Genomic DNA, 115,855 nt, shown 5'->3' on the forward strand with positions numbered 1-115,855 from the left:
AGTCAGTAAGAAAGAATTGAAATTAAGGCTTTAGTTCTGACCAATTCTACTTTGAGGAAACACTCTGACACATTAATGAGTATGTCAGGTGGTCTAAACACGCAGAACAATGTTGTACTGTTGCAGCCAATCTGCAGCAGGCAATAGCTTCAGGAGTTTCAGGGCTGTACGACTGAGGTCCTCATTGGAGTTTCTGTCTCTTCTGTGAATGCTCAGATTGCAGCCAGATTGTATCCAGAGTGATCATGATTGCTTCATCTCAGCTGCATTGTGAATGGAATGGAACATCTTGCTGGATCCACTGATATCGGTAAGTTAACCACACACAACATTACAGCACAGGAAAAGGCCCTTCATCCTTTCTAGTCTGCGCCGAACTACCTCATTCCACTGAGCTGCACCGAGTCCATAGCCCTCCATGTACCTGTCCAAATCTTTTTCTTAAATGTTAAAATTGAGCCCAAATTCACCACTTCAGCTCGTTCCACACCCCCACCACTCTCTGGGTGAAGAAGTTCCCCCAAAAACATTTCCCTTTTCTCCCTTAACCCATGTCCTCCCGTTTGTAGCTCACCTACCCTCAGTGGGAAAAAAAACCTTCCTACTCTCTCTACACCCCTCATAAGAGATCTGTGGGGTTGGGTAGATCTGGAGACATCAGGGAATGTTAACAGCAGGACAGCAACATGATGTAGACTGGAAGCAGAATCAGGGCCATGACACTGGAGCCACCTCATTCCTTCATATCTTCAGTCAGGGAGCAGTCTTAGCTCTCAAAGACTGAGGAGGCACCTAAAAGGTTTGGCATCCTTAGATCTATCCTACTTCTGAATACGTTGGCACCAAGAATCACACACGCTTTTTCTCAGCATTTACCTTACAGTTATGATTACATTGAAGTTGTGAGCACAGGCATTATCCTTAGCAAGATTTGGAAATCACCCTCACTCTTTGCCAAATACCACCTGTTTGACGATGAGGGGCACAGACTCCATGGGCTGAATCGCCTATTTCTGCTCCTTTGTCCCATGGACTTATGGAAACCTCACCTTCAGCAAAGGGATTGCCTCATTTGATTCAGAGTTGCCCTCTAAACTTGCTGAGCAACTAAGGGATGCAGTGCATGGAGATAGTTCTTGCCTGTGGTGAAGTGAGACGCGGGATCGCCACGTTGACGACCTTTTGGTTGAGTGAATGACTGTGAAGTTGAAACCCTTGGCGTCTAATTTGCCTGCTGGACAGGTAGAATCGCCCGCCTCTTTCTCTCAATGCTGTCCCCCACCACCCAGCCCACTCGCCCCAACCCTACCTCAAAAGCAATGCGTTTGAAAGCCCAGAAAGGACTTGGGCGCCCGGGACCCTGATTGACCCGGCGGGCAAGTGCACGCCTTGGTGATGAATGATTAACCCGGAGCGCTGGAAGTTTGGGCAAAAGTGCACAATGCTGCTGCCTCTCCAGTGACGGCAACTTCTTAGGAAACCTGGTGGGCTTTCAGGACAAAGGGGTCGGCGGGGAGTGAGCGAGCCGGTTGGATGTGATCACCTGGCGCAGCGGACCAGCCCGGGGGAGGGGTGTCAGTCCACCGGCGGCGAAGTTCGGAGAGGGCTGCTCTTCCACAACACGAACAGAGGAACGCGCCATGGAAGCCCAGACCCAGAGGAAGAGTCTGGTGGACAGATGCAAGCTGCAGAACACCTGGATTAAGGAAGGGCTCGCTGAATTTCTGGGATCTTTTATCCTGATTGTGAGTACCTCCCTCTAACTTCATCCTCATCTCTCACCCTGGGACCCTAGACCCCAGGTCGCCTCCAAATAGTCGCAAAGATCCTCTTGGTCAAATTCCAGGGAAGTTTGAACTGAAGTGTCAAATTAGACCTCCAATTTTTAATTTCAGCAAGGATTTTTTTTTAAAAAGAGGGAGTTAAGGAACAAACTTTTTTTTTGGCAGATCCCACAGTCTGTGCCCGGTGCTGTAGAGCGGATAACTGCTCCCGTGTTATTCCCGGGTACGTTCACTCTTTGAATTATCCGAGACATCAGGTCTTACGGACTGGCACCCAGAGCTGAAAACGGCTGCAAAGTCTCTAGGGCGAAACTAGAACTTGGGGCAAGACAGGAGATTTAGGATTGAGATGAGGAGGAACTGCTTTTCTCCAGAGGGGTGGGGGGTGAATCTGTGCAATTCATTCACTGTCCATCGACCTCAGTAAATGCATTTAAGATATTTTTTTACAGCGGAGGGGAATGAAGGGATATGGGGAAAAGGCAGGTCGGGTGGAGCTGAGCCCATCATCAGATCATTGAATGGGAGAGCAGGCTCGAAGGGCCGAATGGCCAATTCCTGCTCCCTATTTCTTAAGCCCTCTGGGTCTTTGTGGGTCTCTGCGCCATCGGAAATATTGCAATAGCCGACTAGGCAGATGTGCCATCGGTCAGCAGGGAGAGAACAGGAACAGAACGCAGCATCAATCGGTTGGGGAGGGGACTCATTCGCTTTCGCTGATGTCACCGGGATGACTCTTTAGCTCCAGAGCCTCAGAAGCAGTCAGTATTCTTTTCAGAGAGGAAAAGGTTAGTTAGAGGCCATTCACCCCATGGTTCCTATGCTCAACCTATGAAAGAGTCAAAATCCCTCCTCTCCCCCCTACCCCCCCCCCCCCAACATGCATAGGTTGTCTTTTTAAATATTGGTCTACCTTTTAGAAAGTGCCCACCTTTGCACTAGAGCAACTTAGCAAGGCTCCTCAGACAGCATCTTGCAAACCCACCAATTAGGCAGTCAAGAGAAACAAAAACAGCAAAAAAAGCAAAACACAAAAGTCTGGTTGAAGTAAAAACACGACGCTGGAGAAACTCAGCAGGTCTAACAGTGTCCTTTATATAGCAAAGATATATAATCAATGTATCGGGCTTGACCCCTTCATCAAGGTATGAGCAAAATGTAGGCAGGTGCCTGAACAAAATGGTGGGGGATGGGACTGAGGGGGAGAAGGTCTAACGCCCAATTGTTCGTCTGAACGAGGCTGTATGGATCAGTATAGAAACCAGAATCGGATCCATTTTATCTCATGGCATATAAAGAAGTTAAGGAAGGATGGACTCTCACCTCCCCAGGAGGAAGCAGATCACTGGTAATTGGACGGGGAAACTAGCAGGTTGTTGTGGGGAGCTGTCTGTTCTACACAGGACCATCTCAGCACACACACCAACTAGTCTATGTACAAATGTGCTGGAGAAATGTGGCAGGTCTGGTTTCTCTCATCAATATAGCTCCGTTCAGATGAACATTTGGGTGTTAGACCTCCATCACCTCCAGATTTTGTTCGGGGAACTGTCTACATTTCGCTCATACCCTGATGAAGAGCTCAAGCCCGAAGGTTGGTTATGTATTTTTATGTCTGCTATATAAAGTAAACTGTTTGACCTGCTGAGTTTCTCCAGCATTGTGTTTTAACAAAAGCATGGAAACACGACCTTTGAAATTGCCCTCCAAGCCACACACCATTACTGGGTCAAAATCATGGAAATCTCTACCTATCAACATTATGGGCACATTGACACCTCAAAGACTGCAGCAGTTCAAGAAGGCAGCTCCCCACAACCTTTGTCTGGGTTATAATGAATAGTAATTCATGGCTGGCTCAGCCTGTGAAGCCCACCTCCTTAAATGCTGGAATCCAAAGCTGGAATCTTGCACAAACCATGAGCTGTGGTAGCAGCCAGTCAGGCAGCATCCGTGGGTAGGAGTGGGCAGGCAATTTTTCAGCTTGGGTTCTCCTGCAGAACAATGTTCCATTTTTGTTGCACATATTAAAATCCAGGGATGATTATTATTAATGTTTTACGTTGAAGGGTAATTAGGATATTAAAAGGATATTATCTTTTGACCCAACTAAATATTGTTCAAAATTCTGTGTCTTGCAGCTGTTTGGTTGTGGTTCCATTGCCCAGTCAGTGCTGAGCAGAGGAGCAAGTGGAAATATTTTGACTTCTTCCATTTGTTTTCCGTTCGGAATTACCATTGCTGTTTATGCCTCGATGGGAGTTTCAGGTACGTGAGGACATTGTTCTCAGAGTGAAATATGTAAATGGTGAAACAGAAAGTGAAGGATCATCATTAACCAACCCAAGTTTTGGTTTAGGTCTGGCTCTAATATTTCTTGGACTATTAATATTAATAAAGGTAACATGGCTATTTCTTGAGTGTTTGGCTGCAGCCTTGAGCGTATAATCCTTAAACTGTTGGTAAATCCAGGAAAAATATTACTTGCTGGCCATCAAGCTCTTCATAAGGTTTTCAGTCTATAAACAATGAAGCTCAAAGAATATTTTAATCATAAAGCAAACTATAAATTTGATTAACACTTTGAAAACTCCATAATGCTGCAAATTAAATCTGCATTTGAATTATCAAGTTCAAAATTTTGAAGCAATTTGAGTGAAAATGATAAAAACAACTATAGATGTTCATGATCAAAATTATAACTGAGATGGGTGGAAATAATTCAGCAGATCAGGCTGTACATCTGAAGGACTGAAATCTTTAATATATTGTATGTTTTTATGTCGTCAGGTAGGCAGAGGCAGATTTATTACCACCCAGGCCCCTAGGCTGGGCTTGAATAAGGACCCCCACCCCAGGTCCCTCTGACCCTGTCCCCCTGCCCCACAGTCCCCATCCTTTATTGAGTCAAATTAAGTGAAATTGTTCAATGCCCTCACATATTCTAAATTTATTTGCCGGGTATGTGCTGGGAATACACCAGTTGGTGTTTGGTTGTGGAATTGGACATTTTAGAGCCTGCAGTTTTGCACCGGCTCTCACATTTGGGAACGGATGTGGCATGTAATTTATTATAATTTTCATTAAATAAATATTCCTGGATTAAGATTGTTTCTTAATGCTAACTGTCAGGCTACATCACTTTATTCACTTATTATTTTGGACTGGCTTATGAAACCTGCACTCGGGACCCGGCTGTCGCTCTATCACATCAAGCTACCAACAAGGCACTATGGGCACTGGAGGCTGACTGGTGATGGTTGAGTCAATGAGCGATGAGTCAAAGGGACCAGGGGACAGAGGTGAACTGGGTGGAGGGGAGTGGGGTGGGTGGAGGGGACGAGGAATAGAGGGTGATCAGGGATCATGAGAGGTTCGGGGTCCGGTCCCCAAACCCGGGACAACCTGCCTCCGCTACCCTCGGAAGGGTTCAGCAACAGGTTCCCTCCCACTGTCTGCCGCTGCTGCTTACTCACTGCCAAGTGCTGGTAAGCCTCTAGCGCCCGCAGTGCCACGTCGGTCAGGCTGACGTGATAGAGCAACAGCCACTGTCCTGAGTGCATGGACCCGCATGACAGCTTGAAGCACCACCCCTCGCTTCATAATAAGTATAATAAGTGAATAAATTGTTGTAGCCAACTGTTAGCACCAAAACGTCCCAGTGCCAAACTTCATTAAAATCAAACAAAACTTTATTTTATAGAAGCCAACTGCTAACCCCAAATAATTTGAAAAGTCTGTCAGTTCTAAAAAAACTTGATACAAAATAACACAGGAGAGGGAGAGTCTTTTTTTTAAAAGTGAATCTCAGCTCCACAGAAATATACTGATAGTTAAGAGTCTTTACCTCCTGTGGACGCTGCAAGACCTGCTGAGTTCCTCCAGCATTCCCGTATTTTTACTTTGTAAAAGAAGTGCGCCCCCCCCCCCCCACCTCAGGGTGCCCAGCACCCAGGTGTGAGAAAGCACAACTGACCGTTTTCATTGCCGAATCCAACAGGGAACGGGGAGAATAGGACACGTAGTGGTGAGTGACCTGGAGGTGGGTCCGAGATAGTGACAGGTTTCCGAAATGGAGCGTAAGAGGAAGATGTGGCGCGGGGATGAGTGGATGGGCGCTGTGCGGGATAATGTCATTACGGGAGATCACGTGGTTTCGTTGCAGTTTATGTATTCTTTTTAAGGCAGGCAAGATGGGACCGTTTCTGCACCACTCTGCATTGTGGGTACAAACGCTGACATCTCTCTTGCTCTACCCCTGCTCCGGCAGCATTGCACCCCCGTGACGGTTCTAATGGGCCCCCTTACCTTCGAGCTCGAGGCTTCAGCCTAATGGTTAATCCACCACTGTCGGTCAGAGAGCTGCACAGGAGAAACGCAGTAAACTTGACTTCTTCACAGGGTAGGGGGCCCATAAACTTTGAGCAGAGTCCTAAGGCAAATAAAATGTTGAGAATGACTGGAATAAGATGCTGATTGAACTTTACATAAAGAGCAATATGTATAATCAGCCTTCATGTTACTTTCAAAGCAAAATGAAGCTCAACAGTTTAAGAATTCTTCCATTCTGAACCAAGCCAGCAACCTTTTTGGAAGAGCCACCCGATGTATCATCCAACATGTATCTGGTTCCAGGGTAGAGGATCAATTGTCAAAAAATGATCCATCAAGATGTAATGACTTTCAGATGGATGAAACAGCATCAGTTGCGAATATTTTACAGGAGAAGTTAAAAATTATTATTTTGTTTAAAGTGCTAATTGCTGAAATAAATCAGGAACATGGGGTTGGATTCTCATTTGTACCTTCAGCCATGTTTTGAAATGTTTAGAAATCTTGGATTGTTTTTGCAGAAGTTCACTGACAATAAAAATAAATTGATCAGGCTGCACTTGGCATTCTGGTCACCCAATTACAGGAAAGGTGTGAAGGCTTTGGAGAGTATACAGGTTTATCAGGGTGTTGCCTGGATCAGAGTCTGGACAAACTTGGGGTGTTTACTCGAGAGCAGTGGTTTTCAAACTTTTTCTTTCCACTCACATCCCACTTTAAGTAATCCCTAAGCCGTCGGTGCTCTGTGATTAGTAAGGGATTGCTTGAGGGGGTATGTGAGTAAAAAGGGAAGGTTGAGAATCACTGGTCTAGACCCAATTGTTACTGAAGTATTTTGCTTGAGAAAAATTGTCCTTGGTCCATACCCTTTGGAGTTATGAAATGGTGCAAATAACGATTTGGTGCAAAGGTACAATTAAAACCAAATTTTTTTCTTCCCAGTCACACACCACCTTAAGGAATCCTTTACTAATCACAGAGCACCTCTAGCATAGGGATTACTTAAAGTAGTATGTGAGTGGAAAGAAAAAAGTTTGAAAACCACTGCTCTAGAGTGTTGGAGGTGGAGGGGAGACCATGTAGAAGTGTGTACAATCGTGAGAGACATGGATAAGGTGGTCAGTCAGAATCAGTCAGATTTACCCAGGGCAAAAGCATCACTCACTGAAGGAAATGTGTGTAACGTGAGGGGGTAGAAATTTAAGGGAGAAGTGCAGGCCAAATATTTTACACAACTGCTGGGTGCCCGGAAAGACCCTGAGTGGAATAGTAACATTTAGAAGGGTTCTAGTTTTTTTAAAAAAAATTTATTTTTCACACTATGAACCATACTGACCAAAATACACACAAACATTTCCCTCTTGAATATACACAGTGTCATTTTCTCCCCTTTTCCCCCCTCCCTTCCCTTCCTCCTTTACCCCCCTCCCCACCCACTCAATGTTCAACATATATAATACATTAAACCCATTAAACAATGTCATCACACAATGTTTTCGCTGTAAGAAGGAAACGGGAACAACAGTACATGCAATTTGGGCATGTGAGAAAGTGGAAACGTTTTGGGAAGATCTAAACCAGGTATTAAATAAAATCACAAAAGCAACATACCAAAAAAGGAGGGTTCTAGTTTGACACATGAATGTGAAGGCGATGGAGGGATATCTACCAGGTGCAAGCAGCAGAATTTTAGTTTGATTTGGATATCATGTACCACACAGACATGTGGGTTGAATGGCCTGATCTGTGCTGCACTGCTCTGAATTCTCTGTTCTGTTGTATTGATTCAACGGAGTTTCATTTCATTGCCATGACTGCACCATAATTTAGTTAAGTTAAATAAAAAACAGTGAGCAATAATTATTCATGTAGCAAGCATTGATCCAAAGGTAAAGCAGATTTTAAAAATGAACTGTAGATACACTGCACGGTAACAGGCGCCACTCAATTACACCCAAATGATCTCCACGCCCAGTACGTTTTGAAGGATGGGAGGAAACTGGAGCCCCCGGGAAAAACCCACGCAGACACAGGGAGAAAGTGCACAGAGAGCGCTGGATTCGAATCCTGGTCTCGATTGCTGGCGCTGTAACAGCGTTGCACTAACCACTACCCAATACATAAAAACTCCTTTCAGACAGCATGGACTCGAACTTGGGTCAGTGGCACTGGAACAGCTTTGCACTAAACACTCCGTTAACCATGCCATTCTTTTATAGAGATTAACAATGGGGATATATCCAGATTTCCCAATATATCAAATGCAAGTATTTCCACTATCATTGGGTTAAAAGGAATAATCAGCTCTCCCCAGCGGGGGGGGGGGGGTAAGTTGTGTTATGGTTGCATCAATACCATTACAATGTGGTATCAGGATGAACTCCAAATAGCCTCCAAATAGTACACAAATGTGGAAGAGAACCAGTGACATCAATGCTCATATCAGCTGCTTCTCCTGACCGGGACATCAGCCATCAGTGCCAGTGGGTGTGAATTGGGGCAGGAAGGTGCAGGTGAGGCTCTGGAGCAACCACTGAGCTGGGAGGCAGGGGGTTGGGGCTGGTCAGGCAGTGATTGGCAGGTCGTATGAATGTGGCTGTAGGAGTACCCAAGGATGGAGGTGAATAAACTGAATCCCATTGCAGGACTCCACATCAGAGCTCTGGAATCAGATCATAGTGCTCTGGTGGGGTAGGGGCGGTGGTGGGGGGGGGGGAGATGGCCATCAACAGGTGCCCCTGGACAACATAATCCACATTCCCTGTAACGGTCCAATGGAGAATGATCCTGCAATGGTATCAGTAAACACACCATGCTAGAGAAACTCAGCATAGCAAAGATAAAGGTACATAACCAACCTTCATCAGAGTAAAGGACACTGTTTGACCTGCTGAGTTTCTCCAGTATTGTGTTTTTACTTCAACCACAGTGTCTGCAGACTTTTATATTTTACTTCTGTGTGGTATCAGGATTGTTGTGTTCACTCATGATAAAAAAGGTTACTTGGATAAATTGTCAGAATGACACAAAACAACACAGAAAATTTTGCTTTTATATTTCACTCGTGAGAAAGAAAATGGATTTTCAATTGTAAAAGAGAATAACAATGGAATCAAATCTCCAGACAGATAGTTATGAATTATGATACATACACACCCATTAGATAAGTCTCACAGAGTAAGATTCCCTGAAATTATCATTAATGTATATGAACTTGAGGCTGGGAGCTAAACTTTATATTCTACTGAATATAAATGCTCTTAAATGTTCACTGAACTTCATATATGCAAGTTTACACAAGCAACAAGTACCATCAGGAGTCACTTAGGTCTAAACGTTCATTTTATTGCCAAATAATTTTAAAATGTGGAGCGGTGCTATGGCGGCACTACAACTCCCAGAAGGCATCCAAACAGCTATGTGATCTCAGTGCATGATGACATCAGTGCGCCAGGCACATGATTCGGGCTTTAAAAAGTTTGTGTGTTTTGAAGAGTAAATCCGTTTGCTTCGCTCTAAAAACACCTCGTGTGGTTATTTCATCGTGTCCACTGTGATTCCAGTGGCCACAAAAGCAATATGTTGCTGCACTTCACTTGGTGCCTTTTCCATGCAAAATAATTTTATTCTCCCCTCCTGTCTCCATTCTTCTTCGCTTTGTTTTTTTTTACTTACCTTCGCCAGAGGAAGTTTGGGATTGTTTTTCAACTACACGTGAATTAACCAGTCAAAGCAGCTCCTCCTCTCTCCCAGCCTCTCGCCTTTCAGAAATGCCTCCATCCATTCCTCTTTCAGGGATCTTCAGCCTTCACAATGGGAGGGTGTTTATTGGGAGCTCCAATCCGCTGCTACAATCCTGCACAACAGTGTCGAATTAATATCCCTGCTACGAGGCCAGAGGACTCCAAAGACCAGCAGCAACAGAAATTCACCAAGACAATGGCTATTTAACAAAATTGGTTTTATTTTCCAACTACAGAATAAGATAAATGTTTAACTTATCACCTATTAAATTACTGAACTTAACCCTCTCTTAATTCTAAGCGCATGTGTGTGGGTGTGTTTGTGTGTGAAGATGGTTCTTTTTCACTGTCCAATCATTTACTGTTCATGTCTCCAAGTTCACTTGATCAGGCAGTTTTCAGTACTGTGCAGAGGACCAAACAGTCACTACATTCAATAGGCTCTGGCGCCGTAACTTAAGTTGTTTCCAGACAGGAAGGTTTTTGGTAGGTGCAGAGAGGTTTGTTGTTCTTGGGCACCCAAACTGATTTCCTTCAAGCAGCAACAAAGTGTCTTACTGAAGAAAAATGCCTTCTTCTTCCAGGTTACCGCAAAGAGTTCTTCTCTTCCCCTATTTCAGGTTAAACATGACAACCAGCTGTGACGGAGATTTTGAATAGGCTGAACTCAGAACTCAAAACCCTTCTTGAAATGGGGTCTTTAGCAGGCTTTTCACTCTTCAGCCTTGCACTGACTGCTGGAGCTTTTATCTTCCTCTGTCTCTCTTTTTGTTTCATTTTCAGTTTTCTGTGATTCCAGTGGCCACAAAAGCAATGTGATGTTTGCTTGTGAAAAGTGGCCTAAACTACCTAATCTTTTTCCCCTTTTAAACAGACATTTTATGAACTTATCCCGTTACACCTCATTGTCATGACTTTGTTATTTGTAGAATCAGCATACAGTTTACCCACTACCATCTGGGTAGACATTTTTAAACCCTTCTCAACTCCATAGAAACCAATGCAAAAGTATTTATTGTCCAATTTGCAAACAATTCACTGACTGTATTCTTTCCTCTGGCACTCAGAGAACTGTCCATTTTTTAATAGTCCTGGCCACTTGATGGTAAGGGTGGAACAGTCAGTGTAGTGCTCAGTACAACCCTATTACAGCGCCAGCAACTTGGATACAATTCTGGCTCTATCTGTAAGGAGTTTGCACGTTTCCCCCGTGACCACGTGGGTTTCCTCCGGGTGCTCTGGTTTCGACCCACATTTCAAAGATGTATGACCTTAGTAGGTTATCTGGTTCTAGCTGGATGGGGCTCATGGGCCAGAAGGGCCTGTTACTGGGCTGTCAAAAAAATTAAATCTCCTAGGCCGTGCCTTGTGATGGAAGTTGACAATTCCCCTTCAGCTTTGTGGTGCCTGAGCTGGCTGATGAAGACTCTGCAGGGATCCCAGTTTCTGGATGAGGCAGTTGATGGCTCATGGGGCATGTAGATGAATAGTTTGCTCCTTTCCCCACTTGCACTTGATTTCCTTGTGTGTATGAAGCTCTCAAGAGTCTCGATAACATCCTGAAAGCTCCTTTGCCATTTTGAGCAGTCATGGGATGGAAAGTCCTGGAAGTCAGTGGGGATGTCTTGGTTCTTTGAGATGGTTTTAAGCACATCCTTGAATCCTTTTCCACCAAGAAAGGAACTGTTTTGGAAGTTTGATGTTGAGCATTCAAACAACATGGCTTAACCTACATTGCCAAGTAAGCTGTAAATAGGATTGTAATACCATGGATATTTATCTTGGAGAGGACACCAACGTTGGTTGGCCATCCCTGAATTTGAATGTTGGTGGGATCTTCCTTGTTGTTTTGAGATAGTGGAACAGGTTGAGCAGGTGTCAGGTATAAGAGGGCAGCTTGTAGTATGTACGTTTTAAGTTGGGTCTCAGATCTTGAATTAGTTCCAATTTGATGATGAAGGTTCATGGGTTTGCTTGTATCATGTACACACCAGTTACTGCACAGGGGAATGATGAACGCATTCAAGGTGACTTGAGATGCAAGAGACTGGACTTTGCTTTCCTTACCCCACTGTTCCTAACTGTCCATCATCCCTCCTTTAGTTGAATCCACTTCCTTACTTCTCAGACTCCATAATCTGCGGCACAGTTGATGCAAATCTGTAACCGCGCCAGCGAACGGAATCTGTAAGGAGTTTGTACATTCTCGCCGTGTCTGCGTGGGGTTTTCCTGGGGGCTCCAGTTTCCTCCCACCATTCAAAACGTACCAGGGGTGGGGTGTAGGTTAATTGGGTGTAGATCGGGCGGCACAGACTCGTGGGCAGAAATGGCCTGTTACTGGGCTGTATTTCTAAATTTGAATTTAAATAATCTGCAGTCCTTTGTTCCCTCCACATCACCCTGCACATTGTGTCGTCCCCCCCACCCCAGCCTCTGTCATTATCTCCATCCCTCCCCCTCACCTGTCTCCATCTGCTCCTCAGTCTCTCCCCACCTGTATCATTCCCCTCACCTTGTGTACGCTGGGTATCTCCTCTTTGCCCTCATATTCCTGCTGCAGGGTCTCAGAAGCAGAACCAGAATTTATTCTCATGAACGTATCGTGAAATTTGTCATTTTGCAGCAGCATCTTTAGTGCAAACATTCGTATGAACCACCTTACAAAATAAATTAAAATAGTGCAAGCAAAAGAAAAAGGCAAAATGAGGCAGTGTCTGTGGTTCATTGTTCATTCAGAGGGGAAGAAGCTGTCCTTGTGCCACTGGGTGCTCATCTTCAGGCTCTTGTACCTTTTTCCCAATGGTACCATAGTGAAGAGGGCATTGCCAGGGTGGTGAGGGGTCCTTGACATCAGAGGTTGCTTTGTTTAGACACCACCTCTTGTCGAGGTCCTCGATGGAGTTAACGACCCTATGGAATTTTTTATTGTCCTGATCATTGGCAACTAGCCAGAATGCTCTCCATGGGACACCTGTAGTTTTTGAGAGTCTTCGGTGACGTACCGAATCTCCTCTAACTCCTCACAAAGTATAGCCGCTGGCGAGTCTTCTTCATGATTGCGTTGACATGGAGGCTCCAGGACAGATCCTCAGAGATGTTGACACCCAGGAATTTGAAGCCCGACCCTCTCCACTGCTGACCCTTTGATGAGGGCAAGTTCATGTTCTCCTGATTTCCTCCTGAATTCCACAGTCGTCTCCTTGGTCTCGTCCCGAGACGTCAACCATCTCTTTCCCTCCACAGATACTGCCTGACTCACTGGATCAGAAAATTTATTGTCATGAACAAGTCACAAAATTCCTCCAGATGTCTGTTCTTTACATTCACTGGTGCTGACTGCAGAGACGCCGAGTGCAGACAGAACCTGTCATCAGTCAGTGGGCAACCTGATTGTGAAGCCACCCCTGCCCCTGTGTTCAATGATGCAGCCAGGCCGTGTGTTAATCACACATGGAGAAGTACATGTTAAGCTGCAGGGTTGTCCCTTTCAGCACTGTTTAAGGGGATCCGTGGTGATTGGTTAGTTGCTGCATGTTTTCTTTTGGGTGTTGCTTTGATTGAAGGGACATTGAACGAGGGGACATGGACTCACAGAACCAGAATTAGAAAGCATGGCCTCAAGGTTCAGGGGATAGATTTAGGATGGAGATAAGAAGGAGGTTTAGGATGCCATGGCTAGGGTCCTAACAGGTGCCAAGAAGAGGGACCATATCACCCCAATTCTGGCCTCCCTTCAATGGCTGCCAGTGCAGCTCAGAATCAACTTCAAGCATCTGCTAATTACATACAAGGCCCTCAATGACCTTGTTTCCCCCCCCCCCCCCACCCCACCATATTTCCAATCTGCTTACACTCCACTCCCAAGCAGCTCAGGTCAGCTACCGCAGGATGCCTGGCTGTTCCTTGCACTAAGTGCACACAAGGGGGAGACTGGGCCTTTGTGGTTGTGGCCCCCAAACTGCGGAACAGCATTCCCCTGACCATTAAACTCTCCCCCTCCTCAACTGCTTTAAATCCATGTTAAAAACGTACCTTCTGTCATTAGCGTTTAACATCTGAAACCCTTTGTACATTCCTAACCTCCGACAGGGCTGCATTTTTCATTGCAATTGTGGTCTATTTATAACATCTTAATCTGTTGTTCTGTAAATAGTTGTACTAGTTTTGATCAATTGCCTTGGTTTGTACAGCATTTTTGGAAATGCAAGTTGGAAAAAAATATGCTATATAAATAAAGAACTTGAACTTGAGCTGTTTTTCCCGAGAGTAGTGGATCTGTGGAATCCTCTTCCCATGGAAAGGTGGTAAAGGCATGGTTAGTTAGACTATTGCAAAGTTAGAAATTAAGAGTTGTGGGGCAAAGGCAGGTAGGTGGGACTGAATCCACGGCCACATCAGCCGTGACCTTGTTGAATAGGGGAGCATTTACCACGCCGCATGGCCACCTCCTGCTCCAATTCCTTGCGGAAGGCCTGGCCTCCGGACTTCCTGAAAGAAGCTAAAGCCTCCTCTGAGGGGCTGTTAACCGAGGGACTTTGCCTTCACTCTGACTTCCACAGCCACAGGTTGAGCATGAATGGGGGGAAGACATGGCGAGGAAAATGGTCGGAGGACTCATGTGACTCACAGTGTGGGGACAGGCCGCCAGCCAAGGATAAGGAGCAGGCAGGGACAGGATCCTCAGCAGACCTCAGAGAGGAACACAGGTGTCACCTGTACTCCTATTGGGACACTCTGCCACGAGCTCCAACTTCAGAGGAGTCCATTACCAGTGATCGGTATGTTTACTCTTCAAGATACCTGGAACACGTCACAGGCAGTACAACACAGGTTACCAATGGTTCATTTTCCAAAGGAACTGTCTTCATTGCATTTAATTCACTCTTGCCTGCAAGCAGAGGACAGAGAAAGCTCCCAGGGCAGGAGTGCAGATGTGCCACCAAGCCGCTGAGTGACCACTCACTGGTCAGTTCATGAAAATTCAAAACAGCAGATTCTGCAAACCTGAAATAAAGCAGCAACCCCGGAAACACTCTGCATCCGACAAGTGTTCTGATCGTCCTCTGTTTTTAGGTCAGCGGTCGAAGGGCTTTCACTCTGTAACCAGCCTGTCAGCCCCCAGTGTCGTCTGTAATCCCCACACACACACACACACACACACGAGCAGCAAGCAATGTCCAACAGGAGCCATGGAAAACCAGATCCTCTACTCAGGTCATGCTGGAGTTACGTCTTCCGGACAATCAAGACCCCATTCACTGAATTTGAGGATATTTCAATCCCAAGAGGCAAAGTGACCACTACTTACTGTGACAGAGTATAGAGAGGTGTTTGGGAGATAAATTGGGAAAGGTTTGTTAGAGCAGGTCACACACAAAAGCAGGAGCTTTTGCAAGAGAGCTCAGATTCATGATGGACTGTCATTTGCAAAAGGCAACAAATGTAACAACAGGCAGTAGCATCTTTGTCTGGAAAAAAGAATTTACTATCTGGAAGGTCATGTGATCTTTGCAGGCAGAGAGCCCAAAAAAACAGGCTTTGCTCTCGGAGGGAGTGAGAGAGAGAGAGAGAGAGAGAGAGAGAGAGAGAGAGAGAGGTGAGACACAGACATCGGTTCCAGAGGAACAAGCTGGCAAGCTTTGGAAGACGGCCTGGTCAAAGGAGAGGACTACTGGCTGTCTGGTGTTTCCCTTGGAATAGGAGAAACAGAAAGGAACTTTGTGGTGAACTGAAACAAGAAAAACTCTCTCGCTGAAGACCAACAAGAACCCTTCTGAGTGGTAACCACTTACCTGTTAAGCACCAAAAGCCTGGTGAACTTTACTAATGTTAACTTCTGTGCACAGTACAAGAATTGCCTGCAATCAGTGAGACTGGACTTTGAACCAAAGAACTTTGCTGAACTTACACACACGTGCGCTTAGAATTAGAGGTGGGTTAAGTAGGTTAAGTGAGTCAATCGAAATAAGTTAAAGTTTGATTCTATTTTCACGTTCAAAGATAATTAAAAGCAAATTTTGTTTAAGTGACCCTTTGTCATGGTGCATATCTATTGCTGCTGGGTTTTGAGCTCTTCTGGGCTCATAACATTACTTATAGAATGTGATAAACCATCATTAGCTGCTGCTGGCTGGACACGCCTCCTGAGACCGATCCTACTCATTCCTACTCATAGCCCTTTGCAATGCTCCCCATTCCACCCTGTCTTGATCAGTCAATGAGGCTGATGGCTGTTCCAGTCTATAGTTAATAAAAGCCGGTCAGTTTCACAACTTCAGTCTTTTGTCATTATTGATGGTGCATCACAGAGATAGCCTGTTCATGCATGGGAAAAACCCTTCTCACTGTACTTGGTATTATGTGGCAAACCAACTTCAACATCATGATCCTGAAGTTCGATGAGAGCAGACTACCGCATCATTGGAGAAAAGGTCTTCAAAATGCAACATGACAAAACAGAAAAGGGACTATTTCTAACAGTGATAAATACGTAGTGGTCCCTTTCTCTCTTGGGATTTCTATATCCTCAAATTCAGTGAATGGGGTGAGCATTATGTGAGTTTAATAAACTTACATTTGACAACTTTAAGATGGCACAGAGATGCAGCGGTTAGTGACACTGCATCACAACTCCAGAGACCTGCATTTGACCTTCATCCTGATTGCTGTCTTTGCAGAGTCTGCATGCTCTCCCCGTGACTTTGTGTGTTTACCTGGGTACTTTATTTTTCTTCCACATGCGATGGTTGGTCAGGTCATTGACTGCTGGAAATTGTCCCCAGTGCAGGTCGGTGAATGGAGAATTACAAGGTTGTGATTGAGAGAGAATGCATCACAAAGAAATAAATTGGGGAATGGGAGTGAATCTGAGAACCAACGTGGCCTCGCAAAATCAAATGGCCTCCTTCTGTGTTCATTATAAAATATACAAATAACAATTTAGCTCAGAGAGGAATAAAGCACGAAAGTCTGCAAATGCAAGATTTGACAGAGAACTTTCTGAACTATGTTGTAATAACACAATGCTGGAGAATCTCAGCAGGTCAAACAGAGGACATTATGTAGCAAAGGTAGAGATACAGTGTGATTTATAACAATAAAAATATTGTTCGGGCGCCTGCCTACATTTTGCTCATACCTTGATGAGCCCAAAACATCAGTTCTGTATCTACCTTTCCTACATAAAGGTCACTGTTTGACCTGCTGAGTTGCTCCAGTGTTGTGTTTTTACAAATATAACTCACAAAGTTATGTCAAATCCTGTAAACTCAGGATTAGGAGGGGTAAATACAAGAGGACATGGCTTTAGGGTGAAAGGAGAAATGTTTAGGGGGAACAGTGGTGGGAGTTTGGAACGAGCTAACATCTGACGTGGTAAATGTGGGCCCTCTCAAGAATAAATTGGATAGATACACGGATGGGAAAGGTCTGGCGGTGGTGGAGGGGGGCAGTTATGGAATGGGGACAGGTCTGTGGGATTAGCTGAATGATGTTTTGGCACAGACTAGAAGGGCCAAATGGCCTGTTTTCTGTGCCGTAGTTTTCTATGTTTCTATGGTTAGATATCCTTATTTCATTTATTTCGCTTAAGCTTCTCCATCTGTTTCTGTCAACATTTCTTTTCTCTGAATTTATACAGGGATATATCAAGACCCACGATATTTATCTCCATATGTACTCCATCATGGTTAACAGTCTTTAACTCTGACAGATCTCCTAAGGTTGAGCTTTAACCCTCTATGTTAGAAGCTGTTTAGATTCCAGTTCATTTGATGCAGCTTTTTCCACATAAAGAAGCAGAAATGCTCTGGATTGTGTGTTCCTTGGCCAATTGAGGATTGTTCCATGTTATTTAAGAGAAGAGGGATCAAGAGGAGAAACTGTGTGCCTATCCCTTGACACGGGCTGGTTGAAATGACAGGATAATGCCAGTGAATGAACGGCCGAGGGAAGGTGGCCAATGTCCGACTGGTGCTCATCCACACATCTCAAAGTGTTCCGCTTTACAGATCTTCAAACATGCCCAATCAACCCCTTTGATTTAAGATCTTAGGTGACCGAGGAGAACACGGAGCTTGAATTACAGAAAATTAAATTGCTGCTAATTTAAAAAATATTAACCTTCAGACCAGGAGTTCATTTCAATGGCTATTACATGGACAGAAATCTAATGTAATGGATTAGATCCATTTTCCACAATGGCTTCACAGACAGGTCTTAAACCTAGTCCCATGACTAAAGTGTCTGTTTGGGCTGTCTTAACTCAAAGCAACTTGCACAAACTTATCTTAAAATAGTCGTAGATTTAGCCTGTTCTGGGTTAAACAGAGCCAATCACAAGACGAAGGCCTAGAACTACTCTAGGACTAAATTGAAGCTTAAATTAATCCTTCAAAGAGGCAGGTTTAACTTCTGCTTAGTGCTGTTTGTGAGGGAGTATGGAGTCTTTGGAATATCTTAATGAAGACCAACCTACACTACAGAGGCCAGCCAGACGAGTATTTGTGGAAAGAAGTGATCCATTAAATTACTTGGATGGGATAACTTTTCAAGACTGCTTTCGTAGGTACAAAGAAAGTGCATTGGAGATAATATCTTTGCCTTGAGCCTAGACCTTCCTCTCCATCTCAAAGAGGAAGGCTTTTTACCAATTCTCTCCAAGTTCGGATCACTTTGAGGTTTTTTGGCATCTGCAATCTTTCATCTTGAAACTGTTGATTTGTGTGGTGCCAGTGAAGCAACTCTGTTTAGAATAGTTCACAAAGTCGGCAGGGCCATTTGTGAACAGAGGAGTCTTACGTCAGGTTTCCTGATGCTACTGGCCAAGACAACTAGAAAGTGCAATTCTATGAATATGGGCACTTCCCAGGAGTGACTGACTGTATAGATTGACCTCATGTTACCATCAATTGTCCATCAACTCCTGATTCTGAGGAGTAGAGGATCCATTTCCATCAATGCTCCGGGTGTATGCACTCCTCATTTAGAGTTTTCAAACATTGTTACCCATTGGAAAAGTGAAACTCACGATTCAAGGATTTTTCTCAATTCTTCACTCTGTTCAAGTTTCAGAGAGGACAACATATTACTTGGTGACAGTGGATAAGGTCAAAGTAAATTTTTAATCACTCCATACATAAATCTCACAACAGCGGAGCAGCAAACATACAACAGAGCTCGTAAACAAATAACTGGAGCTAGATTCCCACAGAATCCAATGTTATTTTTACTGGGAGATGAATGTGTATCAAGTGAAATTTGTTCAAATTGCCTTGGCAACAGCTAGAAAATGTATTGCTATAACTTGGAACTGATACTGATTTGGGAATGGAGAGATGGCAGAAGTTCGGAGTTGAATTCCTCTTGAGAAAATTACTTACAATTTAAGAGATCAATATTACATTTTTTATGAACTATGGAGCCCGTATTTACAAACTGTTGGAATTAAAAGTTAAATGAATCTCCAACATTCCCTTTCTCCTATGAATATTTATATGTTTAAAGGTTTTGTAAAGTGAAGTGCTCCTGCTGTGGCTTTCTTGTCCTTTTTCTTTGTTTGTAGGGGGGGTTGGGGGGAGGGAGTGGGGGGATTTAGGGGAGGTTTTTTTTTCCTTTATTTCTTTACTTTTTTCTTTCTTTGTTTTTATAAAATTCCACATGTATTAAATTTGGATTAAGTTTGAACTATTGTGATATGTTTGATCAGCGGTTTCATATTAAATAGTTTTAAAAATCAGAGCTCGTATCCACCCTAGAGGGTATGGTAAAATCGATTCCAGTGTTTACGCAATACACTTCGTTCAAACTAAGTAAGATGCTGCAAGGTGATCGTTGCTACAGCCGTGCTGTCCTGATCCTCCAATGGAAGATCAAGATCAGGCAGATGTGCCCATGGCTGGGGCAGGCAATGGGCAACGAGGACTTGCGCATGGAATTGCTCTCACATTGCAGCACCTCAACTAGATGAGATGGAGTTAAATATGGAATGTATTCATTAGGGCTTATTTTCACTTTGATGATGTTTCTCCTGTACAAAATTAAAATAAAGTGTGACTAAACCAAGGCTGGTTTAAAATATAGTTTGTGGTGATTAAAATATGAATATCCAGAAGACAAAACATTTAATTTTTCACCTATCTTATTGTTCACTGTGGCTGGTGAACACAATCGTCTCATCACTGATCCATTTTTGGATCCTATTTCTCTCTTCCAACTTCATATCCAATTCAACCAGTAGAATTCTCATTTCCATTTCATGTTCTTCCTTCAGATGTTTCATTTCATACTCATGAAATTCTCCAGCTAACTTTTCATGCATGGTCATCTATTTTTGGTCTCTCCATAAAGGTGGTGGCAGCATCTTCTCTCAGGCATGCTACAGCGGATGTGGAGGGTACATGGTCACTGGCTTTTCCAACCTGTTCCTCTGGAAAAAGAAAGCCATGAGAAGCACAAATAAACTCATGTGGTCTTAGAATGAAAGAAGAATAAAGATTGTTGCAGACAGGGGAATATATTTGCCAAAGGAAGTAACCGATTTACTTTCTTTGGTTTATCTACCATTTGTGCTCAGTTCTTCATCTGAACTGTCCAAATGGTCACTGTCCATCATCCAGAGGTTGCTGGTGCTCTATTATTCCAGACAACAAGTCTCTCAATCCATCAGTCTTGTCACCACCACCAGGGTTAAATCACTCTCTTCTGATCTCTGCATTCTTTCTTTTTAAAGCCAGTTTAAGGTTCTTCCACAAAGTCCATAAAGGCAGATATCATTCAATATGTGATGTCACAAAAATATGAATATGGGAAATGTGAAATTCTGATAATAATGAAGATATCTCACCTGAAGTTGTGCTGTTCTTGAGGTTACATTTTCAATTTCATTGAATTCACTACAAATTGTGGCCCAACTATTTCTCAATAGAAGTAGTACAGTTTTTATGTTCAATAGTTGAAGGATTTGACACAATTTGTTTTAGTAGCATTTTTCTTTTATACTCACTAAAGTTTTTTGAACCAATTCTTTTTGCCTCTACCATCGTTTTGCCTCAAGATTCACACCAGTAATGGTGTTTTCTATTCCATTCCGGGTTTTTATGAGCACCATTTGACCAACAGCATGTGCTCATACTTAATCAAGCTTAACCCAGATGTTCTCATTTAAGCTTACTTACTGATGCACCATCAATAACTCCAAATGACTGGAAGTTATCTAAAACTGATAGGCTTTTATTCACAATAGAATGGAGGCAGATCCATGCAGGTCGACTGTCCTGGACTGGGAAGGGGGGGTGTGGGACAGTCAGCCAATTTTTCAGGAGTCTGTGGGAGGAGCCACAGCCAAGGGGCATGTCCAGACAGTTTACCACACTGACCCGACTCCAGGACTCCGTAGTCTCCGACTAACTAATCCAAATTTAAGCCACGTTTATGAAAGCTACTTAAATGTCCTAGTTTAACTAGTACACATTAAGGCCTACTCCTGTCTGTGAAACTGGTCTGTATGTAATTTTTTTCATTGGATGGAACATTTAGAAAAAATATCATATGTCTTTTTTTAAGAATTCCCCAAAGAGAAAGTTACAGTATGGGGGCCGGTCTATTATTGAGCGATGTTTGGATTGCTACCGAATTGGCCTTCATGGCAGAACCTCTAGCACTAGATAGTGAAACATGGAAGGTCTGCAGATGCTGTGTTTACACAGAAATGCTGGAGGAAGGTAGCAGGTCTCACAACATCCATAGGAGGCAAAGATATACTGTATAACTTATATTTTGGGCCCTAGCCCTTCCTCAAGATGTAAATATCAGTTATATACCTTTACTCCTATGGATGCTGTGGGACCTGCTGCGTTCTTCCAGCATTTCTCTGTTTTCACTGCAGCATTCAAATTCCAGGGACCAAATGTTGAGATGCTGACGAGGACATAGTGTAAACGCTATGGGGCTTCAGAATCTGCCTTTAATCCTCTATTATTTTTCCCTGAAAAGAGATTTAAAGTCTGGACGGTATCTTGTTTTCCTTGCGCTCAAGTGCCTGTGAACCAGGTGGATTTGGAGGGTGATGTAGGACCACCTGCAAAACATGGCTCTGCCTCCTGTTCCACCTACAGAGGAGCGGGACAAGTGGAGGGAGTGGGGGAGGGAAGAATGGTGGATGCGGCAGGGGCCCCTGGTAACCTCGTTCTTCGGCCACCTCAGTATGCCGGACCATCCACCTTATAGAGCTGTGACGGAACTTTGCAAATCCCCTCTCATAAAGAAGCCCCATTGCTACATTTCTTTTCCCTGGACCATCTTACTTTCACATTCTGAGCATACTGGTGTATTGTAATCTCTGCACAATAAATAGTTCCTGGGATCAACGATCCCATATGGTTTTATTTGCACCATCTTGTAAAGACATGTTGCGGATTTCTCAAAACCATAAATTTTCACGAGCACATTTGCTCGGGGACCTTTTCTATTTAATATAACATCACAACAATGGAACAAGATTTATTTTTTAATCAATTGTTGGCGCTCAGTAAAGCGTGCAAAGCTTATTGTCCAGCTGATACATTTGTAATGAAAATAATCCACAATGTATAATAAGATCCAGTGGTGTCACTAGTGTTGGTGGAGCCAAGTGCGATAACTCATGATGTCACCCCCCACCCCCACCCCATGGACCTCCTCCCGTACCAGGACCAAACAGAATCTTCAGCAATGTTTTTTACTAAATGTTCCTCATAATTCGAATTCCCGTTTATCTCTGGTGTAATGGCAATAGTAGTGAGATAAACAAGGAGAAAAATAAAATTATACCTTTAAATTACAATATCATATGCACAGTCTCAATGTATATTTAAAGTTTCATGTGGTTAAAGTGAAAATTCGATAAGAAAACAATGCAATTCAAAATAAAGAACTACATCAAAATTAGGTTGATTTTTACATTAAAATTTATTGTTATGTGAGATACATTAATGGATTAGGTTTGCATAATCAATAATGGCCCAAATAATGTAGAACTTGTACACGGAAATATAGTCATAATCCCATTAAAAAACCAACAGGAACAAACACACCAACATTTCAGCTCTTAGTGAACATCTCGACGAATTCCAAACTTTCCTGCTTTCAAAGCTGCGAACTTGTGAATTACTTCATCGAAATCAATGCCTTTCACCAACTGACTTTCAATTGATAATATCACAAGATTGGAAAAGCCTTGACTGTCCCATGGTGGTTCGCAAAGTAGTTCTTTATAAGGTTCAGCTTTGAAAAGCTCCTCTCATATGAAGCCACAGACACATGGATCGTCAGAAATAATTTTAGGCTTAGTGAAGGGGTTGAGAGAGATTCTGCAAAGTCCCGTTCAATTATGTATGTCAAAATATCTAATATTGCCCAATCTTTAGCTTCTTCCAGATCAATCTCTGCTGCTTTCAGGTGCCTTCTCAGCTTTGGTATTTCTATTAGAAGCTCACTCTCAGATTCCTAGAAAGTGGTCAGTTTTGGAATGGACACCTTTAACTCTTTGTCAGTGGCAGATATGAGACTCTTCACTTGAACAACCTCAAACGTGGCTGCTACTTCCTTGATCTGGAGTTCAGAATGAAAGTGATCAATGCATTCAAGCATCGCCCTCTTATTTTCCTCTTGCAGAGTGAGCCATCTTCTTGCGTTAGACCTGGCACTTCTCTCTACTGCAATTCCATATTCGCTTGATTTTAAAAGAGCCCGTTCAATCACATGCCCCACTAGGTAACTGCGCTCCTCGAGCAGAATAAGCCTTAGCACCTCCAGCTTTATCGCCACCTTATTGAGAGTTCAGCCCTGAGTCTGTAGGCACTGCTGTGTAAGATTAACTTCCTGAAGTACATCACACCGGAAGTACAGGCTACGTGGAAAAGTGAAATCACAGACAGCAGGCAAAAGCTGCTCCTCTTGTGTCCAAATTTTCATGTGGATCACAAAGAGGTTCAATCGCCGTCACAAACTTATCAAACTTTTCTTTAACTGGATTAAACTGCGTCATGATAAACACTCCAGCATGTTGCTGAGCTTTTTCAATCCAGTGTGGTCAATTAACACATCCCATCGATTGGTGGAAGCGGCAAAGAAAGAAAATATTGTCTCAAAAGTTCCAAAAAATATCACACACGCTGCATTTTCAGTAAAAGAATGCTGACACACATCCATTAAAAATAGCTTTCTTGTTGTCTCCCTTAGGAATGGCTTCTGCACCTCCGTGGATTCCAGCCATAGTGGCAGGATTATCGTAAACCTGAGCGCAGCTCATCATTATGTCCAGTCCATCACTTTCCAGCTTTTTAAGCATGTCAGAACTGAGGTCAGCAGCTTTTTCCCCCTTTCAAGGGGAAAATCCTAGAAGCACTTCTTTCATGTTCCTATTGTTGAGTTTTACCTATCTGATCACTTCGGCATCTGGTCAGTACGTGATGTGCTGTCGAACATGACCCCAAAGTACTTTGCAGACTTTCTGTCCGTGACAAGCTTCCCCTTCACATGATTTGCCAGGACTCATTCTGAGTTTTTGGTGCAGGATAAGAGGCTAATACTTTAAGTTGACCATGTGCTCCACTTTAAGTTGACCATGTGTCCCACTTTAATCTCCTTTAGCTGCTCTTTCAGTAATGAATCATATTTTCAAAGCATCTCCACCATCTCAGGAAAGTTCCCTCTATTCAATGAAGATTTGCCTTCCTAGTGACCGCAGAATGCCAGATTCTGCTCACATGAAGCAATGTGATATCAAACAATCTGTGCAAGGTGTCCCTCCATTTTTTCTTCTCCATCAAAGCAATAGTTTTGGTGTCAAGGGTTTTGTGCAGCCTCAGTCCTGCTGCCAATGCTTTCCACTTTTCAAGGTAACCAGGGGTGCTCCTGAAACCCAGTCACAAATTTGGATGTCATATCTGTGGCACTGACACCAACCGGTCGGCAGCAAAAACAGTACAAATTCTCGCTGACAAACGACCGCAAAATTTTCTCACCGTTTGGCATCACCTGGTTAAAACCACTCTTTCGAAAGCTGGCGCATACCTCCCTTTCTTTTTGCCCCTTGCCTTGCCACAACACTGAAAGGCCCATCTTTGTCTGGAAAGAAGCAGTTCCCCTTTTGATGATTTCAACCCAAAAAGGATTTGGAACTGGTATCTACCAGAAACATCACATCAAATTTGCAAATCTTTCTCCTTAACGTCAGTCATCTCATTCACAGTATCATGGCTAGGGTTACGTTCAGCACTCTCTTCTGCTTCAAGTTCTGCCATTTCCACTCTTTGTTCTTCTACAGAATGCAGGTTAGCATCAGAAGAATCAGCTTTATTAACTGGAGACTGACAACCCCTGGCCATCATCTAGTCTTTTATTGATGTAGCGAAGCATAGAACCAGCAAGTGTTTTGAGTGATTTAATTCTTGCCCCTTTTTGTTTCCTTTGCTGGCATCCACTTGGCCTCTTTGTTATTGACTTATACATTCCTTGAGGCATGATAGAATATCCCTACACTTAAAAAAAACAAATTAGCAATATTTGAAAAAAAATATATAGTTGTAAAAACATAGAATAATATATAATAAATATAGTTGTAAATTGCTTCAATGTAATATTTCTTAGATTATATGAATACTGTGACAGAGTATATAGAGGTGTTTGGGAGATTAATTGGGAAAGGTTTGTTAGAGCAGGTCACACACAAACACTTTAAAACACAGAATCTTTTCAGGAGCTTTTCCAAGAGAGCTCAGTCTCCTGATGGTCTGTTATTTGCAAAAGGCAACAAATGTAACAACAGGCAGTAGCAACTTTGTCTGGAAAACAGAATTTACTGTCTGGAAGGTCATGTTTTGTTTGCAGGCAGAGTGCAGAAGAAAAACAGGCTTTGCTCTCAGAGATGGAAGGAGTGAGAGAGAGAGGAGAGAGAGAGAGAGAGAGAGAGGAGAGAGAGAGAGAGAGAGAAGAGAGAAGAGAGAAGAGAGAAGAGAGAGAGAGAGAGAGAGAGAGAGAGAGAGAGAGAGAGAGAGAGAGAGAGGACACTGTTTAAAAAGGAATCAGTTGTGGAAAGATTGCCGGGAACAAAAAAAATCTCTCTCTGAAAACCAACAAGAACCCTTCTGAGTGGTAACTACTTACCTGTTAAGCACCAAAGTCTGGTGAATTTTATTAATGTTAACTTCTGTGCACAGTATAAGCATTGCCTGCAACCAGTGAAATTGGGCTCTGAACCAAAGAACTTTCCTGAACTTACACACACATTACACACACGTGTGCTTAGAATTAGAAGGGGGTTAAGTAGGTTAGTGAGTCAATAGAGATAAGTTAAAGATTGATTCTATTTTCATGTTCAAAGATAATTAAAAGCAACTTTTGTTGGTTGGTGTTTGTCGTGGTGAACATCTATTGCTGCTGGGGGGTCCTCTGGACTCGTAACAATACTAACAACAAAATAGTTTTGTAAAATCTTTCTACATTACTTTATTAGTAACTGAGCAGAAGCCTTATTTAATTTTTCTCCTTCTTTTCCTGTAATTACTTCTTCATTCTTTTTTTGTAATTTTTTTAAAATTTAATATTTCACTGTGAACTACTTCAATAACAATATATACAAACATTCATCATTAAAATATATACAGTGACATTTTCCCCACCTTCCCCACCCCTATAACATAAAGCAATAGTTAAAAAAAAGAAAAATAAATAAACAATAAAAGAATACAAAAGAGAAAAAAAAGAAATTGTGTCGTCCTAAATTCCATATTTAAGTTTTTCGTACTTGTAGTTTATCAATTTAAGAGATGGAGGTCTGAAAATGGTGGTTTCTGGTATACTCTATGTATAGTTTCCATTTAATTACAAATTACTATTTCATTCTCAAAAATGTTATAGATACAGGTTCACAAATACTAATTACCACAATATTGTAGCTGAAACACCATAAAATTTGGCCAAAGCAGCGACTATAAAAACATCAGCATCAACGATAACAGCGCGTGCTAGTAGCGTGTGGAGAGGAAACCACGTGGTTCGAAGCATCGTCATTGGGTAATAATGACAGCTCTGACCAGAGTGCATTAGAAGGTTGAAAAAGTAAATGAGCATCGAGTTTTTAGCCTTGTAAGTACATTGATACATGTAAGCTGGGCTTACAAGAAATGTTTTTATTGCTGTAACTAACTGCAGGGATATTTTTATTTTATTTTAAATATGTTTCCACTGAAACATTGCAAAAAGAATTTTATGGACAGTCATTTTGGTGTCACCCCCCTCTGATGGTGTCACCTGGTGCGGTCCGCACCCCCCGCAGCCCCCTAGTGATGCCAGTGAGAAGATTAACATAATTTCCTCTGTCCCAGACTGTGGTTCTTAATCCTGGTCTTGACCAGTGTATGTTCTATCTAGAGGGGAAATGTATTGAGAGGAAGATGATCCCATGATTTTCATCTCATTTTCCCAATTCAAATGTCATTGCTTGGATAACTTTTGGGTAAGGCAAATTACCTCAAATGAAATGCGACAAACCCCAACTGCTGATTTCTCACTTGGTGAAGGAGTGAAGGTTTTCTGAAGAATCTGACAGAGAGTAAATCACATGTCTAAACATCTACTATTCAATAGATTTTCTTAAAGCTTTGTTTCCCCCCCCAATTCGGGGAGAATTAGTAGAGTTTGGGGGGAATTGTTTCATTCAGCCCAAATCTCCCAGTGACCAGCCACTTTACTTTCCCACAATGACATGTCCATCCACTGACTACTGTTCTCCCAAGTTGAGGCCACGTGCTTCTTAGAAGAACATCGGCTTTATTCCACCTCAGCATTCTGCAACCAGATAGCATCAATATAATCTTCTCCAATATCTGGTAATCTCCCCCCCCTCCTCCTTGCTTTCCCTGATCCCTCTGACCCCATTCCTTCTTCTCTTACCCCCACCATCCATATGCCCATCTTCCTTACCTTTATTCCTATCGCTCCTCACCTCTTGCCTCCATTCCATGATCTACTGATCTGCTATCAGAGTGCATCTTCCTCAGACATCCACCTCTTCCTCCTATCTCCTTGCTTCTTACTATTTCCCCCATTTCTCCCTTCCCACCTGCCATCATGAATCACCTTGTGCTCCTCCTCCTCTCCATGCATTTATTTGGGTGCCAGCCCTCTTTCTTGCTATACCTGATGAAGGGTTTCGGCCTGAAGCATCGACCATCTATTACCTTCTACAGATGCTACCTGACCCATTGAGTTACTCTAGCATTTTGTCTTGTTACAAACCCAGAGGACCCTAAAACCCGGCAGCAATAGATATTCACCACGACAAATGATTACTTAAACAAAAATTACTTTTAATTTTCTTTGAACATGAAAATAGAATCAAACTTTAACTTATCTCTATTGACTTAACCCCCTTCTAATTCTAAGTGCACGTGTATGTAATATGTGTGTGTAAGTTCAGAAAAGTTCTTTGGTTCACAGTCCAATCTCACTTCTCATTCTTCCAAGTTCACTGGTTGTAGGCAATTCTTACACTCTGCACAGAATTTAACATTTATAAAGTTCACCAGGCTTTGGTGCTTGAAAGGTAAATGGTTACCACTCAGGAATGTTCTTGTTGGTTTTCAGAGAGAGATATGTTGTTCCTTTTTAATCAGCCACTTCAGTGTCTTGCTGATTAAACTTGCCCCTTCAGGGTTCTCCAGATGATAACCTCTTTCTTTCAGGTCACACAGAGTTCCTTTCTGTTTCTCTTATTCCAAGTGAAAAATTAGACAGCCAGTCATCTCCTCTTTCATGAACCACAAGGGCTTTGACCAAAAGATTGCCAGCTTGTCCTGTTCCAGTACCAGGTGCTGTCTTCTGGCTGTAACACTGTAGAAGTGTGTGTGTGTGTCTCTCTCTCTCCCTCTCTGAGAGAAAAGCCTGTTTAACTCTCTCTGCTTGCAAAACCATATGACCCATTCAGAACAGCAAGTTCTCTCCTAGACAGCAGTGGCTCCAACATGCTCTTTCATCTGTTGCCTTTTGCAAACAACAATCCATTAGTGAAGACTCTTGAGCACCCTTCAAAGGCTCTCGCAAAAGCTCTGGTGCCGATATTTCTACCGTGGGGCAGAGCTCTAGTATTTTAAATAAGATCTGTTTTATGACCTACTCTAACAAACTTTTTCCAATTTATCTCTCAAAAACATATATATCTCTATGTACTCTGTCATAGTTTCTTGCTCCAATTTCCCAACATCTGCCACCTTCCCATCTACTTCTCAGTCGTGCCTTACCAAGCAGAAGGAGACCAGTTCATCATTCCATTAATGCTCCTTATAAAGTGCACCCATTCCACTTTTCTCCTTGCAATCAGTCCTGTCTCATATATCCATCGCAGAAAAGTGCAGAGGTTTGACTTGCAGTTGGCAGACAGAGAGAATCAGTGCCACAAAGAGGTTGGGATGGTTATCTCAACACCCAATTACTACAATGCAAAGAATTCCGTTACTCGACCACCAGGAGATAATCTTTAAATTGACTCCAAATACATGATTCCCAGACAGATCTGTTCCCCTTCGGAATTCTATTCCACTCTCTCGAAACGTTACTTGACAAACTTTCCATGGGAAAGGCATGTTAACACTTAGCTTACTGTAGAATCTATAATCGGCTGGCACGAAGTTGAGCACAGTGATTAGGCGCAATGCTGTTACAGCGCTGACAACCTGGGTTTAAATCCAATGCTGTCTGCAAGGAGTTTGTACATTCTCGCTGTGTCTGTGTGGGTTTCCTCTGGATGCTCCAGTTTCCTCCCACCCTTCAAAACATTTGGGGGTTGCAGGTTAATTAGGGTACTTGGGCAACATGGGCTCTTGGGCTGGAAGGGCCTGCATGTCTAACCATGCTGCATGTCTAAATTTAAATTTAAAAATAGAAATTGTTTTGAGGGAGGTTGGTATCATGCCTTAGAACCAAGACAATAATATTAAAAAGGAACATTTTCCACCAGAGTTAGGGTTGGATTTGATACAACGATGTGTCCTCAAACCCTTGTCCAAACAATTAGCTCTTTCCCTGTTACAATACCAACGTATGGAAAGTAGCAATAAGAATTTCCATAGCTTGGTAGTCAGAAGTTTGGACATCTCAATCGGTGAGATGTAGGGGTGGAATGAGCCCATACGGCCCATCGAGTCTGCCCCATGACTGATTTCCTATCCTTTTCAACCCCATTCTCCTGCCTTCTCCCTACAACCCTTGATTTCCTTGCTTATCGAAAACCTGCCTGTACCCAATGACTTGGCCACAGCTGCCTGCAGATTCACCCCAATTTGGGTGAAGAAATTCCTTTTTATCTCTGTTCTTACTTTCTAGTTGCCTGCAAACAGAACCGACTGACTGATAATCAATAACAAACATGTAGCTCTCGACATTGAGCAAGGCCCATTATAAATCTGTTCTCTTATCCAGTCAGTTGCTGGGCCAGATGAATGACTTCCTCTAAGAATGGAACATATCAGGTCATGTAAGAAAGGAAAACATGGTTAGGTTCACTAATTGTCCTGATCAGGTAAATGTGCAGCATGACCTGACAACATTTGGGCTGATAAGTGACAGGTGAATATTGCATAACATTCATACAGTCAATGAATGTCTCTCATTAGAGTCCAATCATTTTTTGCTCTATGTTGAACACAGAACTTTATGGCACAGCCAAGGCCCTTCAGCCCACTATGTTGCAATGACCTATATATACCTAAAAAAAACCCCGAAACCCTCCCTACTTCGTAACCTATTTTTCTTTCATCATATGTCTCTCTTAAATGCCCCCAATGTTCCAGCCTCCCTGGCAAGGCATTCCAGGCACCCACAACTCTCTGGGTAAAAAACATACCCCTGATGTCTCCCCTAAACTTCCCTCCCTTCACATTGTACAGATATCCTCTGGTGTTTGCTACTCCCTCCCTGGGAAACAGGCACTGGCTTTCCACCTTATCTATGCCTCTCTTAATCTTGTAGACCTCTATTAATTCTCCTCTCCTCCTTCTTTCAAAGGGAAAAGTCCCAGCTCTGATAACTTTGCCTCATACATATTTTCCAGTTCAGGCAACATCCTGGTAAATCTCCTCTGCATCTTTTCCATAGCTTCCATATCCTTCCTATAATGAGGTAACAGGAACAGAACACAATATTCTAAGTGCATTTGTAGAGATGCAACATCACATCGCAACTCCTGAACTCAATCCCCCGACTAATAAAGCCCAAGATCCCATTGGCCTTCTTAACCTTGAATGCCATTCCCATCTCCCAGTCCCCCAATTTCAACATCCTGAGGATCTCTGGTGATCCAAAACTAACATAAACACTGTGGCTGCAGGATAATAATTTGAGAATGAGTTATTGTCAGACACATAAGTGCAATATGTACAGGTGCACTGAAATTCTTACCTGCTGCACCCGAACAGGCACGTAAGATACACCAGCTATAAAAAGTAGATACTAAATTACTCCAGTACAGAAAGAGATAAAAATATAAAGGAAAGATAGATACATAAATATTCACGGTCACTACTAATCCAAGAAAACAAAAGTGATGTTTCAATACTGCAGACTGGAAATCTTGTGTTTCTCTCCCTGGTTCATCAAAGCCCCACCATCAACAAGGTACATCAATGCGTTGAAATACTCTCCCATTGACTGGCTGAGCAGAACTCCAAATCAAAAACAGCCTCACACCATCCGCAGCTCGCTTTATTGTCACCTCGTTCTCCACCCTAAACGTTCACTCAGGAAAAGCTGAAACATTCAGCAGGTTGGGCTACATCTGAAGGAAGAGAAGCAGAGCTAAGCTTTCAGGTCAAAGGTTCTCCAGTTCTAACGAGCACAAGGGGTGACACAACAAGGGTTCCCACCATTTCCTGTCTTTAGTTTGGATTTCAGCGCCTGTTGTGCCCTCCTTTACTACACACCTACCTTCGACAAAATACACAAAAGTTACTGCGGGACGCCAAAGAAGGTATGTGGAGAGGGCTCAAGTCCACACGGCCTCCTCCAAGTAACAAACCATTTTGACTGGGAAATACTCCTCATCACCACTGCTTCTAAACTTCACTGGAAGTGTTTAAAGAAGGTAGAACACCACCATTACCTTCATAATGGGTTTTAGAGAGAGCCAGTAAATTTCTAAGTAATTTAAAAACTTGTGCTGAATTTTCTCATTAGCTGAGGACCTTCCAGTCTAATCCAACATTAATAACATAGAAGAAGTTATTTTACATCAAAATCATGAGATTGGGTGAACGCAGAGAGTTATTTGCCCAGAGCAGATTTACCAAAGAAGATAGGTTTAAGGCAGTGGTTCTCAACCTTTTGCTTTCCACTCGCATACCACTTTAAGTATTCCCAATGCCATCATGCTCTGTGATTAGTAAGAGATTGCTTAAGGTGGTATGTGGGTGGAAAGAAAAAGATTGAAAACCACAGTTTTAATCATCCCTAATTGACTTGTTATGTGCATGGTTTCATAACTCCAAAGGAAATAGGCCAATTACAATTTTTCTCAGGCAAAATATTTCAGTGACAATTGGATCTCGAGCAGTGATTCCCAACCTTCCCTCATCCCACCTTAAACAATCCCTTACAGAGATTGATGGCATAGGATGAGAACCACTGGTTTAAGGTGAGGGGGGAGAGATTTAACAGGAACTTGAGGGGTAAAACTTTTTTACACAGAGGGGTGGTGGGTGTGCAGGATGGGCAGCTGGAGGAGGCGGTTGAGACCGGTGCTATTGCAATATTTAAGAAAAAGATTGAATGGATACATGGATAGGAAGGGTTCAGAGGAATATGGGGCAGACACAGGCAAGGTGGGACTAAGTAGGTGCGACATTTTGGTCGGTGTGGGCAAGTTGGAATGAAGGGTCTGTTTCCTCGCTGTCGCCCTCTATGACTCATGACCCAGGCAAGTTGGATAATTTTTGTAACATACCATTTTCTTGTTGAATCATTTTATAACAGATAAAGGAATATTCTTTGGGTCAGCACCATGTGGTATTATTAAGAATTAGCCACCCGATGTTGTATCAGTAAAGTGACCTTTGCCCCTTCAATAAAGTGACCTTTGCCCTATTGTTTGTTGACGAGCAGTTTTGTTTGTGATTTGGCGATCACTGTCTGCATTGATCTGTTCACAGTTTGCTGTAAATTCATGATGCTGAATGATGCAAACCTCAGCCAAGAGGGGGTTCAGAACAAAAGAGTAAGGCTCATTTTTGAACCATTAAGTCTAGTTGGGGGGGGGGGGGGGGAGGTGGTGGAAATAATTCCGTGATGTCAAGCACCTGATGTGCTCGCTTGAAATCTGTCTGGGCACAGGGCTGTCAAGAATACTCCAGGAATTTGGCTTTGTTGCGAGCCCTAGTGAGGCAGTTCCTGCTCTTGGATTATGAAATCTGTGTGTTGGATCCAAATGTATCTGGCACAAATAATGTGGCAGAAATAACTAATCCCTAAAGGAAGCCACCTGAAAAATGTAAAAACACAGCAGCAGGCTTCTTGACCATTGCCTCTGGCTCCAGCCAGGTGTGCTCTGTCCCAGCAGAGCCCACGTTTGTCTTCACCGGACCAAAGAATTTCCCCACATAGCCAGTGATTCGTCGTTCGATGCGTTCACACAGACCACCCTCCAGAATGGCGGACCATTCCCTTGAGGACCTTTGCTCTGTCCGCTGCAACAGCAAGGACATCACAGTGGCCAACCATTTTAATTCCACACACCTTTCCCACATTGACATGTCTGTCCATGGCCTCATGTCCTGCCAAGCCTAGGCTACCCTCAAAATGATGGAACACCTTAAATTCCGTCTGGCCACTCACCAGCCAGAGAGCATTGACATTGACATCTCCAATTTCCATTAGACCTCTCCCCTAGTCTCTCCCTTTCCTTATTCCTCTGTCTCCCAGCTCCCACCCCTTCACTTCCTTCCCCTATCAGAGAGTTACCCCTCAACTGTTTTTCTGCCAGCTGTATCCACCTGCGATCTCTTACCTGCTTAGTTCCCCCTGCCCCTTTGTGGGGATACACCACTAGCCTACTGCAGGGGGTGATCTCTGTACCTGCAGAAAGATCACCCAAGGACAGACTACACCTGGCCGTCTGTTAATCAGCCGACCTGAATAGACCAAACTCCACCCAGCCGGCTGTCAATCAACCACCCGGATATAGTCCTGAGCTGGCCCCTCCCGAGCTAGTCACTCGGGAGTCACCAGTGCAGCTACCACTGTAGCAGAGACTTTTAACCGAATAAACCCTGTTGTACAGTCTTTTTCGAGTTTTGTGTCTGCTTACTGCTGCAGCTGTGCATCACACCCTTCCTCTCTCATCACCTCCCCTCCTTCTCCTCCCTTAACTTTTTAATGAAGAGCCCAGGCCCAAAATTTTGGTCACCCTACGGATGCTGCATGACCTCCTGAGTTGTCCCAGCACGTTTTGCACTCGACCCCAGCATCTGCAGACTTTCCACCTCAGGAGAAATTTATTGAACTAGTCAATAGATTATAACTCAGCACTCCATCATTCTGAGGATACCACACAAGAATTTGAGAGGCCCATGTGAAGCAGAATAAATCCAAATCTTGGTGCAAGATTCTGTCCAAACCTAAGATGAGAATCATCGTGACAGCGGAAGCTGATTCTTCACAAACTCTCAGAAGAGTTCAAGTAAAAACAATGTCTTACAGAGAGAACTGATTGAAAAGTATGGTGGTAAACAAAAAAATCCACAGATGCTGAGGTCTAGTACCAGCTAATCGATTGGATTTGAAGAAATTCTAGCGAAGATGTTCTTTGTTATGAAGATGCAATGTATAATGTTAAGAAAGTGTGTCGAAAGGAAAGGTTTCCATTCCTAGTTGCTTTAAATGAAAGTTTTATGATAAAAGGGAGTTAGTTTAGCTCAAGTGACATATAGTTAATGTAGTGGTTAGCACAGCGTTATTACAGCACCTGCAACCCAGGTTTGAATCCTGCGCTGTCTGTAAGGAGTTTGTACGTTCTCCCTGTATGGGTTTCCTCCGGATGCTCCGGTTTCATCCCACATTCCAAAGATGGACGGGGTTAGTAGGCTGATAGGGCGTATTTAGCCAGCGTGGGCTCGTGGGCCAGAAGGCCCTGTGACCGTGCTGTATCTCTCAAAGTATATTCCTATTGGATATGACTTAGCTTAGTAGAAGCAACTTCCATACTAATCACAAGGTAGCAACTTAGATAAAGATGTGTGTCTATAGTTCAATCATTCGATTCTCAGCTGCACCCTGCTTCTTTTAGGAATCCGTAGCATCTGGCTCTTCACTCATTGCGCAAACTTCCCGATTTCAATGCTAACTTCTTCCAGCCCAATCACATGGTGAGCAACCATTATGGTTTTGATTTGATGCCCATGATTCGGGTTTTTGGCCATTGTTTCACTCTACTCTGTGGTCAAGTCTCAAGTCAACGCATAAGGAGGCCTTTCATCCCATCAGGTACAGGACAATTTCACCATTCGGATTTCCCACAACTATTGACTCCCCCCTGACTTTCCCGCTAACCACCCACATGAGCAGCAAGCTTGCAGGAACCAACTAAACCAACCAGCACGTCTTCAGGGTGAGACGAAAAACTGAAGTAACCAGGGAAACACCCACACAGTCGCACGTAAACCAACAGAGGTCAGGATTGAACTTGGTCTCTGGAGCTTGAAGAAAGAGTACACGCTGCAGGAGCCATCAAGGCAAGATAATTCAAGTTTTTTAAATTGGTTATGTTTTTGATAGAACAGAGAACATTACAGCACTATACAGCCCACGATGTTGTGCAGACCTACATAAACCTACCCCCCAACAATCTAACCCTTCCCTCCCTCACTGCCCGGAACCCTCCATTCTTCTTTCATCTCTGTGCCTAAAAGTCTATTATACCAGCCTTCCCCACTAACAGCGAGCCACGCCAATTTTAAGCTTCCATATTTTTTACTATTTATTTTCTGCAATTTCTTTTGCCAGTTGTCTGAGGCTGCCAATTGCTTAAGTTCCAGATGGCAGGGGTTTTACTGTTCAATAGTACACATTAAATCAAATTAAAAGGCAATAATTCATACAAAAGATGGATAATAAAAGTGGAAATTGTGGAGTTTTATTAAAGAGCTGAAAATGAACTTATCACAAACTATGAACATTTACATCATGCCCTCTGAGTAATCTTTACAGAAAAATCCTGGAGGAACTCAACAGTGTCCAAAGAGGCTAAAGATATACCATGGACGTTTTGGGCTTGACCGCTCTTCAAGATCTGAGCAAAAAGCAGGCAGGCTTCAGTTTTAAAAACTGAATTGAGTTATTTATCAAATGACTCCAGTCAGTGCTTCTTATTTCATGATACTTTTGTCAATATGTACAGTGATAGAACAGATCTATCACCAACTTACAGAGTGTATATAGTTACTGTATCTAGACTGTGCTTACAGCGATTGGCTGAGAGCTAAGCCACACCTATTGTCTGGGCCTTAAAGGGTTGTGTCCCTAGCCAGGTCGGATCATTCCGGACTGGTCGGCCACCTGTGAAGAGCTCCTGTCTTTTGCTAATAAAATTGTAGAGCTCGTCGAAAGAACCAAAGACTTGTTGATCCTGTCAGACCCCCTGACCGCTACAGTCCTTGACCTACCCCTTCCTTTCATTCTCTCCCTCGTTTTTGTTTTTTTTGGCCCAGGGTCAGTTCTCCAAGAAGGGGTGAATGTGATAGTACAGATCTATCACCAACGTACATAGTGTATATAGTTACAGTATCTAGACTGTGCTTACAGCGATTGGCTGAGAGCTAAGCCACACCTATTGTCTGGGCCTTAAAGGGTTGTGTCCCTAGCCAGGTCGGATCATTCCGGACTGTCGGCCACCTGTGAAGAGCTCCTGTCTTTTGCTAATAAAAGCCTTGGTTTGGATCAACAAGTCTTTGGTTCTTTCGACGAGCTCTACATGTACACACTTAATAAACATGCTTTCTAATACCTTGGCTGCCTAAAAGATGGACTGATTTTAATCCCCACCAAAAGCAGTGCGCACTGTCAAATCTAGCAGAAACCCTCGGCGCTCACCATTTTCCTGAGGTCAGTTCTGTTGACATTAGTGATTTGTAGCTCAAGGTTGTTTGAACCAGTGTTGAAGATTATGTAATCTTGTTGCTCAAAGTCCTGTGATCTTTTGTTCTGTTCAGTACATGTTTTGTTTTTGTGAAACCATCGGGAACAGGTGGAGACTGCATCAGTGGGTCGCTCAGGTCTGTCCACTGCAATAGCGCGGATCTCTCAGTGGCCGCCAATTTGAATTCCCCATCATATTCTCTTGCTGACATGTCTGTCCGTGGTCCTCATGCACTGCCGGACCCACAAATCTTCTGATTGGGCCCCCTCCAACAGGATGGCATTAATAATGATTTCTCTGGCTTTTGATAAACAGCCCTCCCTTCACTTCTTCCCCACCCCCCACTCGCCCCCCCCCCCCAGTCTCTTCCCCAGCTCTGTCTCTTTCCTTTTTCCCTGTTTCACACAAGCGTGATAAATACTTGCCGCGTCCCTTATCATATCCCATTAACACCTTTTGTTGGCACCGTCTAAATTCTGAGCTTTTTGAGATTTCGTGCTTCCGACTCATTCTCCTTATTCCCTGAAGAAGGGCTCAGATCCGAAAAAATCGGCAGTATACATTTTTGGTTTTTATGGATGCTGCAAAGACCGGCTTAGTTCCTCCAGTACTTTGGTGTCACCAGGCTTTCATGTTCACCCAGCCTTCTGACTCCCAAATCATGTCAAACATCATTATTCTGTGATCCAGGGTCAGTGCCAAGGGGAGGGCATCTCTGGGCATTGTGCCCCCCCCCAGTGAAGTGTTGTGCCCCCTCCATAAGGCCGTGATCCTCGCTCGCCGTCAGATCCGCCCCCTCCTCCCTCCGGCATCACTAGCGTGCGTCTACCTTGACACCTACCAGCAACTCTCCACCCACGCCCGGCTGCATCACTAGTGTGCGTCAAGCGTCAGTAGCATCTAGTGATAAAAGCAGCGCACTTGTCACCTACACTGGAGGGGCAGATAATGTTAACAGCCCCCTGTCCCCCCACTGAGTGTGTTTATGTGCGTGGCACACCCCAACACGCTAATGCCCCCCCTCTAACATTCGTTCTGGTGCCGATGCTGCTGTGATCATGTCCAAATCTTTTTATATGGCCAATAAGTTGATGTCATACACATTGCACAATGTTCATTTGCACCAAAATTCTTACTGGCTGCAGCAGGACAGTTACTTGTTAAAAACAAACTATTAAAGAACCCATGGGGCAGCACAGTTGGTGCAGCAGTTAGCACAACACTGGTATAGCACCAGCAATCAGGACTGGGGTTCAAATCCCGCGGTGTCTGCAAGGAGTTTATAAGTTCTCCCTGTGTATGCATGGGTTTTCCCGGGGGGCTCCAGTTTCCTCCCACCATTTAAAAACGTACTGGGAGTGTAGGTCAATTGGGTGCAATTGGGCGGCATGGACTTGTGAACCGAAAGGGCCTGTTACCGTGCTATGTGAATGTATAATAACAAACTTAATTGAAAAATATATTCACAGTAATCCTAGTGCAAAAAAGGTGACATGCAATAGAGCAGACGGTTGTCTTGTTGGAGCAGTTTCCGATTCGTGTAACAAGGGGAGGTTTTAGAGCCTGATGCCTGATCCAGATGTGAGTCTGTTGTCATACCAGGTCACTAGATGATGCATTTCCCAACACCAGCACTGAACCTCTTGAGATGGTCCCAATTTAGAATCAAGAATTAGAATTTAGTTTCATGAAATCCATTATTTCATGACAGTGCAAATATTGTTATAAAATTAGATTTAAAATAAAATAAATCAGTGCAAATAAAAAGGAAAGTGAGGCAGAGTCTGTGGTTTGTTGTCTGTTCAGGAATCTGATGGCAGAGGGGAAGAAGCTGTCCTTGTGCCATTGAGTGCTCGTCTCCAGGCACCTGTACCTTCTTCCTGATGGTAGCAGAGTGAAGAGGGTAGTGGGGGGTCCTTGAGGATAGAGGCACCCACTCTTGTAGGTGTCCTCGATGGTGTGAGGACTGGTGCCCGTAATGGTGCTGGCCGAGTTCACAACTCTCTGTAGCTTTTCCTGTCCTGTGCATTGGCACCTCCATACCAGACAGAATGCTCTCCATGGTACATCTGTAGGAACTTGCAAGAAATTTAATCTGTTTGATTGAATATTTGACTGATATTTCTCCAGAGTGTTTCCTGACTATAGCCCCAGGACAATTCTCCAGTTTTGTACACTTGCTCATTACCATTGTTACTGACAGCTGGCATTATCCATGTTGTTCAATCACTTCACGTATAAATAAAAGGCATAATGTTATTTGTTAGCACACTTAAATTTAACCTGCATTGTTTAAAGTTTAAAGTTTAAAGTTCACCTTCACTACATAAAATGACAAGCTCCTCTTCAAGAGAAGGTGGCTGGAGGAGACATTGAGATAATTCTTCTGGGATTAAGGAATTGCAGGGATAGGACGATGCCAACAGGGGACACCAGTGATGACCAATCAGCTCACGTAAAAGGAAACCTGCGGATATCCACGGACACTTCGGCAGTGTACATCTGGGGCTGAGGGTGGAAGTCCTTCTAGAACCCAGTGCGCGACCTGGCAACAATTAGCTTTGGTCGACCAGGAAAAGTGTGCAATCCAGGGCTTTCAGAAGAGCTACAGGAATTCCTGGTGGTAGAGGCAAAATGAGGGAGAGACATTGTGGGTTTCAGGGGTCTCTTCGGCCACAGATGAAAAGGCAGTGTGAAGGCCGGAGACTTCAGCAGGAGATTAGCCCTTCATTTAGCATCTGAATCACTGGCAGATTTAATTACCTGGTAGGTGAAGAGATGAGAATTTATTGCAAGGAGCATTAGTAGAATGAACAGATCCATCAAAATTCTTACTTGCAACTTCCACACAGGTGTGTAAAGCACACCTTTAGATTTAGTCGATTTAAACATCTGTGTTCTCCTGCTCCACTGCGAGACACATTACTACTTCCCAATGCCATCATATTCCCCGTTCTTAATGAATCCCAAAATGCTGTAACTGTCTACATCAGCCGGCTATGGACCTTGCTCAAAGTTTATGGGGCCCTTTCCCTGTGAAGCAGTCACGTTTTGATTTCTTCCGTACATCTATTTGAGGTGAAAAGAAAACAGGGCTTTTACTTAAATGTGCTGTGGCCCTCAGTGGACAGTAGAGTCTCCGTTGAGAATGGCTGGTCTACACCACCAGTCATTTTTAGTTGATTATATCACCCCATTTCTCACCAATCAACAACTGTCATCAATCATAACGTAGAGCTCATGTTCTACCTTCATTTCCCATCACACACTGAAGCAGCCCTGCACCAGTGTCCCAGGTCTCCTTGTGGGGTTGTTGCTGGGCCTGGCAAAGCTAGCTGTTCACAGGTTGAGGCGGCAAGCCATCGAGGGTTCAGCGGCAGCCAACTACCTTTTGGGGTTACATCCGAGTGCGTGCGATGTTAGAGCAAGTGCACACAGTCTCCGAGGGGACGGTGGGTGAGTTCCAGGAACAGGGGATTGAGTGTGTTGTCGATAGTGAGAACCGGATTTTAACCTGAACCTGTAAAGAGTACGTAACAGAGGGACGGAATTGATTTTCCGCTTATCAGGAAGATTTTAAAATGTAACTAGAATGCTTAGATGTAGTTTGTGTAGTTTTGTCATGTTGTTATCTGAATAAACTACTTTTGTATGTAAAATAAAGTGTCCCAGCTATTCAACTGTGATAGTCACATCAGCCAAAAGTATTACATTGGAGAAGGTGGGACATAACCAGCACAGACATGCAGGGAAAGAAATGCTTGCAAGTTCCTGATGCGTTAGAAGAGATGATTCTGGCAATTATAGGCTGGGCCATTGCTGGGGACATGGTGAAACACCGAGCTGAAACTACTGAAGATGCATTATCCTCAGAACTAATTCTCCTTCTTGAGCTACAATTTCTTCCCATTACAATGCCATAGATGCAAATACCTTTCATTTATTTGCAACATGGTAGAAACCATTTAAACCATGCTACCCAATTAACCTACAACCCTGTATGCTTTGGAGAGTGGGAGGAAACCGGAGCACCCAGGGAAAACCCAGACAGACAAGGGGAGAATGTACAAACTCCTTAAAAAGAGCAGTGGATTCGAACCCAGGTTGTGAAAATATGCAAACTCCTTAAAGACAACACCAGAATCAATCCTGGATCAGTAGGTGTTGTAATCGTGTTGCGCTAACCTCTACAACTTCTCTCAGGTAAGGAGGGAGGAAAACTGAGAGGGGAATGCAGGTAAAAACGTAAATTCCACTTCGTAGCCATAAACTCTGACACCAACAAATGCACAAACTTAGTAAATATTGTGGAGGCAAGGCATGGTGAGTCAAGCTGGAGCTCGCATGGGGAAGCAGTTAGTGCTGCTACGCTACACCAGAGGCTACGTTAACCAAGCAGTGCCATGCAGAATTTAGATGAGTCAGTGAACCTGTGATAGGAGCAGATTGGCAGCTGAAGACAACAGAATGCGTGCATTAGGTCATATGCCAGGAAGCCTGTATTCACTGTCAAGATGAAGACGTTTGCTGCCAACTTGGCAAAGGGCTCTGTGCCGAGCTTGGAGCCCACCCTCTACCCAGCACGGCAGTGGCCAACTCCTCTGGCACCCATGATGGCAACGCTCAGCTTATGACTCCACAGAGGCAGCTGCCGCTCTTTGTCTGAGTACTGGGGTGCAAGCACACGCAGCCCGCTGCCCGCCTCCCCCCGTCGCAGAAGCTCAATGTGTGCTTAACGGGCTCTCAGGATGCCAGAGTGCCCTGGCGTTCCAACCTCCAGCAGGTTACTGGGGCCACTGAGCCCATCCCAGGGCAGTGGCAGTATCTCTTCTCCACATTCAAGACCAAACTCCTTCCTGGGCAACAGGAACTCAACCCACTCCCCACAATGATATTGGTTCAAGGTTCCTTTTGTTGTCACATTAAAAATGTAACATACACGATTCACTTTAACTTTTCACTGCCTTAAAGTCAACAAAGGTTTGCCATGAGCAAACAATAGGACAAAGGGAAACAAAAGGGACTCCCTTCAGAGCCACTGTGTCTGTGGATTCACCTCCAAAGCTCCCGCAGCCTCTGCAGCCGCACAGACTCCTGTTCGATACATCGGCCGCCTGAGCTCCAGATCCAATCTCTGACACGATCAGGATACCTTCAGTGCCCGAGGCCCTTCTGGAACCCTTTTTGCCCTCAGCACCCTCTAGAATCCCGGCTCCATCATCCAGCTGTCCTCTAGGACCAATTACAATGGTAATGATGGTAGCACATAGGCACCCAAATTCTTGCTCGCTGCTATCAAACAGGCAATTGTAAATAAAACTATTATCATAAAGATAATTAAATTAGGAGACAGCAAATAGATTATATAGCTAAATAATAAATATTCACAGTAATCTTGTTAAAAAAAAATGTCTTGTAATAGAGCGGACGGTTCTTTTGTGCTGCCAGAGCCATGCACGATAGTGTGCCAAGGGGAGGTTCAAAAATCTGATTGCTGATGGAAAGAAACTGTTCTTGAGCTTAGAGGTGCTGGTGCCCATGGTAGCAGTGTGACGAGGTTGTGCCCAGGGTGATGTCAGATGCTTTCTTGAAGCAGTGCCTCACATCAATGTCTGCAGTGGACAGGAGGTCTTTTGCATCACACCAAATTTTGCATCGCATCAAATTTAGCATCGGATAAAAGTTGCATCACATCAAATTTGCGTCGCATCAATTCTGCGTCACATCAAAATTTTTGTCGCATAAAATTTGCATCGCATCAATTTTGCTTCGAATCAAATTTTGTTTCGCATCAAATTAGTGTCCCATCAAATTTGCCTTTCTTCCTTCAATCAAAATCCATGACTACACACTGTAGATGATGCTTCCCTTATTCTAATGTATCCTAATTTCAAAGAATCATCTTCCAAGGTGTGAGCTGCAATATCCCAAATTTAGATCTCTTTAATCCAACAGATCAAACTCTGTGGCTGTTACTTTATGTAGTTTAATTCGTTCCTAGAACAGATCAACCTTTTGCATAGCTTCACAACAAGACAATGACAAAGCATTTACTATATAAAGGTAGTGCTTTAGACTCTAATTACTCAAGTTGTCATAACAAAACCAATAGCTAAAGATTGCTATAGAAACAAAGATATATAGAGATACAAAGTTTAAAGAAAAATTTCTCGTGCTCACGCTTCCTTCACATCTTGTAGAATGAGAGCAAGCCATTATCCTGGGTGGATATTAGGACATATTACATCATAGTCACTCTGCAAACAACAGTTCTCTTAAAGAGACAGGAATAAAATCAAAAACGCAAGGTTTTAACCTTTACATACACTTCTCTACGTTGTATTCCATCTGCCACTTCTTTGCCCACTCTCCTCATTCTTCATCTTATCTCCTTCATCTCCATCCACTTATTTTTTGCTTATTCCTTGAAAAAGGGCTCAGGCCCGAAATGTCAGCCACATATCTTTGTCTTCTATGGACACTGAAAGGCCAGCTGAGTTCCTCCCACATCTGCAGACTTTAGTCTTTCACTCGTTCTCCCAAACAGTCCGGGTCTGTCTGCACACTCCCTGCTTCCTCATTACCTGCTTCTTCACCTATCATTGTGTATCAACGCAAAAACATGGCCACAGGGATATCAATCCTGTCATCCAGATCATTAATGTATAATGTGAAAAGTATTGGACCCAGTACTGAACCCTGTGGAACACCACTAGTCACCGGCCGCCAGCCAGAAAAGGCCCTCTTTATCCCCACTGTTTGCCTTGTGCCAGTCAGCTGATCTTCCCATGAAACCATGGGCTCCGACCTTTATTTTCTTTATTTTTATTTGCAGCATGGTAGAATCCAATTCTAGCCATTTAGTCCCAATGCAGCCCAATTGCACCCAATTAATGTACAACCCTGTATATCTGGGAGGGTAGGAGGAAACAGGAGCATCTCTGGAAAATTTACATGGACATGGGGGTAAAATGTACAAACTCCTTACAGACCAAGCCAGATTTTAACCTGGGTCACTGGCTTGAAGCTTCATGTGCGACACCTTGTCATAGTGTGATGAGAGTATATAGAGGTGTTTGGGAGATAAATTGGGAATGGTTTGTTAGAGCAGGTCACACTTTAAAATTTTTGCAGGATCTTTTGCAAGAGAGCTCAGACTCATGATGGACTGTTATTTGCAAAAGGCAACAAATGTAACAACAGGCAGTACCAACTTTGTCTGGAAAACAGAACTTACTGTCTGGAAGGTCATGTGATCTTTGCAGACAGAGAGCAGAAAAAAAAGAGGCTTTGTTCTCAGAGTTGGAGGGAGTGAGAGAGAGCGAGGAGAGACACAGACCCTTTGTCGTGGTGCATGTCTATAGGCCTTCTGGAAATCTGAGAAGAGAGGATCTTTGCTGAATTGCAAGCCTCCACCCCGATTCCTGTCAACAATTGTGCTTGTTCCTGACACCAAAACTGAAATTATTTGCCAACACCCATTCCCTTGATGAGTTAGTGGTGAAACATGAGGATTGTTTAGCATCCACTGAAGTGAAGAAAGAAACAAATGTGGAGCAAGATAGCAGGATATTTATAGTTCATCTGAAGTGTGGAGATGTTACAGCCTGAATCCATTTTACCCTGCCTTGTTGTTATGCTATTTTATATGGATGAAGAGAATTGACTTATTATATTAGCTTCACGACTTTTGTTTTACAATGTGGTGAAATTGTGTCAAACCTGAATATCCCTTTAACTTAAATGGGGTAATAATACAATTGATTTTTGATTTATATAAATCTCTTTTCTTTAGTCTCTTATAATGTTATATAAATATTAGTAATAAATTTCTTAGCAACAAATGTATCTGTTTTTATATCTTCAAATTGACTTTGTTTAGAGAGTCTCAAATCTGCTCCCAGTCTCTTTTTCAAATACATTTTTAATTGATAATTTTGCAAAAATTGTATTATTATGTATATTGTATTTATCTTTTAATTGATCAAAAGTTAAGAAAAAAAGATCCTAAAAAACAATCTTTTATTCTCTGTATCCCTTTACTGAACCAATTACCAAATAAAGAATTATTCAATGTAGAAGGAGGTTGATTTTGTTTTAACAACATTTTTGATAATTGATCATTTTTAATTCCTCTCTCAATATGAATTCTATTCCATATGTTTAAAATATGTTTCAATACAGAAAAATCTTTAGTTCCTTTAAATGACTCACTATTCCATTTATACAAAATTAACACCGGAATAGTTTCACCAATTTTATTAATTTCTATTTGAATCTAAACTGGTTTTTCATCCCATTGATAACAGGAGGACAAAAGCATGCTTTAAAATAATTCTTAAAATTTAGTACTCTTAGTCCCCCACGATCAAATTTCCACATTAATTTTTCAAAACCAATTATACTCCACATAAGTTAAATGGACTTAATCCTAATTATTCAAATAAGTGTTTTCGATGTGCAAAAGACACATGCGAAGGACTTTTTTGCATTCTGTGTGGTCTTGTGAAAAAGTGGAAAGGTTTTGGAATGAACTGAGTTTATTATTAGGGCAAGTTATGAAGATAAAGGGTACCAAAGGATCCAAGAATATTTTTACTTGGAGATATTTATGAAAACAATATAAAATTGAAATTGGACAAATACCAAGAAAAATTTTTAAGTGTTGCAATGGCAACTGCAAAGAAATATATAGCGATACCATGGAAAGATGATAGAGAAGTGTTATTAAGTAGATGGTATAATGAGATGTGAAATTGTATACCTTTGAAAAAAATTCCGTAGTTTAAGGAATCGAGTTGAAAATTTTTATAGCATTTGGAAACCATATATGGATTTTATGGATAATTTTCCATCCACCTATCTTATCCACTCCTCTTAATTAGTAATCTTTAATAACAATCAATGATTGTCGATGCTAATATGATTGTATATTAAAGGGTAGGTGTTTCTTTTATTTTGAGGTGGGAGGGGGATTGGGAGAAAAACATAAAAGTATTTTTTTTATCACTGGCTAAGGATATTTGATTAATGTTTTATTTTTTTTTCCTTTAATCATGCAAACAATTAATTAAAAAAAAACCTGAATATCCCTACCTTCCCAAAAGATGTAAGGTGTTTCTCTATTCCACTCAACTGTGATTTGCGTACTTTGAAGAAACTTTCTTCCTCCGAAGGGAATTCCGTGATGTGATTTGGTCTGTGCTCATTTAAAATGGTGTACAGCAAGCGCCAGTGTGGACAACCCTCGAGGCATCTGGCCGCAAGTGCCAGGCACATGGTGAAGGTCACTGGGCTCAGCGAATTCATTTGAAGCAAGAGCAAATCCTTTTACTTCTGCTTTCAGCCTTGAAACAGATATGTTTTAAGTGTAAAGATCTTCAGCTAGCCAGCTTTCTAGGCTACTGTTATGACTGCGAAAGAAAGGTTTCAGCTGTGCATTTAACTAGCATTTCAGATTTTGTGAAGGCTGAGGGTAATTGAAACCGATCTTAAGTATATATTTTATGACTGGCTGATAGCCCAATAACATCCACTCACCCAGGTCGATATGAGATCAGGCTGATAATAGCATTTACAAGGCAATGGAAAAGGATTGAAGTCAACTCTTTTCCCAAGAATGTTTATGTAGTTTGTGGTAGGATTTAAGACCAGCGAATCTTAGCTAAGAATGAATAAGCAAAGAATTTATTTAGATTGCACCAAAACAGCCAATTGGAATTGAAAAACAAAAGATTTTCGTAAACGCAACAGACTCTCTGAGCCAAACCAGGAGCAACCTGCTTTCATGCAATGTTTTCAGTCGAAGGAATTTCACCGAACAAGCACACGGGTTTTAACACATGGTAAAGGGAGAAATATTAGGACAGGCAACTTTAATTTAGAGGTCCATTTTAAATACCATCTTAAAGTAATGAGGAATGAGGGAATTAAAATATTTTGAATGTTAAAAGGCCTGGACAGGGTTGATGTGGCAAAAGTTATTTCCCATGGTAGGGGAGTTGAGAGCAAAGGGGGCACAACCTCAGGATCGATGGATGCCCATTTAAAAACAGAAATGCAATGGAATTTCTTTAGCTATAGAATGGTGAACCTCAGGCAATGTTTTTGGGTGCAGTTTAGGCAGAGATTGATAGGTATCTGAATAGTCAGGGTATTAATGGTTTTGAGAAGAAGGCAGAAGAATGGGGCTGATTGGGAAAATGGATCAGCTCATGATGTCAACATCAGAGCTGACTAGGTGGCCTATGTGCCTACCTCTACTCTGAGGATGAAGAACTTCAGATTTCTGTGTCAACATCTCTGAAGATCTGTCCTGGGGCCTCCATGTCGATGCAGTCATGAAGAATGTTTTCCAGCAGTTATACTTCGTGAGGAGTTTGAGGAGATTTGGTATGAACCCAAAGATTCTCAAAAATTTCTACATGTGTACCATGAAGAACATTCAGTCTGGTTCTGATGCACAAGGCAGGAAAATACTCCAAGGATTTGTTAACTCAGCCAGCGACATCACGGGCACCAGTCTTCACTCCATCAAGGACATCTACAAGAAGCGGTATCTTAAGAAAGCAGTCTCAATCCTCAAGGTCATGCCCTCTTCACTCTGCCACCATCAGGAAGGAGGCATAGGAGCCTGAAGATGAGCACCCAATGGTACAAAGTAGCGACTTCCCCGACTCCATCAGATTTCTGAATGGACAATGAACCCCAGATGCTGCCTCACTTTCTCTCGTTTTCTTGCACTATTTATTTATTTTTGAAATGTAATTTATAGCAATATTTTCACTATAACATTTCACTTTCACTGCAAAATGACGAATTAGCGTGACATGGTCATGACCATAAATTCTGATATCTTATGGACCAATGGTCTTAAAATGCAATCCTAAATAATAGGTTGTCAATATGCGGGCAGCGGGATAATCATCCCCCTTGTGTTCACGTTTCCCCTATCTGGGGTTCTGTGTCACTCTGAACTGCTACTTTGTGCTGGCCCATGTTTTCATTACACTGTGTCTGTTTCTAGTCTCTGTTGGCCTCGTATCTTCTCCGGTAGGTCTCTGTATCATTCATTCAACAGTTTTTACAATTTGTATGGTGTTAGGGTTAGAGTTAGTGTTTAGTGGTGTTTCTTGGTAAGCTCGGGTCTGTGTTAGGGTGTCCCTGTAATTTGTCCTAAGTGTGCTAGCCCATGGAGTCTGTTGTGGAGATTGCTGTTGTTGTGGAGCTTTTATTTGTGTTGTCTTTGGATGGGGTTGAGACTGGGTAAGGGTGAGGGTTAGGGTGTTAATATGTGGACAGCAGGATCATCATCCCCCTAGTGTTCACTTGTTGCCCCTCTCTGGGGTACTGTGTCACTCTGAACTGCCACATTAGAGTTAGGATCAGGGTTAAGGCTAGGGTTAGGGTTAGAATTAGGTTGTCAGCTTAGGTCTATGATAGAGTGTTCCTGTAATTAGTCCTAAGTGTTCTGTTCCAGGGAGTCTGTTGTGGGAATTGGTGTTGTTGTGGACCTTTTATTTGTGTTGTCTTTAGATGGTGTTGAAACTGGGTAAGGGTTACCTCTGTGATTCCTGATTGTGTTCTGGCCTGGGGGTCTGTCCTCATCAGTGCCTGGCAGAGTTAGCCGAATGGACTTAAGGCCCATGTGAAATTACACTGGGTTATTTGGGGGTTTTAGGATTAGGGTTAAGTCTGGGTAAGGGTAACTTTATGTCTCTGATTGTGTCCTGGCCTAGAATCTACCTCAGGCAGTGCCTGTTTGAGTTTGCTCTTAGGCCTTAAGGCCCTTGTGGGATTGGTTTTGTGTTGTTGGAGCTTTAGGATAAGGTAAAGCCTGGGTAAGGTTGATCGTGATGTGTTTGGAGTTGGTGTTTCTAGGTTGAGGTCTGGGTTAGGGTGTCCCCCAGGTGTTTGGGGTTGTGTAGATAGGGTGATATGATAGGATTTGTGTCTTGGGGTATTCAGTTGGAGTATAGCTGGGGAGGGATTGTGGTGATGGGTTTGGGTTGGGTGGGATTTTGAAAAAAAGTGGGGGATGGGTTTGGATAGTTGGGGGTGTTTGGGAATTTTTGGAGGGTCCACTGGATGGCTCAGTTGGTGAATCCCTTTCTGGATGATCGCCGGCCCTAATCGTTCAATTGCCTCACACCCCCGGGCGCACCTTAGTCTCGTCATTGTCATTCAGTGGGTTAGTACTTGGATAGTGGACCGTTAGACAAGGTTGGGGTGGGGAGGGTTTGGGTCAGGGATTGGGGTGGTGATGGAGGGCTAGGGGGAGGAAGAAGAGGAAAGTGGAAAGATGTAGAGAAAAGAGAGAGGAGAGAGAAGAGGGGGGATTTGTTAGCGTGATATGGTCATGACCATAAATTCTGATATCTTATGGACCTATGGTCCTAAAATGCAATGAAACTTGGAGAGGGAATTTGATCCGAAATAATAGGTGTTGGACCAGAGGTCAGAGTTGCAGGAATGCAGCAGACCGGAGAGGTTCCATGGGAAGCAAGGAAGGGGTGAAGCAGCGGAGGGATTCCTGCCAGGACGCCGGAGCTTATAATGTAGAACAGAGAGCTGAGGTAGCATAGATGAGCTCAGTGAATGAGATAGTATGAGGTAGAACACAGGCTGGGTTACAAATTTTGGAAATGAATGGTGAATCAGCAGCTGATTGGAGAAGCATGGATAAGAGACAGCAGCCGATTGGCCAAGGTGGAGGTCATGATAGAAACAGAGAGGGGAGCAGATAGGGAGCCATCGGGGCCATTGAGGAATGTGAACAATCTGGCTCACCGAAGCTATGGGTGACTGGAGTCAATGATGGGCTGGTGGTGTTTGTGCCACGGTTTTGAAGCCAACAGCTCTGGATTTCCCAAAGGCACTGACTGAAATCCTGAGTAATTGAAAAATCCGCACGGAAAATGTGATGGCAGTGGAGAGATTGAATGAGGTGATGATAAGGAAAAATTGGATACCTTCAATGTGCATGGGGAGGCACAACACCAGAGAAACTCAGCAGGTCAAATAACGTACTTTATTGAGCAAAGAGTTAGAGACAGAAAGATATCTTTATCTTTGCTCCATAAAGTTTGACCTCTGCTGAGTTTCTCCAGCATTGTATTTTTACTCCAACTCCAGTGTCCTGCAGATGTTTGTGTTTCACTAATGTGCATGTGCAACCTGTTGCTTTTACCATAGTGAATGTTATAACTGATAACTGGAAAGAAGAGAAGGCTGGATCAGATGGAATGATTCAGGATTGGAGAGAAAGGCGGGGTCTTCTTTTTTTTAAATTTTTTATTTTTCACACTATGAACCATACTGACCAACATTTTTCTCTTGAATATATAGTGTCATTTTCTCCCCTTTTTCCCCCCTCCCAGGGTCTTCTGACAACTATAGAAGCATAGAACACTGCAGCAAAGAAACAGACCCTTTGGCCCAACTAGTCTATGCCGAACTATTATCCTGCCTGGTCCCATTGACTTGCACCCAGACCATATCCCTCCATACCTTTCCAGTCCATGTACCTATCCAATTTTTTCTTAAATGCCAACATTCACCACTATAGCTGGCAGCTCAGTCCACATCCCCACCACTCTCTGTGTGAAGAAGTTCCCTACTGTTCTGTTTAAACATTTCACCTCTCACCCTTAACCCATGTCCTCCAGTCTCATCTTACCTAATCTGAGTGGAAAAAGCCTGTTTGCATTTACTCTATCTGTACCCCTCATAATTTTGTATACCTCTGTTCAATTTCCCCTCACTTTCTGATGCTACAAGGAATAAAATCCTAAACTATTTAACTTTTCCCAGTAATTCAGTTCCTCATGTCCCAGCAACATCCTTGTAAGTATTTTTCTCTGCATTCTTTCAGTCCTATTGATGTCCTTCCTGTGAGTGGGATGAATTAAGGGAGAATATTTTGATCTGGATAAAGACGTCAATGTGGTCAGTCAAGTCAATGTTAAATTTAAATTTAGACATATGCAGGCCCACGAATCAGTGCTGCCCAAATACCCCAATGAACCTACAACCCCAGTACATTTTGAAGGGTGGGAGGAAAGCGGAACACCTGGAGGAAACCCCCCACAGACACGGGGAGAATGCACAAATTCCTTATAGGCAGCACCAGATTCGAACCCAGGTAACTGGCACTGTAATTGCATCTTGCCAACCGCTATGCCAACCTGTGCCACTCACACTACGCAGACCGTACCCCCAGTTATGTCCTCAGGTTGAGAGGAATAGGAGTGGATGAACATGGCATCTTATGGGTTGACAAGATGGACTGCCCGCAAGAGGAAGTTCCTCGCTGTACCTTGGTACACATGGCAACAGAGCAGATTACGGAGCAGGGAGTGAGAATGTGGGCTAGAATGTAGAGCACAAGTATTCCAAGCCAATTTTGATCCTGCCCTCTGCCATTCTTCCCGCACACATTTACCCTAGTCCTGCTCCAAAGAGGAGACTTCACGATCCAGTCACAATCACTGTCTGGGTCACTGACTTCACAATCACTGACTTCACAATCCTGTCTGGGTCACACCCTGAAGCAGGATCATGGCCATCTCCCACCCTCCCCTCACTATCTGCTTAGTCACAAAATGCAGCCAGCATCCATTTTGTATTTGGGCCAAAGGAAAAGTGTCAACAGAAATCGTAACAACATCCCACCCAGAGGAAACATGTTAGTTTCTCTTTGATAGAAATGGAAATAATTTCAAGCCTTCTGTGAATTGGCAGTCAAATCCATCGCCCAGAAGCAGACTCACATCTATGTGGACAAACCGCGTGCGCACTTAATGTGTGAGTTGTGTCTACAATGTCCACATGCGTGTCTGTGTTCAATGTGCCTGATGCACCTCATGACAAAATAAGCACAGAGTTCATTGTCATGGAGTTTTACATGATTCACAGTCTGGGCTGAAATTTTCTCTTGGTGTCAGTGGTAGGGAGATGTTAAAATCTACAACGAGGATGATTATTATGATCAGAAAATAATGATTGATTGGAATAACGGTGGAGTACGGTTGCCACAGAGAAATCCATAGGACCATAAGGGTGGCATAGAGCATCGCTGGAGTCTCCCTCCCTCCCATCAACACGACCTACCAAAATCATTGAGGACCCTTCCACCTCGCACACAGCATCTTTCAGCTGCACCCATCAGGAAAGAAATACAGGAGGATCAGAGCCAGCACCACCAGGCTAGGAACAGCTTCTTCCCATGGGCAGTGAGAAGGACCAAAGGAACTGCTCACACTGACCCTCCGAGACTCTCATATTCACAAATCAATATTTATTTATTTGAATTTTGAATACTTGGCCTGCATGCATATTGTTTGTCCATATGTGTGTTCTGTCTGGGTGTTTTGCATCGAGCTCCGGAGAACACTGTTTCATCAGGTTGTACTGTCAGGTCACTCGTCTGAGTGCTACTGGTACCATGTAACCCAGTAATACCTGTGGCATGGTCAGGTGGTTGGTGACTAAACCGGGCTTGCTTGGTGTGGAAGGTGGCTAGACACCCTACAGGATAAAAAGCAAGACCTGTCAAAGGGTAGACAAACCCTCTTGTAGGGACAACGGCCGTCTAGCAAACACGTACCAAGAAGCACAGATAGGTCCTCCCTTGCATCGAAGCTTGGACTGGCCATTCACTGCAACAGAACTTCCCCCAGCCGTCTTGGACATCACCAGGCCGCTGAATCCGGGAGGATATGTCAAGAGGGTGGTTCTGGACCTATACAACCCCCTACTCACCTAAAATCCATTCATGCGCATGCTGTTTCTAAGGAGTGGAGTATCCTCGTATCAACCCCCACCAACTAACTGAAAGGAACTCTTATCATCCTATGGGATGGAGAGCCAGAATCTTGTACAATCAGATGAACTTGCCTTGTCTCAATGTGGATTCAGAACGGGAAAATTTAGCCTCAGTGGTTTCCGTATAGAATGATTAGAGCAGCCATTCCCAATCTTTTATTTGGCTATGACCCCCCCTTAGGACTCTGCTCAAAGTTTATGGACCCCTTTCTCTGTGAAGCTGTTGTGTTGAGTTGGTTTCTTCTGTACTTCTCTCCTGCCAACGACATTAAAAAAAATCAAAATAAAATTTAAGATTTCGGTCCATCGCTCCTCTGAAATCTGCTGCAGCCACTGGGGTGGCCACATGGCTGTTGAAAATGGCTGGATTACAGGAAGTGCATGGCTTGCAGATTTATTACACACGCCCTCTGCAGAAGTGATAAAGCAGATGGCAGAAGGGAGATAACCTGGAATACACCTTGACTGATAAGGATTCCAAGAATTTGTACTAAAAATAGAAAGGGTGATGACACCACAAAGATAACATTGCAAATATATCTAGATATCTAGATGTAAGAAATGGCTTCTATAAAAATAAATCCCTCAGGGAGAGAGCAGGAATTAAAAAAATGTGCCATTACAAATGAGTTGACTGGGGGAATACTAACATCTGTTGTGGGCAATATTATTATTGGAAAAAATGGATTGGTCAGAGTCAATAGAATTCAAGAAAGGGAAAGAAAAGTTTAACAAATCAGAATCAGAATTTATTGACATAAACATCATGACTTTGTTTTGCGGCAGGAATCACAGTGCAAAATATTCCTATAAAATAACATACAAAAATCAATAAATTAGTTTAAAAATAAGAGAAAGAGAGGTCATGTCTACGTTTCATTGTCCATTCAGAAATCTGATGGCAGTGGGGAAGAAACTATCCTTGTTCCATTGGGGGTTTGTCTTTGGGCTCCTTCCCGATGGTAACAGAGTGAAGAGAGTATGGCCTGGGTGGTGGGGGTCCTTGAGGATAGAGGATTGAGGATAAGACACCACCTTGTAGATGTCCTCGATGGAGTGAAGTCTGGTGCATCAACGACCATCTGGAGTTTTTTCTTGTCCTGGACATTGGCACCTCAAACCAGCCAGAATGTTCTCCATGATACAGCTGTAAAAAATTGCAAGCATCTTCGGTGACAGACCGAATCTCCTCAAACTCCCCACGAGGTACAGCCGCTGCCGAGCCTTCTTCGCGATTGTATCGACAGGACAGGTCCTCGGAGATGTTCACACTTGGGAATTGAACAATTCCATTGCTGACCTCTCCATGAGGACTGGTTCTTGTCCTGATTTCCCCTTGCTGAAGACCTCAATCAGCTCCTTGTTTTTTTCATTCTGACATTGGCACCACTCAGCTAATTGATTTATCTCCCTTCTCATTACTGTCTGTGATTCTGCTGACAACCATGGTGTCATCAGCGCATTTAGAGATAGCATTTGAATTATGCCTGGCCGCATAGTCGGGGGTGGGGGGTGGTGTTGGAATGTGAATAGAGTAATGGACTAAGCGTGTGTTGATTGTCATTGAGGAGGAGACGTTGTTTCCGATTTGTACTGACTGTGGTCTTCTAAGGATTCAGTTGCAAATGGGGGGTGCAGAGGCCCAGGGTTTTGGAGCTAGCATGGAGGGTATGATGGGTGTTGAAAGATGAGCTGTAGGCGATTAAAATAAATCTACCAGACTTAATAAATTTATATCTGAAGTGATAAGGAAGAACCAAAGGGTGTTGTATGCCTAGCCTTCCAATAGATATTCAGTAAGGTGCCAGTCAAGAAGTTATTGAGCAAAATTAGAATGCATCAGACTGGGGAAATTCTGCCGATCACCATTTATCCCCAAAACAATCGTTGAATGATTAATTGACTGCAATATAGTCCTTTCTCCTTACCAAACATTGTTTATAACCTCCGCTTTTTCTGGGAATCTGGGAGCCCTCGCTATGACAATGTCGTCAATGTGGCCGAGCAGCCAGTCAGAGAGATGTATATACTCCAAGGCCAAGAAGTCAAAATCACCACATTCAATTTTAGACAGTCTACAGAAAGTGAAATAAAATAAGGGGCACTTGTGGGGTTAAAGTGCAAGTCAAAACTGTGATGTTGTTGCAAAACAACAAATTTTATGACAATAAATTCTGACGGTGATTCTGAAAATATAAGGAACAGAAAATATTATTAACATTTAGTTCCATGATTTGTCATTGTTAGTTCAGGGAGATGCCATACAAAATAATTTTCAGGTCCAGGGAGAGTGCTTGTCAGTAATTTTAGCTTAGCATGCCACCCCAGATGTTTACACCAGTGGTTCTCAACCTTTTTCTTCCCACTCACATCCCACTTTAAGTATTCCCTCTGCCATCGGTGCTCTGTGATTAGTAAAGGATTGCTTAAGGTGGGATGTGGATGGAAAGAAAAAGTTTGAAAACCCACTGTTTGAATCGTCCCTGAGTGATGAGGTTTCATCACTCCAAAGGAAATGGACCATGACAATTTTTCTCAAGCAAAATGTTTCAGTAACAATTGGGTCTCGAGCAGAGATTCTCAACTTTCCCTTTCCACCCACATGCCACCTTAAGCAATCGCTTATTAATCACAGAGCACTGATGGCATAGGGATTGCTTAAAGTGGGACGTGGGTGGAAAGAAAAAGGTTGAGAACCATGGGTTTACACACAATTCAACAAATTTTTATTATTTTCTCCAGTGAGAATAGGATATAAAAACTGGCATATTAAATTACCCACCTCGTTTCGATTGCTTCTGTAAAGGCTCCAGCTGTGCAGGTAGGAGAGAAGAAAGAGATGGCTGACAAATGTCACTTTTAGTGACGTATGTGGAGACATTGAACACTGTTGTCAGCTTTGCAAATTAACAACAGTGTTGTCACTTTCAATATCAGTACAGCAGCTAATTCCAGGGGGAAATGCTGGGACAGACAGGCCGATACCACCAGCTTCCCTGCTAAAGCACTTAAAGCAGACTTTCTACAAATTATTAATAGAATCACAATTGGGGGTTCGGTAGACTTGCTGCCTTCTGGTTATTTTACTTGTTTACTTCCTCTTTGACTGTCTGCCTTCAAGACAAGTTTGTGTTCATCTGATTGTGCAACCCAACAAAACAGCGTTCTCCAGTACTCGGTGCAAAACACGCAGACACACAACCAGACATAACACACATACTGATGTACCATCAATTACTTGAAAGACTATTGTAGAGAAACCATATATATATAAAACCATAAAACAATTATAGTATGGAAACAGGCCATTTCGGCCCCTCTAGTCTGAACTGATTTAAGTGAACTCCACTAGTCCCACCTACCCGCTCCCTGTCCATATCCCTCCAATCCCTTCACATACATTCACTTAAGAACACAAGGGCATCCCTACTGTTCGACTGTCCTGCACTGAGTTGCAGGGGGCTGTGGAACAGTCACTTTTAGACAGGAGCCTGTGGGAGGGGCCATAGGTTCTCCGGCCAATAGGTATGCCTGAGCAAACAATTATACATAACTGTGGTTTACCACATTCACTCCTTCTTTTTAAAAGAAGTCTAGTGGGGTGAAGTGGAAGTTACAAGGTTGTAAATGCAGTCTTTCTGGTGTTCTGGTCATTCATTGGGACCGTCGTAGTACTGGTTGTGATTGCGGTGCAGCGGCAGGGTCTTGGACGGTCTCAGGCATCTGTATGTACTCATCGGTGTGCCAGTGCGTAGGCACCAATGAGTCCGGCGTACCCTCCCTCGGGGCAGATACAGGGTACCGGGGGTCAGGTGCATTGTGTGTGATCCATGGTGAGGGGGACAGCCGTGGTCTCCAGGGCCCCTGAGTGAGCCAAGTTCCTGACAGTGTCTTCATGTCCTTCAGGGTATGCCCCATAGGCATATTGGGAGTTGGCATGAAGGAGGTGGACCCTTTCGACCAGGGGATCAGACACGGTTCCTTACATGCCTCCAGAGTACGACGGGCCCTGGGGGCATCAAGCACACCAGTTGTGTGGTCCCTGTCACAGATTTCCTGGGAAAGGAAAACAAATGTTAATGTGGTGTGGCATTTGTGGTCGTACATAGCAGGGACCTGATGGAGTGGAGGGCCTCTGGGAGAACCTCTTGCCAGCGGGAGACTGGGAGACCCTTCGACCGCAATGCTAGAAGGACTGCCTTCCAGACTGTAGCATTCTCCTTCTTCCTGGGAGTTGTAATTTGTGGTCCTGCTCGTGACAATGCCTCTGACCAACAGGTACTGGCACAGCTTGTCACTCATAGATGGCCCCCGGTCACTGTTGATATAACTGGGGAAGCCAAATAGAGTGAAGAGGCTGCGCAGGGCCTTGATGACTGTGGCAGCGGTCATGTTCGAACAGGGATGGCAAATGGAAAACAGGAGTATTCGTCGATGATGTTAAAAAAATACACATTGCAGTCAGTGGAGGGCAGGGGTGCTTTAAAATCGACACATAGTCGCTCAAAGGGGCAGGTGGCTTTAATTAATTGTGCCCTGTCTGGCCAGTAGAAGTGTGGCTTGCACTTAGCACAGACCTGACAGTTCTTCATCATGGACCTGATCTCATTGATGGAGTACGGCAGGTTGCGTGCTTTGACAAAATGAGAAAACCTGGTACCTCTGGGGTGACAGAAATTCTTCTGGAGGTTTTGCAGCTGGTCAATCTGTATGCTGGCACAGGTCCCGTGGGTCAGGGTGACTCGCAACTCCTTACGTTTCCCTGGCCGGTAGAAGTGGACAGTTCCATCCTCCACCTTGGTATTCTGTCATTTTTGATGTTACCCCATTGCTGATTAATCAACGTGCAGTTGCATTCATGTTTAACAGTCAGCAGGGTGAATCTCTTACTACCCAGGTAATGGCACCAGCGCCACACTATCTCGACAATGGCTTGGGCCTCCTTCTTGACTGAGGAGTGTCGAATCTCAGGGCCTACTTGGTTACATGTGGCTGCCAGGGCGAAGTCTGATCCATCATTTTCCACCTGGAATGGGGTGGTTTCGTCCACAGCATGCATCGTGGCCTTGGCGATGTCTGCCTTAATGTGATTGAAGGCTGCACGAGCCTTCGCCGCCGGGGCAATGATGTGGATTTGATGAGGGTACAGTCCTGGTCCACATAATTAGGAACAGACACACTGAGCATAATAGGAAAAGAACCTAAGGCACATCTTCAGGGCCTGAGGCTGCATGGAAGGGGAAGCTCCAGCGGCAGCATGCGGTCAGGGTGATAACTCCATTCTCCACGACACAGCCAAGGAAGGACAGGCGGGTTGTGCAAAACATGCACTTGACCTTATATGTAAGGTTAAGAAGCTTGGGTGTCTCAAGAAATTTCTGGAGGTTGGTGTCATGGTCCTGAGGTTGTGGCTGCAGGAGGTGTTGTTATCGAGGTACAGGAAAGTGGTCCAAAACTCATACTGACCCACTATATGGTCCGTCTCCCACTGCAAGACCGAGACACTGTACTTAACTTCAAAGGGAACCCGGAGGAAGTGGTAGAGGTGGACATCCACCTTGAACGTCGTGTACTGAGAGGCCTCTGGGCAGATAGGGAGTTGATAATATGCCGATTTCAGGTCAAAGGTCGAAAAGACCCAATATTAGGCAATTTGGTTGACCATGTTGGCAATTCACGGAAGGGGGTATGCATCCAATTGCACGTATCTGTTGATGGTCTGACTGCAGTCAATGACCATCCTATTCTTTTCCCTGTTCTGTACTACCACCACCTGTGCTCTCCAGACACTCGTGCTGGCTTCAATGGCTCCCCCCCCACCCCAACCTCCTTGAGCAAGCTCTGCCCGGATGAAGGCCCCGTACCCGGCGCTGAACCATCTACTTTTGGTGGCAACGAGTTTACAATCAGGAGCGAGGTTGGCGAATAGCAATGGGGGCGGTGGGGGGGTGGAGAGGGCATTTTAAGTGTGGAAATCCCGCAGGTCATATGGTGAGCAGTTGGGATGTTGGTTCAAAAACTGTCGATTACGCACAGTGAGGGATGGATGGGGCCCATCAAACTCCATCGTCACGCTTTTAAGGTGGCATTGAAAATCCAGTCCCAGTTGCACAGCAGCGCAGAGCTGCAACTTTACCATCTGTTTAAAAGTCCTTATATTCAGTACCCCGCACCATTAGAGTCACTATGTAGAAGCCCCAGATGTCCATTGTCTGTGACCTGGATGCCAAGGAGTCCTTCTGGTTTACTGGCAGAACTGTAAGAGAGAGGTGCCACATTGTGTCGGGGTAGATGAAGCTCTCCGTGCTTCCACTATTGAATAAGCAACTCGTCATGTGGCCGTTTACCTGAATACCCATCATTGACCTGGAGAATGGATTTGGGCTGTCCAGGTCAAGCGTGATAGAGGCCAGTGTCGGGTCGCTGCACATTGCTGTTGTGGGTGGCGGTAGTATCGAAAATTGGCACTCCCCGGGGCCCACAGGTGGTGCTGCTGGGTGCTGAAGATGGCACCCAATATGTTTTATCTTTAGCTGTACTAAAGCTCATGGAGTTCTGGTCACTAATCACTCACATCCCACTTTAAGCAATCCCTATGCCATTGGTGCTCTGTGATTAGTAAGGGATTGCTTAAAGTGGGATGTGAGTGGAAAGAAAAAGGTTGAGAACCAATGGTTTAGAGAGAAATAGGGCAAATGTAGGCAGGTGAGACTAGTGTGGGTGGGAGATTTTGGTCAGCGTGGACAAGTTGGGACAAGGAGTCTGTTTCCATGCTGTTGGATTCTATGTCCTTGCTTCAATTTCTCAAATTTCTACATTTTTACCCCTTTCTAAACCCTCTTGAAAGCCTACCTTTTATTTTAATACGACCCCATTGCTTGCAACCTTATCTCATTCCATGACCTCAGAGTAGGTTGGCTGTGGGTCCAAGCTCTCTGGCAACCTGATTACGGCAATAGTACAGATGCCATGTTTTTGGATGATATGATCAACTACTCACTCAGATGTAGTTATCCCAGCATCTGGGTAACCGCTGACTCTTGGTCAAGACCATGGAATCTTGCCGTGGGTATATTGGCTGCTCTGTTTCCCACATCGCAAGAACAAAGCACTTTGAAGTGATCTGGAAGAACAAGATGCACAGAAGCTTTTTGATGTGGTCCGATGTCAATTTCTGCTTCGGATTGAGTAACGTCGCGGGCTATCCCTCCTCCGTCGAGCCCAGGAGAAAACAGCAAGCCCGAAGGAATTCAGTGATTACTGAGCTGGAGAGAGAAGGATCACAAAAAGTGACTGCATTCGAGAGAGGACATTAAATGAAAAGATTGAAGTGGGAATTTGAAGAGAATAAAGAAGAGAACTAATGGGTGTGGAGAGAGGAGGTGACTGGGGGGTGGCCAAAAGAGAACATATATTTCTCTCCTTGTAATGAATATCCCAGGGGGTCTTGTGTTAATCTCATTGAGAAGCCAGTAATAGATTCCATCGAATCTGAAGCACAAAATGAAATATTTTCTACGGTTAAAATTCAGCCCTGGGTTCCTTCAGACAACAACATGCTGTTTAATTGCAGCGTTTGACTAAATTGAGTTCAAAATCCCAAGTTTCAACTCTTTCAATAAGCAGCTTTCCCCATCATTCAGTAGGAGGCATTATTGGTGCTGACAGGCACTGGGAACAGATGATCAGGGAACCCAGTCGGAGAGTCCGCCACCCTTGTTCCCACGACTCAAACCGGTTCAGATAAACACTTACCTCCTCTCCACAGTCCTGTGGGATCGTTAGCTCCATTTGCCAGAGATTCTATATCCATCTTGTGTGTGAGACAGTGTTTTATAATCAAGGAGCTGAGTTAAATTTATATCCTGGGGGCTGCCACATCAGAAGCATGCATCCTGGAAAATAAACTAAATCCTCCATCCTGTGTTAAGCAGCCCGCATTATCTTGTAATTTTATCAATGGTTTCTTGAAGCCTTCTTGTTTACAATTTAAAGAGGTACATCAGTCTAAAACAGCAATTTTAAATTATTTGCAACATAAATATGATTTTTCTGAAAGGGTCAGGCCCTCAGGTTTTGGAAACCTGCCTGCTTTCCATTCCCGAAACAATCCCCTTGAGTGTGTGGCTACGACAAATGTGAGAAAATATTGGCATTATTACCCGTGATAAAAAATGTAAAGGGTGCTGCCATTTTCACTGTGGTTGTACTGCTCTTTGAAAACTGGGTACCCAACACACTATTGGCACAGGGAAGAAAGCACTTCAGCGCCTCTGCTTCCTCAAGAGTTTGAGGAGGTTTGATATAACACCAGAAACCCTGGAAAATTTCTAGAGGTGTGGTGAAATGTACACTGACTGGCTGAATCACATTCTGGTATGGGGACACCAATACCCCTGAGCATAAAACCCAGGACATCCCCATCATCGAGCACATCTGCAGGGAATGTTGCCATCGGAAAGCAAAAACAATCATCAGGGATCCACATCATCCAGAACACACTCTGCTGCCATCAGGAAAGAGGTCTAGGTGCCACAAGACTCGCCCCACCAGGAACAGCTGCTCCCCCTCCATATCAGACCCCTCTACCACAACCTCAAATGACTCTGACTTTTGCACTTTGTGTTTTTTTCTCTCTCTCTGTATTGCACAGTCAGTTTGTTAACTTTTCTTTATTTGTTTATGTGTGTTCGTTGAGTCAGGAGTTTTTTGCACTGCTAATAAGTGGCAATTCTGCCTCGTGATGTAATTTATATGTACTCTTGACAGTAAATCGGAAATTTTAAAGGAATCTAAGTGAAAATATTTTGGAGAAAGTAGTCAGTTTCCAGAAGGAAAGTCAGGAGGCTCGTCAAATGGTGCGAAAACAACCTGAATCGCACAAAAGAGATGATTGTGGACATCAGGAGGATGAAGGTCGACCATTGTCCATTGCATATCATTGGTTCTGTAATGGAGAGAGAGCGGGGAGAAGACGGTTCCATATTAAAGCATGGCCTATCCTGGACCCACAAACCTCCCCATTTGTCAGGAAGGTACAGCAGCTCCTACACTTCTGGAGGAGGTTAAGGAGGGCAAGGCGACCGGCCCCCATCCTGACAAACTTTTTCGGGAGCTTAGTTGAGAGTGCCCTATCTGGTTGCATCATAATATTTCTTAACTACCCTATTAACCTGCAGACAACCCATGTATTTGGACCCCTCTGTTCCTCCACACTATTAAGAATCCTACTACTAACCTTCAAGATCAACCTTCCAAATACATCACCTCACACTTAACCAGATTGAACTCCATCTGCCACTTGTCTGCTTAACTTTGCATCCTGTCCATAATCCTGTTGTAACCAACAACAAAAGACAACAGTATCCACAGCACCTCAACCTGCATGTCCTTTGAAAACCTACTGAGCCATCCTTCTACTTTTTCGTCCGGGTCATTTATAAAAATCACAAAGAGCAAGGGACCTGAACTGATCGCTGCAAAATTCCGCTAGTCACTGACGTCTGGGCAGAATACGTTCCGTCCACTACCACCCTCTGCTTTCTGCATTCAAGACAATTCTGAATCCACACAGCCAAGGTTCCAGGTATCCCATACATCAGGATTTTCTGAACGAGTCTACCATGGGGTGTGATGCGCTGTCGGTCAGAAGCAAACACACAAAACAAAAAGACTGTACAACAGGCTTTATTTGACATAAATTTCCACAGAGCCAGCTGTGAGGAGAGCTGCTGTAAACTCTGAGAATGTCTTTGAAGGGCCGGCTCAGGCTTATATCCCGGAGGGTGATTGACACCTGACTGGGTGAGGCTTGGTCTATTCAGGTCAGCTGATTGACAGCCAGCCAGGTGTTGTCTTGTTCCCATGCTCTTCTCCAGGCACAGCGGCTGCCCCCTGCAGTAGGCCAGTGGTGTACCACAACATGGGGGACCTTGTCAAATGTTTTATTAAAATCCATATAGACGACATCTACACCCCTACCTTCATCAATTTCTTTTGTTACTTCCTCAAAAAAAACTCATTAAGCCTTGTGAGACACATCCTGCCCCCCACAAAGCCATACTGACTATCTCTGAGAAGACCATACTTCTCTAAGTGCCTGTAAATCCTGCCCCTAAGAATTCTCTCCAATAGCTTGCCCACCACTAATATAAGATTCACTGGGCTATTAATCCCAGGATTCTCCCTATTACTTTTTTTAATCTCATCATAATTAATCTTCCCCAATTAAACACTTTATCTTTAGCTGTACTAAAGCTCACGGAGTTCTGGTCACTGTCACCAAAATGCTCTCCCACCGAGAGGTCTGCCTTGATCCAGTGTTAGATCCAGAGTGGCCTCTCTTCCAGTCAGCTGGTCCACATTCTGTGTCAGGAATCCTTCCTGGACATGCCCGACAAATTCTGCCTCATCTATTTCTCTTGCAGTCAGGAGGTGCCAGTCAATATTAGGGAAGTTGAAGTTCCCCATAATAACCACCCTGGCAAATTTGTAGATGGCGTTATTGTCGTACCGAGTCACAGTCGTAGATGTAAAACAAGGAGAGCAGGAAGCTAAGTACACAGCTGTGTGGTGTTCTGATATCGATGGAGATTGTGGAGGAGTTTCTTATCAATCCACACTGAATGGGGTCTGTAGGTGGTGTCAGTGCTGGGAGGGGCGGTGATATCACTGGACGGGGTGTGGCAGCACTGGGGAGTGGTGGTATCACTGAATGGGGGTGGTGGCAATGGTGGACAGGGTGGTGGTGGTACTGGACAGGGGTGGTAGGGGAATTAGACGGGGGATTGGCAGTGCTGAATGGGGGTGGTGGCAGCGCTGTGAGGGGTGGTTGTGGCACTGGACTTGGGGGGACGGCTACCAAAGGTACAAAGAACACATACATCTTTCTTCTACATTGTCCATCCTCCCATTCGCTCTCAACTTATTCAAAGCCCGAAGCCAATACAACATGGCGGCCACCAAGGCCCGCTCTTGCGAGAGGTTGGCCGCCACTGCCGAAGGGTGCTATTTTCTGTTGATCTACCCCTGCTTTCTATTGCAAAGGTTCAGTCATCCCCCTCCCCACCTCCACTCCAGCATTATCGACCTCCTTTTGACCTCCTGGCATTTATCAACCCCTTGGATAGTCAGATCGACTCCCAGGGGTCGATATCAATCACTTTGGAGACCCCTAATCCTGGCCAATAATGTGTCAATGCAGTTTTTAAATAAAATCAGAGAAAAGCTGGAATCACTAATCAGGGTTGGGCAGAAAGAGAAGGTTCTGCCGAAGAGTCTTAGACCTGAAACGTCAACCGTTTGTCTCTCCACAGATGATAACCGACCCGCAGCCTCTTTCCAGCATCCATATCTCAGATTTCCAGTATCTATAGTTTCATTTTTTAATATATTTTTTGGGTGTTTTATTGCCACAAGGATAAATCCACTCCCAATTAACTTTGCAAGCAGTTAATTCACGAACTGGAATGATGGATGACGGGAGAGTGTGGCAGGAAACCCATTCACATTCTCTTCTGACAAGAAGTTTGTATTGTTTCAGGGGGACATCTGAATCCTGCCATTTCGCTGTCAATGTGTGTGCTGGGACGGTTGGACTGGTTGAAACTTCCCGTCTACTGCTTTGCTCAGTTTGTTGGGGCCTTCATCGGCTCAGCAGCAGTCTTTGGTCTTTATTATGGTAAGGTTCTTACCTTGACATTGGCATTTAAATCCTATAAATTTGCTGCTGCTCATTTGTTGCACATTTCACAGATGCCTTCATGTCTTTTGATGGTGGGAACTTGGCCATCTACGGTCAAAATGCAACAGCGCAGATTTTCTCTTCCTATCCCGCTCCACATCTGTCCCTTGTGAATGGATTCGTGGACCAGGTAAACTTCCCGACTTGTCTTACAATTGTTACAAGCTGATTTTGAAATATTTTGCTGGTCACACTTTTTGATTTTTCCAACATATTCGTCAAATTCCCCTGACATTGTTGTGGAATTTCATTTATTTCTTAAGAGCCAAAGAAATAGGAGCAGGAGTCGGCCATCCGGCCCATCGAGCCTGCTCCGCCATTCAATCTGATCTGATGATTGGCTCATCTCCACCAACCTGCCTTTTCCCCCATATCCCTTAATTCCCCAATGATATAAAAATCTCTCCAACCTTGTCTTAAATATATTTACTGAGGTCACCTCCAACTGCTTCGATGGGCAGCGAATTTCATAGATTCACCACCCTCATCACCATCCTAAATCTACTATTCTGAATCTTAAGGTTATGTCCCCTAGTTCTGGTCTCCCCCACCATGGAAACAACTTACCCACCTCTATCTTATCTATGCCTTTCATAATTTTATATGTTTCTCCAAGGTTCCCTTTCATTCTTTTGAATTCCAGTAAGTATAGAGCATCACAACACAGTACAGGCCCTTCGGCCCACAATGTGCCCACAACAATCTAATCCAGTGGTTCTCAACCTTTTTCTTTCCACTCACAAACCTCTTTAAGTATTCCCTATATTATTGGTGCTCTGTGATTAGTAAGAGATTGCTTAAGGTGGGATGTGAGAGAGAAGGGAAGGTTGTGAATCACTGCACTAGACCTAATTGTTACTGAAATATTTTGCTTGAGAAAAATTGTCATTGCCCGTTCCCTTTGGAGTTATGAAACTGTGCACATAATGAGTCAATTAGGTACGATTAAAACAGTGTTTTTCAAACTTTTTGTTTCTACCCACATACCACCTTAAGCAATCCCTTACTAATCACAGAGCACCTATGGCATAGGGATTACTTAAAGAGAATGGAAAGAAAAAGATTGAGAACCACTCCTCTAATCCTTCCCTACCTCACACCCATAACCCTCCATGATATAACATAAAACAAAGGGTTAATGGTTTGCTTCCAGATGTAATCAGTCTTCAGAGGATGCAAGAGAACTTCGTCGGTGAATGCATCATCTTTGATGGAAACATTTGACTTTTATTGCCTTCTCCAGATCGGCCCAGAGCTGTGACCGCTAGTTTTTGTATCAGTACCTTGCAATTCCTTTGCATTGCATCAGCCTATTCCATGTCCTACGCTGTGGATGTTTCCCTGTAATAAGAAAATGATCAACCACCAAGTTTGTTGTCACATCGGTCTGGAATTCCTGGGAAAGGCAGTTCTGAGGGGCCTTTGGACGAAAAGGGTCTTAGTGGCTGCCTTTCTCTGGAAACGCCCTTATATTCAGGAACATGAGTCGTGAAATTTGCTGTTTTTTTGGCAGCAACAAGGTGCAAAATTACTATAAATGACTGCTCTGCAAATGCAAGATTTTTTTAAAAGTCATGCAACAAAAGAGAAAAAGCAAGGACGTGTCCATAAGTTTTGTCAGTTCAGAAATCTGCTGGCGGAGGGGGAGAAGCTGTATTTGTACCATTGCGTGTTCGCCTTCAGGCTCCTGCACCTCCTTCCTGATGGTAGCAGTGAGAAAAGGGCATGGCCTGGGTGGTGAGGACCCTTGATGATAGAAGCTGCTTTCTTGAGATGCCACCTCTTAAAGACGTCCTTAATGAGTGAAGACCAATGTCCGTGATGGCACTTTTTCTGTCCTGCGCATTGGCACCTCTGTACCAGACAGCAGTCAGAATGCTCTCCACGGTACACATGTAGAAATGTGCAAGTCTTTGGTGACGTGCAAAATCTCCTCACGAAATGTAGCCACTGGTGAGCCTTCTTCATGATTACATCGACATGGTGGACCCAGGATAGGTCAGAGATGTTGACACACAGGAATTTGAATTTCTTCTCCTCTCCACCACTGGCCCTTCGATGAGGGCAGGTTTGCGATCTCCTGGCTTCCCTTTCCTGAAGTCCACAATCAATTCCCTAGTTCCTTGGCCGATGTACTTTTTCCAATGGCAGATAGTGGGCTGTAAACATGCGCTGGAATGAAAGATAAATGCAGACCTGTACGACCTTTGTGGTATGTTGACCATCAATCAAACCCAATCTTACCACTAATCTCTTCCTCAAAATACAATGGGTTCAAGCTCTACTTGGAATCAACACACCGATCTATTTGAAGGAGGTACTGGGGAGGCGTCAAGAAGATGGATTTTGTGACCGGTTCAACCCTAGATCTTTCCTGACCATGAAAATAGCAATTTGCTCCATCACGTCAATCATCAAACTGCCCATTAAATTAGGAGGGAAAAATTACCTTGGCACTATTTGCAAGTGAGCAGAAAAGTTCTTCCTAAGGACTCTCCTACATTAATGATGCAAGCAATGGATCAAGTCTTCAGTTGTCTTGTGAGAGCTAAGTGAATGCAAGTTCAAGTTCAAGCTTGTCACATGAACCAAAACAATGAGAAAGTTTGTTCTGTGAGCAATCAAGCTGGTTTATCCATACACAGGACAGTGGTAAAAGCATAGTGTGTTACAGAAAGACATCTGTTAGAGTGAGCAGAGACATTATTTTATTCATGTGAGGTTCATGCAGGAGTCTGATAACGGTGAGAAAGTAACTTTCCTTGAATCTGGTAATCTCTCACTCTCATGAATCATCTTCTTGGCGGTGGTGGGGGGGGTGCGGTGAAGAGAGTCGGGGATCGGTTGGCTGCTTTTCCAGAGCAGTGGAAAGTGAGTCACTGGAGGAGAGGGGGGTTTTCTATAATGGTCTGATCTTCACTCACGACCCTCCACATTTTCTTGTGGTCTTGGATGGGGCAGTTTGTGCCCCACACAGAAACACCCCAAAAGGATACAATGAGTGAAATGGAGCACCAGTAGAAGTTGTTTGGGGTCGAGGGTGACATGCTGAACTTTCTCAGGCTTCTGAGGGAGAGGAGGCGCAGGTGCCATTTCTTGGCCATCAGGCTGATGTGGGTGGGCCAAGACTGGTTGCTGGAGATGATTACTCCTAGTAACTTAAAGCTGTCTACTATCTACATTAATGATCTGGATGATAATGTGGTACATTGGATCAGGAAGTTTGCAGATGACACTAAGAATGGAAGTGTTGTGGACAGCAAAGAAGGTTTTCAAAGCTTGCAGAGGGATTTGGACCAGCTGGAAAAATGGGCTGAAAAATGGCAGATGGAATTTAATGCAGACAAGTGTGATGTGTTGCATTTTGGAAGGACAAACTAAGAAAGGACATACACAGTAAATGGTCAGGCACTGAGGAGTGCGGTAGAACAGAGGGATCTGGGAATACAGATACAAAATTCTCTGAAAGTTGCATCACAGGTGGATAGGGTTGTAAAGAGAGCTTTTGGCATATTGGCCTTCATAAATCAAAGTAATGAGTTTAGGAGTTGGGATGTTATGTTAAAGTTGTATAAGACATTTGTGAGACCAAATTTGGAGTATTGTGTGCAGGAAAGATATCAATAAGATTGAAAATGAGCAGAGAAGATTTACTAGGATGTTGCCTGGACTTCAGCAACTGAGTTATAGGGAAAGGATAAAGAGGTTAGGACTTTATTCCCTTGAGCATAAAAGAATAAGGGGAGATTTGATAGAGGTATTTAAAATTATGAGGGGGATAGACAGAGTAAATGGAGGTCGGCTTTTTTCCACTGAGAGTAAGTGAGATACAAACCAGGGGATATGGGTTAAGAGTGAAAGGGAAAAAGTTTAGGGGGAACATGAGGAGAAACTGGTGGGAGTGTGGAACAAGCTTCCAGCTGAAATGGTGAACGCGGACTCTATTTTAGCATTTAAGAGATATTTGGACAGGTACATTGATGGGAGGTGTATAGAGGGTTATGAACTGGGTAAAGATTAGTGGAACTAGGCAAAATAAAGGTTCAGCACAGACTAGAAGGGCCAAAGGGACCTGTTTCCGTGCTATAATGTTCTATAGTTCTATATCCCAATCCTCTTTCTTGATGTGGATCAGGGAGTGAGCTCCAGCCCTCTCTGGAAAGCTATAACCAGATCAGCTTGGATGACATTGAGGGAAGGGTTGTTGTCCTGGGACTCATCCCTTGAACATGGGTGTCATCTGCAAATGTACTGGTGGGAGTTCACAAGATCACAAGATAAAGGAACAGAAATAGGCCATTCTGCCAATCAAGTCTGCTCCACAACTCCAACCCTGAGCTAAAATGTTCTCACATCTAGTTCAAAATTCTGCCATTTTCCCCATATCCCTTGATACCTTGTCTAATTAGATGCCCATCAATCTCCCTCTTAAATTCCCCCAATGATCTGGCCTCCACAGCTGCATGTGGCAATGAACTCCACAAATCCACAGCCCTCTGGCTAAAGAAATTTCTCCTTATCTCTGTTTTAAATGGGTACCTTCTAATTCTAAGACTGTGCCCTCTTGTCCTGGATTCACCCTCCAAGGGAAACATCTTATTCACATCTAGTCTCTCCAATCCTTTTAGCCTTTGAAATGTTTCTATGAGATCCCCTCTCATACTCCAATGAATACAGTATAAGAGCCAATAAACGTTCCTCATATGTTAAGCCTTATCATCCTGGTAAATCTTCTCTGTATTCTCTCCAACATCATTACATCCTTTCTAAGATAAAAGGCCGAAAACTGTGCACAGTTCTCCAAATGAGGTCTCACCAGTGCCCCATAGAGCCTCACCAACACCTATACACTATTCCTCTTGAAATGAATGCAAACATAGCATTCGCTTTCTTTACCGCCAATCCAAGCTGCTGGTTAACCTTTAGGTTTTCCTGCATGAGGACCCCCAAGTCCTTTTGCACTTCCAAATTTTGAATTTTCTCCCCATCCAAATAATAATCTACCTGTTATTTCCTCTTCCACAATGTACATTGTACATTTATCTCATCTACCATTTCTTCACCCACTCTCCTGAACTGTCCAAGTTTCTCTGCAACCTTTTGGTTTCTTCAACACTTCCTACTCCACCACCTTCTTGGTGTCATCTGCAAACTTCGCCACAAAACCATTCAATCCATAATCTAAATCGTCAATATTCACTGTAAAAAGAAGTGGCCCCAACACCGATCCCTGCGGAACACCACTAGTAACTGGCAACCATCCAGAACAGGATCCCTTCATTCCCACCCTTTGCTTTCTGCCCATCAGTCAATGCTCCACCCAATCTAATATCTTTCCTGTAATTCCATGAGCTCTCATCTTATTAACCAGCCTCTTATACGGCACCTTATTGAAGGCCTTTTGAAAATCCAAATACACAACATCCACAGTCTCTCCCTTGTCAATCCTACTTGAGATTTCCTCAAAAAATTCCATAAGGTTGGTCAGGCAGGACCTTCCCTTCATGAAACCATGTTGGCTTGGACCTATCATGTCATGCACCTTGTGGTAGTTTATAACTTCATCCTTGAGGATCAACTCCAATAACTTTGCAAGTACTAAAGTCAGACTAACAGGCCTATAATTTCCTTGTTATGTCTCCCTCCTTTCTTAAACAGCAGAACTATATTTTCAACCTTCCAATCCTCCGGAACTATGCCAGAGTCTATTAATTTCTGGAAAACCATTTCCAATGCCTCCACAATTTCCAAAGCCACCTCCTTCAGAACCCGTGGGTGCACCTCATCCGGTCCAGGAGACTTACCTTTCCTTTGTCCATTTAGCTTACTAAGCACTCTCTCTCTAGTAATCCTGACTGTACCTAATTCTATTCCCTGAGATCTCTGGCCTTCAGTAATATTGCTATTGTCTTGCTCAGTGAACACAGATGCAAGATACTGATTTAGTTCTGCCATCTCTTTGTTACCCATTATAATTTCTCCATCATTCTCAAAAGGCCGTATATTTACCTGTGTCTCTTTTTTACTCTTCATATATTTTAAAAAAACTCAGTATCCTATTGTATGAGTTGGAGCGGTGCTTATCCACACACCCTTGGGTGGACGGGGAGTACAGTCAGGGACTGTGTACTAGCCTTTTGCCAAATCTGTATTCCATCGGCAAGTAGGTAAGGACCAGGCTTCACCACTGGGTGCCCTGGGCCCGCCGTGCAGGACCTCACAGGGACCACCATATCCAAACACCACGCAGTGTTGATGGGAGAGCAGGTACCTCTGCCACTTTGCCTTTCCTGAGAACACTATGCGGTCCATCCAGAGGATTGAGAAGCCCCCCCCCCACCCCCCCCCAAGTGGTTCTGCACAGGCAGGGGTGCAGGGAACAAGCCGTGCTTCTGAGAGGCATAGCCGCCCTCTGGCTCTCCGTCAAAGATAAACCTTGCCTCAAGTTCATTCAGCTGTCGTGTCCCGACACTGCAGTGACTCATTGCAAATGCAACTGATTGTGAAATACTTTCATGCATAAAGGAGTCATCGAAATGTCCGGTCAGGAATGAGACGCTGATATTTCTTCACTAGTGACATTGAAGTACAAAAGCTAACATTCCTGGCTGTCTGGGTACTGTTCTGGTACAAATAACAAAGGAGTAGCCCAAAGGCCTCAGCTGAATGGCTCAGTAATTCCACTGAGAAAACATTCACCTCTTATTTTAGGGAACACATACTTGAAAGACAACTAGCAAAAAGAAATGTTTAAATGATTTGAGTGTCATTTGGCATTGATACCACACAGTGATGTATTCATGAAGTTATACAACAAGGAAATGGTTAACTTAGTGGTTAGCACCAGTGATCAGGACAGAGTTTGAATCCCGTGCTGTCTGCAAGGAGTTTGTATGTTCTCCCTGTGTCTGCAAGGGTTTCCTCTGGGGGCTCTGGTTTCCTCCCACCTTTCAAAATGTATGGGGGCTATAGATCAATTGGGTGTAATTGAAGCAGCGCAGGCTAGTGGGCCGAAAGGGCCCGTTACCATGTTGTATGTCTACATTTAATTTAGAAACAGGATCTTCAGCCAAATGTGTCCATATCAACCAAGTCACCAACCTGAGCTCATCCCATTTGCCTGATTCGACCAAAGTCCCTTCAGATCTTTTCCGTGTCTAACACATGGAAGTCTGCAGGTGCCGTGATTGTAGTAAAAATATACAGTAAATGCTGGAGGAACTCAACTAATCTCGCAGCATCCATCGGAGGTAAATATATGCAGTACTACAGACATTTCGGCCCTGAGCCTGCAGATGTTTGCAAAGGTTTTCAATGTCATACCAAACCTCCGCCAACTCCTGAGGAAGTACAGGGGTTGACGTGGTTTCTTCACGATATTAGTGTGCTGGATCCAGGAAAGGTCCTCCAAAATAGTTAATCCCAGGAATTTAAATTTGCTCACCTCCTCCACCTCTGATCCCCCAATGATCACTGGATCATACACCCCTGGTTTTCCCCTCCTAAAGTTCACAATCAAAGTTCACCTTGGTTTTGGTGACATTGAGTGTGAGGTTGTTGTAAGTATCCGATTCAGCTAGGATGTCTCCTGTGTGCTGATTCATCACCCCACTTTTGCCATGGCATCAGCATATTTTTAGATGGTGTTGCTGTTGTGCCAGGCCACATCATTATTGGTGTAAAGTAATTTAGAGCAGGGGGCTAAAAACGTAGCCCTGTGGTGCTCCAATACTGATGAAGATTGCAGAGGAGATGTTCTTACCAATCTTCACTGATTGTGGTCTAGGTGGGGTGGGGGGGGGGGGGGGGGGGTGGCGGTGAGGATATCCAGGATCCATTTGCATGGTGGTCTATTGAGTCCCAGATCTTGGAGTTTGCTGATCAGTTTTGACGGGATGATGGCATTGAATGCCGAGCTGTAGTCGATAAACAGCATCTGACGAATGCATCTTTGCTGTCCAGGTATTCTAGGGCCTTGTGTAGAGCCAAATGCCACACCTCGTACTTGCCCATGTTAAACCTGCCATGCTTTGGCCCACATTCCTAGATCATCTCAATCCTATTGTAATCACAGATGGTGTTTGTCACTGACCACTTACCACCAATTTTGTTACCATCCATGACTCTTAACAACCATGCCAACTGCATTGTCACCCAGTCCTTAATAAATGCAATAAACCACAGTGCGTCCAGCTCCTTTCCCCAGGACACATCACTGATTAGAGACCTCCAATCTGAATAATCATCCTCCACTGACTCCTCTATCTCCTACCACCAATGTGTATCCAACCAATGTATCAAACCTTCATAAAGACCATACAGACAATGTCTACCACTCTGCCCCCATCAATCCTCTCAGTCTACTCTTCAAAAAACATAATTTCCCACACACTAAGTGATGTTAACTATTCACTTTTCCTGTCCTGAGCATTGGCCCTTCCATACCAGACAGTGAAGCAACCAGTCAGAATCCTTTCCATGGTACAACTGGAGAAATGTTCAAGACTTTGGTGACATACCAGATCTCTTCAAACTCCTAATGAAGTATAGCCACTGGCAAGCCTTGACATGGCAGTCCCAGGATAGGTCTTCAGAGATGTTGACACCCAAGATTCTGATGTTTCTTACCCTCTCTACTGCTGACTCCTCAATGACAACTGGTTTGTGTTCTCCTGGCTTCCCCTTCCTGAAGTCCACAATCAATTCCTGATGTTGAGTGCAAGATTGTTGTCGTGACACCACTCAACTAGTTGATCTATCTCACTTCTATACTCATTACCGCCTATGATTCTGCTGACAACCATGATGCCGTCAGTCAATTTGTAGATTTGAATTTGAATTCTGCAAAGCCACACAGTCATGGGTGTAGAAAGAGAAGAACAGTGGGCTAAGCACCCATCCTTGAGATGCATCTGTGGTTGATCATCAGCTCTGGATGGACCTCCCACTGGTAAAATAATGTTGTCCTTTGCTCTGTTCGAGTCATCTCTCCCTGCAACTCTGCACTCTGTCCATTATCTTCACTGTTGTACTATGTATGGGTTAGCCAGCTGGATTGCATGCAAAACAAACTTTCTCTCTGTACCTCAGTACACACGACAATAAACTTAAATGAACATAAATAGGAGTAGGGACCAGATATATGTGGGATCTAAGAGACTTTGGAATGTCCCTATTGTACCAGCCCTTGGCAATCCATTCCAGAACCCCACCACTCTCTGTATAAAAATCTTACCACTGACATCTCCCCTAAACTTTCCTCCACTCACCTGATACAGTCGTCCTCTGGTATTTGCTATTGTCACCTGAGGAAAAAGATACTTGTCTAGGCCCTTCATAATTCTATCTCCCCTCATCCTTTGTGGCTTCAGAGAAAAGCCCTCCCTCTGTCAACCAGAAACAAATGCTTAACTGTATTATTTCTTTATCAAGTGCCATATTAATTAAAGTGTATTCATTCACAATCCATAATTGTTTTGGGTGAGAGTAATTGCATTATTTTGGAAGCAACTGCCTCATATGTTCTTAGTCAAAGTCCTGCTTTCACTTAGTAATATGATATGTGGTTTGGATTGCATCATTTCACAAATACTCCTGTGCCACATCTACAAATGTTTGCTCCAGATTTCAATGATGCTTGTCCCTCATTTCCCGCATATGGTCTCTTGGGTTGATTTTCTTCTTCGGAGCTTGTTTGCAAGAGATCATTGGGAGGAAAACCTTGAACACAAAATTAGACACAGGCTGCTTCCAATTTGAAAGGGTGGGACATTTGGCCAATGGTCCACCGAAGATTCCATCCTGTGAAGCCTAGAGATGGGTTTACATAGTTCATCGCAGATCAAATTGTGGACCTTCCCCCAATCTGTTTGGCTCAGAGTCACATCTGGAGATGCGTTTCACCAACTGCATTTCCCGGCTGAGGGGTATGGGAGGGGGACCTATCTGTCTGTTACTTGTGCTGATGTTACAGCAAGAAATAAAAAGACTTGTCATCCAGTAGTCTGCATGGGGCAGCTTTCTGAATTAAGTCACCACAGATCTGTAAATACTGTGTTTAATTAATTGGTTGCAGTACATGGAAACCAGAGTGTGGCTTTTAAAACCACAGCTCATTGCATAAGACATCTAGCAAGCTTTGGAACCTCCCTGTATCCCCCGACTATAATGTCACCAACATTATTGCAGCGCCAGCATCCGGAGTTCAAATCTGGCGCTGTCTGTAAGGAGTTTGGACGTTCTCCCCATGTCTGCGTGGGTTTCCTCCGGGCGCTTTGGTTTCCTCTTAACCTTCAAAACGTACAGGGATTGTAATTGGGTGGCACGGGCTCATGGGCCAGAAGGGCCTGTTACCGTGCTGTATGTCTAAAAAAAATGGACCAAAGGTCTGCCTGTACCACTGATAGTCCACGTTTTTGCCAATGCGACCAGCCAACTGTGAATATTAATTATTCATCATTTGTTTTATTTTCTCTTCCTTCTGTGTTGTCTTTTCTTATCATCTGAATAATACTTTGCTGGTGTTGGTGTGTTTTGTGTAATTGGGAAGCTGCAACAAGTAAGAGGTGCATTGCTTCTGTATATTGTGCTGATGTATTTAACAAGGAACTCTCATTTATTAATTCATCATCCGTGCTGCACTCTGGCTGGGAACCTCCTGGTGAACAAGGAGAAGAGAGCGCGGCTTCCCTAACGCTCAGAACTGCTGCATCTTACATCCATCTAGTCCTCGTGTTTCCACCAGAGAGAACAGCAGGCCGACTGCACCAGCTGAGATTTCTCTCAGCCTCCATCGAAGAAAAGGAGACTGAGAAGACAGCCATCTGGGTGTGCACGGCAGGAAGCCAGCTGGGGACTTCATTCATCTCTCCTCAAGACAGGCTGTGGGTTTCCCAAGTCCAAGTTCAGGTTTATTATCATCCGACTGCACAAGTACAACCCCATGACATAGTGTTCTCCGATCCTCGGTGCAAAACAGGTAGACACACAACCAGACATAACACACACACAAAGCAGTGTTGGTGCCAGAACGAATGTTAGTGGGGGGCATTAGCGTGTTGGGGGGGGGGGCACGGTGCAAGGTTCATAAACTCACTCAGTGGGGGGAGGGAGGGGTGTAGTTAACATCATCTGACCCTCCGATGTAGAAGCGTCGATCTCTAGATGCTTCTGATGTTTGACGCACGATAATGACGCTGCCTGGGGCGGGTGGAGAGTCACTAGCATGCGTCAAGCTAGATGCTGGTGATCCTTGATACATGCTATTAATGCCGGTGGGGGGGGGGTGTGGTGAGGGTGGATCTGATGATGAGTGGTGGCTACAGGGGGCACAGCACCTTGCTTGGGGGGAAATGCCCACAGATGCCTCCCCCAGCGCCAACCCTGCACACAAATAAACAATATAGACAAATAAATAAATAGATAGATAGACATTGTTTCATGACTATGTGAGTCTCGGATGGTCAGTGCTCAGATGCTCAGGTGGTCGATCAGAAGTCCTACTGCCTGTGGGAAGAAGCTGATCCTCAGCCTGGTGGTGCTGGCTCTGATCCTCCTGTATCTCTTCCCCGATGAGAGCAGCTGAAAGATGCTCTGTGCGAGGTCCTCCGTGATTTTGCACGTCCTCTTCAGACAACAATCCTGGTAGAACACGTCGATGAGGGGAGAAGGGGCTAAAGAGGGGGACTTATATTGCTGTGGATTGACCTGCGATCCATTTCTCTGTACCAGCTGTACCACACTGTGATGCAACCAGCCAGGACGCTCTCGATAGTGCTCCTGTAGAAGGTTGACATTCCGACTACAGGAAAAAGGTCTTGACCATTGACCCTACCGATACCTCTCATAAATTTATGTAGTTTTGTGAGATCAACCTTCGGCCTCCCTTTGCACCAAGCAAAACAAGTCTAGCTAACCCAATGTCTCTCCATAACTCAAGTTCTCGAATCCAGGCAACCTTCTGGTCCATCTCCTCTGCACACTTTCCCACCCTATTACCTCCATCTGAGAGTGCATCAACCAGAGCCATACACAATTCTCCAAGTGCAGCCTAGCCTGCAGAGTTGCCAGATAAGATCCCAACATTTCTATTCCATGCACACCGAGCATGCCATGCACTTTCTTCACCTCCTTATCTTTTAAATGTTAAATTTGGACATACAGCATGGTAACAGGCCCTTCCGGTCTATGAGCCTGTGATGCCCAATTACACCCAATTGACCTTCAACCCCCATATATTTTGAATGGTGGGACGAAACCAAAGCTTCTGGAGGAAACCCACAGATACAAGGGGAAAACGTACAAACTCCTTACAGACAGTGCCAGATTCGAACACGGATCACTGGCGCAGTGACCACATTGTACTAATGGCATGAGGCTGAAAAGCAGCCACAATTTGAGGAGCAGGCCCATTCAGGTAGGCAAAGATGGGCTGCAACCTAACACACTCTACGAACACATGGTACTCCGTCTCCTACCGGCTACAGAAATGACAGGCAACCAGCATATTTATCATATCATCTCCATTCACATTCAAATCATTAATGTAAACATCACAATGTTCTCCAACCTACTCCTCAAATTCCCATTCACCGAGCTGTGATACCCCACTTCCCTTCCTTCACGCATCTCATTGGCCCTCTGTAACACCACGGTACTGAAATGCTTGAGAGAGGGGCAGTCTCAGTTCCTGTCACCACCCCCTAACCAAGAGAGAAACAGAGCTCATGGGGAGGGTCTCTGTGCATGTTGTCAGAAACAGCAAGTCTGTTGCTCTGCTCCTGTACTAATTTTACTTGCACCCTGCCTTCCTGTCCAGCCCTTACTCTGCAAACCCCTTGCAGCATGGTCGACACAACGCTGTCACAGCGCCAAAGACTTGGGTTCAAATCCAGCACTGTCTGTAAGAAGTTTGTACATTCTCCCCATGTATCTGTGGGTTTCCTCCTGGTGGTCCAGTTTCCTTCCACCCTTTAAAACATACGGGGATTGCAGGTTAATTGCGGTATTGGCAGCACGGGCTCATGGTTCGGGCAGGCCTGTTACAGCGCTGCATGTCTCAAAATGCTCCGCCAGGTCTGAACGTGAGTTGCCCTTCTAATGCAGTATTATGTGACAATAATGGAACCTTTACCTTTTACCATCACAGAATGCAAAGCCTCTTCCCCTGATCTCAGGAGGCACAAATACCTTTCCAATCAATGGTAACCCCTCAGAGCACTGATGATGGAGAATTTAGCCATTGGAGTAGTAGAATCGTAAGCGAGGCACTGCCTCAAGAAGGCAATCAACATTAAAAAGGGCCCTCATCACCCTGGTCATAATCTCTTCCCACTGCGCCCTTCAGCTACTGAGGCCTGAAAACCAGCACTTCCAGATTCAAGAACAGTTTCCTTCCAACAGCTATCAGGCTCTTGAACCTCCCCTCCCTTACCCAAGTCATAAACTACTCTGGAACTATTGATCTGGCTGCATGATTGAAACATCACATTTTTTTAATTCTTGAGTTAACTGCAAGTATGAATATTTAGATTTATAATCTCTTTTTCCGATTTGGCCTATTGTGGTCATTTTTTATACTATCGCGGCCGGCATATCCTGTACCCGGGTGGCTGCAGCATGCAAGAAATCTGGTGCATCTGTGCTGCAGATGACATTAAACTCTCATGCTCGGAGCTGAGATGTCCGTTCACTGGAACCTGTGTGGCAAGATTGTCACTGACCATCTCTCAGCTGCAGACTGAATCTTTTCCATTGTGGTTCTTTATCTAAGGAGATAGGAGTGGGATTGAATATGCTGTAACTGTTATCTCTTACACCAGAGGTAAAGTCATTGTTAAAAGTTCTCAGGATTCCTTCATCCTTCTTAATTCTGACTTCCCTGAAATTTTCAAGGTTCCTTTCATTGTCATGTAATAATACAAAAAATGTAATATACATGATATTCTTCAACATTTGCCTGACGTAAAGGCAAACAAAGAGTTACCACGAGCATTGCCCATCATCCCCAATAATATAAGCAAAAGAAGGCAGATTCAGAGACACTGAGTGTCCATGGATTCGCTTCAAGCCCTCCCGCAGCCTCTGCAGTCGCACACACTCTTGTTCGATCCATCGGCCGCCCGAGCTCCAGATCCAAACTCTCGGCATGATCAGGAAGCCTTCAGAGCCCAGGGCCCTTCGTGAGCCCTTCTTTCCCTCAGAACCTTCTCGAATTCCAGTTCAGATACCTGGTCACCACAAGCCCAACTCCAGCAGCCTACAGCCTTGTGGGAGTCCTGTGTCTGCAAGTTGACAGCCGCCCACAGCCTGTTGCAGCAGTAGGTGGCTTCTGGCTCGTTGGGCATTGGACCCTGTCCTAAGGAATTCATACAACGAGATAGTTGACCTGTAAGAACCTCAACCTTCTACCTTAGAACATAGAACATTCCATCAAAGTTCATCCCACGATGTTGTGCTGACCTATATAAATCTGCACAACACTCTAATCCTTCCCTACCTTACATCAATGTGCCTATCTGATTTTTACACACACTTTGTGGGATTTTACCATTATGAAGAGTCTCCAAATCCCGGCATTGGTCATTCACACAGGAACGACCAAAACGGCAAATCCCCGTTTCCGTCCGCGATTTTAGACAAGCATACATGCATTGCGATACGTAAAGAGGCAGGACATGCAACGCCACTGCGTCGACATTGACTGGTCACCTTCATCAACATTGTATTCATTAGCTGGTTGATCCCGGAATGTTTGTAGTGCAGTTTACACAGCATGCATTCCCAGGAAATGGGAATAATTTCCTGGAACTCAGCGGCTGTGAAAAAGATCATACAAGTCCTTTGAATGTTCCTGTTGAATCAGCCACCACCTTAGTGTATAATTTTACCTAATGAAGACATTTCCTTATGATTCATTTGACTTCAATTTTACTGAATGTCCATCATTTGAGTACTTCCGTGATATAATTTGAAGACACAGCGCGGTTACAGACCTTTCCGGCCCACGAGCCCGCAATGCCAAAATACACCCATGTGACCAATTAACCCACTAATCCTGGATATTTTTGGAATGTGGGAGGAAACCGGAACACCCAGCGGAAACCCTGGCAGAGGGGCCTTGAGATGATGCTAGAGTATAGGACAGAAGGGTTGAGAGGTGTAAAGGCAGGTAGAGAGAGATGCCATGAGGAAGGTGATGGGAGAGAGGAAAAATGAAGTCTAGAAGTAGTTAAGGAAGAGATGGAAATTAGATGGGGGTAGGGGGTTACCCAAAATTAGAGAAGTCATTGTTCATGCAGTGAGTTTAAAGATGCCCAGGAAGTTTATGTTGAGCCAAGAACAGACATGTCTCAGTAGAAATTGCTGGGGGAGTTGAAACTGTTGACTGCAGGAAGCTCCAGTTTAGATCCTCACACAGAGAGTAGACGTTCGGCAAAGGTGTCACCCGATCTGCATTTGGTATCACTGATGTTGTGGTGACACAACCACTGCACTTGGCCTCACTCCTTCCAGCCTATTGCAGGGGGCAACCACTGTACCTGCAACCTGGGAGGTTGGCCCCTCCTGCCTGCTGTCAATCATCGGCCCGTATAAAGACTCGAGCTGACCCCTTTGGGGCAGTCAGACACATGGAGCCAGGAGTGTATTGAGACCTGGTGTGTACAAGTTTAATTAAACCCAGAATTATTCATGCAAATGTGGAGGAGGCCACTTCAGGTGCATTGAACACAGTAGATCAGGTGAATGAGGCACAGGTAAACCTCTGTCTCACCTGGAATGCCTGTCTGTCTGTCTGTGCCCCTGGTTGGTGGTGATGTAGAGTCTAGGTTTGAACTTTCTGCGGATACAGCGGGAACTACCTAAAGCTCTCTCCACCCAAACCAACTCAGATAGGTTTCCATACTGGCCCTTTTCCAATTTCCTGCCCTTTAAACTTTTAAAAAATTTTCAGTTGACAATGCAATCCAGAACCAAGAACTTACTTAAGTATAAATTAAGATTTAATTCTATTTTGAGTGAAACATGAAAGTCTGCAGACGGTGTGATTGTTGTTAAAAACAACAGAGGTGCTGAAGGAACTCAACAGGTCTTGTGGTGTTCATCAGAGGTAAAGATATATTACCGATATTTCTGACCTGAGCCCTTCTTTAAGGAATGAGCAAAACCAGTTATGTGTCTGAATTAAAGACAGGGGAGAGAATAATTCTATTTCACAAGTAAAATACAGAAATCTGCAGACACCGCGATTGAAGTAAAAACACAATACTGGAGAAACTCAGCAGGGTCAAGCAGTGTCCTTTATGTAGTAAATATAAAAATACATAATCAATGTTTTGGGCTTGAGCCCTTCATCAAGGTGTGGAAAATATTGGCATGTGTCCGAATAAAAAGGTAAGAGTGGAGGGATGGTCGCAAAAGACAGGAGGAAGTAGGTGGAGAAGGGAGGGAGGGCACAGCAGCAAACAGGAGGGAGGGGGAATGGCTCATGAATGGAGGGGGAAGGGGGTGGAGAGCTGAGGGAAAGAAGGGAAGGGGGAAGAGGAGAGCAGGTTAGCAGATATCTGAAAAGTCGATGTTAATGACATCTGGCTGGAGAGGACCCAGACGGGAAATTGGGTGTTGTGTGGTCTTGGTGGGATAGTACATGAGGCCATGGACTGACATGTGAGAATGGGAGTGGGATGCAGAACTGAAATGGTTGGCCACTGGGAGATCCCTGTCACTAGAGCGAACAGAGCAAAAGTGCTCACCTACCACCCCACCAGCCTCTGCATCCAACACATTATTTTCCAGAATCTCTGGCACTTGCAGCAGGATCCCACTACCAGATACATATCTCCTTCTCCTTCCTTCTCAGGCTTCTGTAGGGACCGCTCCCTCTGTGACTCCCTCATGCACTCATCCCTCCCCACTAATACTTCCCCCCTCCCCCCCAGCACCTTCCCCTGTGGCTGCATGAGGTGCCACTCTTGCACCCACACCTCCTCCCTCTTCACAGACTGGGCCCCTAATAAAGCAACACTTCATTGGTACATCCACAGGACTGATATTCTGCACCCGTTGCTCCCTTTTTGGCCTTCTCTACATCGGAGAGACTGGGTGCAGACTGGGAAATCACTTCACTGAGCACCTTTGCTAATGTATATAAAGGACACTGTGACCTCTGAGTTTGCTCAGCATGGTGTTTCTAATTGTATTTTACTCATACATTATAAATATGAATTCAATGGAATTTCAAAATAATTTAGATAAAGAAACAATTACAAGATCGGCAAGAAGTGAATCTTCATTGTGACCTATAATTGCCAATTAATTTACTTCTCATCACAATAAGGAACTAAAAATTCCTACATTTTTTATATCATGTGGACACAGATAAGAATTAGAAAAGTCAATCGGTAGGATTGCTACATACTAAAAGAGCAGCAATGGTGATGACCAAGACAATGTTTTATTCAAAACAAATAATTTTTATTGTTAATAACACAACACTTCTTATTTAACTCGAAATTTACTCCAATATGCACAAATTTGTGTGTGTGTGTGTGTGTGTGTGTGTGTGTGTGTGTGTGCGCGTGCGTGCGTGTGTGCATGCGTGCGTGCGTGCGTGTGTGTGTGTGTGTGTGTGTGTGTGTGTGTGTGTGTGTGTGTGTGTGTGTGTGTGTGTGTGTGTTTTAAAACCCAAACCATTACAGTTTAATCTTGATTCTGAAGAGATGATTTTAAAGTTCAGTCTCAGAAAGCTTTTGAGTTGAAACTCAGTCTTTACTGCTGTTCAAAAGCAATTATGGAGTAAGTATGAGGCATCAAATTTCTTTAAATTATTGTTCAAAAGAATTTTGAAACCAAGTCATCAAAACCTCTTTAAAACACAAATTTCTTTTGTAGAGTTGTGTTCAGATCAATGTTTCTTCATATGAACTATTTTCTCTCTCTTGCATGAAGATTTTGGAATCTGTGTTCAACACAATGAATCTGTCCTCTTTTCCAAAGAGACAGTGAAGTGGCTATTTACAAACAGACAGTGAAGTGGCTATTTTCTTCCACGATGATTTCACTAACCCAGTCAAGGGTTAAACGAAGTGCCCAACTAGAAAAGGACATGGTTGAACTCCCCTCTTTATCTTAAAGAGATGGTCAGAAATGATCTTCCTCCTTCAAAAGCCACTTATTCTGTGTTCTCCTTTGACCAGGAATTACATGTATGGCTACTGTATTACAATCTTCTGTTATTCACAGGATGGCCAGGGATCTTCTGGTTTCAAAATGTCCCTATTTTCAATAATTATGTTTCTCTGAAATGTCTCATCACATCATGGCACATGATATAATTTCTGTCTTCATCAAAAGTTTGAATCATGAGCCAATGGACTCTGGCCTGTCTGTGAGGAAAACCAGCAAAACGGCCATGTGTGTACACAGCTGCTGCTGAACAAACACCTATTGTTTTTAGTTCTCAATGGAGAACAGTCATAAACCTTTTATGACTGTTTGCAGGTTTGAATTAGCAGTCTTTTTAAGCAAACAGGCTTCCAGCATCATAATGGCTCAATAAACATGTGGGCTTTCAAAATGGTTTCTGTGCGTCCCTGTGTCCAAATCCACAAAAACTAACTTTACTAAGAAATATATATTTTATAACTAAAGATTTTAACTTTAATATTAGCCCAGATCCGTCACAAGTCTTCCCCCCTTGCTTCCCCAAAAACTGATGATGGAAAATGCGAATGTCATTGATGACACCTTGTGTTTTTAATAGATCATGGGCACTGCTGCACTGCTTCTCTCTGTCTTGGCCATTTTGGACACCAAGAACAACTGTGTCCCCAAAGGACTTGAGCCAGTTGTGATTGGTCTGGTCATCATGGTCATCGGTCTTTCAATGAACTTCAACTGCGGTGGCACCATAAACCCAGCTCGTGACCTGGGACCACGACTCTTCACTGCTGTGGCCGGCTGGGGAATTGAGGTCTTCAGGTACGTGACCACAAACAATTTCAGAGCAACAGCAGCTCCAATGTCTAAAGTAACAAACTTAATTTGAATAGCTTCCTCAAACATCATTGACTAGGGAGAAATGCACCAAAAAAAAATCTGGTTCTCATTATAATTGCTAGCTGGGTTACTTCGAGCATAGTGATGTATTTTAATCACAAATAACCTGTTGGGAGAAGCCCAGGTTATCAGAAGGAGAGCATGCAAACTCCACACAGAAAGTGGCTGAGGACAGGATTGAACCTTGGGTCTCCGGTGCTGTGAAACAGTTACTCCTGATATGTAAACTGCAGAGGCAAACTTTGGCACGTGCTGGCACTAAATCACCCACTTCTATCAAAGGTGAGCTCCGGTTTGTAAGTTTGTAAGACAGATAAAGTCCCAACTTGTCAGTGTGCTCAGGGTAGAGGGGTGAGACAAATCCATTCATTGTACATTTAGTAGAGATTTTAATCACATATAGCCTATTTAAAGGGTTCATCGAAGTGAATGGTATACAAAGTATTGTGTTTATCTCAGAATTATCTTTATAATATTTCCATATAGAACAGCGCAGTCAGTCAAAACTTTTGGCGTCCATTGATTTAATGTGACGTTGTGGTCAAGTTTGTGTATAGAGAGAGTTTCCAACTAACATTCCAGTGTTACTAAAGTGGACAAAAGGCAAAGGAGGAAAAACCCAACACCCAACCCCAACCAACCAATTTTCCCCTGCAACCGCTGCAACCGTGTCTGCCTGTCCCGCATTGGACTTGTCAGCCACCAACGAGCCTGCAGCTGACGTGGACATTTTACCCCCTCCATAAATCTTCGTCTGCGAAGCCAAGCCAAAAATATTGCCAGGGTGCGTGATACAACATTCTCCCTAAATCCATCAGCATCTAAGTGGATAATTCCCCCGACAAAAGCCTGCCTTCTGCCCTGTATCAACCCCATGGATGACAATGTTTTTCATTTCCAAGCAAATTTAATTTGAATGCTGGCAGATGATTAAGGCTTTCTGTGATTGCCCAGCCTATAGTCTAGGGAGCTTCTCGCATGGATTCCCTCTGCATGGTTATTGGGAGGACAGACCAGATCTGATAAGCCATTAGCACACATTGTGCTCTGACTCAGAAGACTTTAGCCGAATTGTCCATCCACCCTGAGAATTCCAGTGTCCTGGCTCAGTATATTCCCCATATAATGTATTGCCTATTGTTTTTCACGTTAATAAAGCTGTAGGAACTCTGGCTTTAACTTTGGCACGTGCTGGCACAAAGGTGAGCTCTGGTTTGTAAATTTGTAAGACAGATAAAGACCCATCTTGTCAGTGCGCTGAGGGTAGAGGGGTGAGACATATTCGTTCATTGTACATTTAGTAGGGCATGTGACTGACAAAATAGAACAAAAACATCCCCCGATGTTCCCAGGAGACAGGAAGTAACAACCCAGACACAATTTCAGGTCTGAAGGGTGTTCACTTTGAACAGAAACACCGAGGAATTTCTTTAGCCAAGGGGTGGTAATTTCTTACCACTGGCTGTTGTGGAGGTTGGGTCATTGGGTGTATTTAAGGCAGATTATTGACTAGCCAGGGCATCAAAGGTTATGGGGGGAAGGGTGGGCAGTGGGGCAGAGTGGGAAAATAGATCAGCTCAGGATTAAATGACGGGGCAGGCTCGATGGGCTGAATGGCCTATTTCTGCTCCTATGTTTCATGGTGAGAGCAGTTCATTAATTATTCATTTAGTACAGAGCTGATTAAAGGATACCAGATGGTGCCATCTGATTATATTGGCAGCAAGCTGGATAAAGATAGCGTGTTTATGCCAGCTCGCACTAAGAGCCTGACAGAGTGATGCAGTATATGTGCAGAGAGTGGCTTTCTGACATTCAGGTGAAGTCAGGGCACTCACTTGTTCCCAGACCCATGTAGTCTGGCACTGCAAATGAAAACGGGTTAGCAAGGCAGTTAGCCCAATGCTATTACAGCACGAACGGCCTGGGTTCGAATCCGGCCCTATCTTTAAGGAGTTTGTCTGTTTTCTGCATGGGTCTCCCCCTGGTGCTCTGCTTCCTCTCATGTTCCAAAAACACACGGGGCTGGCTGGTTAAGTGGTGTAATTGGGCAATGCGGGTTTCATGGGCTGGAGGGGCCTTCTACCATGCTGTCGATTTTTGTTTTCAAAAGCACTCTTCAATGCATCTCAGGTCAATGCGATAAAAATATTTGAATCGATTTGAAAACTTGGTGTTGGCACCAATACAAATGTGTATGTTTCCTGGAAAATATTGTCCTTAAAGAAATCCTTTTATTGACTGATATTACTGTTGAACGAAAGACTAATACACGTTAGTGCTGCGTTCTGCACACCCAGAGGTCCCATTCTTTGAATTAGATGATGAGCAAAGATTCCCTCTGTGCACTCTGTCCTTTCAGATAGATATATAAGTGACATGATAAAAGAGCACACCTCATTTATTTGGCAATAAAAGCAACTGCTGCATTAAAGTGTTGTGCCCTTACTTGCAAGAAAACTGGAACGCTCTGAAAGGACTAAGGAATTTGGACATCTGCGCAGAGTTTATGATAGTCAAGGGTCCTCCTGCAAAGGTTATTGAGAGATACACTTGAGTAATAAAGTTACCGATACATTGGGTTATCTTGCTACCTGCTTATGCCATATTTCCAGCCAGCTGTGTCTGCTACTTTAATGTTGAGGAGGCTCTTTCCATTGCAGTGCGCAGAAATGCAGAAGCAACTCAGCAGGTCATTCAATGTCAAGGAAAGCAATAGACTGTCAACGTTTTGGGACCTGAGCCCGTCAGCAGGGCTCAGGCCTGAAATATCAACAGCCAATTGCATTTCGCGGATGATGCGTGACCTGCTGAATTCTTCCAGCCCTGTTGTGTGCTGCACAAGGCCCCAGCATCTGCAGATTTCTTGTTCACCTTCGAAGTGCTTCTGATATCAAACGGACAGCATTATATAAATATGTAGAATCTAATGTTGGAGACATTCAAGATTCTCCCCTGAAAAATGTGTAATGATAATGAGTTTATTGCTATACACATTGTACAATGTACATATGCTGCAGCCAAACAGGTACTTTGTAAAAACAACTATAAAACAACTACAATAATATATTTAACTGAATTAAAAAGACAATAAAGGGATAATAAATATTTACACCTGTCCTTATACAAAAATATTACTCAGCAGCAGTGCAGATGGTCTTTTTGTGGTGTCAGAGCAGCTCCTGATTAATGTAACAGGGGGAGGTTCAAGAGCCTGATGGGTGTTGGAGAGAAACTGTTCTTGAACTAGAGATGGCGGGTTTCTGTTGAAATTGTTGATCTTACGTTCTTACTAAATGACCAAAGTGAGGAAATTGCAGCGTGCAAAGGTAAAAGTTTGGAAACGAGTTTGAAAAGCCCCAGCAGGCCAGAGGGAAGATTGATCTGGATCAGGGCGATTAGTGAAGCACAAATGCTTCAGCCACTGCAACCCTGAGCAAAGAATTGCTGGATATATAAAGGGAAAAGAAACTGAGGGAGGGGCCCAGAGGTGATAAAGAATAGGACAGAAGGTGTGAGAGGTGGAGAGGCCAGCAGAAGGAGAACCCATAGGGAGGGCTTCGCCAAACATCTGTGCTCTGTTTGTGAGCTGAAACTTGGGCTTCCTGTCACCAACTATTTGAACTCCCCCATCCAATCCCACAGTGACATGGCTGCCCTTGACTCACCCATTTGTCAGGGTGAGGCCAAAGGTAGACTTAAAGATCAACACACCTTAGGGTGGCCATTCCAAAGGAGGATATGGTCATAGGTGACTGTATTTATTTATATATATATAGTGTGTTTCAAAATAATATATTTTTAATCAGGTAAACGGTATTGCAAAACCCACAAATGCAAACACACTGTGTGTGTGTGTATATTTATATGGTGAACTATGACCATGTCCTCCTTTTGGAATATTTTTCATTAACCCCTACCCCGTCTGATCGCACTGTTTCTATCTCTTCTTTATTCAGCTCCGCTACTTAATTTCCCCCCTCCTTTCTAATGGTCTCTCTCTGCCTGTCACTGCCCCTTATGTCCCGTACCTTATGCACTGTGGGTCCCGACTCCTGCTTCTTCCCCCACCCCTTTATACAGTATATAGCCCCATCCCTCTAGTCTTGATGAAGGGTCCTGACCTGAAACACCCGTGGATATCTGGTGTTTTTTGGATGAGTCAAGCCTTAGTGTATGGGATTTTTATATGATGCAAATATGGATTTCTCTGGGTTGGAAAAAAAAAGACTCAGGAGAGCAGAAATCCTGTAATATCTTTTGGATATAAATTGAACACCACTTGTATCTGGTGGTCTTGGAACCCAAACAAAGGTTAGGTACTTTTGACAAATTCGAGGGTTTAATAAGTGCATTTATGAGCTATTTTTTTAAAAGACCATGGACAAGAGTTCAAGTGTTCTTGTTGTTACAGCAGAACAAAGGTTCTTCAAAGTGCATTTGCATTCAAAACAGATCCATAGATCATGTAGAGTAAATTATCCTAATGTTGGGAGTTTGCATAATATTTACATAGAATATTCTTCTGAAATAAAAAATAGGGCAGCACGGCAGTTAGCACAGCGATGTTACAGCACCATTGATCGGGACCGGGGTTCAAATCCCACGCTGTCTGTAAGGAGTTTGTACGTTCTCCCCGTGTCGGTGTGGGTTTCCTCCAGGGGCTCTGGTTTCCTCCCACCCTTCAAAACCTACCAGGGATTGTAGGTCAATTGGGTCCAATTGGGCAGCATGGGCTTGTGGGGTGAAATAGCCTGTTAAGGTGCTCTATCTCTAAATATATAAATGGACTCCCAGGAGTGAACTCGAACTTATGTGATTTTCGTAGGTAACAATCCTGATCCAAATATGCACTGAAGTAAGGAAGGAATAGATGTTTTCAATTCTAACGAGATGCTATTGAATAGCATTGGGTTATTGGGTTGGTATTGGGATGCCACAGGCTCTTACTGGGATGGCATTGGGCTGCATTGGGGATGACACTAGACTGTTGTTGGGATAGCATTGGACTAAGACTGGGATGACACTGGGCTGCTGTTCTTTTAGCATTGAGTGAGTCACCCTTTAACTCTCACCTTTGCCTTTTCCCAGAGCCGGAGGTGGATGGTGGTGGGTTCCAGTCGTCGCCCCCATTATCGGTGGTCTTCTGGGCACTTGCTTATATGCTCTTTTCATTGAACTCCACCACAAAGAGGACATTTTGGAGGAGGTCTGCTGTACCAAAGACGAGCAGGTGGAGGGGAAGGCGAAATATGAAATGATCTCCATCCAGTGTAACAAATAATGCAAACTGCTCTGGGAGAACCAGAGTTGAATCTGGACCCATGAAGATAATGTACAGTTCCCTCCATAATGTTTGGGACAAAGACACTTTTTTCATTTATTTACCACTGTGCTCCACAATTTTAAATTTATAATCAAACAATTCTCATATGATTAAAGAGCACATTCCATATTTTTTTCAAGATTATTTATCTACATTTTGGTTTGACCACGTAGAAATTACAGCACTTTTTATACATAGTCCCCTCATTTCAGGGCACCATAATGTTTGGGAACATTTGGCTTCACAAATGTTTGTGATTATTCGGGTATGTTTAATTGTTTCATTGGTGCAGGTATAAAAGAGCTGGGCTTGTTTCGAAGCCTTTGATCACCTTTGGGGTCTGCAGTTGCCATTTTTCAACACAAGGACCAGCATTGTGCCAGTGAAATAAGCCATTATGAAGCTAAAAAACAAGAATAAATCAGGAAGAGACATTGCCCAAACCTTAAGATAACCAAAATCAACAGTTTGGAACATCATTAAAAAGAAAGAGTGTACTGGTGAGCTCAGTAATTGAAAAGGGACTGGTATTCCCAGGAAGTCATCCACTGCTGATGGCAGAAGAATTCTCATCATAATGAAGAAAAATCCCCAAACCTATGTCTGACAGATCAGAAACACTCTTCAGGATGTGTCAATGACCACTGTCCACAGGAGAATTAATGAATAGAAATACAGAGGTTTTATTGCAATATGTAAACCATGGCAAAGGTGGTATGCTTTTGATCTTGGGCAGTTCCTTTACGCCTCCACACTTTGCTCTTCCATCACTCTGATATATGTTAATCTTGGTCTCATCTGTCCACAAGACCTTTTTCCAGAATTCTGTGGGCTCTTTTAAATACATCTTGGAAACTGTAATCTGGCCATCCTTTCCGTGGCCAACTAATGATTTGCATATTGCAGTGTAGGCTCTGTTTTTCCGTTCATGAAGTCTTCTGCAGACAGTGGTCATTGACACATCCTCAACTGCCTCCTGCAGAGTGTTTCTGATCTGCCAGATAGGCATTTGGGGATTTTTCTTCATTATAATGAGAATTCTTCTGTCATCAACAGTGGAGGTTTTCCTTGAAATACCAGTCCCTTTGTGATTACTGACCTCACCAGCACACTCTTTCTTTTTAATGATGTTCCAAACTGTTGATTTTGGTCATCCTAAGGTTTGGGCGATGTCTCTTCCTGTTTTACTCTTGTTTTTCAGCCCCCTAATGGCTTCTTTGACTTTCACTGGCACAACTCTGGTCCTTGTGTTGAAAAATGGCAACTACAGACCCCAAAGGTGATCAAAGGCTAAGAAGCAAGCCCAGCACCAATAAAGCAATTAAAAATACCCAAGTAATCACAAACACCTGTGAAGCCAAATGTTCCCAAACACGATGGTGCCCTGAAATGAGGGGACGATGTATAAAAAGTGCTGTAATTTCTACATGGTCAAACCAAAATGTAGACAAATAATCCTGAATAAAATCTGGAATGTGCATTTTAATCTCATGTGAATTGTTTGATTTGTTTGATTACAAATTTAAAACTGTGGAGCACAAGGGAAAATAAAGGATAAAAGTGCCTTTGGCCCAAACATTATGGAGGGTACTGTAAATTAATTTCTTTTTATTATTCTCCTGTAAATAAGAAATGGAATGATGGTTGTAATTTTATTGATAATGAATTGTTTACAATTACACAACCTATATGCAGTTGAGAAGCCGTTTAATATCAATATGGAAATTTGAGATTAGTGCAATATTCATTTCTTTTACAAATGAGTAACTTAAGAACAACAAAGCTTGGAGCACACTTGTGAAAGGTCGATATAATGCGTTGGCTTCATCGATCGCATCCAGCTTAATCAACCATTTGCAAGTTGATACTGTTCATTATATAACATTGACCTGTGGACATTGAACACTACACACAGTAGTGGGGAGGGAGTGAGAGCCCTCAATGTTGTGCTAACCCATATATGCCTTAATAAATATTAACCCCTCCCTACTCCGTAACCCTCTATTTTTCTTCCTTCCCCTTTATGCAGGTATTTATGTATTTCAGTATACATCAAGCACTCAGTCTGATATCACAGCAACGATTAATATTATTCTGGAGTCACACCACAACCCACAATTGTGACATGCCAATTACATTATCGATGAGTGTCATTCAAAGAACTGAAGCATGTGCCATGTTTTAGAAAGATGAATCAACAGTTACATGATATATTAATGTGGTCTATTTAACGGATTTTGCAAATTTCATTTAACTGCATACATTTGATATTTTTATCTCTGCAAGCTGATGCCAAATTGTTTCTCCAGGTCTCCTTTCCAAGAACTGCTGGAACATGCATTTGAATAAATTTTATATCAAAGGATAAATGAAATTATTGGAGCTTTCCTCACACATGCACCGCCTTTTGCTGCATTAACTGATCGAAATTTGCTAATGCCTGATGGGTATAAGTTGTTGAACTTGGGAAATCGTAAATGAATCACAGGCCAGCTTTGGCGCATTGGGCGCAGTTTTGGTTAAAGATTATCAATGAGTTTGAAAGAGTGCAGAGAAGATTTACAAGAATGTTGCTGGGAGTGGAGGAAAACTGAGTTACAGGGAAATCCCTGGAATTTTAGAAGAATGTTGGGATCAAGTTCAAGAGCTGTGAGGTAATGTTGCAGCTATTCGCAACCTAAATTAGACCCCACTTGGAATATAATGTTCAGTTTTGGTCACTTCATGACAGGAAGAATGTGAATGCTATAGAGAGAGTGAAGAGGAGATTTACAAGGATCCTGCCTGGATTGGAAAAGAACATCATTCCCAAACTGTTTAACAATCGATATCTTATTGACACTTATAGCTGACTGGTCTTGAACCTCATTTCTCCCTCATAATAGCTCATTAATTGTCCAACCAAGTATAGTTTTGACAGCGTAAGGTCCGTCTCTCACATCTCTAGTGGTTTTAGAGCCTTCGATACATCTGAACCAGTCAGCAACTCAATCTCAGAGTTGATTTTGTGATTATGCACTGTGGGGTTAACGAATAAGCTTCACCTTCAAGGAAGGTGGTCAAAACATTTATTGAGAACTATATGAATCTGTGAGGATAAGTTGAGTGAACTCGGTCTTTTCTCCTTGGAGTAATGGAGGATGAGGGATGACCTGATAGAGGTGCACGAGATGATGAGAGGCATTGATCGTATGGACGGCCAGGGCTGACACGGCAAAGACGAGGGGGTATTGGTTTAAGGTGCTTGGGAATAAGTACAGGGGGGGATTAAGAGGCAGGTTTTCACACCCAGAGAGTGGTGGGTGCATGGAATGTGCTGCTGGCAACAGTGGTGGGGCAGGTACAATAGGAGACTATTAGATAGTGTCATGAATTCAGAGGACCCCAAAACCCAGCAGCAATAGATATGCACCACGACAAAGGGTTACTTAAACAAAAGTTGCTTTTAATTATCTTTGAACATGAAAATATGATCAAACTTTAACTTATCTCTATTGACCTACTTAACCTACTAAGCTCATGTGTGTGTAAAGTGTATATAAGTTTAGAAAAGTTCTTTGGTTCACAGTGCAATCTCACTGGTTGCAGGCAATTCTTGTACTGTGCACAGAATTTAGCATTAATAAAGTTCACCAGGCCTTGGTGCTTAACAGGAGGGTTCTTGTTGGTTTTCAGAGAGAGTTTCCAGGACAGTCACTTCAGTGTCTTGCTGATGAAACTTGCCTCCTTTCAGGGTTCTCCAGATGATCACCTCTTTCCTTCAGGTCATCACAGAGTTCCTTTCTGTTTCTCCTATTCAAAGGGAAACACCAGACAGCCAGTCTTCTCCTTTGACCAGGCCGTCTTCCAAAGCTTGCCAGCTTGTCCCTCTGGAACCGAAGGCTCTGTCTCTCCTCTCTCTCGCTCCCTCCTACTCTGAGACCAAAGCTGTTCTCCCTCTGCCTACAAAGATCATATGCTCTTCCAGACAGCAAACTGTTTTTCAGACAAAGCTGCCCAGAATGTTGCTACATTGTTGCCGTTTGCAAACAGTCCATGTGAATCTGTGAGCACTCTGTAAAACTCCTGCAAAAATTCTGTGTTTTAAATTGTTTGTGTGTGACCTGCTCTAACAAATCTTTCCCAATTTATCTCCCAAACACCTCTATATACTCTGTCACAATAGGTACACAGAAGTCAGAAAATGGAGGGTATGCAGTAGGGTAATTCCAGGCAGTTGTTAGAGCAGGTTATATGGTCAGCACAGCACTTTGGGCCAAAGGGCCTGTGCTGTAGATTTCTATGTTTTATGTCCTGAAGGGAGATTTGATAGTGGTACCCAAAATTATGAGGGGTATAGATGGAATAAATACACCCACTGAGGTCGGGTGAAAAAAGAATTTGAGGTCATGGGTTAAGGGTGAAATGGGAAATATTTAAAGGGAAAATGAGGGGGAACTTCTTCACGCAGAGAGTGGTGGGAGTGTGGAACGAGCTGCCAAGGGAGGTGGTGAATGCGGGCTCAATTTTGATATTTAAGAACAGTACGGACAGGTACACGGATGGGAGGGGAATGGAGGGCTATGATCTGGGTACAGGTCAGTGGGACAAGGCAGAATAATACTTCAGCATGGTGCAGATGGGTGTATTTCTGTCAGTATGGTGTGCCCACTTGCAATGGATACCTGTTTCACGTGTCCCCGGACCATCGGGAGTGGGCGAGATGCACATATGGCTGACTATAATTATGATAAATCCAATTTCTCCACCTCACCCAGACATATGGTATCAATGGGACTTTCCCAGACACAAAATAGTAAAGCACGAAAGTCGGCAGACACCGTGGTTGAAGTAAAAGCACACGATGTTGGAGAAGTTCAGCAGCTCAAACAGTGTCCTTTATGTTGCAAAGCTAAAAATGCACAACCAACGTTTCGGGCTTGAGCCCTTCATCAAGGTTTGGAAAAATGTCAGCAGGCATCCAAGCAAAAGATTAAGGGGAGGGTGTGGTCACAAAGGCAGGAGGCGATAGGTTGAGAAGAGAGGGAGGAGATAGCAATGATTAAAGGGAGAAGGGACGGCTGGGTGAGTAGAGGGGGGAAGGGAGGGAGGAGAAATGGAAAGGGGAAGGGAAGGGGAGGGGGCAAAGGAGAGCAGGTTAGCAGAAAAGTCGATGTCAAATCAGGTGGTGCTCCGCCAATGCGCGGGTGGTCTTGGTGGGATAGTATAAGGCTACGAACAGACAAAATAGTTGAGTATTTCCTTGCTATGAACCTGCTAATTTTATTTCACTTTGAGTTTTGGGAGGGTATGGGATGTAGGGAATAATCCTCTTGCAGGGACAGGTAGGGGTTTCGCCAGCACCACCAGCAGGAACGGCTGGGTAGGCCCCATCCCCCAAATCTTCCACAACTTGTATCTCGGCTCCCCAGACCCGTTAGGTTCAAAGAACAGCACAATACAACCCTTCAGATGTTGTCCCGACCAAAATGTCCCACCCACACTAGCCCCACCTGCCTGCATTTGGGTCATCTCCCTCCAAACCCATCCTATTCATGTATCTGCCCAATTCTTCTTTCTTAAACATTGCCTCAACACCCCCCCACCCCAGCAGCCTGTTCTATTCACCCACCACCCTCTGTGTAAAAACGTTGCCCCTCAGATTCCTGTTAAGTCTTCCCCCCCCCCCACTTTAAACCCAAGTCCTCTGGTTATCGATCCCCCTACTCATGCCAAAAGGCCCGATCTTCCCCTCTGATGATCCTGTCCACCTCCGTGAGGTCGTCCCTCTTCCTCCTGCACTCCAAGGAAATCGATGCTATTCACAGACCTGGCTGGATGCTCATTACCCTAGGCTGAGGCAGCCCGCACTCGTAAAGCACTGAGAGTCGTTCCCTGAAACCTGCCTCTTGCCAAGTTCCACTGCTGGTTTGTTTACTATCTTGTTGCCCGGGAAACCTGGCGCTGGCAATGTTCCACCTCCAACGAATTCTACACCAGCAGGCATCTGTTTACCGCTCCGTACAATCACATTAACTGCAGTCTAGCAACCACTGAATCAGTTTGAGTCGGTCGCAATTCTTTAACACACACTTGCTTTTCATCTCGTTATGTTGGAACCATCTTCTCTGCCTTTAGTTTGCCCTGGTTGTGGTAGGACAAATAATGTTATGAGATAAATTAACCATCAGAATCCCAGCAAGTTATTCTGATCGTTCTTTCACTTCTGGGAATTAAAGACAGGAGAATTCCTCAGAGGCGTTTGTACATCTTGGATCAAAGCTAAAGTAACAGGTGAGAGACGGTGACAACACTTTAAAGTGCTGGAGATAACTCAGCAGGACATGCAGCATCCACTGGAGGGAGCGGGAAGGAGGGAGGAAGGGGCAGGGGGAGGAGCACAGGCTAACAGGTAAGAGGTCATGGATGCAGGTAGGAGGGTGCAGGAGAAAGAGGCTGAGGGGTGATAGAGGGAGAACTCTGAGAGCATTTCTCTGATCGGAGAAGGAAGGGCAGAGCGCTGGGAGCTGGAGACAGAGGTTAGAGAGGGTTGAGTGGAGAGAGACCAATGAAAGTGAAAATTGGAGCAGTCAGTACTGATGCTATCTGGTTGGAGACCAGTTGGAGAATAAGTTGCTTTGCTGTTATTCTACAAGTTTGTTTTTTTTTAACCTGACGCTGACAACTTGCATTTTATCATGCTTTAGAAGAACCTCTTCCTGTTCCATGATCCATTGGATGAGACTGGCTGTGGTCTGAATCGTATTGTGGTGGTGACGGGATCTATGATAAGTGTACACACCTCACCAGAGGCAGCCAGCAGGGCAGCCATATCTGGAATGTTGACAACTGCAAGGAGATCTCAGCGTTAACATCCAAGAACTTTGGTTTATGACACCTTGCAACAATGCTTCACTGTCAGTTGCACTACAGCCGGGCACCACCATCAGTGCTGCCCTGCCTTGGTGCCAACTAGGTCCCACTGCCCTTCTTTGGTGTCCCCTAGACCTCACTGCCCTGGCCTTATGTCCCATTGGGTCCCATTGCCCTTCCTTGGTGCCCCCTAGACCACATGCCCTGTGTTGGTGGCTCACTGGGTCCCACTGCCCTTCCTTCGTGCTCCCTAGACCCCATATCTGGCCTTTGTGTCCTGTTCAGGCCCACTGCCCTTCCTTGGTGTCCCCTAGTCCCCATGGCCTGCCTTGGTGGCCTGCTGAGCTCCATTGACCTGCCTTGGTGCCACTCTAGGTCCCACTGCCCTGTCTTGAGGCCTGCTGAACTCCACTGCCCTACTTTGGTGCTGCACTAGGCCCCAATGTCATGCCTTGCTGCTCCACTGGATCCCACTGCCCTGTCTTGGTGCCCCTCTTTCCCTTCATGGATAGTCTAGTTACAGTATGGTAAGAGGTTATTTTGGCCCATGAGGTCACACTGTCCAAATACTTCCCTTTGACTAATTAACCAACAAACCACCTGTAGGTGTTTGGTCCGTAGAAGTAAACTAGAGGACCTGGAGGAAACCCATGCAGTCACGGAAAGAATGTGCAAACTCTTTACAGGCAGCACTGGATTTGAACCTGGGTTACTGTTTTTTTTTAATTTAGACATATAGCGCGGTAACAGACCATTCAGCCCACAAGTCCTTACCGCCCAATTACACCCAATTTACCCACACCCCCAGTACTTTTTGAATGGAGGGACGAAACCGGATCCCCCAGGTAAATGCACGTAGTCAAGGGAAAAATATACAAACTCCTTACAGACATTACGGGATTTTAATCCCTGTCTGGTCTGTGTTAACCATTATGCCATCCGTGCCTTGGTAACCACTACACTAACAGCCTTGCAGATTCAATAGTCAGTGGAGCAGCTGCACAGTGGCAGAGGAGCGAGATCGCCACATAGTGGGCATCAGCGGAACATCGGGCAGGCTGAGGCAAAGTTCGCCCAAAGGCTCAACGCTCTCAGCCCACAAAGGCTGGTGCAGCTCCTAGAACGGCTGACCAGCGAGGCAGCAGAGAAAGCCAGTGATCAATATCAATTTCCACAGGGGAAACTCAGGGTCATTGGCATCCTCAATTCATAACCATGGAAGGGATGGAACTAAGACATCGGCTGCACAAGGAGTTATTTCTTAAGGATTTGCAATCAGTTAATTGCATGGATTAATGCAGATGTCCCGGCAGAGTAATAAAGAAAGAAATGTATAATTGCAATAAATTAGTCGGAGTTATCAATATTTAAATAAAGTGAAATTATAAGCATAGAACTAACAGATTTTACTGTGACAATTTGAAGTTAAACAAGAAAGTCTGCAGGGACTGGGGGACAGTGTAGTGAGTGTACCAACGGGTTGGAAAACTCAGCAGGTCACATAGCATCCAGAGGGAGTGAAGGGTGATGAACATTTTGGGCCTTTACTAACGAGATGTCGGTTACTTTTCACTTCCTGTGGTTGATGTGTGACCTGCTGCGTTTCTCTAACACATTTGTGTGTGGCAGCAAAGGTATTTACCAAACCTCTGGGCAAATCTAAAATTTCTTCAGACACGCAGGGACTCAAGCCCATCAGTGTTTTGCAGCCGAAATCTGCGACAGATTCTCTTCTGAAATGAGCACGTGTAACTGGGATTTTAATGGGATGATAATTTCCATTGAACCATCTCTCTGAACAATTAACGCTACCTGGTACGAATGTACTCCCTCATTTTAAAATTTGCGATGCTTTTTTTAAAAAAACGTATCATTTTTAACTTTCACTGTCACCTGTATTATTTCTCTTAATCTCATTTTATTTCCAGATTTTTTTATACTTTCTTTTAACAGAGTATGAAAATTAAAATTAATGTTGAAGCCAAATATCTGAAAATCAATGACCTTGCTCTGTTTGTTTCAATGCAGTGTGGGTTAAACTGGGTATTTCTCAGAATGAAATCTGATGCAATCATTTCCTGATGTTTTCATATGAACCCAAGGATTTGGTGAGGCATTTCCTTGCATGAGTCATACTTCTGCATTTGATGTGATCTCCACACTGGGAAGCCTGGAGCTATTCCCAGAGGAAATTCAACCCTGTGGCTCTGAAGGGTGACCATTGTTCAAGATTCCTCCTACAAGAAGGTTTTAATCACACTGTGTAATGCTGGGGCATCACCAAGAGAAGTCCCACTGCATGCATTTTCCTCCAAAGCCACCTCTACAACCAATACAGCTTCCCAATCCAGTTTTCCCCCCTTCCCAGCTCCCATATTCCAAACTGGTGCCAGAATTAGGCCATTCAGCCCATCGAGTCTGCTCCACTATTCAAAGCACTGCAGATGCATTTTCCTCTCAACCCCATTCTCCTGCCTTCTCTCTTTATAACCTTTGACACCCTCACTAATCAAGAAGCAATCAACCTCTGCTTTTTTTGAAAATTTTATTTATTAATCATGATAAATCATACAATTAAGATACAAACAAATAAAACATAATACATACATGATATTTTACCCCTTGCAACCCCCACCCCTACCCTAACCCACTCACCCCTCCCAACTCCCCCCCCTCTAAACTATCCCCAGAGAAAAGGAAGAAAGAAAAAAGAGGAAAGAAAAAGAGGAGATCAATTAATGTAACACTCTTCAGTTATTTGCCCTGGTTCGGGGCAACACCATTAATGTGAGAGAAAAAGATCAATATTTTAACCCCATATATTCCAAATATAGGCTCCAAGTTTTAACAAAAAAGGAATAATTATTACGTAAATTATATGTTATCTTGTCCAATGGAATACAAGATCTCATTTCCAAATGCCATCGCTGAATACTCAAATTAGTCTCATTTTTTCAAATAATTGCCAAATATTTTCTAGCCACGGCTAAGGCCAATCTCAAAAAAGCAATCTGAAATTTATTTAATTTTAACTCCAAGCTCAATATCTTTATATAACCCAATAAAAATACCAAAGGATCAAGTGAAATGTTCAATTTAAAAAGAGCTTCTAAAAGTTCCTTAAATCTACCCCAAAAAAGTTTTCGCCGTCTCACATGACCAAGTAGAATGTCAAAAAGAACCAACTTCCTTATGACGCCTGAAACATAAATCAGAAGAAATAAACTTATATTTCCTTAATTTCTCTGGAGTTAAGTATAACTGATGAAGAAAATTATAATGAACCAATCGGTACCTGACATTTACAATTTTAGTCATACTTTTCTCACATAAGTTCATCCAATCACCCTGAGAAATAGATGTGAATAAATCTTTTTCCCATTTTAATTTAGATTTATAAACGTCGGGCTTAAGCATTTTATTTTGCATCTCAGATATAAATCCTTTCTTGCCACCATCAGTAAGTAAAATTTCAAATTTAGATCGTCTAGGTAGCCGTAACGTGCGCCCAAAATTATCCAACAATAATGCTTTAACTTGATAGTAAGAAAAAAAGAGTATTCGGAGATATTTCATATTTCTCTTTCATTCTTTGAAATGAAATAAAATATCCTGCTTCGTTACAATTTTCTACCAGTTTAATTCCTTTCTGTTCCCACAACTTCAAAAGTTGAATATTAAATGTAAAAGGAAAAAGCTTATTTTGAAACAAAGGAGTTTTAGCCAAAATTTTACCTTGATTACCTATATTTTCATTCTTTTTATTAATATCCGCTTTTTAAACTTTTTAAAATTTAAATATACAGCACAGTAACAGGCCCTTTCGGCCCACGAGCCCGTGCTGTCCAATTACACCCAATTGACCTAAACACCAGTAAGTTTTGAAGGGTTGGTGGAACCCGAAGCCCTGTGAAAAGGCCACATGGACACAGGGAGAACGTACAAACTCCTTACATATAGTGTGGTATTCAAACCCCGGTCCCGATCACTGGTGCTGTACAAACCACTACGCCAGCTGTGCTGCCCCCTTTAAATTTACCCAATGGCCTCCACAGCCATCTACAGGAACAAATTCCGCAGATTCACCACCTTCCAGAGGAAGAAACCTCTCCTCATTTCTGTTCTGAGGATACTTCCTTTGGTTTGTCTGGTCCGAAACTGTCTCTAACCAACCAATCACTGACATCCCCAGATCTCTGATGGGAGTCCTGGTGTTTACCCGACACTCCTCACCTTCGCCCCAGCCCGCTGTCCTCCCACCAAGCCTCAAGACACTGTTCTCCACCAAATCAACACTTCACCCACAGCCAAGCTAGCAAACGATTGGATTAGACCCATTGCCCCCTCGACTGCAGTGGGGCCTTCAAAGGATATTGCCTACCCCCACCCCTGGTGATCACCTGCCCTCTCCTGCAGCTGTGCACCACCAAGGCGCATAATGCCCCACCAATCTGCCTTGGAAATATATGGATCTGAAACTAAGGGTGGGAAGAGACTTTGAATGGTTTCTGTTTGTAAATACTGTAGTAATTCTGGTGGATGCTACCAATCTCATACCTTGAAATGCAAGTAAAACCTTGAAGATGTTCCTCTCCCAAGATCTTGGTCCCATGTCCAGCCAGGAAAACTGCCAGGTTTGGCAATGTTCAGGGACTGTTGGTGCTTGGCGGTTTTGTGGACGGGGACCTGTGCAGAAGGGAACAGAGCCTCCTTGGACCCGGCCCTCATGAGGGAGGGTGGGTGGAAGGGATGGCAATGTTGCCAGAGCTGTGGGGAGAAGGTTGAGCCCAGGGAGATGGGGCAGCAGTCGGTGGGAGGTATGGGAATGCAGGGTGTGAAGACTGGGAATGCAGGAGGAGATAACTGGCTTCAGGGGTAGATATTTTGATAAGCATTTCCAATATTTCCATGCATGTCTGTAGGAAATGAATACCCTTTCCAGAACCTTGGGAGAGAGTAAGTCTATGATTCAAGTGAAAAATTATTTGAGTCTTGCTTTCTCCATAGATGCTGTCAAACCGGCTGAGAATCTCTAGCAGTCCCTGTTTTTATTCATAAAGCATGGTAACAGGCCATTTCGGTCTACAAGTCCATGCCGCCCAATTTACACCAAATTAACCTACACCCCGGTACGTTTCAAAATTTATTTCGAAATTAATTTAAGATTTCCACCATCTACAATTTTTTACTTTTAATTCAGACCCCTGTCAATCAGGGAAGGACACCTTGATGAAGGGCTCAGCCCCGAAGCATCAGTAATATATCTTTACCTCCTATGGACTCTGCGAGACCTACTGAGTTCCTCCAGCATTTCGGTGTGTTTTTTACAATCACAGCGTTTGCGGACTTCCCTGCTGGCCTGTAATTTTTCTCACCCACCGCCTCACCCCATCTCATCTCTCTTCCCTCCCCCCACCTTTTTATGGAAGTGTCTGCCTGATTTTCAGATGAAGGGCTTGGGCCCAAAGTGTTGGCTGCCTTTTCCTTCCTGTGGATGCTGCGTGATCTGCTGAGTTTCTTCAGCTCTTTTTTGTACTGCACTGGACCCCAACAACTGCAGACATTCTTGTTTAGGAGGGATTGAGGGCCCTGGGGAACTGACACAGATGAGAAGATACAGACCCACTATTGTATCCACAAGATCACAAGGAACAGAAGTAGGTCATTCGGCCCATCAAGTCTTCTCCACAAATCCACCCTGTTCTCACATCTAGTACCATGTTCCGGTCTTTTCCCCATATCCCTTGATCCTCTGACTAATTAGATACCTATCAATCTCCCCCTTAAACTGCCCCAATGATCAGGCCTCCACAGCTGTATGTGGCAATGAACTCCACAAATCCACCGCCCTCTGGCTAAAGAAATTTCTCCTCACCTCCGTTCTAAATGGGTACCTTCTAATTCTAAGACTGTGCCCTCTTGTTCTGGATTCACCCACCAAGGGAAACATCTTATTCACATCTAGTCTGTCCAATCCTTTCAATCTCCGAAATGTATCTATGAGATCACCTCTCATTCTTCTATACTTTAATCAGTAGTCCAACAGCCGCTAAACTATCCTCATGTGTTAACCTTTGCATTCCAGAAACCATCCTAGTAAATCTTCTCTGTACTCTCTCCAACATCATTACATCCCTTCTAAGATAAGGGGCCCAAAACTGCACACAGTCCTCCAAATGAGGTCTCACTAATGCCCCATAGAGCCTCAACACCTCTTTACTCTTATACACTATTCCTCTTGAAATAAACACCAACATAGCATTCGCTTTTTTTACTGCCGATCCAACCAGGAGGTTAACCTTTAGCTATGATGCACAAGGACCCTCATCTCCCTTCTCACTTCTGCATTTTGAATTTTCTCCCCATCCAAATAATAATCTGCCTGTTTATTTCTTCTTCCAAAATGTACAACTGTACATTTCTCAACATTGTCTCTCATTTACCATTTCTTTGCCCACTGTCCTGAACTGTCCAAATCTCTCTGCAACCTTTTGGTTTCTTCAATGTTTCCTACTCCATCATCTATCTTGGTGTCATCTGCAAACTTTGCCACAAAACCATTCAATCCATAATCTAAATCGTCAATATTCACTATAAAAAGAAGTGGCCCAACACTGACCCCTGTGGAACACCACTAGTAACCGGCAACCAACCAGAACAGGATCCCTTCATTCCCACCCTTTGCATTCTGCCTATCAGCCAATGCTCCACCCAATCTAATATCTTTCCTGTAATTCCATGAGCTCTCATCTTATTAACCAGCCTCTTATGCAGCACCTTATCGAAGGCCTTTTGAAAATCCAAATACATAACATCCACAGTCTCTCCCTTGTCAATCCTACTTGAGATTTCCTCAAAAAATTCCAATAGGTTGGTCAGACAGGATCTTCCCTTCATGAAACCATCCTGACTTGGACATATCATGTCATAACCTCATCCTTGAGAATAACTTTCAAATTACTGATGTCAGACTAATAGGCCTATAGTTTCCTTTTTTCTGCCTCCCTCCTTTCTTAAATAGCTGAACCTTCCAATCCTCCGGAACCATGCCAGAGTCTATTGATTTCTGGAAAATCATTTCCAATGCCTCCACCATCTCCAACGCCACCTCCTTCAGAACCATGGGTGAACCTCATCCCTCCAAAAAGCCATCCCATAGGCATTCAACAAACTCTCTCTTCTGGGACCCAGTACCTTCTGACTTTCCCAATCCCCTTTCGTGTTAAAATCCCCCATTAAAAGTAAAAGATTAGTGAGAGATAAAATTGGACCCCTTGTAGATAGCGAGGGTAGGCTGAGTGAGAAGTCTGAGGAAATGGGGGAAATTTTGAATTCACTAGGGAAAAAAATGTTGAACCAGTTGAAGTAAAGAAAAATAGTGGGGAGGTCATGAAGCATATAACGATAACCGAGGAGGTAGTGATGGCTGTGTTAAAAAAGATAAAGGTGGATAAATCTCCCAGACCGGACAAAATATTCCCTAGGACACTCAGGGAGGCTAGTGGACAGTTAGTGGGGCCATTAACAGAGATATTTAGGATGTCACTGGCCACGGGGGTGGTGCCAAAGGATTGGAGGGTGGCGCATGTGGTTCCTCTGTTTAAGAAAGGGTCCAAATGCAAACCTGGGAATTATAGGCCTGTAAGTCTGACATCTGTGGTGGGCAAGTTCATGGAAAGTGTTCTGAGGGATGCTATTTACAAATTTTTGGAGGTATAGGGATTGATAGGGAGTAATCAGCATGGTTTTGTCAGGGGTAGATCATGCTTGACAAACCTGATTGAGTTCTTCGAGGGGGTTACAAAAAAGGTTGATGAAGGGAAAGCTGTGGAAGTTGTCTATTTGGACTTTAGTAAAGCTTTTGACAAAGTTCCCCACAGGAGGTTAGGAAAAAAGGTGGAGGCATTACGTATAAATAAAGAGGTAGTGAAATGGATTCAGCAGTGGTTGGATGGGAGGTGTCAGAGAGTAGTGGTAGAAAATTGTTTGTCCAATTGGAGGCCGGTGACTAGTGGAGTTCCTCAGGGTTCGGTCCTGGGTCCACTATTATTTGTTATATATATTAACGATCTGGATGTAGGGGTGGAGAATTGGATAAGCAAGTTTGCGGATGACACAAAGATTGGTGGTGTTGTGGACAGTGAGGTAGATTACCGTAGATTAAAAGGTGATTTAGGAAGGCTGGAAATGGCTGATGGAATTTAATACAGATAAATGTGAGGAGCTACATTTTGGAAAGGCAAATTTAAATAGGTCATATACATTGAATGGTAGACAATTGAGGAGTGCAGAGCAACAAAGGGATTTAGGAGTTATGGTAAATAGTACCCTCAAGGCTGATACTCAGGTAGATGGTGTGGTGAAGAAGGCATTTGGAATGTTCGCCTTCATAAATCGGAGTATTGAATTCAAGAGTAGGGAGGTTATGATGAAATTGTACAAGGCATTGGTGAGGCCAAATTTGGAGTACTGTGTACAGTTTTGGTCAGCAAATTATAGGAAAGATATAAACAAAATAGAGAGAGTGCAGAGAAGGTTCACGAGAATGTTGACGGGATTTCAGGGTCTGAGTTACAGGGAAAGGTTGTGCAGACTGGGGCTTTTTTCTCTGGAACGTAGAAGATTGAGAGGGGACTTGATAGAGGTGTTTAAGATTTTAAAAGGGACAGACAGAGTAAATGTGGATAGGCTTTTTCAATTAAGAAAGGGGGAGATTCAAACTAGAGGACATGGTTTAAGATTGAAGGGGGAAAATTATAAGGGGAACATAAGGGGAAATTTCTTTACACAGAGGGTGGTGGGGATGTGGAATGAGCTTCCGGCAGATGTGGTCGAGGCGGGATCATTGGTTACATTTAAGGAAAGACTAGATCATTACATGGATAGAAGGGGCCTAGAGGGGTATGGACCGGGTGCTGGTCAGTGGGACTAGGAGGGTGGAGATTTGCTACGGCATGGACTAGAAGGGCCGAACTGGCCTGTTCTGTGCTGTAAGTGGTTATATGGTTATATGGTTAATTATTTTAACATTCTCCTTCTGACATGTTTTTTCTATCTCGAGCTGTAGCTTGTAGTCCACTTCCTGGGTGCTGTTGGCAGGAGCAACTTGAGGGGCCAAATGGCATCTTGCTCCTATTTTCCTGTGTTCTTTGAACCTCTACACCTATCAATACTTCATTGAGAATCAAAATGACCAAATTCCAGTATTTCTGCCAATAGAGGCATAGATAGGGTGGACAGCCAGCATCTTTTTTCCCAGACGACAATAGCAAATAACAGGGGAAGTGTTTAGGATGAGTGGAAGAAAGTTTATGGGAGAAGTTTTTTTACTCAGAGAGTGGAGCCAGGGGTGATGGTGGAGGCTGGTACAATGGGGACATACAAAAGACCCACGGATGTGAGAAAAATAGAGGGTTAGGGATGTGGGGGAGGGAAGGGGGTGATTGTTGTGGAGTAGGTTTCCGCAGGATCGTACAACATCATGAGCTGAAGGGCCTGTACTGGGCTTAAATGTTCGATGTTGCCATTCCAAGGAGCAAATCACAACAGTCATTTCACTATGAACGGCCAATGAGATTGCTGGAAAGTAACAGTGTGGCAGTGGTCTTCCTCATCCTGATTGGACCCTCAGCCCGATTTACAACTTCTGGATTTCATTCATATTCTCGAGCTTTAAGGTTTATTGCATTCATAAAGCAACAACTTTGTAATTCCTTTGGTTGCTAAGTAACATGATCTCAGTGGAGGTAGGGTTTTTTTTTTGCCAGCTATTGTTTGCCACTATGGCACTAACTGCATATATGTTCTTTCTAAATTAATCCTTCAGGACCTTCCCACAGAAGGATTTTTTTTAGTATTTTATTACAGGGCACATAGCTCACTTCTCTCCACATTGAACTTCACATCAACTAACGAATTAGATCTCAGTGGTTTATTGTTTTAAACAATGAGGTTTCTTGCCATGCTGGTTTTGAAATGATTTCAACATGCAGCAACTCTTAAAAGCTTAACTTCTTTGATTGAATGTTCTTGCTGCATTACAAGGAAAAATTAAACATAGAGGTTAGACAGAGTAAATGTAGATTGGCTTTTTTCCAATGAGGGCAGGTGAGATACAAACCAGAGTACAAGGGTTCAGAGTGAAAGGGGGAAAAGTTTCGGGGAAACATGAGGGGGAACTTCTTCACACAGAGAGTGATGGGACGAGCTGCAATGGTGAATGCGGGCTCGATTTTAAGATTTAAGAAGAATTTGGACAGAGACATGGATGGGAGAGGTATGGAGGGCTATGGACTGGGTGCATATCAGTGGGACTAGGCAAAAAAAATGGTTTGGCATAGACGAGAAGGGTCAAATGGGCCTGCTTCTGTGCTGTAATGTTCTATGGTTCTAGGACAGGGCTTTATTCCCTGGATCGTAGAAGAATGAGGGGAGATTTGATTGAAGTATTTAAAATTATGAGGGGGATAGACAGACTCTGATAGAGTAAATGTAGGTAGACTTTTTTCCACTGAGGTGAGGCAAGAACGAGACGACATGGTTTAAGGGTGAAATGGAAGGTGTTTACAGGGAACATTAGGAGAACTTCTTCACACAGTGAGTGGTGAGAGTGTGGAACAAATGGTAAAGTGGTGAATGTGGGCTTGATTTTGAGATTTAAGAAAGAAATTTGGATGCATTCATGGATAGAAATGGTACGGGCGGCTATGGTCTGCGTATCAGTCAACAGATCTAGGGTGAATAACAATTTCACACTGGCTGGATGTGCTAAAGGGCCTGCTCTGTGCTGTAAAGTTCTATGGTTCAATGCATTGGTTGTCTGAAGTGGCCAAGGGTTTTACAGAATGAACATTGATCGAATTGGTTGTAGAGGGAGGAGAGGTGGGTTTGCCATTCCAGGCACTGTCAGCGCAGTAACCTGGCACTGCATTGAAGTTGAGAGGCAAATCTGGGCCCATCTTCTCACCACTTCCCCTCACTGAGTAACGCTGCTCTTCTGCAGTAGACAGAGCTTGCTGGGTCCTGCATCCAAACTACCACACATCAGAATCAAGATTTATTGTCATGAACATGTCACGGAATGTGCTCTTTTGCCGCGGCATCATAAGTGCAAGTATTTCTGTAAATTACATTTCAAAAATAAATAAATAGGGCAAGAAAGTAGGATAAAGTGTCTGTGTTTCATTGTCCATTCAGAGGGGAAGATGCTGTCCTTAGGCCGCTGAGTGCTCGTCTTCAGGATCCTGTACCTTTTTCCTGATGGTACAAAAGGCAAAGGAGGAAAAAACCAACACCCAACCCCAACCAACCAATTTTCCCCTGCAACCACTGCAACCGTGTCTGCCTGTCCTGCATCGGACTTGTCAGCCACAAACGAGCCTGCAGCTGACATGGAAATTTACCCCCTCCATAAATCTTCGTCCACGAAGCCAAGCCAAAGAAGAAGAAGAAGCAGAGTGAAGAGGGTCCTTGAGGTTTCTTAGGACACCGCTTCTTGTCAGTGTCCTCAGTGGGGTGCAGACTGGTGCCTGTAATGTCACTGGCCGAGTTCACAACTCTCTGGAGTTTTTTCTTGTCCTGAATGTTGGGACCTCTGTACCAGACAGTAATGCAAGCAGACAGAATGCTCTCCACGGTACATCTGTAGAAGTATGTAAGAGTCTTTGGTGACAGACAAATCTCCTCAAACTCCTCACGAAGTGTAGCTACTGATAATGCTTCTTCATGATTGCTTCAACACGGAGATCCCAGGATAGATCCTCGGAGATTTTGACACCCAGAAATTTGAAGTTCTTGACCCTCTCCACTGCTGACCCCTCGATGAGGACTGGTTCGTGTTCTCCTGGTTTCCCCTTCCAAAGTCCACAATCAGCTCCTTGGTTTTGGTGACGTTGAGTGCAAGATTGTTGTTGTGACACCACTCAGCGAGCTGATCAATCTCCCAGCATGAATTGCTCACAATCTATATTAGGAGCATAAATATTTATTGAAGTCCAACATTCAGAAAATATTTTACAATTTACAACCAAGAGCCTACCCACTGACTCAAAAACTAATTCCAATTTAAAATATAACCTTTCATTAATCAAAATAGAAACTCCTCTTGCTTTGGGATTAAAAGAAGATGCTATAACTGGCCCAACCCAATCTCTTTTTAATTTCTGATGTTCCTTTTCAGTCAAATGTGTCTCTTGCAAAAAAAGTGACGTCAACCTTCAATTTTTTAATATAATACCCTCTTTCTCTTAATCAGATTATTAAGCCCATTAATATTAAAAGTAACAAAATTTAAATTAGCCATTAAAACTGATCTATAAACAACCTACCAGAAATGGTAAAGTGCCTCCCTATGGCTACAGCACAAACAAAACTAAAGATCTCAAAGATAAAAGAAAAAGAAAAAAAAAGACCCCATGAAAAAACCCTCAAAAAAAAGAATACTATAATAGTATTCCCCCCCCCCCCCCCAATTATACAGGAGTGACCAATGCCACAAAGTGGCCAATGACTTCAGAAGGATTGGTAGCTGAACCCCTCCCCCCCCGCCGCCACCCCCCAAGCAGAACAACAAAAAATAATATATAAAAATCATTTCAAGTATTTCAAGCTTCTTCCAAATCTCGATTAACCTGATCATCATCAATCCCAATATCAATCAACTTTTGAGATTCCATCTCTTGCTTTCCATACTTCCTCTTCAGAACAAAAACAGGTTGTTGAGGAAACCTTTCTTGACTTTGTACCTGGTTATTATTGGGTAAAGAATTACCGAATGTAAGAGCTTCAGCGTCATCACTGAAAAACTGAGATTGATAATTGCAGGATACCGAAAACAAATTTGTATCCTTTCTTCCACCAGACATCCTTAGCCGAATTAAATTCTTTACAACATTTAATTACTGCTTGACTCAAATCATTTTTAACTACTAAAGGGCCCTGATTACTTCTCGCATTTTGAACAGCAAATCTTAAAATCAACTCTCTATCTTGGTAGCATAAGCATCTAATCAAAATAGAGCGTGGAGCTTGACCAGGAAGAGGCTTCCTCCTTATTGCTCGGTGGGCTCTGTCCAGCTTCAGACCATTCAGAAAATGTGCTGTTCCCAAAACCTCGGGAATCCACTTCTGAAAAAACTGAACTGGGTCTGGACCTTCAAAATCTTCCAGAAGACCAACAATTTTAACATTATTTCTCCAGCTTTGATTCTCCAAGAGATCAATCTTCTTCAATAAGTCGCTTTTCTGAATCTCCCAGCCAATAAACAAATCCTCTATCTATCCCACCCTTTCTTTACATTGATGCACATCATCTTTACAATCAATAAATTCTTCTTGATCTTCTTTAACTTATCCTGAACCTTGCCCACCACTTTCAAACATTTTGCCACATCCAATTTAATAAAAGATGTTTCCCCTTTCATATCAGCAAACTGTTCCTTCATAACTGAAAACCCTTGACTCATTTGAATAGCTAAGTTCTCCATTTGCTTTGATAAATCAATAGATAAATTTGACTCGGAATGGTGAGGATCAGATTTAAACATTAAATTCTGCTTCACCATGGGCCTACCCTTATATATGACTGTATTCTCCTCCTCCATAACTTGTTCTTCCTCTTCTTCCAGTCCAGTGATGTCCACATCTTCCTCCTCCATCAATACCGAAGATGCTTCAACCCAACTACAGGTATGGACACACCCCCCCACCCTGTCAGTCCAGGATCACTAGACCGAGGGAGGTTGAGTGTCGTTTCCCCCCCCCCCCCCCCCACAGCCTGGGCCATACTGGGTGTAACGCGCATGCACGAAGTTTCACGCATGCGCGATTGGTCAACTTGATCTGGAGAAGGTCAACATCGGGCACCAGCGCCATCCTCCGCAGCAATGCATGAAGGTGGCGCCGGTGTTGTATAGATCCTACCAGAGGACTGGCGTTGCAGATGGAGATGAGAAGAAATTGAGTCCAGAGGCTTCACTTGCAAGGTAGGCCCAGATTCTTCAGTAGTTGTTAACTGTTTAGTAGCCGTTTTCTTTGCTGGTTGAACTTTAGTTTTCTTCATGGTTGCTTCTAAAGTACTTCAACAATATAATCAAAAGTTTCTAAAAATATTTTAAAAACTTTAAAATGGGTTTTGAGTAGTTCTGCCAGGAGAAGGCGTCTTCCCATGTCTTCTCCCTGCGCCCTCATGCCACGCCCCCCCCCCCCCCCCCCCACCAACTCCAGGAAGTTTGTGTTCCGGACGAAACATCTGACGATCCTGGGCTATGTGGTGGAAAATGGTGTCATTGGTCCTGACCCCGATTGAATGCGCCCCTTGTTAGACTTCCCAATCCCAAGGACCATGAAAGCCTTAAGGAAATGCCTGGGCTTCTTCTCCTACTACGCCCAGTAGGTCCCTCATTACACATATAAGGTCCGCCTCCTCTTAATGTCCATCTCTTTCCCATTGTCGGCCAAAGCCCAGGCAGCTTTCGACTACGTTCGGAGCTACATCATAAATGTCACCATGCATGCGGTGGACGAGAACGCACCCTCCCAGATGGAAAGTGATGCCTCTGATGTAGCTCTGGCCGCTACCCTTAACCAGGCGGGCAGGCCGGTTGCCTTTTCCTCCCACACCCTACAAGGCCATGAGCTTGGAACCCATCTGTGGAGAAAGAGGCTCAAGCCATTGTAGAGGCCATTAAGCGGTGGAGGCATTACTTGGCTGGCAGAAAATTTACGCTGCTCACCAACCATTCATATTTAATAATGCAAAAAGGGGCAAAATAAAGAATGATAAGATCGCTAGGATTGAACTCTCCATCTATAATTACAACATAGCATACAGGCCAGGTACTCTCAATGAACCTCCAGATGCCCTGTCAAGAGGAAGCTGTGCCTCTCCACACAACGACCAGTTGCTGTCACTGCTCAATGAGCTTTTCCACCCAGGCATCACCCACATGGGATATCAGGGAAATGACCAGGTCCTGCCAGGTCTGCACGGAGTGCAAGGCACACTTCTACAGCCCCAACAAAGCGTACCTAATAAGGGCATCCTGCCCCTTCAAATGACTCAGTGTCGATTTCAAGGGTCCCGTCTCTTCCACTGACGAAATCATGCACTTTCTCAACATTATCGACGAGTATTTATGTTTTCCGTTGGCCATTCCCTGCCCAGACATGTCCACCACCATGGTCATCTGGGCCTTGCATTCAATTTTCGCCCTGTTTGGGTATCCCAGCTAAATCCATAGCGACCAGGACTCATCATTTATGAGCGAAGAGCTACGCTAGTGCCTGCTCATAAGGGGCATTGCCTCAAGCAGGACGACTAGCTACAATCCCCATAGAAATGGACAAGTTGAAAAAGCGAACGCAACTGTATGGCTCTCCGGTCCATAGGCCTTTCAGACTCGTGCTGGCAAGAGGTCCTACCCATGGCACTCCACCCCATAACGTCACTCCTCTGCACGGAGACCAACGCAACTCCTCATGAGCTTATGTTTACATTCCAGAGGAAATCCACATCCGGAACTACTCTCCCGGCTTGGCTAATGTCATTAGGTTCAGTCCTGGTGAGAAAGCACGTAAGGAGGAGCTAGACAGACCCCCGATCAAGAGGGTGCACCTGCTGCACGCCAACCCAATGTATGCCTATGTGGCTGGCATACCCTGATGGCAGAGAGGACACCATCTTGATCAAAGACCTGGCACTTGCTGGAACTAATAGTCTGATGCCTCAAGTATGTCATGAATTACTGAGTATTCCACTCTGGGTCTCAGAGGACACTGCTGGGGAAGTGGACCAATTCACCTCACGACCTGAGCCAAAGCCCTCAAGACCCACTGACACTGTACCACAGGGATTCCAGGATGATTGGGAAGCCCAAAATCCTCCAGTACTCCAGCGCTTGACCAGAATTACCAGACGCCCTGACAGACTTAACTTGTGAATATTTGTAAAGTTTTTTTTGAATGAATAGTCTCTGTTATTCAGCCACAGGCTCAATTCTGGTGAATGCAGTGAACTGGAATTCACTGTTTGTGTATTGTTCTGATGGCTGGCTCCTCCCTTGGCTCCGCCTTCACCCTCACCTTCCCCATTATAAACTCTGGTTTTCCCGCCTTACCTCAGATTTACCTAAGAACTATTGTGTTTACTGGCCATTGACCGTAAGCTATTAAAAGTGTTTTTTGTATTCCTCACTTGTCTCTGAGTGCATTCAGTCGCGTTACACTCTGTCTCTGTCTGTCTGTCTACCTCTCCCTCTCCCCTCTGTTTCCTTTCACAGAGCCAAAATCAGTTCTCACCTCTCTCCTTATCGTATCCAATTAACGCCTTTTGTTGGACTGAACTCCTCCTGCAGCCAACCTTCCTGTTCTTTGCTTATACAGGGTACTTTGAGGAAAGGCTCAGGTCTGAAAACGTTGATAATATATCCTTACCTCCCATGGACGCTGCGAGACCAGCCAAGTTCCACCACACAATACACAGAAGTGCCAGAGAAACTCAGCCAGTCATGCCGTGATCACAGGAAGAAAAGGTTTTGTGGCTGATCCCTTCATCAAAGTGTGAGCGAAGAGCAGGAAGGGGCCTTTATAAAATGTTGGTTGGGGGGGGGGGGAGGAGAGGAGGGAGGGAGAGGCACAGCTAACAGGCAAGGCACAGCTGACAGGCAAAATGTCATGGGTGGATATGGGTGCTGGTCTCCAGCGCTTTTATGTACAATCACAGCATCTGCAGACCTCTCTTTATCTCCTCTACGCCTATTATGGGCTGCCTGGCAATAAAAGCTGCGAACGAGGGAGCTGTGCTGGCAGACAGCCCAACGCTGTGACGTCCCACACACATACCTCACAGACTTTGTTTCGCTGAAGTTGTTACACTTCGGACAACCACATGGTGTCACTTCGTCCACAAGAGCAAGGCTTGGCAGACTGAAGAGTCTGATTCCCTCAGCCCTAGTCTTCACTTGCAGACCCTCATAACAGCTTTGTGAATCTTACTCTTTTGTCCTTCAGTGTATCCTTAAATTCTAAACTGCAGGGCGTTGACAACATCCTGCCTTTTTGCCAAATGCGCCTCTCCATTAGATCTTTAATTTGGTGCTTTCCTAATCAAATTGCAGCACAAAGTTAGAATCTCCTGCTCATTTCAGCACCACTCAGAACCAATTGCAACCAATTGCATTTAATTTATTAGGTCAGAGGCCACAAATGTCAAAAACTCTCACCAGGCGATCCAATGCATTCGTTTACAGGTGTGTGGAAGAATGTGGTGCTGTGTATAGATGAGGAAGGTGGGGGGAGGGGGGGGCGGGAGGAATGGGCTTGGTAAGTGTGTTCCCTGGGCTATCCGCTCTGCAGAAGCACCTATTCCCACTGACTTTCTCCCCATGTCAGGTGGGGGTGCAGGTGGTTCCCCTGATTCGGAGGACCAGATCGGGGTTGTGATCAATGTTGGAGGAGTGGGAAACGGCAACAGCTCCCCCCTCCCCCACCGACGATCCATCTGTGAGGTTAAATGGGTTTCCACAAATGCGCTGGAGAAATTCAGCAGGTTACACAGCATCCAGAGGGAATAAAGGGTAACCAACATTTCAGGCCTGAGCCCTTCGTCAGGTATGTGTGAAAACAGGTAGACTCCTTACTAACAAGATAGGAGAGAGGGAGAGAAGACTGGGGAAGGGTGGCACAGTTAGCGTAGCGGTTAACACAATGCTATTACAGTGTTTACGATTGGGACTAGGTTCGAATCCTGTGCTGTGTATGTTTGTGTGTGTGTGTCTGTGTTTCCTTTACTTTAAGTTATTTCAACAAATGGGTTTAACATGGTCGCATAGATCATTTCAATTAAATGTTTCTGAGGTAAAAACAATTATTGATGCAGTTTTACCTACTTTTTTCATTTTTGTGTGTGTGTGCTTATTGTATACAAATGAATTATTATGTAATTGTCAATTCTGTATTTATGCTTATACGTTAAACTCAATAAAAATATTTTTTTAAAAAAGGACTGAATCTCTGTGGGTCCAAAAGCATCTGTTGATTTCAATGCAAATGAATCAACTTTTCTGATTTTGGAATCTTAAACAAGCACAAATATAAAATTAGGCTTCACAGTTAGAGTAGGGGTAGAATTAATACGTACCAGCAACCCTGGTTCAAATCCTGTGCTGTCTGCAAGGAGATCGTACGTTCTCCCCATGTCTGCTTGGGTTTTCCCTGGGGGCTCCGGTTTCCTCCCACCATTCAAAATGAATAGGGTTGTAGGTTAACTGAGTGTAATTGGGCGGCATGGGCTCGTGGGCTGAAATGGCTTGTTACTGTGCTGTATGTCTAAATTTAATTTAAAATTTTACATTTAAATTTAAAATGTCAACAGCCTTTTACTTCCTCTGGATGCTGCGTGACCTGTGGAGTTTCCCCAGCACGTTCATATACTCCACTACACCCCAGCATCTGCAGACTTTCTTGTTTAACCCCACAGTCAGGCAGGAACTTTACACTCAGATGCATACACATGCTGCTTTGCCAACCCTTTGCAAGACTTTATAAGTTAGTGGTGGGGATGGCGGTTTCTCTTTGAGATTGTTGAAGGACATGGTTGACTCTCACCTCAATGAGAGGTGTTCGGTTGAGTTTGCATCATGGAAAGATATTGTGTAGCTTTTCTCTGCAATTATCGGAGGTGTTCTCATTTACAGACAAGAATGCACAATATTGCAAGATATAATGGCAAGTGCTCAAGGAGACTTGTCACTGGAGAATCCTGCGCAAGGTTTAGCTGCATCACCGTTCAATAGGAATCGAGTTACACGACTGTATGACAAACTGAATTAGGAGCCTGGATCAAGCTCAAGAATTATTCCTTGTGAAAATTGAAACAATGGATATGTACATTGAGGCATCATGAGGAACAAGGGAGAAAGTGATTATGCGAGAACTCAAAATAGTGTGAAATCCCAGTATGAAACCACAAATATACCACCATAGTCACAAGACAGTGTCAGAATCAGAATCAGAATTTATTGTCATGAAAGTGTCACAAAATTTGTTGTTTTGCGGCAGCGTCACAGGTGCAAATATTACTGTAAATCACATTTCAAAAATAATTAAATAGTGCAAGAAAATAGGATAAAGTGAGGCAGTGTCTTGCGGTTCATTGTCCATTAAGAATTCTGACAGTAGAGGGGAAGAAGCCGTCCTTGTGCCGCTGATTGCTCGTCTTCAGGCTCCTGTACCTTTCTCCTGATGGTAGCAGAGTGAAGCAGGCGTGGCCTGGGTGGTGGGGGTCCTTGAGAATGGAGGCTGCTTTCGTAAGACACCGCCTCATGTCGATGTCCTCGATGGAGTGAAGACTGAAGCCCACGATGGCGCAGGCCGAGTTCACAACCCTCTGGAGTTTTTTTCTTGTCCTGTGCATTGACTGGTAACAGTCAGTGATGCGACCAGTCAGAATGCTCTCCATAGAAATTTTCGAGAATCTTGGGTGAATGATCAAATCTCATCATGCAAGTCAAAAGAAGGCTTGTCTTTTGAAAAATGTAGACACTACAACATGGTTACAGGCCATTTCGGCCCCCGAGCCCGTGCCGCTCAAACTACACCCAATTGACCTACACTCCCGGTATGTTTCAAGATGTTTACAGATAGGTGTACAGAAACTAGAATGTTGCTTTTAATCCAGCTGACAGGTCTAGCTGAAAGCTCTAGATTTGGATCCAGAAACCAAAAGCAACACAAAGATGTTGGTGCATATATTGTTTCATTAAATAGTAGGATTTGTATCTTTTAGATCATGCCTTGTGCAAAGGGATTGTGCCCAGGATAATGGATGAATTTGGTCCTAACTATTGATTAGAGCAAGTTAGAATGAGGCAACTCAAGCTAGGTTGGGGGAATATTTTCAGCACTGATCCTTCAAAGTCATATCTTGACAATATACTGAACTACATAAGAAACAGGACCATTCGGCCTGTCGATCCTGCATCGCCATTAATAACATCACGGCTGATCTGGCCATGGACTTCATTCCATGTAACTCCCTT

General features: G+C 43.8%; 1 protein-coding gene and 1 long non-coding RNA gene across 4 annotated transcripts; both read left to right on the top strand.

Moving 5' to 3' along the window:
• Positions 1-1,390: 1,390 nt before the first annotated feature.
• aqp9b (aquaporin 9b) lies at positions 1,391-89,113 on the top strand. Of its 3 annotated transcripts, none has more exons than XM_069910828.1 (6): positions 1,391-1,745; positions 3,926-4,052; positions 64,385-64,522; positions 64,597-64,715; positions 83,346-83,563; positions 88,733-89,110. In XM_069910828.1, exons 1-6 carry the CDS (start codon positions 1,641-1,643, stop codon positions 88,923-88,925), a joined length of 900 nt encoding a protein of 299 aa, XP_069766929.1. In that variant the 5' UTR covers positions 1,391-1,640; the 3' UTR covers positions 88,926-89,110. The 3 variants fall into 3 exon arrangements, with proteins under 3 accessions (XP_069766929.1, XP_069766930.1, XP_069766931.1); XM_069910829.1 differs by lacking the exon at positions 1,391-1,745 and adding an exon at positions 3,278-3,378 and having other exon boundaries at positions 88,733-89,113; XM_069910830.1 differs by lacking the exons at positions 1,391-1,745; positions 3,926-4,052 and adding an exon at positions 51,580-51,822 and having other exon boundaries at positions 88,733-89,113.
• A 5,855-nt stretch (positions 89,114-94,968) lies between these two features.
• Positions 94,969-97,166, top strand: LOC138749237 (uncharacterized). Its single transcript, XR_011348500.1, has 2 exons — positions 94,969-95,240; positions 95,654-97,166. It is a non-coding gene; the product is annotated as an uncharacterized lncRNA (long non-coding RNA).
• Positions 97,167-115,855: the final 18,689 nt, after the last annotated feature.

Source organism: Narcine bancroftii, chromosome 14 (genome assembly GCF_036971445.1).
Source record: "Narcine bancroftii isolate sNarBan1 chromosome 14, sNarBan1.hap1, whole genome shotgun sequence".
NCBI classification, from domain to species: domain Eukaryota; kingdom Metazoa; phylum Chordata; class Chondrichthyes; order Torpediniformes; family Narcinidae; genus Narcine; species Narcine bancroftii.

Excerpts from the sequence above, each read along its gene's own strand:
- aqp9b (XM_069910828.1), top strand. The coding sequence starts at position 1,641 with ATGGAAGCCCAGACCCAGAGGAAGAGTCTGGTGGACAGATGCAAGCTG. Across the intron at positions 1,746-3,925 it reads TGGGATCTTTTATCCTGATT|CTGTTTGGTTGTGGTTCCAT; the intron begins GTGAGTACCTCC and ends TGTGTCTTGCAG. Across the intron at positions 64,523-64,596 it reads AGTCTTTGGTCTTTATTATG|ATGCCTTCATGTCTTTTGAT; the intron begins GTAAGGTTCTTA and ends CACATTTCACAG.